Source organism: Ursus arctos, unplaced genomic scaffold (genome assembly GCF_023065955.2).
Source record: "Ursus arctos isolate Adak ecotype North America unplaced genomic scaffold, UrsArc2.0 scaffold_21, whole genome shotgun sequence".
Taxonomy (NCBI): Eukaryota; Metazoa; Chordata; class Mammalia; order Carnivora; family Ursidae; genus Ursus; species Ursus arctos.
In genome coordinates, this window is record NW_026622886.1 from 9246051 (window position 1) to 9352365 (window position 106315).

At 39.0% G+C, this 106315-nt stretch overlaps 1 protein-coding gene across 9 annotated transcripts; it reads right to left on the reverse strand.

The window, feature by feature from the left end:
* Nucleotides 1-2347: 2347 nt before the first annotated feature.
* On the reverse strand, nucleotides 2348-105051 carry RIC8B (RIC8 guanine nucleotide exchange factor B). 9 transcript variants are annotated; one of them, XR_008960818.1, is made up of 12 exons: nucleotides 104516-105044; nucleotides 96273-96320; nucleotides 67980-68588; nucleotides 57239-57333; nucleotides 47432-47660; nucleotides 46584-46679; nucleotides 34823-34967; nucleotides 25590-25734; nucleotides 17969-18088; nucleotides 14698-14781; nucleotides 10353-10491; nucleotides 9534-9709 (listed from the first exon to the last, which is right to left on the reverse strand). XR_008960818.1 is itself a non-coding variant. In XM_026499747.3 (11 exons), the coding sequence occupies exons 1-10, from the start codon at nucleotides 104597-104599 to the stop codon at nucleotides 14742-14744; spliced, it is 1611 nt and encodes a 536-aa protein (XP_026355532.1). In that variant the 5' UTR covers nucleotides 104600-105044; the 3' UTR covers nucleotides 3585-3691; nucleotides 14698-14741. The 9 variants fall into 9 exon arrangements, 8 of the variants coding, with proteins under 8 accessions (XP_026355531.1, XP_026355533.1, XP_048073762.1 ...); XM_026499747.3 differs by lacking the exons at nucleotides 9534-9709; nucleotides 10353-10491 and adding an exon at nucleotides 3585-3691; XM_048217803.2 differs by having other exon boundaries at nucleotides 9534-10491.
* Between the last annotated feature and the right edge of the window lie 1264 nt (nucleotides 105052-106315).

Sequence of the window (106315 nt, forward strand, 5' to 3'; positions counted from 1 at the left end):
ATTCTCTGGGCATTTAATCTAAGCATGTCATGATTTGTGCCGCTGAGGCTTCTGAAGTTCGGTGCTGTGTGGCAGAGCCAATCTGCCTTCTTGGAGCCATTCCTATCTCCTGTTGCTCTTCGGTGCTGACAGCGTGCTGCCTCCCAGGGAGGCTCCAGCACCTTTCTTGCCGGGAAGGGCCATGATCCCTTCTGTGCTAACAAGGAGGACTAATACTGGGTAGGCAACTAGCAGTGTCTACCACAATCCATATAATGGAATATCATGTAGCCATTACTTTTTGAAGAATGTTTATTGACATGGGAAAATGCTCACAATATATTAAAGAAGAAAGCAGGATACAAATCTGTAAATACAGTATGATCCCAGTCTTGTAATAAAATAAATTATATATGCATAGAAAAAATACAGGACAGAAATACACTAAAACATTAACAGTGATTATCTTGGTGGTGGGATCTGGGTGAATTAACTTTAATTTTCTGCATTTTCCAAATTTTCCATAATGAACATATATTCATATATTACTTTCATAATGGCGGGGCTGGGGGAGAAGTCCATACAGGTGACACCTGACCCCTAGTATTGGGAGGCAGTGAGACTGACATGCTGTTAAGGGGATACTCAGTACTAGCACCGCCTCAGGCAGTGTCCCCATTTATAAAGGAGGGAAGATGACCCCTGACTGCCCACCTCTCAGGTACACGGGTGTGGGAAAGGGGCCCCAAGTGTCTGTCAGTTGTGACTCCAAAGCAGCAGCTCAAGTGCCTTGTTGGAGTGCACTTGCTTGCCCTGCGTCGGTGGGCAGGAGGGCTACAGACACGCGGGCCCGCAGAGCGCGGAGGGCCACCGTATCATCATCCCTGCTGCAGGCCATCGCGGCAGGCATCCGTCTGGGGGAAAGCCTGCAGCCCTAGTCTCTGACCTAAAGGATTCCAGGTCCTTGTTTGAAATCCAGTCCTGAGCAAGTCTTCCACTCACAGATCCACTCTAGGTCACCTCCCTGCTTATAAAGTTCCTTAAACTGGTTCTGCTGAAACGGTTATTGCTTAAAATGGCCTGAGAATGCCCGCCTCCAGCACTCCAGAGTCCGAGGAGGCATGGTGAGGACCCAGGTGGTCAGGGTGGTGAGGGGAGGGAGGTAGGTGTTGGGAGTCAGGCCAGCCACCCTTGGACTCCTGGGAAACTGAGGCCTGCCAGGGAGGGTCTCTAACAAGAGATGCGATGAGGTTACTTGCGATAACAGACATGAAAGGCCCAGCACGTAGTAAGCACTCAGCACACGTTAGTTTTCTTTCCAGGGGCAAAATGAGGTCCTTCCTCTCCCCCTGCAAATGCTCTCTTCAAAAACAAAGCTTAGTGCTTAGTGCCCAGTGCAGGGAAACTCAGAATGAAACAAGCTCTTTGAAAGCAGAAGAGCACAGCTACTTAAGCAGGACTGTTCACTTACTCCGTATAGCTGGCAAGATGCTATTTCAGTGAACATGTCTTCATTCAGATAAGCTGACACTCATGCCAAAGCTATTTGATTGTAGAAATTATAAAAATACTTTAAAAATGCATTTGTAGAATGAAGTAACAAAAATACTTTTTCTAAGCTTTTTTCACATAATCTAAACTTAAGAATTGCTGAGTTTCATTTTATTTACTATTAAAACATGGGTCACCCACCACTTCTCCAGCTATCTGGATGAAAATCCTGAAGTGTATTGTATTTTTCCTAGCCTTTTATTGTGGAGTATTCTGGACTTAGTTTTGTAAAATAAAGTCCGGGTCCTCTGAGAATTTGTCTTTGGGCCATACTGTTGGTACAGATCTTTCTGGGTCAACCAGTGTTCTTTGGGAAACAGACTGTCCCAGACTCGTGATGCCTGGTGTAGATTTCCTCCTCCTTCCCACCTTCCTATCTGGTTCTCAGCTGGCCTTCAGTGGCTTTGGGTAGACCTGCCTTCTATCAAGCAGCCACCGCCTCTGCCATTTTTTTTTTTTTTTAATGGGCTGGAAAGCCAGATAACTCAATTTGTTAGAAATGTACGCAAATTTATTAGTAAAGAGGTAAAAGGAGAGATTCTTGAGGAGCTCTCCTCTGAGTAAATTGCAAGAAACTCTAGTGACCTCTTTGGCAGCTCAGAGGCCTTTAAAAACTCTATCCTCGAACTCCTGTTTTGTCAGGGAAGGGATCTCTGGGTAAATGACATTTTCCACTAATATCCACATACTTTACCTATCCTTAGAAGGGGTATCATGGTAAGTGAGATAATGGATGTGAAAGCACTTTAAAAAAGCATAAACTCTGAAATGTTGTTTACCCCATGTATCTATAAAGAAACACACACAGATGGCTAAATTGAATCAACCCCAACGTTTTATTTAATTTAAAGTTTTAAAAGGCAGTGGTCAAGCACATTGTGTGTATATATGTATGCACCTACGGACATGTGCATACATACGTGCATACATATATACAAGGAAACCAACCCCTTTCAGCTTTAGCCACTGATTAACTAGGCCCACTGGCTACCGCAGGATTCATATTCTACTTCTTCATTTGACCAATTCTAAAAGTAAAAATAAACAGCCTTAATCAGTTTAACAGTAACTATTTGTGTTTCTTTTTTTTTTAAATAAATAAAGTTACCATTAAACTGATCACATATGGTAGAAAGGTCGAACACACACACAAGCGCACACACAGTCCCCAATGTACAACCTGTGACCTATGAATGACCTTTATGTACAAATGGGTGCTGCTGACCCCCTCCACCCCCAGCAGAGGCCACGAGAGAACTCCCAGCATCCCCTCTGCTGGGTTGGAGGACGCGTGTTCCTGGCACCCCGAGTTAGACCTCAGAATGCATGCTCCCATGCAGTGATACGGATGGGGGTTCAGTTCTATGGTACTAGTGTTAAGGTACGTAAGAGAATAAATAGGCATCTGTAGCTGCCTCCGAACGAAACCAGCATTTATAACCCTTTACAGGGAGAAGTGTATTCTGAAGTTCTCAGTAAGGGACCTGTATGTGTGTGCGTGTTTGTGTGTGCATTTCCACGTATTTGTACAAAATTGAAATGGAGAGTGGGACTAGGTTTATGGAGCAGCTGCTTGGCTTCCATGTAGTCAGTCCTGATCTAACAAGTCACTTGCCTCCGCCCTTATTTAGCGGCTCATTCTGCTTCTCACGTGCCTCCGTCTGCTGGAGAGATTCAGAAGGGGCAGCTTTCACAAGCGAGAGGAAGGCCACGACTAAATCTTCTAAGAACCTTGGCAAACAGAACGGCCAGATACAACCAGGGCTGCTTTATAGGCTGAAGTCCTTCAGTTCCATCCTGGTGAAATGGAATTCCTCTTTTTCTGTGGTTAGCTCCTGCCACTCCATCTAACTGCAGCTCTGTACGAATGCCTCGGTATCGCAAAAACACAGGGTCACCTCTTAAATATGCTGGATTCTCAACGAGTAAACCAGTTAATGTGTTTCTAGCCAAAGCAAGGGCATAAATGTTTTAGAGAAAAGACTCCCCTGGAGCTACAGAGAAAAGATGCTGATAAAAGCAATATTGAGAGTTGGGCAGGTGACGCTTTTAGTCTGTGTCAGAGCTGGTCTCTTCGATGACAGAGTACTGGTTGAGTGCTTCCTCCAAAGGCGTTATTGTCCCATCAGGTTTTAGTCCCATTGGTTTAAGCAACTCCTCTCTGGAAAAAGAGATAAAAGAGAGAAAAAAAAAGTATTCACCAGCATCACACACACAACCCTCCCCCCGCCCAAATCCACATCCTTTTAAAAAGAAAAGTCTTTAAAAACCTAAGTATTTTTCCTCAAGCTCTCTGTGTGTTTGTAACAGGAAAGATGAAAGGGGCATGGAAAGAAAAAGAGGGAGATAAAAGACTTCATTCACACAGGCCAAACCTCCTAAGCCAATTAAAAGTATGAAAAGTCAAGGTCTAAATAGGCTCAGGACAAGGAGCAGGTCTCTTCTGTTTTTGATAATTAACTTTTTTTTTTCCTTTTGTGGATTCGTTGTTTTAGTGAAGTTAAGGCTGCCAAAATTTCACGGGTCCCAGTGGGCCAGGCATACAATCAAGTGGCTGATTTGATACATATGGATTTCGTTCAGAGGAGTAAATCTGTCAGATTTGATTTTGCCTCCCCAGCCTCTAGCGATACATAAGTACTTCTCGGTTCAATCCAAGTCAACTGGCCTTCCCCAACTTTCTCCCTCCCTTTTATTTCCTTCTCTCTTTCCTCCTCCTTCTTTTCTTTCTTTTTTAAACACCATTGCTTTTGTTTGTGGCAGTTTAATTATGGGATTGACAGCCATTTTAATCTCTTCAAAGCTCCCCAACTGCCTCTTTTCAGCTAATCCAATTATATCTACTCCACAAGTTACAGCCTCATCTAAAGATGATTAATTATTGATTAAGTCAATCAAAAAGCATTAGGAAAGATTAAATAAATCTTTTCATAGGCTCTTATTTATTACATGGAGATTATGGCAAATGCACCTGTTGAGCTGCTAACTCCAGTCCTCCTCCCACCCTCAAAATGTCAGCGGTGTACTTCAAGACAGCCCCAAAGAGGCACATGAGCCGCTTAAAATTTATTTCTCAAGGAAACGGGCATCACCCTCTGAGACCATGTCTGTAACCAAGAACCCACACGGCAGCAGCTGTAATGTTGGCGGGATCTGGGGTGAAGGAGAACAATAAAACCTGCTTTCCCTCTGCCTCCTTGCTGTTGTCCCCGAGGACAGCACAAAGAAGGGGTCCCTCCTGGGGAGGGCCGGCCACACAGCAGTGTGAGGTGTTAGAGGCGCAGTGAAACTCCCGGGGAGAGGTCAGAACAGCTCAGTGGTCCCTGGATAAGCCAAGAGGAGCCTAATCAAGCAGCTCCGGCTAGCACCAGAAGACTAGTTGAGTAATGGGATGGGTGCCTGGCTCTGTTGAGGCTCCGGAGTTATAAAGGAGGAGATGTGGTTCCTGGTCCAAGAAATGGGGTCAGAATCATAGAACTTGCAGGGGCCTCAGAGATCATTTAGTCCAACCACCTTGCTTACTAAATGAGACTGAGTGACTTACCCAAGGTCACACACCTAGTGGCAAGCTGGATCTGGGACACAGGTCTCCTGCATCCCAGGCTAGTGCTCTTTGCAGTGCACACACCTGGATTAACTGCTCTAACTGCACTGCAGGTGCACCCTGAGTTCAACTGTCCGATGTCTGTTCACACCTACGTGCCAGAAGCTAGGTCACACACTAGGCAGCGAAAGGAAGAGTGGGCACCACGGTCCTTGAGCAGGCGAAACATATATGAAAAATAACTCAGAACATAATGGGGTAAATGCTGTCCCAGAATCACGAACAAAGAACTGGCAGCTCTGAAGATGAAGCACAGACCGAACTGTCTGGGGAAGTTAGGGATGGCGTCACAAATACGGTATCCCGTGCCGGGCAAAGAAGGCACAGAATATCTAAGGCAAAAGAGACTGTGTAAGGGCTCTGTGTGGTCCCATCTACTTGTGTGTTTTGTATCCCTTTTTGGATTGTGTCCATTTCTTTCTCTGTGCTCCCATGAAGCTGTGAAAGGGCCCAGTGTTCGCAGAGTGGTGAGATTCAATGAAGGAGTGGCAGGAGGTAAGGCTCAAGGGTAGTTTGGGGTCTAGCGGGTGAGTGCCTTAAAGGTAGAGCCAAGGTAAGGAGTTTGGGTTTTGCTCTGTAAGGGATGTCACATCTGTTTTTTAGGGCGGTATCTCTGGCAGCGATGTGGAAGCACTGGACCAGGGGGAACCTGGTGGCAGAGAGACCGGTCATTAGGATGTCACTGTAGAGTGTTTGTGACAGGAGACAGGATACTGGACTCGGGCTGTGACCCACTGGAAGAGGAGACAGCTGGTGAAGGAGAGCATGGGGGAGGGTCGAGTGTCCCTGTGTTCTCCGGCTCAGATGACCAAGAGGATGGTGATACAATTCACTGGAGCAAGAACACAGCAGATGAAGTAGATTCTGGTGGGGAGATGCTGACATCTCTCAGGACATGAAGAGCTTGAGGTCCTTGCATGACAACCAGGTAGAAATGTTTAGTTGAAAGCTAGAAACAACCTGTTTCCATGAAAACTTCCCTCTAGCACTGATATATCCCCCATGTCTACATTTTTACAACATAGTTGCCTAGTTCTAACTGCTTGTGCTAAAGGATTTTGTGATACTGGACACTACTTACTAATGATGTAAAAGGACAAGGGGACAACCTGCTGGGAATAAAACACTGAGGGATAAGAAAGTTGAAAGGTCTAAAGGGGCCTGTGGAAGAGGGTACAGTAAAATGGGGTAGGGAGTGAAGGGTTGGGGTAGATAGAAGCAGGACCCTGGACAGGACTAGAGGAATTCTACGGAGATGAGGATGAGATGCTGAGTGGACAGGCCCCCGCCCCGCCTTACTACCAACATGACTCCACCTCCGTGACAACAGGACGGCGCTGGCCTAGCTAGCAGCTGTACAAAGTAGCTAGCACCTTCTCCAAACCTAGGAGGAGTATGTTCAAATTAAGTCCATTGGTTTCATCCCTACTCCAATTTCATGCTGGAAATAATTAAGAACATTACAGAAGTCTCATGGCCAAATTATAGGAACTTGTCTATGGGAAAGGGGCCCATATTTTAATTTTCACCTGTGAACTATTCTCGAGCATTTATTTTTTGGGTCCTTTGTATCCCCTCTGAGGGCTCCACAGGATGCCTGGACTTACGGACACTCTGTAGGAGAGGGGTCAGTGATAACTGGCCATACAGTCATGCATTTGTGCAAATGAATTAAGATAGCAATGTGATACAGTGTACAAAAACAAAAATATCTGGAGTTAGGAAGTCCGTTTGGAGCCTTGGCTCTTCACTTACCAGTTGTGTGATCTTGGGCAAGTCTGAGTCTCAGTTTCCCCGTCTGTGAAATGGGGATAATGCTAACACTGGTTCTACCTACTTCCTAGTGATGATGTGAGGAGTAACCGTAGCAGAACCAGTGGTGGTAGCAATAACAACGAAGTAGTTCAAAGAGTTCTATGAACTGCAAACGAGTCCTAAGTATTAGTTGTTATTGTGGTACAGTGAAAGGCACGTATAGGTTTTAGAGTCGGACAGATCTAGGTTCTAATCCTGGGTCCACCAGTCACTAACGGTAAGACCTGGAACTCTCTGTAGAGTTGGGATAGAAATACCCACCTCACTGAGTTCTAATGAAGGCAAAAGGTCACTGTACATGTGAACTGTAGTGTAATGGCTGGCATGCAGGTGGAACCGCAAGCTGCATTTCCTGTCTTTCTGTGCTTATGGGAGGCTTCCCCAAGCTGGGCAGGGCACTCTGGGAGTCAGTGGGGGATGAATATGCAGAAGCAAATAAAAGACATGGTCCCTGTCCTCAAGAAGCTTTTAGTCAGTTCAGAAGATAAAACACACACACATTAAACAATATTAAAAGAATTACAGAACAGCAGATCAACAAGCTTGAGATGATTAACAGGCAGAGCCCTGCTTTCCCTAGCTTGACAGTTCCTCAATATACTCTTATTGTAATTAAAACATGTTTAAAGGAAATTTCTTGTCCTGTTTGGGAGTGGAAGGAGAGAGGACCTCTCACAGCTATGTGACTGTTTTTCTGCTGGACTCCAAGCTTGCTTGTCACATTCCCATCTCAGTGTTTCTAACCTTCCTCTCTATCATGCAACTAACAGCCCACAAATACCCAAATGAAATCTTTGATATAGAGACTCAGTCCTAAACGGTCTGATGAATGACCTGGTTATACTAGACTGCTTCATGTAATAAGATGTTCTATCTAAATCAGCAAGATGTGGACGGAGAATGGGAAGCATAATGAATACCACAGAAATGCTGCTCCACCGTCACCTGGGTCAGGCACATGGGGGAGGGACACAGGAGGAGGTGGGGATGCTGGTCACAGGCTCCTTGCAGGAGACAGACTCAGGGCCAGACTATAATGGCAGGGATGGACATGGATTCATGGGGAGAAAGGCATCCTAGGAGCAGAAGAATTAGTCAAGCAAAGGCACAGAAGCAAGAGTTAGTTGTGTGCAGAGATTGGCAAGCAGGCTGGTTTGGCTGAGGTAAAGGAAAAAGAAAGCTCAAAACAGATTTGGGGTACAAAAGAGGATCTGAATGGAGACTTTGAAATCCTAGGCTGACAAGTCTGGTTTATAGTTACAGAGGTATTTTTGTCTTCTATTTCAAGGGACCCACATCTAAAAATATTATTAAAAATAATTCTCATTACAAAGTTCGAAAGCTATGAAACAGTATTGCCGTGACATTAAAAAGAAAATGTTCTATGCTATAAGTATTTTCATACCCCTTGTGTCTAGCACACCGCCTTGCCAACAGCAGGTCCCCCATTAAGTGTTTATGGACTAAACTGAGTTGCAGTTGATGTTATCTTGTACTTTCACAGAAAGGGAAGGTATACTGTTTTATGGGACTCCTAATAACTAAATCATGATCAAGAGAAAAGCTAGATCTTTGGGTAGAAGATTCATTTTCTTCATCAAGGTCTACAAAGTTAGAAAATATATTAGCATTCTACAGGAAATTCTGCATAATGCTTTCCAGGGATTTCTTGTTCTCTGCTAGACCATGAGCAACTTGAGGGCAGAGTCCATGTCTTACCTGGCCGTGATCTGCAGTATCTAGTATAGGCTGGGGGCACACAGTAAGTGCTCAGTAAATGCTTATTAAGAGGCTATAATACATGGGTTGTAGCATAAATGGAGACTGGTAGAAAACCACTTGTCAAGAATCCTTATTTTAATTATTATTTCCCTGATGAGTCAATGTCGTTAGACATTCTGACAGTGCAGCAGAAGTCAGGCCCCCTTTGTACCACACAGCCTGGAATTTTCAACCACTAACTGGTATAGACTCAGCTTCTTATGTACGGGGCATCGGGAGGTCTAGATTCTAGTCTCAGCTCGTCCTCTAACTTGCTTGGTGTCCTTGGGCAAGTCATTTCCTTCTCTGGGCTTGAGTCTACCCATCTATAAAATGAAGGGGTTGGACAAGATGATCCCCAAGATTCTATTCTAAGAGTCTAAATATTAGGCTATTAAATAATTTTGTTCTATTTAAAAAGCTGCTAGGTTTTTGAGAGACTAAAACTCAATACTGCTAAGCCTTTGTTTCTAATCAAGATATATACTCTAAGCCTAAGAGTCAAACACAGCATCCTATCTGTAACTGACCGACACCAAGACCAGAAATCCTTTCTGCAAAACTACTGGCAGATGATTAGAATGATTACAAAGGTAAATCAAAGCCATGGCAAGTGTTACAAGGAAGGATCTAAATTCGATCATGGCCCTCAATAAACAGGCCACTTCAGGAAGAGTTACTGGCCCTAACTATGAAGGTCACGTCTAAAAAGGACGGCTAGACGTCAGGTAACAGGTACATCAGGGTTAAACGGAGATACTGTATATTGAAATGTGCATCAGGATTAAGATATTCACATAGCAACAACTCCTTCATACTTACCTTCAATGCTATACACAGGCCTTAACACAAGTTAAGACTGCCCTCGTTATCATCAAAAAGTACAGTGATGTCTACTGGATAAAGAGCCCATTCTAGGCACTGTGACAGTATCATGGCGGGCTTCTCATCTGATCAGGCATCTGGCCAGGGAAGAGATAAGCCTCCAAGAATGTTCAACTGGAACGAAACATCATTTAGAAATTTGATCTTACTAAACGATAAGGAACCATAATCTATAAGGGCTTGGCCAGGCACGAGGACATAGATAAAGCACGTCCAAGAAAGGAAACCCTATTTTGCCCCAGCCTAACCCTTGGGACTGCTAAAGGAAACCAAAAAATACTTTCTTAAAGATTTAGGGGGGTGGGAGATTATGGGATTTATACCATATTAAAAAAAATTTTTTTTTCTTCCCCCAGATATATTTTAACATTTTCCTGAGCCACCATTTCTCTGTAAGGATGGTCCTCTGGGATGCCTGGACTTATAATTTCTCAGAACCTTAGAGAAGGTTCCATTTCTCAGGGCTTCTGGTTCCTATATAAATCTTTCCCCCAGAAATGACAGTGCAATATTGGGGCTCAGATACTAACATACCCAATCGCACATTATAGAATAGGCCAGATGTATATGTGTATAAAACACCTTACTTGACCTGGAAGCAAGAGAATACTCTTGCCCACAGCACATGTGTTTGTGCAGTACAAACAAAGCATTCAATTCAAGTGCACTTGTTGAAAAACAGGACATAATTAAGCAGTTGGTAAAATGCATTCTTGTTTCCCACTTGCAGATCTCCCAAGAGTCCCTTCGAATTTACCTATACGAGTTTCAGCTTCCCGCTTGCCACTTAGCTTGATAACGACTCAAAAATCATTCCCTTGTTTTCAAGGGCTCTTCTTTCTTGTCTGCTCTGTGTACTACAGGGCAGTATTGACACATGGAATTAATGACAGGGTCTGTAATGAAACAACAGTCATGCAAACACCAGTCTGCTCTTTTGATAAAACAGCATGTTAGAGACCTATTCACCTCCCTCTAATTGAGTACTGCATAATAGTTCCGATCCTTTTATGTAATATATTTTGTTCTATGATTAGAAAAGAAGAAAGGGGGAAACCTGCGAGGCATTGCTTCCTTCAATCGCCCCCTGATTAATTCTCTGTTTCTAATGAGGGCGGCTGCTATTTAGGCAGGTTCTGTTACATACTTCTTTTGTTGACTTCTGTACAATGTATAACAAAACCCAAGACGGGATAATTGGGAACCATTTCTGTGGCACAGGGATTCCTGCTCTTAATGTAAGGTTGGCTTGGAAAAAAAGAACCCTGACATTTTAAATTAGCCATTTCATATTTAATTCCTTTTCACATTCGAAAGATAGGATGAGAAACTGGTAAATAAATAAAACATTTTTAATGAACACAGAGCTTTTCCAAAAATGCCTGCTAGAATGGAGCCTGTGCTAGCCTGGAAAAAGCAGCTCTGTAGTCTTTGCTCTAATTCCAAGTCCGACAGAGCATCTTATTTCAAGATCTCAGCATCACCGGAACAGTCCATAATTCACCGAAGTACAGTGGACTGCCTAATAACTTGTTGATATGCTTACAAGTGTCTATAACCCCTTTTTCTCATAGAAAAATATTATAACTTTGGCCATTGCTTAACATGTTCAGTTACATGCTGGGCAAGAATGTCCTTTGGGCTTGGACCCTGATCCTTCATCTTTCATGATTTCCCATCTAACGGCTTCCTAGTGGTTGACTGGGTACACTGATCTTTCACTGAGCCATTAACCCAGTACGTTTGGAGGGGCTTTTCCATAGCAAATTTGAGGTCTTTAGGCTGCCTCTTTCAAAAACAGTTCTGAGATCTTCCCTTAGACCTCACCATTGTGCTTTGGGACTGGGTACAATTAGGAAGGTATATATGTAGCATAAAAATATCATTTCCATGACAAATGGATATGGCATATTGTCCACTACTTTGGACTACTTTCTACTTTATAAAAGTAATTGGAAGTTGCCTAAATAGTCCCACCGGGAAGCCTTTTTAAAGTTAGATTTTCTTAACGTGATTGCATTAAATATAAGAATTTGTTAGAATACCTGTAATCGTTCTCTTTTTAAAATAATTAAAATGACTTATATTAACATAGAGTCATAACAATTTTATTGGTTTCCTTCATATAAAGGTATGTGTTTGATATAAATTATTTATTTTAGCCCCTCACCTGATCTTTGAGAAGACCTCAACTATGGAATGAAAAAGGAGGAATACATTTCCTCCAAATCCTAATTCTCTTCTCAGGTAAATATGCTTACTATCTGTCTTTGCATTTACTTCAATTTTAGAACATCTTATTTAAAATCAGACTGACATGTTTTTGAGCGCTGTTGGTTATCTTTCAAAATAACGTTGAGATCTGGAGTGTTAAGACTGAGAACTGAGTCCCTCCTATGTCATTAACCAGATGCCTGATCTTTGGTCAGTCACTTAATGATCAGTCCCATTTATTCTTCAGTGAAACCCTCCTTGCCTATCTAACTCAGGGGGCTGCTTCACCGATCATTAGAGATCATATATATGGAAGCACTTCTTAAACTCGAAAGCACTATATAAATATTAGTCTTTTATCCTCATTTCTGTTAGAAGATCACATGCAAAGCTTCTAAAAATTTGTTACCTACCTCACATTAAACAGCATGGTTAAAAAAATATGTAGAAAGAGGTTAGGGACAGTGCTAAAGAATCAAATTTAGTTTTATCCTTAACTAAAGGTATTCTTATTTCTTGGTAATTTCTCTACAGAATTTTTCTATCCTGTTGTCCAACTAAGCAAAATAAATATTAATAAGAGGTCAGCATGCCAACTGACACTATTGAATAAGCAGTAGAAATAGAAGTTCTTACATGCTTTCCCCAATTAGAAAGACTTGAAGGAGGGTAACTAAGAGCACAAACAGCCAGGGGACATTATTCTTACTTGACATTTCTCTAATAGATAGAAGCCATTTCAGCTAGTGCTTAAACTAAGAGCTCAAAGTAGTCATTCCTACCACTGAGGTTAAAGGACAATGACTACCAACAGGCAATACAAAGGTCACATGACATCCTGCTTAGAGGTGTCTAGCCAGTGGAAGGGGCCTCCATAACCTAAAGATACACAATATCAGATTTCTCAGATTAATCCTCCCTTGCCACTTTAAGGGTATATTAATCTAACTGGATCCAAGCTCCCTTAACTGAACTTGCAGGCAACCTTACGGTGTATTTTAATGATGTAGGATAGTGCTGCTACATAAATACAGTGTCGGCCACAAACGCAAGCCGTATGTGGAATCTCAACCGTTCTAGTACCGCGGTGAAAAGGACAGGTGAAACTGATTTTCATATATTTTGCTAACCCAGTATATTAAAAATATCATTTCAACATAAAATCTGTATTAAACAACTGAGATGCTTTACGTTTCTCTTTTTACACTGAGTTTTTGAAAGCCCAAGTATTTAACCCTTAAAGGACATCCCAATTCAGACCAACCACATTTCAAGTGCTCAGTAGTCCTATATGGCTTGTGGTTACCGTATTGGATAGCACAGACCTAAAAGATTTTCTGATACACTTTTATCCCTATACTAGATCTCACAATGCTTTAAAAATTGGATGTTTCTGAAACAGACCTGAAAAACATGTGCTTGACTAACTTATAAAGGTGGGTGTAATCATAGTTGCTGAAATTTTTGTAAGCAGAGTTAACTTATTCGTAGGGAAAAAAATTACATATTACTTTTCAGTCAGCCCATTCCAGCTTTAGTAAGTCTAAAAATAATCTCTGGATTAAAGGGAACTATTCCCATATTTGGAACCTGAATTTATTAAGAAAGCCATGTTCCAAATACTGCACAATGGCTGGCAAATATATATACATATGTGTATGTGTGTGTGTGTGTGTGTAGATAACAGATAAGGAAGAAACGGGAAAACAATTATTTAAATGTAGATTTTAGATTCTGATAGAATATATAAGCAAAATGGGATTGTACCTTGTTAAATGTGACCGGGCTGGGGAGGGGGGGGTTGAGGGGTGGGGGAGGGCAAGGCAGTAGAAGATTAATCAGTGCCTGGTTCCAATTAAGGAACTAAAGGGGATTAGAAAAGTCAAAACAAAACTGAAACTTGAAATATTATTTCCTTTGGTTAGTTTAGGCTTAAGCCAATCAATCCTCCCTCCGTTCTTCTGGACGAGGCTGTGTTATTATACACGAGCTATGTGCTGTAGCTAAGGTGAACGCAATTGTATTAGCCGCACTGGGCTTGCTGAACTACACAGTCCCCATTTTAATCTCCCACTTCAGTTGCGGGGGCTTATTTTTTTTCCAATTCAAAGAAAGAAAGAGGAGGTGGAGAGGGAGGCAAATTTCATCCCCTTTTTCACCTCTGTTCTCACATAGAAAGCTTTATTTAACATTTTTAATTTCATGCCTCAGGCCTTAAGGCTTATGATATATATATTACAATGATCACGTCAAAGAAATTATGTATCCCAATATTTAAATGAGTCAGTCATGGGCCAACGTACCTTTATGGAATTCCTTTCCAGCCCTGAATTTTATCATATCTGGCCAAGAAATGGAACTGACAAAGGTATAAATTCTTAAACCATGTAGGCTATTTTATAGAGCAAAACACTCGCCTACAGATTTGGGGATCAGCTGTGTTCATTATTTCATCATCACACACCGGGGGAACCACAGGGCACAAGGCACTGTACTAGCTAGACATGATGGGATTTATAGGGTTCAGATGATTTTCAAACTCTTAAGACCTCCAGATCCACTGCCAGTCCCCTTACCTACATCTGTCACAAATACAATCCTTACACACACACACCCACACCCACACCCACACTCACTAGGAATACTACTAAGTCAGTTGGTATTCAATGGGAAGAAAATGTTTGAGCATGAATCTCTCTGGTGTCCTTGGAAATACAGCTACAATAAAGCTGCCAAGGTAGGGAGCTCCTTGCAGCAGTCGCTATGTCCAGCATGGAGGCAAAGTGGAAATGTAACTTTAATTTTTGCACTGGTGGTTTTATAGTTTTGGTAGTGGATGACATCTATACCCTACACCAGGCTCAGTAACAGTACTTGGCATGACCAACCTTAGTCATCACTTTGGTAAGTGCTTTGGCACGGGCCACTGTTGCTAACCACCATCCTGGTGCAGGTCCTTCACATCTGCTCTCCTATGGATGGAAAAAAGGAAGTGTCTAGTGTCCATTCATTGGCCACGTCACCTCCAACCTAGCCTTTACTCACATGCCTTTCAATTCAGGCCCAGGAGAAAATGATTTCATTTTTGAGAAGAAAAGTTAATCAGACAAAGCTACAGTACACTCTTAGCACAATGAAGACTCGGTGGGATGCAGAACATCCTCAGAGTGACAGCTGAGGGAACTACCCAGTAGCACAACGCCGAAGAGGATGATTAGGAAGTGTTCTGGCAAACACTGACTCTAACAGACAGACACAGTAGCACAGTGGACAGAGCAAAGGTCTTGAGTTCTGGAAAATGAAGTTCCTAGTCTCACTCTGTTATGAAGCTAGAAAGAGAATGTACATGGAAGTGTTTTGTAAACTGTTAAAAGGAAATGGATTATCACATCATTAGCTTGGAAATATTTGGGGCAATTCTTTGGGTCTTGCTTCCCCCAATTATAAATCTGATAACAGATTATATTAATCAAATAACAATAAAACAACCTAAGCTTTTTGGAAGAAAGATGCAGTATGTGAATACCAAAGGTTTATCTTATTGACAAGAGTAGACTTTCCTCTACCTGGAGTGGATGGTCATTTCTCCACTGATCTATTAAATACCTTTTAAACTTCAATAATCAGTACAAACGCTATCTTCCTTGTGAAATCATCCCGGATTCATCCAGACAGAATGAACTGCTCCTTTTCCTGGGTGTTTACAGTTCAACATAGACCTTATTTTGTCATTATTTCCATCTACCTTGTATTTTAGAACAGATTATAGCCATTTCCTTCACTAGAATGTGAGTCTTTGAAAGGCCGAGACTGGCACCTTCTCTGCATCTCCCTCATCTTCCTAGCACAGTGCCTTGCACAGAGCAGCTGCTTAATAAAAGTCCCCTGAACTGTACTGAACTGAGTCTACTTTGGCTCACCTCTTCTACCTCAAAAAACCAAAAACCAAAAATCAACAGTGAAAAGAGAGAAGAAACTTAAGACAAACATGTAAGACGCAAAAAGAATGGCTTCATTCTTTGCATTCCTGCTTTGGAATGCCCACTGCTGATCTCCATACAATTTTGTCATTGATGATTAGTGAGAGCAAATGTTAGAAAGCATACACACAAGGGCAGACAATGTAAAAAAAAACCCCACCACACGTCATGCAAAAAATCTGTGATTTAGGACTATTTTTAAAGTTGCCTTTAGCTTCAATTTTAATGGCAAAATCGGTACCATCAAAGCCAACACAAGACATATTTGCTCTGTTTTATACATGCAAAAGTCAGCGTCACCTGCAAACTGCGTTGGGCATCTGCTGGGTGTTTCTGGGTGAATACACAATCTTCTTTGAGGCATAGCTTAAATCAAGTGGAAGCTTGGATATTTCAAACTTGGTATTTGTATATTTATTTGTTGGCAGCTTCTAGAATATGTGGATTCCCCTGGGATTAAAAGGAGAAGGACCTAGCACCACTTTCTGTACCTTGTGTAGGAATGCCTTACGAAATGATCTTATCTCTTTCAGGAAGTCAAGTACCTGGATTATACTGTATTCTTTTAGGCAGTCTTTCCCCCATCTCCCACTTTCCTAGCTTGGAGTTTACTCATTCAGGGTACACAGGCAGTTGAATAGCATCTGTGTTCTAAGAACTCATATTATTGGAGTGAAATTTATGAAACCTGTTTATTGTCCTAACACACTGATATGCTCCACATAGGTCCTTATTAACACTTCCCTCTCCGGCTTCTACTAGACGGCCTCTGTTGGTCCTCATCCTAACTTTTACCCTTCTATCACTATCTCATTAGCTACATCAGATCCTTTCAGAAGTAGCCAAGCACAAATGTTACGTTTATATATTCATTCAGAGCTTAGAGCTTGTTATCCTGCCTCCTGTAGGTTTGCCTACAACCCTTCTCTTTGGCTCTAATTTCTTCAGTAAAGGAACATATACAGGTATGGAGAATGTCATTTGCAAACAAAGGTCGTTTGAAGATTGTGAGCACAGTTAGTTATAGATTCTAACCTCTTTGGGAAAGGATGGAAATTTAAAAGGACTAGCTGAAAGTTACTGAATTCTAGTCATACTAGCTCTGTAGATGTGACTAGATGATGAAGCTGTTTACTTCTATATAACTACTACCACATTACCAGCATCATTTGAAAAAAAGCTCAGACTCTGCAGTGTCTCCCCATCCTTGTCACACTCCCCGAATCAGTCAGCCTCCTGCTGTGCCTTAACCTCTACTTGTTTCTTGTTTCTTTGTTACAGCTTTCCCTCTAATGGTTGGCTTTCTGGCTTTCCCTGGATTCCAGTTGCTACTTCTGACTGCGGGATACTAGCCTTTACATAGTTGCTGTGAAAATGGAGACATCAGAAGAAATACACCTTTAAGTGGCAGCTGCCACCAACACACAGAAGCACTCACTCAAGATGGCTTAAAGGAGACAGTGACTCAATGTATGACTAGAAAATAGAGCGATTCAGGCAAGTGTGAAAGGAATTAATATTTTCTAGTAACTCCTCCAAGATGACTAGTTGCTGATTAGTATATATTTGACTTAAGTATTTTCAAAACTAGCTATTTTGGGAAGGGAAGGCAGTGTGAAGCAAGAAGGGAAGGGGAGATTGTCTTTAGAACCCCTAATTAATACAAGCACTTGCTTTCAGAAAATCCTTAATTTGAGCTATTCCTTTTCACTTTTTCCTGTTGGGTGCATGACATTTTAGAATTCTTGGTTTCAGCAGCAACCCAAAAAGACAGAATTGCCAACTTGCACATCAAAAATGAGGGGGAAAAAAAGCATAATGATTTGGAACAAAAACCAAAACAGACTAAAACAAAAAAATACAAGCAGCAGCAAAATCACTGAACCTAACTCATAGCATCTTTTTGAAGACAGGGAGGTTAGTTGGTTAAATATCACAGTGATCTAGTAGTTACTGTCCTAGCTTTGAGAGTTGACATGTTCAAGAATGCACATCCAGAAGCGGCACATGTAGAAAAACCATGGTAGCCAAGAGAGGTCTGAACTACTGCTGCCCGGGCCACCCTGTTCCAATTAACATGGATTTCCAGAGTTGCTGTTCCATGAGAACTCTCAGTAAGAGAGACAAAGAAATAGAACATTTTTAGAAACCAAGCAGAAAATGGACGGGAATACAATACCTGGAAAGTTTATCAAGCATGTTGACAAGTTTCATGGCTTCATATTCTTTTTGTTCTTCTGTCATTTCATCTATGGGGTTTGGCATTGGTTCCTCTAAATGACCAGTGATAAGATTAATGCTACAAAAAGAAAAAAAAGTTATGCTGTATGTTTTAAAATTATGCTCTTTCTATACTTTCTGGTCCAAGTTGTAAGTTATAATAAGAAAGAGTATAATAGCCAAAAATTGGCAATAATAGCAATTTTGTAGTATAGAACTACTATAGGAATTTTTAAAAATTTACTTTTTCTACTAATTTGCTTTGGGAAATGGGTGGTAGTTTTACTTTAAAAAAAAACAGCTGACTTGCCAACCTTTTTTTTTTTTAAAGGCATGGCTGCTTTTTTAAAAATATGAAATTTGGTGCCGTTAGGATAAATATCCTTGGATGCATAGTTTATTAATTTAAGGGGACAAATGATTTCAGAGTAGGAGAAATCCATTTTGTGATACAGCATAAAACAAATGTGTCAAAAAAACTGGAAAAATGATGGCAGAGAGGCTGAAATCTGAAAATGAAAGCATGCCGATTTATCATCTCAGGAAATTAGTCCATTAGTGAGACCACAGAAGGCAGTGAGTGTTCAAATAATAAAAGATAAAGCAAAAGAACAATTTTAATTAGATTTGATCTGACCTAGATTTAAAAAAAAAGAATGAAATCTAGCCTACCAAGAGACAGGTATACAACATCTGACTTTCTGGAAATAATAAAGTACTTAAAATGTGTATGTCCCATAGACTTTGTATGAAGTTCTAATACCAAACAAGCTATCCTCTTAGATGAAAGCCACATTTTTTTTTTTTTAAGGAGATGAAAGAAAATTCTTCAGTGGCTGGTAAATATCTATAACTTAAACGTCTTTCTGGAAAAGCAGACAAGAGCTTACGGCATTTTGTTTCAGCCGAGTATGGGCAGTTTGCAGGGATATTTCATTTGATCATTAAAAACAAACAGCAAATTGCTAATAAATTGCTTTCTAGGGTCTACAAACACAAATGCTTTCAGTAGCCAAGCCTGTAGGATAAGCAAATGAGTGAATTGGTCAACTATAAACTATAAATGGAGTGCTGGGGACGGGGGTAAACTCGAGGACAGTGCCAGTCTAAAGTGGCGGGACGTAGAATCCTGTGGGCCAAAATAAAGACCTGGTGATCAGTTAGGTCCTGTGAAGGCTAGCTTGCAAGCCCTGCTTTAGACTTTGACTTGGGCAGTGTAACTTTCTTTTTTTTTTTGGTTTAACTTTCTTTACTGACCAGGGATTTCTCGTTTGAGTAGTAAAAGAGCTAGGTCACTAGGTACTATCTAATACTAAAGGATTTCCTTTTCTTTTTCTACATTCCTCAGAGGGTACATGATATTCAGATTCTTGTGGAAGGACTCTCTGCTCAGCATCCTCAAAAACCAGATCTAAAACATCTGTTTTAACGGTATTGCTCAAGATCTTCGTCTACAGCCATAATTAAAAAACTTTTTTTTCCCTTCAAAGCAGTGGATCGACCACCCACTTCCCCTTGCCTTTTTTTAAACAAATGAAATCTACACAGAAAGCCCATGTATAAAATAGACAAAGTGGAACTGCTCAAGCAGAAGAGGGGTGGGGTGGCCAAGCAGAGTGGAGGCCTAAAGCCCCTTCTGTTTGTGTACTTACTTGCTTCCTCTTAAGTTTGCCCCTGAGGCACTTTTAGGAACTCTGGGGAAATAGCCTCAAAACTCATAGCCTTGTCACTCATTCTTAGCTAAGGCTGCGCATTAGAATGACCTGGTAAACTTGAAAGAAAAGGCTTAGGCCTCACCTGAGACCAACTCAATCTACGCATTTTATTTTCCTGGTGATTCTGATACACAATAAGGTTAAGAACCACACAGGGCTAGAATGCCAACTTCAGACACTCATTGTGAGCTACTATTATCTCTTTTTTTTTTTTTTTTTAGGTGATCATAATAGAAGAGAAAAAGGCCTCTAGTTAGTGGTCATTAACAAAAACACTGAAATGGAGTCATCATAGTTCCCAAAAGTCAAGAACAAAGGGGACCCAGACAAGGCTTCAGAGAACTACAGCGTTTTTAACATGTATCCAATGCCACACTGAAAATGTAATTCCACCACCCACCTATTATTTGCTTAGGCTTATAACAACAGAACGTTTGCACTGGTTTCTTTTCTGCCACATGCTAAATCAGAAAAACAACGAGTCTTACAAATAAATTAGTAAAGGTGCTTATTATAGGCACATACCACTTCCCAAACAGACAAAGGAAATCAGGCCTTAGAAGAAAGTATAAGGGAAGGTTAGATGTATTAACTATGTAAAACATGTTCGATTTGTCTCTTGAGAGAAGGCTCCTCTTCTCAAGTTCAATGGAGGGATGATTTAAGAAATCAGATCCACAGACTGTTTTAGAATACAATGACATTAGCACAAGCCATCTTTTGCCTCAGGGGAAAAATGTGTCAGGAGGATACACTGGTAAGCTCTGTGGTATCCACACTGTAAAGTCAGGATATGAATTCCTGAATCAGGGCACATTTGATTCTTTTTTTGGTTCCTTTAAGGGCTTAATAAAGATGATGTCCATTTTCCACAAGCTGACCTCAAGTCCTCTGCTGCTAAAATGATTTAATGGCTTGCGTTGAAATTAGCTACTAAAGTCACAAAATCGTTTGCTCACTGATCATAAAAGCAGTAGGCAGAAATTCATTCTTACAGAGTAAGAATTTACCATCCTTTACTCATGCAATACCCCCTGCCCCCAGTACGCAGAAGAATGTACACAATATCACAGAAAACACAGCTGGGGCACCAAACTGTGCCACTCTTATAGGAAAAATGCCAATGTGCTTGGGGTCAGGAGGCAGACTTGGACATTGTCTTCCCTCCTGCTTCCCACTTCAAACCAGACTCCTGTGGTTTCCCTACCCAGAGAGGAAGAGAAAACAGTCACTATAACAATGATGTGAGATTTCATAAAATAGATTATTTTAGTTGAATAATCACTTGCCACCTTTATAGAACCTCAAATAGTATAGTTTACGACTTAACTTTCTAGGTTTCAGGATCTTGACACTGAAATTTTGGGGTTTTATCTTGTTCTAAGACTGAGTCTTAAGATGCTTTGGGTACACTAACTATGGTGGATACTATACTGGGTAATTTTATAGTATGATTTTGTCTCATCCTGTCCCCCTCCCCCATCTTTCCAGCACTCCAGTTCTATGATTATATATGTCTTTCAGTTAGGTGACAAGAATTATTTATTTATTTATTTATTTATATATTTTTTTAGTATTTTATTTATTTATTTATTTTTTTAAATGATTTTTTATTATATTATGTTAGTCACCATACAGTACATCCCCGGTTTCCGATGTAAGGCTCGATGATTCATTAGTTGACAAGAATTATTTAAACTCATTTGTAGTATATCATCGAGCATTTCGTATTATATAAGGTCATTATATGAACTGACCACAGTCCTGGGCCTGGTGATGAAGGGATTAAGACATAAAAAGTTATGGGCATATGAAATATATTTGTTTTTACATAATATATTCAAGACTTTTGCTTTTCAAATTGTTGCTACATTTGGCCAACATCAACAGTACTAGGTCACTTAACAAAAGAGCTATTAAAATTTCCCTGAACTATAACTTCAATCTCTAAAAAGGGGGGGCTAAATTTTACTCAAAGCATTCTGGTTAAAGAAGGGGCTACCAAATGTCTACAGGGGCTAAGCAGGTAAGATGAATGAGAAGGATCCACTGTTAAACCAGAGGAGCTTATGCCTGGTATGTTGGGGACCACTGCCACCACTCAACTCCATCAGCCAGTTGCCTGCCGTGTGAAAATGCAGGCTTCATGTTATTAGAACTTACTCAAAAGAAGTTAGAAACCCAAATTTCCATCTGAAATACCTGAACTCTAAATGTTGGCAAGTAATTAGGAAGTACTATGTAAAACAGAAAATAAAAACACAAAACTAAATAACCAATGAATGCAACATCAGGTAAGCCAAGCAGAACCTAACTGTGGGCTGAGTCAAGCCTATGGGTGGACAATTTGCAACTTCTAGGAAAGGGATCAGGGTTTTCAGGAAAAGGCATTTGTGAGCCCAGAGCCAGGACAGGGGGAGGTGGTCTGGGAAAGGAGAGGGTCTATGCAAATAAGGCTAGAAATGTCTTTCCAGGAAAAACTCCCCAGAACGCTTGCCCCCCAACAAAACAATAAAAAGAATAGAGTGGAAATTTACTATATCCTTGTTCATTTACTTCAAGAAATATTAAAATTCTTTTTGGTATAGCTTCAATATATGGTAACAATTACAATGGGACTTAAAGCAACAAAACAAAATCTTGACAAAGATAAAAAAGTCTCTTGTCTCATGCTGGAGAAATTATATAGCTGCTGCCGCAGCTACTCCCGAGAGAAATAGAGCCAAGAAGGAAACACCCCTGAGTTGCTTAGTACGATGATTTTAAGCTTCCGTATGTGATTATGAACTAGGGTAGGGTATTAAGAATATAAGGAGGTATCCTAGAGTTCTGCCCACCTTAGCCATCCCCTCCTTCTGCCCTCTGTTTAGCAGCCCTTTAAAGATACCTCTTTGGACCCCTAGACTGCTATATACCCAGCCTGAAAGCCACCGGTCTAAAATGAGCCAAATGTCCTCAGGTACACATCTTTCAATTGATGTTTGGAATGGTGTACAAAGCCACATTAGTCAGTTATACTGTACCACCTGTAGAGGCAAGGGGCCTCCATGCTCAGAGGCACAAAAGAAACTGGTATAAAAGTTAGAATTTAGAAATTTTTCTCTTTGATACAGGACCAAAGTTTATCTGAAAACTTAACAAACATGGCTAGACTTACACTGAAAACCTGTGTGGCATGTAACTTGATTCTAGGAGTATATCTCAGCTAATTGCAGAAAGCCATTTCCAGTCCATTAAATACACTTACTTTGACACAAAAAAGATCGTTGTGAAATTACGGTCTCCCATAGCCTGAATGTCAGCTCCACACAATTGTTGGTTTCAGATTCCACTAAAGGATTACAGGTTACCTTGGTGCATCAATCAGAATCCACTTACATTTCTGACAACGGGACTAGGGCCAACTGGATAAAGGGTAATTTCTCTGCTTCTGCCGATACTAGCAACTGTTGCAAATAAATGCATCATAAGAACAGCGTACTGTGATCTTGAGAACACTGATCGGTGAAGGGTAATCAGAGGGTAGGGGAGAAAGCAATCCTTTCAGAGGCTGAGTTTATAAGCTTGACTAGATTGGTAAAAAGTTTTCATAATTTTTAGGGAAAAAGTTCTTTGAGCGCTGTAGATCACTCCCCCGAGCACAAAGGGTTCTCTTGCTTGCAAAGTACTTTGTTTACCACCACTTCTGCAAGGACCATTTGAATAAGTATTTCATTTTTTTTAAGTAGGCTCCACACCCAATGTGGGGCTTGAACTCACAACCCTGAGATCAAGAGTCCCATGCTGCACCAACTGAGCCAGCCAGGCACCCCACGAATAAGTATTTTAAATTAACAAACATCCCACTAGTGTTTCACCTAAAAGAGGGAAGATGTAAGAAAAAAAAAACATGCAAATCTATCTGAAGGGGAAAGATGTAATGCTACGTGAAAAACACATATTTATACTTGTCACGAGCAATGTTAAGAAACACAACAAGATTTCACAATGGTGACGATTCTGACCACACTAACACACCATTCCTATGAACAGTACAGGCCAGGTTCAAGGGCTGAAGAAGACTCCAACTAGAGATGTAATAAGGTCTAAGTAGAGGATCTTCCTAGCCAAGACAATAACAATACCAAACCTCATGGTCCTTGATTTAAACAGAAGGTGCTCTCCTGAAATCTAACATCACTTTCATAATCTGACACATTTCTATTTCCCATCCTATTAGGAGAGACCCAGCATTGTTACATTTTCTCCAAGCAGTTTCCTGTTATAGTAGCATTCGGGTGCTTGTAAGATATGTGATCATTACTGTTGGCAGAAGTCATCTACCAAACAAAATCAACAATACACACTGAGATATAATGACATCAACCATCTGTGAGTATTAAAGAGGTTTTTTTAAGTCTTAGTTGATTTGTCCACATAACATGGGACACAATGAATGCCTAATATAACTTCTACTTTCATTTAAAAATATGAAAGTATACCTCAAGTATACATTAAAGTATGCTTTAATGTCTCAAATGGAGAGAGAGAAAATATCAAACTGGTATGAAAATATAGTTTATGGAACAAAAATCAAGAGCTAGCAAGACTAATTTAGAATGACGACTTCTATAATTGGGGAAAGGTTAAAGTATGATTCCTCTATCTAAGTTTCAGTTACATGATAGAGATGCCCGATTTATAACATCTAAACGGTGGCAGTCTTAAGAATGTACTGCTTAGAGTCACTTCTAGCTTTTTTCCCCAAAAGTCTTTTTTTTCTAGGACATACTCTACGAGATCCTGGTGAGGCTGAACTGGATACTGAAAGTAATGCTACCTACTCAGGCCTGATTTGCCAAGGAATACAGGCCATATAACTCTTGTCTAATTAAGGGATGATCTTTGCTTTTACCTTCTGATAACCCAGTACTTTCATGTTAACAGGGCACAATCCTTTAAAAAAAAAAAAAAGCCTAATTTTGAAGAAAATTATTTTCTATCCTATCAACTACCACATGTTCCTCATTATATTCTAGAAACCGTCAGTAGAAAACCTAGCATGTCAACATCATCGATAATGCCAAAAGGGAAGGGCATACCCTTTTAACATTCGGTAATGGAAAGCATAAAATTGAGCTCAAATAACTTCTAATAAGTGGAACTAAGAAATTTACCTGGGATGGGGGGTTAAGAAGGGAATGACAAGGATAGGGAGGAAACAGAAGGAAGTAGAGGTGGTCTGTTTTGGGATAAGAGAAGAATTAGTGTCTTTGATTTCTAAGCACTGATCAGGGAAGACTTGATAGAGTCTCTGGTTTGCCTACTCAGTGCAGTAAAACATCTGTTAAAAGATTATTACCGAAGTGTTTGATTAAAATTTACTGTGGAGCTACGCTTCTTTTGCTAGTAATGTACCATTTTATTGACTCATAATGGCTTTTATGCAAGAGGGAAGATCAGAATTCATGGAACCTACGTTTAGATTTCTGAGAAAGACCGAAGCATCAAATAACCAACTTAAATGTTTGGTCTTGGTTACACCTTATAAAATCTCAACCTTATGGAAAAGAAAGCAAAAAATGGGCAATGATACTTTTTAAGTATATGACGCTATGTATATATATAAATACCATCTCTCCAAATACTTAGGAGAGGATAATGAGCATGCAGCAGAATATTTCTTGCAATATTATCCTTCCTCGATCACTTGAAGTCACCTTTAAGCCACTAGCTATGAAATTGCCTCTAAAAACACTTTTAAATGAGAAGCTTCCAAATCCACAAAAGAAAAGAAACCCTAGGAAAATGAGAGACGAAGGAAGTGAAAGGCAAGTAACCAAATCAAAGGCACAGACATAGGTGAAAATAAACTTGATACTATACTTTGGTTTTGCATTTTTGTATTCTTCAGTGTCTGTGTCCTCGTCCTCTGAGTACCAATTATCTCCTCTTCCTCCAGCCAAGAGGCCCCTGGCCGCCAACAGTCCTGCAGCATTCCCATAGCCAGTGTATTTCAGCAGGCTATCCACTGCAAAAACAGAAGAGGTTTTTAGACAGGAATCCTTGGGTGCTTACTGTCATTACCGACTATTCACCAGCACAGGGAAGTTTGGAGAGATATACCACAGCAGTAAACCTTAAAATCGAGAGGTTTTCAAAGTGTGGTACTGAACTACCTACAAATTCTCCTACATGCTCTGAGGACCAGAAGCCTTTTTCAGGTATCAGAAATTCAAGCGGAGCTGTTTGGAATATACTTTGTGGCAGGAGTGGAACCTCTGTGACCACAGGGCCGTTGGTAAGGGTGGTGTTTTAGGTTTCTGGTCACAAAGCTTTTTATCCAGTTTTAGAGAAATGATGACTAGAAACTAGAATTAATGAAACCCAGATTGGAATTTTACCAACACAGTCATTATCTAAAATATTTCTTGTACCCTTTATAGGAATGGTAGGGAAAGAGTACCAGAAATCACAAAACTTAAGGATGTTTGCAAAAAGGATGGCTAAATTACTACTTTTTCAAGAAAGTCAGCAACAGTACATAAACGCTTGACACCCACTGAGAAGGCAGGTTCGGGAATTAACTGGCTGGATTCTATTAATGGCTCTACCACTTACTAGCTGGTTGGCTTGGGCAAGTTATCTTACAGCTCTGTACCCCACTTTTTCTAATCTGGAGAACTGGAATAATAATCTACTTCACAGGTTAATACATGCAAAGCGCTTAGAAAAGTACCTGGCACAGAGTGAATACTCTTTCTTTTTCCCTGGTAATATTAGGTAAACCGAGCATGTTAGCCTTCTCTTAGTCAACAACAACAGCAACAGCCCAATGAACCATTTGGTGCAGGTCAGTATTACCTTGTCATCAGTGCAAAGTGATAACTCTAAGATAAGCGGACACGTAAAACTTTTGCAGGGGAACCCTGAACTGTAGGAATTCTGTGTGTGTGATTTGTAAGAAACTTTAAGGAAGATGCTAAACAGTCATTAGCCTTATTTAAGAGCACTTTCTTTTCTTCAGGTACAGTTTCAAGGTAAACACTAAAATATTCAATCTAAAGATAATTTTATTTAAGGCTCTCGATAAAATGTAATCCTAAAGACAACTATAGGAAACAAACCTAACACTATCTTATTCACGTGTAAAGTTTTAGTAAAACCTACATCTGAAATACTATTGTAATTCCGAGCACTTACCTCAAAAATGACAGAATAAAGCTGGAGAAGATTCAGAGAAAGGCAATTAAAATGACTTTGGGGTCTGAAAGGGGCTGCAGATAGGGAAACAGGAGGGTAAGGAAAGGGGGTATATGTGATCAGAGTATGAAATCATTAAAGGGCATATGGACAGGATGAATCGTCCAGGACAGAGTTGTTCATTAAGTTTTCAAGTACTTGAACTAGAGGGTACCTTCCTTGACACTGAAAATAATAGGTACTTTGGGGACAAATAAAAGGAAGTCCTACTTTCAAAGGATATAGTAAACTGGTGACATCTGTGCAAAAGGAAATGTGGGTTAATAATGTAAGGAGATAAAAGTTTATTCTCTTTCAACCATTTTCTACCTTAAAGCCTATTGGTAACTGTTGTCTCTTTGATAATAATTCCCAGTGGATGCTAGATAGAATCATATTAGAATTTAATGAGGGATCGTGGTGGTATAATTTGCAAGCCCTTGGAATAAATCTGAATACGCTCCCTCTTGCTCTCAGTGCCTCTGCAAGACTGGAATGGTTTAGATAAATTAATGAATTCTTATTGGATAATTAGGGAAGTGAATATCCAGTGCATACAGATATTCTTAATATTCATGGGGGTCAGACATGACTTTAATGACACGGTCAGACAGAAAGTCAGTGAGCTGGAGATCATAAATCTGAACCCACACAGCACTGATGCTCTCATTCTAAGTGGCTTATTTTTTAACAAAGAGGTTTAGTAGTTCCAGGGGAAAAATTCACTAAAATTGTAAAAGTCTAAGTTGAGATATGAATATACTTTAAAAATAACAATAAAAGACATAAAAAACAAATAACCATCTACAATGGCTAAACATTAAAGTAGTTTAAGAATGCAGAGTTCATGAAAGGACAAAATAGGTTAAAAAGAAGTAAAGAGAACATTAAATAATCTGCTTTGTTAAGCAGACAATCCTCCTGGAAGCTAGTTAATAGTAAAACACACCTAGCCCTTTTTTTAAAAAATATTTTATTTATTTATTTGAGAGAGAGAGAGAGCATGAGCACAAGCAGGGGGAGAGGCAGAGGGAGAGGGAGAAGCAGACTCCCCGCTGAGCGGGGAGCCTGACCTTGGGGCTCGATCCCAGGACTCTGAGATCATGACCTGAGCCAAAGGCAGTCACTTAACTGACTGAGTCACTCAGGTGCCCCAAAACACCTAGCACCTTTATGAAAATAATGCTTACTGGTCATTCATGGGAACAAAAGTGTCAACTCTGTGACAGTTTGGGTTACAAAGGCTATTCAAAGCACACCTTGCCTTCAAAACAGATAAGGCTATAGGCAATAGTTTTAAAATCAAATGAACTTCTGTTAATAGGATAAAATACTTAAAAAACAGGTGTTGGGATAGGGAGACAAATGGACTACGAAATCTTCACAGTGAGAAACACTTTCTTTGTGAAGTTCTGATTGACATTATTTGGTGAGTGTTTTGAGCTACTTTTTAGCTATTCTCAAATACATTGTACAATATCCTAGTCAGTACTGGGAAGGTAGTAAAAGGAAAATGGACTGAATTTGGATGTTAAAGTGAGTTACTAAGGCAAGGAAAGGTTTTCTGGGTGGCCCTTAAAAACAAAAACAATATAAAAATATTTATTTTTTTTGTCCCAGTAATCAACCATGCAGTTAGGTAAAAACTGCTACAGAAATGAGACAAGCATTCAGTCAGAAAGTTGCAAAAAATATTTCCCATTTTATCAAGATGCTTGAGGGCACTATGAACAGAGGAAAACCACCACAGTAGCTCCCTGCAGTTAGATGCGCACTGGTGGTAATGATATCACTGCTCACACAAATGTGGGTTTACCCCATTCTATCACGAACACAAAAAGAGGTTCTGCTGTTTACCAAGGAGGAAGAATGGCAGAGCCAGACTCTACCCAGAGACCATTCCCCTTTCTCTGTTATGTAGAGCAGGCTTTATGTTCCTTTTCCTTCCAGATAATGCAACCTTTAGAAATTTTACACCAGCAGTTTCCTCTATCTAGTCTCCCTATTTCCAACCTTACATCCCTCTCGTTCTTGTTCCATACAACTGCCTCATAGATCTTTATAAAGCAAAACTGTGTTATCATCTTCCTGAACAAAACCTTTAAGATCTGCCATAAAGGTTAGCCCCCCCCCCTTTTTAATGGATTCTTTATTTTCTGGCCTCTGCCGCCTTTTCCAAACTCATCTCTTATTCCTGCACATCGTGGATTCTTCACATCTTGAACTAGTCTCTATTATAAATACCGAGGCTGTTTCCCATTTCTCTGCAAAGACTTTCTCTGTGTCCACACTACCCAAATCATTCCCTCTTTCAGGCTGTCACAATACCTGGCACATTCCTCTCTTATAGTGTACTGATTATTACTTTGTATGGAGAGATCCACACACCATATATTCACTACACTGCATTCAGACAGCAGAAATGTTTACTTTTTTATAACCACCTGTAAGGTAATCTGTTAAAACTAAGGATCCAAAGATGAAGAAGACATGATCTCTGACCTAAAGAAACTCAATTTGTTGAACTGGCATTCCAGACATTAACTGAGAGAACATAGCAAGTGTCAAAAGCACTAAAAACAGAAGTAAAAATGGTGCAAGGAAGAGAGAATGATTAACTCTGCCTCCACGATCAGACGAGTCTTCACACAGAAGATAACTTAAGCTGATCTTCCAGGCAAAGGGAACAGCATCTGCCAAGTCATGGAGATAATGCCAAGAAATGGTACAGTATAATCAGGCAAGAATAAACAATTTAGCATGACTAAGCAGAAAGTACATGATAATAGTAAATTGAATTTAGAATATAGAGGCAGGCCATGAAGGTATCTAATTTGGATTTTACCAGGTGTCAGGGAGTCACTGAAAGTTTTACAAGGTGGTAATGACAAGACTGTATCTTAGAAGAATCCCTCTGTTAGCCATGTGGAAGACAGACTGAAGAAAACCTGACCAGAAACAGAGGACTAAGACTATTTAAATAGTTTATTAAGAGATACACAGATTTGGGAATCTCCAGCAAGTAGGCTGAAGCAGAAGCCAAGGGGGGGGGGGGGGATGAGATTACTCAGGAAGCAATGTAAAGTGAGAACAGGGGTCAGATGAGAACTCTAGGGAACATCGGTGCTTAAGCGTAGGCAAAGACAGTTGTCAAGTAAGACTGAAAAGAAAGGTCAGAGAAAATATAGGAGTGTTTGGCAGCACAGAGATGGAGAGTGGTCAATAGTAGATAAAGGCCAACAAATAGCCATTGCTTTCGAACATCAGTTACCTTGTGAGCTTATGAAGAGCACTTCCAGTGGGATTTGGGAGGTAGGGAATGGCAGTGGAAAGCGTAACTTGCAGCAAGTTGAAGCCTGAGAAGGTAGTAAGGATACTAAGAGAAAAACCAGATTAATCTTTCAAGATGCTAAGATGTGAAGGACAGTGACATGGAGATGTATATAGGTTGAGGAAAACACATAGGGACAGTTAAAAACCAAAACAATAGAGGGTAACTACTTTCCAAGAAGATGAAGAGAAAAGATCAGCAGGAAAGAGACTTTAGCTTCAAGCTAAACAGACATTCCTTCCTCGGAGACTGAAATGAAGGAGATGAAAATGAGCTCGCAGTTGTGGGGCTATATCTGAGCGTGTTCCAGCCTTATTTCTCTGTGTGATTCAGCCCCAGCCACAGTGCCTAGCACATGATGGGAATGAATCAATGTGTTAACAGGGGGAAGTTTGTATTATAAATTATTTTCTTTTATTAGACGATGTAAGGCCTCTCTTTAGGCCCCCTGGAGAAAGTATACAATTTGCTGAGCAGGTAACACAAGTTTAAATTTGGCTCAACAGAAGTTGGTAGGCACGAGCACAAGTTAACCTGTGGGCCACTGTCCGTTGGGGACAGAGTTTTAGCCTGGCACAGATGGATATTTAAGACCCTTGGATGACTCTTTCTGTGTCACGTCTGCCATGAAATTTTGCCCTTTGTATCTCGTGCCATTTCAGTTTTCATTCTTAATTTAGTCTCTGGGTTCCTAACCCAATTTGATTGCTGCTTGCTATTTCCACTTAGTGGTGTGACTTTTGAACCTTGATCATGGTACTTTCACCTTCAAACTTAGCTTTGAACATCCTTACGAGGAAAGTTCAACACTGATGAATTATTTGAAATTTATCTCATTTTAATATAGTTTGCCTCCAAACCTAACCCTAATTCCAAAATCTGATGACTTACAAGTTGAGTGTAGACTACAAACTTATTTATCTATTTATTTATTTATTTATTTTTAAAGATTTTATTTATTAATTTGACATAGAGAGACAGCCAGGGAGAGAGGGAACACAAGCACGGGGAGCAGGAGAGGAAGAAGCAGGCTCCCAGCGGAGGAGCCTGATGTGGGGCTCGATCCCAGGACTCTGGGATCACGCCCTGAGCCGAAGGCAGACACTTAACGACTGCGCCACCCAGGCACCTCTGGCCAGATGGTTTTAAATTAGAATTAGTCGACAGCATTTAAAAACTGGGAGATTTTATGTAAAAAGTCAGAGTCCTGGCTTCTCCTGAAAAATCTGCAAGATTTGGTAACATTGGCCTTATGTTCCTTCATGGTAACTATCAGTTGGAGCTAAGTAGCAACAATGTCCTCTCTCCAGTCCCACATCATCCCCTTGTCCCCCTACTCCCAACCCACCGCCTTCCCAGCAATGAGTTAAGTGTCAGTTTTCATTTATCATCTTATGTCCAGTCCATTTTTATTACCAGCCTGGCACTTGTAGGCATGTGAGTTTGTAACCCTTGATAAGAAAGTAAGTAGTAGGAGAGCAGAGACCTTGTTTACCTTTATACCTCTGTATTCCCTGGCTCTAGCTCAAAAGTTTTTTTGTTGAATGGGTAAATTTTTATACCAAAAGAATATATCTACTAAACTTAAAATCAAATTGGAAGGAAAAGTTGATGAGTATATAAAGATTTGTTAAAGGTCAAATGAAAATGATACAATTTTGCCAGTATGGGTTGGCTTTGGGTTCAAAGTCAGGACTATAAAACCTTGAGTAGAGTAAGAGGGAAAAAAGCTAATCCTTTCAAATGAAAAACAATGAGCAAATTCATTTAGAAATGCATATACCATATTTCCTATCACACTAACACATTAAATGTAAGGTGATTATATTTAGATATGTAATTTATGTATTTAGATATGTAATTATAGAAGAAATAAACTTTAGTTTTCCTCTTTAAAAAAATAAACAAGAAATGCATGCTCATTGTAGAAAAATTATAAAATACACAGAACTAAAAAAGTCACCAGTCATCCTACTACTCCGAGGTAACAATGGATAAAATGTTAGTGTACATTTTGATAAACCTCTTTTGATTGATAGATACAAATGTGTGATTTAGATTTATGTATACATACATAATTACACTTTAAAAAACAGCTCATTTCTGATCTTGGAAAAACTGATTCAATTCAGCCAGTATTTACAGATTACCATATACAAGGCACTATACCAGTCACTTAATTCCAAGATGCTACATCAATCTTTTTCAAAGTTATGAAAGAATTGAATTGTTTAAAAGAGCACATATGAGAACAGTTGAAGAGGAAATGTGGAAGAATAGAAAGAGGACTCAAATTTGGACTTTAGCCCTCAAGTAACTGTGTGACCTTGAATAAATTACTGAAAGTGCCAGGTTAACTCACCTATGACACTGGAGGATCCTTATGAGAATTAAATGAGATTACCGCATAGAATGTTTGGAATATGATACCCCATACATAATAGTTGTGTTCATTATCATCATTATTATATTGATCAAATTATGTTGTTAATATACCATCTTAACAGGAACTAAAGTGGAAATAAAGTCAGAAATAAAGTTTAAGAATCCAATGGATACAACTCAATAGCAAAGACCCCAAATAATTCTATTTAAAAATGGACAAAAAGCCTGTAAAGACATTTTTCCAAAAAAGACATTCAAACGGCCAACAGGTATTTTTGTGAAAAGCTGTCCAACATCACTAATCATTAGAAAAATGCAAATCAAAACTATAATGAGAGATCACCTCATACCTGTTAGGATGGCTTTTACTAAAAAGGTAAGAGATGGTAAGTGTTGGCAAGGACGTGGCAAAAAGGGAACCCTTACACAACACTGGTGGGAATGCAAATTGACACAGCTACTATGGAAAACAGTACAGAGGCTACTCAAAAAATTAGAAACAACTGCCATATGATCCAGCAATCACACTTTTGGGTACCTATCTGAAGCAAATGAAATCATTATCCCCAAGAGATATCTACACTCCCATGTTTGCCACAGCATTATTCACAATAGCCAAGATATGGAAAAAAGCAAAGTGTCGACTGACAGATGAATGGATAAAGGAGATGTGTGCCTATGTGTATGTGTGTATTTATTTATTTCAGCCATGACAGAGAATGAAATCCTGCTATTTGTGACAACAAGGATGAACCTGGAGAACATTATGCTAAGTGAATAAGCCAGAGGAAGACAAATACTGTATGATCTCACTAATATGCAGAATCTTAAAAAAAAAAAAAATTAAACTCCTAGAAGCAGAGAGTAGAATGGTGGTTGAGGATGGGGAAATGAGGAAATGCTGATCAAATGCTATAAGCCTTCAGTTATAATAAGTTCTGAGGATCCAATGTACAGCATAGTGACTACAGTTAATAGTATTTTACACTTGAAATTTGCTAAGAGTAGGCCTTAAGCATTCTTACCACACACACACAAAAGCAAAAAGTAACTATATGAGGTGGTAGATGTCTTAATTAGCCTGTGTTAATCACTTCACAATATATATATGTACCAAATCATCATGTTGTATAATATACTTTAAATATATACAACTTCACTTGTCAATTATACCTCAATAAAGCTGGGTTAGAAAAAAGAAACTAACTTAAGATTTTGAGAGAAGTGAGTTTTCTACCTCCAAATTATATCTCACAAAACTGAGGAACTTTAAAAAAGTGGAATATAAAATCTGCTTAGATGGGATTTTTATACCAGTACATTTATAAAACTAGGAGCTAAGGAAAGAAATAAGTAAAAATATCTGGATATCTTAAAGTTCCTTGTTTGAAGAACTTCCTTTGGCAGAGCTAATAGCCCACATAATTTTAAGAAATATTTGAAATTGTTAGATGTTACCTTGGAAGACAATCCCTTTATATATACATATAGAATGGTGTTTATTACATTAGTATAATTATTTTAAAATTTCTATCTTATCCTATCTCAAGGGTAAGGGGTGTATCTGAGGCATTTTTTGCACATTCCATCTTCTTCATTTCCATAGTATGTTATGTAGCTCACGTTGAATAATTATTTATTGATAAAATAACTTAGTGATGAAACCAAGACTCCTATAGCTTTAATTCTGGGGGAATTAAAAAGGGGAACTAACCCAGGCCTGTGTCTGGTTATCAAAATAGTAGCACCTTGGGGGACCTGGCTGGCTCAGTTGGTAGAGCGTGCAACTTTGATCTCAGGGTTGTGAGTTCGAACCCCACACTTATAAAAATAAAATCTTTAAAAAAAATTAGTAGCACCTGAATTACTTAAGCAGATTTTTCATAATGACTCCAGGTCCTAACTCATCAAGATTAAGAAGTGTGGGTTAAGGATACAGAAGGCAAAGTTTAATGTGAGTGTGTTTCACATCTCAATGAATTCAGAAGCATACAGAAAAAGTTTTTAAATTATTAATTTTTAATATCTCCTCAGGCACTCAAATAGAAGATAGGAGTAAGCCCAGAAAAGGGTGGAATGAGACGACCACTATTAACAGAAAGATTTCTCAAATTCCCTCTGAAAAAATAGAAAAGTAGAGAGCAAAGAGAGTTTAACCTACCTCTCTCTTTGCAAAGGACAAAAAGGAATTCAGCAGCAATTTGCTTGACTCCAAGGTCAACATGTGTCATGAGGCGCACCAGCTTATTTCTCACAGTTGAGCCAACTTCAGGTCGATTTGTCACATCCCTCAATGGTGGTAAAACCTAATGGCAGAAATGCAAAAACCATCATCAGTGCTGGGGTACTAGAGTAAGTGAGGGTGGTACCATGCAACTGGGCAGTCTTATGATGTCTATGAGCTCAGTTTTGTTAAGAGTGGAAAAAGCTTTTAAAAACTAAATAGGTTTGCTTCCAAATAAAACAAAACAAAACAAAAAAACCCTCAAATGATTTCATGCTTGTAATGAAATTTCGTTTGAAGAAAAACATCTCTTCACTGAACCACCACGAAATACTCTAATTCATTTGAGTTTTTAATCATCAAAGCATCTGGAATGCCTTTGCCTACCTCTATCAAAATCCATTTTAAAGTCAGGGTCAAGTTTCTCCTTCTTCCATGGGGCCTTCCTTAATACTCTGACTCCTATTGATTTTCCCCTTCTTGTAATTCCTGCAGCATTTTCAGTACTAACTAAAAAATATCTGTACTTAGGTCTTCTTGTTTTATTTTATAATAAAAAATGGCTATTAGTTATTGAATACTTTCTAGGTGCTAGTTGCTGTAACAGAGGATATACATACATTCTCTCTAATCAGTCTCCACAGTAACCTTGCAAAAGAGGTAGTAAGAGCACTATCGTCCCTATTTTATCGACTGATCTGCAGAGGGCTTAGGATACTTCTTGGTTTGTCTTTTTTTGCTTACTCACTCACCTATTCATCTACCCAGACCCCTCCCTCTTCAGGACCTCCTCCTATCTCAACTGGTTGCTTCATTAAGCCTCTTCTGCCAATTCTTTCTCCTCCTGTTTCTGGGTATTGGAATATTCAAGGGTTGAGCTCTTGGGCAATATTCTTCACTAGTTTCACTTAATCTACTGGTGATCTCATCCAGTTTTAGGGCATTATATGGTCTCTATATACTGAGTACTCCCTAAATTATATTTCTATCTTGATTTCTTTACTGACTTCCAGACTTTCATAGGCCTCTCAAATTTAGCATGTCCTAAACAGAACTCTTGATGCTCCCACCAAAGCTGTTCCTTCTTAGTTTTCCATCTCATTAAATGGTAAGTCTATTTTTCCAACTGTTTAGTGCAAACACCTTGGAAATAGTCTTCTCTATTTCACACCCCATATCCAATCCACCAGCAAATTATATTGTTTCTACCTCTGAAATATATCCATAATCCAGCCACTTCTCACTACCCCCTCTAATATTTCAAATCCAGGTTACCTATGTGTCTCACCTGAACTGGTTATTACCACAATCTCCCAGTGGTCTCTGCTTCCATCCTGGTCCTTCTATGATTTATCCTCTACAAAACATCTAGGGATCCTCTGAAAGTCAGATCATGTATTCCTTTTCTCAAAGTCTTCCAGTTCCTAGGGCTTCTCATCTTACAGTGAAAAACAATGTCCTTACCACTCCCTTAGGTTTCACATAATCCAGCTTCTTGCTATTTTTCTAACTTCATCTCTACTGTTACTCCTGGCCGACACTGCTACAGCTGCACAGACCTCCATGGAACTCCTTACACACACCACCCACTTTCCTTTCTCATGGTCTTTGCATTTGCTCCTCCCTCTGCCCAGAAACTCTTTCTCTAGAAACTTGTGTGGCTCATTCCCTTACTTCAGGTCTGTGTTCAGATGCTACTTATAGGAAGATATTTCCTGACAACTTATATGACTAACCTTGTCCACCCGACATGACTTCTTTTTGTGCACCCCCCCTACTGCTTTAATCTTCCTCACAGCACTCATCACCACCTGATACAGTATTGTTTCTTTACTGTTGGCCTTCTTCCACAAGAGTCAGTGCCATGGGGGCAGGGATTTCTTTGTTTTGTTTACTGTTCTCAGTGCATGGCATATTACAGGTGTTTAAAAAAATTTATTGATTGAAGGAAGAATGGATTAATTCAAATATCTTTTTTGTTTTTTAAAGATTTTATTTATTTATTTGACAGACAGCCAGCCAGAGAGGGAACACAAGCAAGGGGAGTGGGAGAGGAAGAAGCAGGCTCCCAGTGGAGGAGCCTGATGTGGGGCTCGATCCTGTAACGCCGGGATCACGCCCTGAGCTGAAGGCAGACGCTTAACAACTGCGCTACCTAGGTGCCCCTCAAATATCTTTTTTAAAAGATTTTATTTTAAGTAATCTCTACACCCACCGTGGGGCTCGAATTTAGAACCCCAAGATCAAGAGTCATATGCTCTACTGACTGAGCCAGCAGGTGCCCCACAAATATCTTTTTAAAAGTGCCTTCTATAAGCTAGGCACTATGAAAGGAAACGAGGATAAAAATGAAGTCCAATAATAATTTACTGTGCCAGACCCTTCATGTGTATGTCATTTTATTTAATCCATTCAACTGACTTCTTTCCTCTCTCTCTTTTTATATTGAGTGCCTACCATGTATCAGGAGGTATTGGAGGTGCTGTGAACAGAAATGGCAACTAAATCTCAGAAAATGGAATAATCTAGCCAAAGTGTTTACAGAAGCCATATTTCAATATTTCTTTTACTTTTTTCTTAAAAGATTTTTTAAATTTATTTATTTGTCAGAGAGAGGGAGAGAGAGCGGCAGGCAGAAGGAGAAAGCAGACTCCCTGCCGAGCAGGGGGCCTGATGTGGGACTCGATCCCAGGACCCTGGGATCATGACCCGAGCCAAAAGCAGATGTTTAATTGACTGAGCCACCCAGGCGTGCCCATATTTCAATATTTCTAATAGGGCAGAGCACCATGATTTCTGTGCTCTATAAGCACAAAGTTATTACACAGCAAATCCTTATTGTTTGATTCAGCCAACCATACCGAGTTTTATATGGTCTCTATATACTGAAAGTATTGAAGAATGAGAGATCTAATTTCATGTAGTATGTGCCTATTGTTCCAGAGTAAAGATCTATTCACAAAGGTCATCACCCCAAAATTTTGTTAGCTGTGTTTTGGGTTTCTTAAAAACAAGTTTTTTAAAACAGAAGTTTGTTGCTTTTATTCTTATATATCACTCCCAAATTGCATTTGTATGGACTCATTCTAGTTCCTTCCAAATATTACAACAAATTTTTTCTTTTCTTTTTTTTGACAAATCTTGTCCATTTCCTCTTTCAAATCCACAGAATCTTGTCTCTTCTGTAAGCCTCTCCAGACTAACCCAAAATGGGTCAGTAATTTCTACCATCTGTTCTCTTTCTACCTGCCTAAATACTTTAAACCAATTTCCTTTGGGTATGCATGAGTTGGATTTAATCAGGTATTAACTATAGGGTGAATAATTAGCCATTGTTCCATTTATACTATTACCAGAATTAATCATGTTACTCTGCATTCTGCCTCTCTTAATCTTCATGGTTTAGACTGCATCTTTCTCAGAAGGAAAGTTGATTTTTGTGTGTCTTGTATCTTAGTCATCTCTACTTGTCACCTTTCATCTCTCTATACTGTAGTGCTACTCTGTGGACAAAAAGTGGGTCTCATAATCTGTCCACATAATACGTGGCCCAAGGCTGTCATATAAAGTTGTGTTTAACAAACAGGTTTTTTTTTTTTTTTTTTTTTGGCTATCTTGGTCAGAGATAGCAAACTCTAAAACAGTTCAGTTGAACCTGGATCTCCTATATTAAAAAATATTTTTCATTTATTATTCTTTTTTTTTCTCTGATGTAAAGTTCGATGATTCATTAGTTGCATAAAACACCCAGTGCACCACGCAATACGTGCCCTCCTTACTACCCATCACCAGGCTATCCCATTCCCTCACCCCCCTCCCCTCAGAAGCCCTCAGTTTGTTTCTCATAGTCCATAGTCTCTCATGCTTCATTCCCCCTTCTGATTACCCCCCTTTCTTTATCCCTTTCTTCCCCTACCAATCTTCCTAGTTCTTATGTTCCATAGATGAGAGAAATCATATAATTGTCTTTCTCTGCTTGACTTATTTCACTTAGCATTATCTCCTCCAGTGCTGTCCATGTTGCAGCAAACGTTGAGAACTCGTTCTTTCTGATAGCTGAGTAATATTCCATTGTATATATGGACCACAACTTCTTAATCCAGTCATCTGTTGAAGGGCATCTCAGTTCCTTCCACGATTTAGCTACTGTGGACAATGCTGCTACGAACACTGGGGTCATATGGCCCTTCTCTTCACTACGTCTGTATCTTTGGGGTAAATACCCAGTAGTGCAATGGCTGGGTCATAGGGTAGCTCAATTTTTAACTTTTTAAGGGACCTCCACACTGTTTTCCAAAGTGGCTGTACCAACTTGCATTCCCACCAACAATGTAGGAAGGATCCCCTTTCTCCACATCCTCTCCAGCAATTGTTGTCTCTTGCCTTGTCAATTTTTGCCATTCTAACTGGCGTAAGGTGGTATCTTAGTGTGGTTTTGATTTGAATTTCCCTGATGGCTAATGATTTTGAACATTTTTTCATGTGTCTGTTAGCCATTTGTATGTCATCATTGGAAAAGTGCCCATATCTTCTGCCCATTTTATGATTTGTTTATTTGTTTCTTGCGTATTGAGTTTGAGAAGTTCTTTGTAGATCTTGGATACCAGTCTTTTATCTGTAGTATCATTTGCAAATATATTCTCCCATTCCGTGGGCTGCCTCTTAGTTTTTTTGACTGTTTCCTTGGCTGTGCAGAAGCTTTTTATCTTGATGAAGTCCCACAAGTTCATTTTATCTTTTGTTTCTCTTGCCTTTGGAGATGTGTCATGAAAAAGGTTGCTTTGGCCGATGTCGTAGAGGGTGCTGCCTATGTTCTCCTCTAGGATTTTGATGGATTCCTGTCTCACATCAAGGTCTTTCATCCATTTGGAGTTTATCTTTGTGTATGGTGTGAGAGAGTGGTCAAGTTTCATTCTTTTGCATGTAGCTGTCCAATTTTCCCAGCACCATTTATTGAAGAGACTGTCTTTTTCCCACCGGATGTTTTTTCCTGCTTTATCAAATATTAGTTGCCCAAAGAGCCGAGGGTCCATTTCTGGGTTCTCTATTCTGTTCCATTGGTCTGTGTGTCTGTTTTTGTGCCAGTATCATGCTGTCTTTGTGATCACAGCTTTGTAGTACAGCTCGAAATCCGGCATTGTGATGCCCCCAGCATTGTTTTTCCTTTTCAACAGTTCCTTGGAGATTCGGGGCCTTTTCTGGTTCCATACAAATTTAAGGACTATTTGTTCCAGTTCTTTGAAAAATGTCATCAGTATTTTGATCGGGATAGCACTGAAAGCGGAGATTGCTCTGGGTAGCATGGACATTTTAACTACGTTAATTCTTCCGATCCCTGAGCATGGAATATTTTTCCATCTTTTTGTGTCTTCTTCAATGTCTTTCAAGAGTGATTTATAGTTTCTAGAATATAGGTCCTTTATGTCTCTGGTTAATTCCAAGGTAACGTATGGTTTTTGGTGCTATTGTAAATGGGATGGATTCCCTAATTTCTCTTTCTTCAGTCTCATTATTTGTGTATAGAAATGCTACTGATTTCTGAGCACTGATTTTGTATCCCGCCACATTACTGAATTGCTCTATAACTTCTAATAGTTTGGGAGTGGATTCTTTTGGGTTTTCCATATAGAGTATCATGTCATCTGCAAAGAGAGACAGTTTGACTTCTTCTTTGCCGATTTGGATACCTTTTATCCCTTTTTGTTGTCTGACTGCTGTTGCAAGGACTTCTAGTACTATGTTGAATAATAGTGGCGACAGTGGGCATCCTTGTCGTGTTCCTGATCTTAAGGGAAAGGCTTCCAGCTTTTCCCCATTGAGAATGGTATTTGCTGTAGGCTTTTCATAGATGGTTTTTATGAGATTGAGGAATGTACCCTCTATCCCTACACTCTGAAGGGTTTTAATCAGGAAAGGATGCTATATTTTGTCAAATGCTTTTTCTGCATCTATTGAGAGAATCATATGGTTTTGAATTTTTCCTTCTGGATAAAGTCTATAACACTGATAGATTTGCGAATGTTGAACCACCCTTGCATCCCAGGGGTGAATCCCACTTGGTCATGATGGATAATCCTTTTAATGTACTGTTGGATTCTATTAGCCAGGATCTTGTTGAGGATTTTGGCGTCCATATTCATTAGGGAAATCGGACTGTAATTCTCCTTTTTGATGGGGTCTTTGCCTGGTTTGGGGATCAAGGTAATATTGGCCTCATAGAATGAGTTTGGTAGCTTTCCTTCTGTTTCTATTTTTTGAAATAGCTTCAGGAGAATAGGTATTATTTCTTCTTTGAATGTTTGGTAGAATTCCCCAGGAAAACCATCCGGGCCTGGAGTTTTGTTTTTTGGAAGGTTGTTTATCACTGACTCAATCTCTTCATAATTAATTGGCCTGTTTAAAAAATCAATTTCTTCCTGTTTCAGTCTTGGTAGTTTATAGGTTTCCAGGAAGGCCTCCATCTCTTCCAGATTGCTTAATTTATTGGCATAAAGCTGTTGATAAAAGTTTCTAATAATCCTTCCAATTTCATTGGTGTTGGTTGTGACCTCTCCTTTCTCATTCATAATTTTATTAATTTGGGTCCTTTCTCTATTCTTTTGGATAAGTCTTGCCAGTGGTCTGTCAATTTTATTAATTCTCTCAAAGAACCAGCTTCTAGTTCTGTTGATCTGCTCTACTGTACTCCTGGTTTCTAATTCATTGATTTCTGCTCTAATCTTGGTCAACTGCTTCCTTGTGCGTGGATTAGGCCTGTCCCTCTGTTGCTGTTCCAGCTTCTTGAGGTGAAAATATAAAAACTGCATTTTAGATTTTTCTATTCTTTTGAGTGAGGCTTGGATGGCTATGTATTTTCCCCTTAGGACTGCCTTTGCAGTATCCCATAGGTTTTGGACCACTGTGTTTTCATTCTCGTTGGTCTCCATAAATTGTTTAAATTGATTTTTGATTTCCTGGTTTATCGAATCATTCCTGAGCAGGATGGTTCTTAGTCTCCAAGTGTTTGAGTTTCTCCAAATTTTTCCTTGTGGTTGAGTTCCAATTTCAAAGCGTTGTGGTCTGAGAACATGCAGGGAATAATTTCAGTCTTTTGGTATCGGTTGAAACCTGTTTTGTGACCCAGAACATGGTCTATTCTTGAGAATGTTCCATGGGCATTAGAATAGAATGAGTATTCTTTGGTTCTGGGTGTAGTGTTCTATATATATTTATGAGGTCCAACTCGTCGAGTATGGCATTCAAACCCCTTGTTTCTTTGTCGATTTTCTGCATGGGTGTTCTATTTCTGATAGTGGAGTGTTGAGGTCCCCTACTATTAGCGTATTTTTATCTATATGTCTCTTTATTGTGGTTAAGAGTTGGCTTGTGTAACTTGCTGCTCCTCTGTTGGGGGCATATATATTTATAATTGTCATATGCACTTGTTGGATACCTCCTTTAAGAATAATATAGTGCCCTTCTGTATCTCTAACTATAGTCTTTAGTTTAAAATCCAATCTGTCTGATATGAGTATTGCTACCCCAGCTTTCTTTTGAGGTCCATTGGCGTGAAAGATGGTATTCCATCCCTTTACTTTCAGTCTGAATGTATCTTTAGGTTCAAAATGAGTCTCTTGTAGACAGCAAATGGATGGGTCATGTCTTTTTATCCAATCTGCAACCCTGTGGTGTTTTATGGGAGCATTTAGGCCATTTACATTGAGACTGATTATTGAGAGAGATGATTTTAATGATGCCATGTTGCCAGTAAAGTCTTTGTTTCTACAGATTGTGACTTTCTGTTCTCTACCACTCTTGGGGCCTTTTTACTTTTATAGAACCCCCCTTAATATCTCCTGTAGGGCTGGTTTCGTGGTTACGAAATTGGTCAATGACTGGCGATTCTGGAAGGTCTTTATTTCTCCATCAATTCTGAATGACAGCCTTGCTGGATAAAGGATCCTTGGCTGCATGTTTTTCTCTGAAAGAGCTTTAAAAATGCCCCCGCCAACCCATTCTCTCATTCCAGGTCTGTGTAGACAGGTCTGACATAATTCTGATACCTTTGCCTTGGTACGTGAGAAATTTCTTTTCCCTGGCCGCTTTCAATACTGTATCCTTTGATCTAATATTTGCGAATTGCACTATGACGTGACGTGGCGTAGGTTTGTCCTGGTTGAGCTTGGGAGGGGTCCTCTCTGCCTCCTGGACATGAATGTTTGTTTCCTTTGCTAGATTAGGGAAGTTTTCAGCTACAATTTGTTCAAATATCTCTTCTAGACCTCTGTTTTTCTCCACCCCCTTGGGGATGCCGATGATTCTGACATTGGAACGTTTCATTGAGTCAGTAATCTCCTGTAACCTACATTCTTGAGCATGGATTTTTTTGAGTCCAGATTCTATTTTAGCTTTCTCTTCTACTAACCCATACTCCAGTTCGCTGATATGTTCTTCTGCCTCATTCACCCTGGCCGTCAGAGCCTCTAGTTTTGACTGCATTTGGGTCATAGAATTTTTAATTTCTGCCAGATTCGCTCTCATTTCTGACCTTAGAGATTCTATATTCTCATTAACATTTTCGTTAATACTTTTTTCAAGTCTACACATCATCTTGACCATTGTTACTCTGAATTCCATTTCTGATAATTTGGTTATATCCATATCCATTAGTTCTGTGGCAGAGGCCACAGACTCATTGTCTTTTCTTTGCTGGGGGGGATTTCTCCTTCTCGTCATTCTGATGAGGAGAGGTTGCGGGGTTGTCCAGAGCCCAAATTATTGACCGGGACCCAGGCCGTGCACAACTTGTTTTATAGGGAACTTAGGGATGTGGGCTTCTTGATTTTTCAGCCTGCCTTCTGGGGGAGGGGCCTGCCGCTCTGATACTCAGGCAACCCTGTTCAGGTAGAGTCTCTGTGTCCCCTGTGAGGGGGGATGGGGATGGGCACACTGTGAGCCGGTATTTCCGGGCTTTTGTTCTCTGGCAGCTTTCCCTGGCAGTTTGCTGTGCCTCTTCTGAGAGTCAGAGCAGCAGTGGCCGAATCTCAGCCTCTGTCTCAGAACAGAGGGATCGCGGACCGTTCTCCACTGATGTTCTGGCCACTTTAACTCTGTTTCTGTTGGTGCTGCTAAACCCAGCAGCGTCCCAGGATGTGTGCCCCACACCCGGCGTCCCAGCCCTCACTTCCAGGGCCGGCGCGTCTCTGTCCTTTGTGTTTCTAACACCGCCAGCCGCTCCCGCGCACTTCGGAGCTCCCGGTCTCAGTCTGGTTCCAGTGAGCACACCAGAGCTCTGTTTCAGTCTGGTTGCACGCATTCCCTGGCTCACAGTCTCAGTCTGCTCTCTCGCAGGTGCCGGTCTGCGAGTCCGCCTGCTCCCCTGTGCAGGTGGCTACCTCCTCCCGGCGCCCGAATGCGGCGGTTCCCTCCCCCTTCCGTTTATCTTCTGATATCTATGCGTGGTTTCACGGCTCCCCGCTTCGTACCTCAATACTCAGCGCTGGAGATGTTCATTTGTAGAGATCCAGATGTATCTTCCTGCGTCTCAGGCTGATTCCGTGGATGTTCAGGCTGGTCTGGTACCTATCCAACTCGACTCAGGGGACCGGCTGAAAAGGGGGTCCCCTACTCCTCCACCATCTTAACTCACAGTTCATTTATTATTCTTTACCAAGTACTCCTAGTCACAGAATGTCTTAAAATAATCAAATTGGAAATGACCTTAATACATTAACTATTTTATTTGACTTAAATGGTTATTCATGCTTTCATGGTACTACTGTCTTCTTCCAATGGACTGTAAATCCTCAAAGATGGAGTCTCTACTTTCTAACCTCTCCTTAGCAGCAGTATCTACTAATGTGCTTTGCATGTAGTAAGGTGCCTACTAAATCTTGACCGTAAACATAAAGGGGGAAAATAAAGCTGGTTCATTTAACAAGGGAAATTCTATATGGCAAAAAAAGAGCAGCGGGGTGAATGGTGGTACCACATACTGAAATGTGGAAAGAAGGAAAGAAACAGGGTGAAGGGATGGGAAATCAAGAGCTTAGTTTGGGATATGTTAAACTTAAGACTTCTATCTATCCATCCAATGGGAGGAGATGACTGGGCAGCTTGTTATATCAGTCTGGAGCTGAGGGACAGGTCAGGGCTAGAGATATAAATTTGGGAGTCATCAGCATATAGATGATTTTCAAAACCTTGACTGCTGACTGAGATCACCAGGGGAGTGGGAGTGGAGACAAAGACAATATTGTCTCGGGGAACTCAGACATTGCAAAGAGGTTCCCTATTGTGTCCTAGAAACCAAGTGAAGAAAATATTTCAAGAAGGATGGAATACCCAGTTACATCAAAATGCATTGGGGGAATGCATTAAAAAAAGAAAAAGATTTGAGAACTATCAGATTTGGCAATACTGGTTGATGACTTTTGAAGAGCACCTTTGCAGTGGGGTGGAAAGTATGAAAGCCTAATTTCAGTGGGTTCAGGAGAGAAAGATGAGTAAAAAGAGTAGGGAGGGTGAGTATGAAAAACTCTTCTGAGGAACACTGCACTAAGAAGAGCAGAGTGATGGGGAGGCAGTATGAGAAGTGAAATTGAGAGAAGTTTTTTTTTGCTTTGTTTCTAAGATAGAAGATGTGTTTGGGTGAAGACAGAAATGACCCAATACATTAAAAAAAAAAAAAAGATTTACGTAAGAAGAGAGGAAATAAATGCAGGAGCAAAGCTCCTGAGAAGGTGAGAAGGAAAGGAATTCAGAACACAAGTGCAGAGGCTGGCCACAGAAGAAAGCAGGAACAATTCACCCATTATGATAGAAGGGGAGACAAAGGGTATATGATATGGACGGATGGACCGAAGACCACTGGTGGAATGAATTCTTACCATGAATTCTGCTACCATCCTACTCCAAACCTTTACCATCAGCTCTTTTTCAGCTGGCCACCTTGCATCTACTCACATTCTCCTAGTCTATCCTACATATAGTAGTCAGAGTATTTTAAAATATAAATGATGTCCCCTTCATTTAACTCCCCTTCTCAAAATGGTCCAATGCTTTCCCATCTCACTTAGAAGAGAATCAAAAGTCCTATACAACCTTAGGCCATCTGGTTCTTGCTTACTTTTTTTTTTTTTTTAACTTCATCTACCACTCTCCTCCCAACCTGGCCTAGCCTCTTTGCTTTTCCATAAGCATACCAAAGCATCCTCTCATCTCAGGGACTTTGAACTTATTCTCTCTACATTCTTCTTCCAGAGTTTCTCAGGGATCCTTTTCTTACTGATTCAAATTTTTGCTCAAATGTCACTTTCTCAGAGAGGCCCTCCCCATTTCCCTGTCTCCCCTTCTCCTGCTGTCTTTCTTTAGAAAACATCACTACATGCCATTATAACATATATTTATTCATTTCCTTTTTGTCCCTCACTATAAGGTAAACTCCACAAGGCAAAGACTCCATTTGTCTTTCAGTGTTTAGAAGACAGCACAAAATAGATCTCAACTCTTTGTTGAATAAATGAATGAATGACTCAGAAAAATACAGAGGGTCACTTTTTTCTGGATTAGGAAGATTTCAAAGGTTAAAACTAACTTTTCTGAGTTTCTGATTTTATGAAGGAAAACCATTATGAAAGAATGCAACTCATTAATTCTATTTTTAAAAACCACATATAAGAAAATTAACTATGAGGTGTAATTTGCATTAGGCAGTTACCTGATCTTTGAGAAATTTTCTGATGTTTCGATGGGCTCGGGAACATTCTGTTAATAAGCTGAGAACTGGAGTTAGACCTTCTCTATAGCTGCTTCCCTATAAAGAAAACCAGACATACTGTATTAGTTTCTAACGGTATTACTTTCCTCTATATAACTGAGTATGTTAGTATTCCTTTTTTGAGGGAGAAACATTTTATGTTACCAAAGCTTTACAAACTATTTAAGAAATTATTTTTCTAACAATGTTTCCATTCCATCAGTTGTCTTCATGTTTATTAATGTCCATTTTTATCCTCCCTGGATTTTCCTACATTTTGTAGGGGGCCTCACTGGCTGAGCCAATGGGCTCAAATGAGGCAAAGGTTTTGATGACCCACCCACAACACCTTGCTGCCTTTTAATATAGTTAACCTGACAAAACAAGTGACAGACAAGAGAAAAAAAGCAGCTCACGACAAATGAAAAGTTGATGATTTTTTTTTTTAAGATAGCTTTTAGGTATTATGGAAAATACCATGAAGTTTTTTTTGGGGGGGGGAGGATTTTTACTTCTAGGTCTTACAAAATACCTACATGGAAAAGTAATTAATTTTTCCTTCGTTTTCAGGCACTAGTCACAATTTTGGTCTTGCATCAACAAAATTTTTGGCTTTAAACAAATAAATTCACTTGGTTTTTGAAACTAATCATATACTGTAATAAAATGATTTCCAGGGTACAATTATGTAAAATGTCAGCTATTAAAAAAAAGCTTAAATTTAAAAGACATCCTGTGATGTCTGCATATATGGCACATTTACATTCTTTAGAAACATCTTCCCAAGGCCTCCGTTTTATCAGCCTTACCTTGTCTATTCTCTTCTCCATAAAATTGAGTAAAACATGAATGGCTTCCATATTCATACCATTGTATACCATGGTATTGTTTTTCAAAACAGTTTCTTTCTCAGCTGTTTTATCACTGGGCAGTTCATCTAGTGTCGTTGCCTCTTGGGCTGTTTCTTCATGGGTTAATGGACAAATGAGAACATCCAAACAAGAGACCGGAACATTGCTTAAAAGGTTGACTGCATTGCTGAAAAGCAATTTAAAAATGCAATATTTTAATTTCATTGAATAGTCCTTTAAAATGTAAACATAATAAGAAGTTCAAAAATGACTTCTAGGAGTCAATTAAAATTTTTCTTTTTCAAAACAAGCCTTTAATATTACTTGGCATTTACTGACTAAGAGACAGAAAATAAAGAGAACTGTTTTAAATACACATATGACAAATTAGAAAGAACAGATGTTAAATGGACACACACAATCACATGATGTCATGTCACTTTCTGAAATGCTAAAATAGGAGTTAGTGAGCTTTTACACCAGCTCTTTAATTTTATTATGACACAATGCTAGCTTTCTATTTTTTCCTTGGGGTCTTAAGTCCTTTTGTGGGGCCACGGTGTTTTATTATTCCTTAGATTACAACATAAAGCATCTGAGAAGCTGTATATAAGCAGCTTATCACAGAGGCAACAACATTAAAAACCAAATATTATAGTATTAAGTTTTGTTCTTTCTAGAGGTAAAAAAATACAATTTTCAGATCATCCCATTTTTTAAAAGACATTAGCAGAAAATGGGTTATGGTGCTTTTTCTCCTTTTCTCATCAACAGGTCTCTTTAAAAAAGGCCAACATAGCCATTTCAAATCTTTATCCCCTAGGCCTTTCTGCTACGTTATTAATGAACACACGCACCTGGGATGCACACCAGTAGGGGGAACCCAAACCTTGTGTTTTTGGTATTCTCTAAAAATGTTGTTCTGTTGCTCAGCGTGTAAGAGATTAAAGTGACACTAATAATTTAAAAATTAGACATGTTCTCCATTAACAGATTTTCCTTCAGGCATTATTTCACATTCTTTCATCTAAAAGGAGGTGGTGTTCTCTGCTAACTGGATCTTCTAAGCCTGTGCCTCAGAACTTCCTGATAAACAACAATGGAAAGACAGGCATTACATTTCCTAGTGACAGAGAAGCAGATCTAAAAATAACCACATCCTGACTAAAAATAAACTCTCGCAAATGCAATCGAAAGGTCTAACCACTTGGAAACCAAACTCGGGGCTTAATCTATCTGATGCTGTCTTAATTTAGACCATAGTAGTTCCTTTTAATTTAGATTATAGTGACACCCTCAAAAATAAAACAAACAACAACAAAACAGAAATAAAATATACATTTATTTTCTTTCTTTCAATCTGAAGTGTAGCTCTCATTTCTCCAAGAATGAGTATTTCCTTCCTTTCTTTTTATATCATGGAAAAAATATCCATAAGAAATCAAAGTTTAAAAATTAGACAATGCAGAACAGTGAGTAGTAATGTAAAGGGTATCAAAAAAATCTGAGCCATGGACAAAAATAACAAGTCCTGTGAATAAATGATTCCTGGTAAAATATAAGTTATTTGGTGATCCCCATGAAAAATCTTTTGCTGCTGCTGTGATTACTACCTGCTACTGTTAATGGCACTAATTTTGTTTATTTGTAAAAAATCACAGTTCATTGAAATACAATGCTTTTCCCACAAGCTTTCTTAAAAAATTTTTTGCAAACATCTGTAGTTCCTTATCTAGACTTTAAAATGTTTCGCTTCTGACTTAAGCATTTGGAAACTGTTATTAAATATCACAGATTCACTGGGGATGGAAACAAACAAAAGAACTCTACCATAGAATTACTTTCTAAAACTGTATAAACCACTTTGAAATGTTAGGATTTTTTTTCAACACAGGGCAATAGGCACTGGAGTTCATTGATAGTATGATTCTCTAAATCTACCATAGAGACCACACTGAAAAGTTTAAGACAATGCATTTCATTACAAAGGAATGTTTCCCTTTAAATTCATTTAAAATAAGCAGTTTCCAGGAATCCGGTAAATTTAACACCAAATGTAGAGTTTGATTCAACAAATATTTGGAGGTTTTAGGCTTTTCAAGGAAAGTTCCCATTTTCTCGTTTCTTATTAAACAACTGGGTTTCCAAACAACTACAAAATTAATTTTCTGGCTCACTGTGTTTGAGCTATTCTTTTTAAGTAAGGAAGGCCCGCTTTTTGAGCTCTGTCACTTCTCTGACAGTTTTATTTGTGGTAGAAGAGTGTATGAAATTCTCCAGCTACCAGGAAGTCAGTGACTATGCACAGATCTGCACAATGGTGTTTGCATTCCTACTCCAGGGGGTAGAAATACTGTGTATATTACTCTCCCCTTTTCAGCTTCCTACAGATCATTAATCACTGGGACATGACATCCTCCCACTCATGCTCCCAGCCCCCTCCTGATATGCAGATTTAAAAGCAATGCCTATTTAGAACTCCTTAATGCCCTGATTAAAGCCTTGTTAGTTGTGGGAGAGGGGAGGCAATCTAAAATCTAGTCCTGTATCAATCATTGGACTAAAAATAATTTGTTTTTCTTTAAAGATTTATTTATTTTTATTTTTTATTGTTATGTTAGTCACTATACAGTACTTCATTAGTTGTTGATGTAGTGTTCCATGCTTCATTGTTTGCATATAACACCCAGTGCTCATTGCAATACGTGCCCTCCTTAATACCCATCACCAGGCTAGCCCATTCCCCCAACCCCCTCCTCTCTGAAATCCTCAGTTTGTTTCCTAGAGTGGACTAAACATAATTTAATACCAAATGACAATGAGGAGCATGATAATGATGCATGTAGACTACAGCCATTAACAAATCTTCCTGGCGAAAATATCTTCTTTATATTTGGGGTTCACATATCTTTTCTTATGGCTAGAGAATTTACTGAAGTGAAGCTTAAGATCTCCAAAAGACTTTCTCCAAAGGATGTAAATTCCTAACTTTAGAAACTTGTGTTAGGCATTGTTTTATGAAGAAAAGAGACAAATCCTTGCCTTTATGGAGCTTGTTTTCCAGCATGGAGAAGGCAGTCAACGAAAAGTAAACAAAACAAGTAAGATGACTGAACAGCATGATACAAGGTGATAAGTGGCCCGGCGGGAAACCCAAGAAGGTAAGGGAACAGGTGGGTTATAACTCCGAATACAATGATTAGTTAGGGTAGTCCTCACTAAAATGGTGTCATTTAAGCAAAGACCGAAATGAAGTGAGGGAGTGAGCCATGTGACTATGTGGGGAAAGAACATTTCAGAAAGAAAAGCAAGAGCAAAGGCCCCAAGGTAGAAGCAGTGGCATAACTAAAGAACTGTAAAGAAGCTGGTGTTGCTGAACCACCACATACAGGAAAAGAAGTAGGACAGGAGATGAGATAGGTATAGGGGGCCAGACTGGTCTTGCAGGCTGTTATAATTTAATTTTATTCTCAGTGAAGTGGGAGCCACGGTAGGGTCTTGCATGGTGGTATACTCTACTTACAGATGGTAGGACATCAAAGGTGAGAAGAATCAGGATGTCACTATAATAATTCAGGTGATTGAACATGATGATAACAGTGAAGTGGTTACATCTGGATACATTTTGAAAGACTTCTTGACAGGCTAGTTGTGAAGTGTGAGAATCCAAGTTCTAGCCTCAGCAAGTGGAAAGCAGCAGTTGCCATAAACTAAAAATGGGAAAAACTGCAGGAGAAGCAGCTTTTTAGGGGAAGATTAAGAGTTTAATTTTGGATATGTTAAGTTTGGGATAGCTATTAGACTTCTGAGGGGAGATGTTAATAGGAAGTTAGCTGCAAGAGTCACGGAGTTCAGGGAGGGAGATATGGATTAGAGATATAAACTGAGGAGTCATTAGCATGTGAATGGTGTCTGAAGATAAAAGGTTGGAATTGATTCAGTGGGGGAATGAGTGTGGACTGAAAGACTATGAGGGCTGAACCTGGGGTACTCTATTGTCTAGAGGCTGAGGAATTGAGGAAGAAATTACAACTAGTGAGGAAGGAGGAAAACCAAGATAGTATGGTATCCTGGAAGAAGTATATAGACAAAAATGGAGTGATCACCTTGTCAGATGATGTGGACAGATCAAGTAAGATGGCAAGTGAGACATGCCCACTAGGTTTAGCACACGGAAGTTACTAGTGACCTCAAATAACAGCCATTCTGGTGGAGCAGTGGATCTAAAGCCCAAATAGATCAAATTCAAGAGAGAACAGTAGAAGAACCAGAGAGTCAAGAGAAGACTGGAACAGCTGCAGGTGAGAAGTGTCAAGAAAACTTTGGATAAAATACGGATGGAAAGGGGCACCTGGGTGGCTCAGCCGTTAAGCGTCTACATTGGGCTCCCTGCTCGGTGGGAAGCCTGCTTCTCCCTCTCACACTCCCCTTGCTTGTGTTCCCTCTCTCACTGTCTCTCTCTGTCAAATAAATAAATAAAATCTTAAAAAATATGTATGGATGGAAAGACACCTGAATGCTGCTCTCAGCAAAGCATAGCTTTTTAACCCACAGCGACTTGGTCATTGTTCTCTAAATGTGCCATAGACACATAACTGTTTTCTGTATTTGGCCATGTGTTCTCTGGCCTAGAATGTTCTCATTCTTTATGACTAGCTTAAACCTCACTTATTCTCAACAAATATTTACCATGCCTTGTGCTAGGTGTGCTAAGTATACAGTGTAAAGCAAAGGACAAGGCCTCTAAAGGAGGGGCCTTAGCAGGCAATGGGACCAGGAAAGTACATGTATGTCCGTGTGGAGTGGGGTAGGAGCATTATAAAGGGGATTGCCATGATGAGATGTAGGTTATAGCCAGATGGGTTACTGATGACCTTAAACCAGAGTTATTCCGGCAAAAAAGAAGGTGCAGAAGCCAGGAAAACATAGATTTCCCTGATGAGGCTGCAGATTATTAATAAATGCAAAATGACAATACAAGTTTGCTCTTAATCATAAAGACAGAGGGGAGCCATAGAGGATTCTAAACAGAGATCTGCTTTTTGAGAAACAACTCTGCATACAGTGGAGAGGATGGACCAAACTGCTGGGTTAGGTAAAACTGTCCCACAAGACTGAGCAGCCTGAGTTTAGAAGTGGAGAAGGAAGGTGGTCTGACAGATCTGGGGTTGGGTGCTTCAAGACTGGCAGGACATGACAATGAGGGCATAGAGACAGGCTGAAATGATGAACCAATGCTTTAGAAGAGAGAGGGAAGAAAGTAAACCCATAGAGGGCTAATAGGCAGGAGAAACAGGAATCACCAGGAGACTAGAGGTCTGGATGAGGATGGAGAACAGATATAGTATGAGTAAGGAAGACTTTCCTCATCATGTTAGACCATAGTGAGCTAGTCCTTTAAATTCTATTAGCAATTATTATTTGGACAATTAATTCACTGGGAAACTACTCAAAAACTATCTTGTGATAGCTCTTCTATTATGGTCTTGAATTATTTTTTATCTTTTCATAATATTTATGTCTTGTCTCCTCATTTAGACTTTATGTTCCTCCAGAGTATGCACCGTGAAGCCCTTCAAGCACCTAGCATGGTGCTCAGTGGTAGTTCAAAAAATCTCTCTTCACCCAGATAACTGTTATTCACAGTAAGAATCAGGAGCTTTAATGACAACAAAAAAATAAAATAAGACCTCCTTTCTCCAATCTCTCCAGACAAAGTAAACTCTCTTGTTTTCTGTATACCTACTTAAGCTTGTCTGTGTCTTACACAACACTCATCAAAATCACTGCACTTATTTACTTACATGTCTGTTTTACCCCCTAGCTGGTGAGCCCTGGAGAGCACATTATACTGTATCCATCTTTGTTGTCCTTGAGCTCCACATAGTGCCTAACATGTAGTAAGTGCTCAGTTAATAAGCAGAAGCCAAAATGAAATCATCCGATTTTCAAACTTCTACAAATTTTTTTTATTGAAGTATAGCTGACATACAATGTTATATTAATTTCAGGCGTACAACATAGTGATTTGACAATTCTATACATTACTCAATCTCAATGTTCACCATGTTAAGTGTAGTTACCACCTGTCACTAAACAACATTATTACAATATTATTGACTTTATTCCCTATGTTGTACTTTTCATCCCTGTGACTTATTTATTTTATAACTGGAGGTTTGTACCTCTTAATCCCCTTCATCTGTTCTACCCATTCCCCTATCTCCTCCCCCCTCAATTTTCAAACATTAATTAAAAGTTGGCCATGTTTAAGACATTATGCCTAGCTAATGCTGTGGTGGTAATCATTTTGCAATATGTAAGTCTATCAAATCAACGCCATTACACACCTTAAGCAATGTTATACATCCACTGTATCTCAATAAAGCTGGAAAAAAAGACATTGCTTAGGATTATAATGAGGTATCATTAGGTACTAAATTGTCTCCTTCAGTATACAAGATAAAATAAATTAGTTTAAGCAAAGAAACAACAAAAAAAGGCAGGAAGGTAAGTACTTTTAAAGACACGGGCTCTTTGAGTGCAGAAAAAAAAAAGAGAAAGTGTTTTGTGGATGCCAATGTACTAAGTGAAAGAAATTAGACTGAGAGGCTAAAATAAATTAAATCAGATCTGGTCCTTCCCTCCCCTTTCCTCACCTCTCTAGCATTTAGGCCATTCCCATTTCCCCCCTTCTCTCTAAAATAAAATCACAACCACATCCACATGCAATGTTTTTGGCTGTTTATAAATAAGCTTACTGATTATGGACAAGAGGGCTGAAAATACTTTCAGGAAGATAGCAGAGATGAACAGAATTAGGATGTCCTTTAATGTATCAAAAAAGATGGCTCAAACCAACAATTTACTTGTTTAAGTATAGACAAAAGGAAATGAAATAAGTAGATTTTAAAAACTATCTAAGATGCTGATTAGTGGAAATAAAGGTTAAGGTCAGCTGTCTATGTGAGCTAACCCATTTTATCTCTACGTCCATGTCCTCTTGATTGCTCTGGGGGTGGGGAAAAAAGGACGCTGTCTGTTACAGAGACCGCACATCAGAAAAAGCTGTTGCCAAGCCATGTTTCTACTCATGGGAGCCTAGCAGACTACTGCCATGCCTGTATCATAGAACCTATCTGACTTGAGAAAAACTTAGATGAATGGAAAACAGATTTCTCTACATGATCACAGGATATACATAGAAATAAGTTCCTAGCAAAATATCAAAATGAAAAAGAACTTTTAAAAAGAGATCTGGAACTCAGTATTGGATCTAAAAGCCAGTGTGCTTATTGTAATAATAGTAACAGAAGTGGCGGTGGCAGCAGCGTGATGGCAGAGGTGACAGCAGCTCACGCACTTGTTGAGTGCTTCCTCAGTGCCAGGGACAGAGTGCTTTATTAATTTCTCATTTAATCATTACTACAGCTCTTTGAGATTGACGATAATGCATAATCATATACTATCCAGGTTTACCTATTTCATTACATTTTTCCTTAAAGTGTCAAAAAGAAAAAACAAACTTAGAAAATAACTTTCAAAAAAATGGGACAAAATGTTACTTTGAAAGACATTCTGATTTTTTTGTTTTAACTTTGCCTTAAACACACACATGATTTTCAGGGCCACTATAAATATGCAGAATTTAGTGGATATTACAATCCTAATAAGTTTCCTAATATGGCCCTTTGAGGTTAAGGCAGTTTTCTCTGTATTTAAATGGCTTAGCCTAGAGTCACTACTCTCAAATGATACTAATCACTTTAATTCTGATTAAAGGGACATGCGGGGCCATTCCAGATAAACTGTCAAGTCAGCAGCAACCTCAATCTCCTCAGAAAGCCTTTGAGATATACTCCTATATTCTGTTTGTGGCTCTAGGGATATCCCTTCTTTTTACAGTGTAGCTGATAGATATTTTATCAGAGCAACTTTTTGAAAAAATTTATTTAAGAATATTTAAAGCAAATATTATCAGAAGGAAAATAAAGCAATCTGATTACTTTTTTAAAAATCTGGTTTTTAAAACCTCTCTTCTTGCTCTCTTTTGATAAATACTGGGTGCTGTATTAAAATATTAAATTTATCAGAGAAATCCTTAGCAATGTTTTTTGTAACTAGTGTAACAATTCCCAAACACTTTCTCCTCACGTTCTTGTATGAATGTCATTTAACATATGATATCTGATTTCCAAAAAAAAAGCCACCAATTTACTCCTGGGCTTATTATAAATCCATTTTTTAGAAGTTTTAGTATCTGTATTTCTAGTGTTTCTTAATTATGAAAAAAATTATAGAGAGTCAAAATGTTTAATTAACTCTTTTCAGAGGCTATGATTTATTGCACCTAATCTGATTATTTTTTAAAGGCACGGTCTCAAGAAAATTAAAGGAACTTTTGATCTGTAGCTGAAGAAAAAAAAATCACACTTTTTAATTGTAAAGAAAATAATCTTTTGAATGTTTGCAGGGCAGAGTACATAAAGATAACCTACCAACAAACTGTACAATATCAAATAATAAATTGCTGATCATAACTAAAATAATAAGGATTTGATTGAAAAATAACAGTTAAGGTTATGTTTAATTTTTACACTCTGGTTGTGTTTCTATAGTTTTATCTAAGCCATATTTTGAAAAACAGAATATTGTAAAGGCTCAAAAGGTGCTTTCTACTATTAAGAAGAATCCAATTTTATTTGTAAAGCAGAGTTAATGCCAAAGTCAATTGTTTGCAGATTTGAATTTATTTGAATTGTTTAAAATGCCATTTGTATTTGGGGTGCCTGGGTGGCTCACTTGGTTAAGCATCTCCTGTCAGCTCAGGTCAGGAGCCCGGGACCCTGGGATTGAGCCCTGTGAGTCAGGCTCCCTGCTCAGTGGGGAGTCTGCCTCTCCCCCTCCCACTGCTCCTCCCCCTGCTCATGCTCTCTTCTCAAATAAATAAATAAAATCTGAAAAAAAATACTACTTGTATTTTAAAAGAGTAAAGCACCATAAGCAGTCTTATATTAAAGTCAGAAGTGTTGTTACTGAAAGTCTGATCTAGAATAGAAAGAGAACTAGAAAAATGGATGAACTCAGTTCTTACAGAATGACACATTTTAGCAGTAGTCCATCAAGTGCTCCAACAGGCAAGTCACAACACTTGAACTATTTTTAAAATATTAATACTTGAGATTGTGACCCAATTTTTATAACAAGTTTTAAAATATAATTAATACATATTGTTTATGGTCTACTTTTTGGTAAATACTCTTACAGTGAGAGTATTAGTTTGTAGTAATGAAAAGCAGGGTTCAAATCCAAGCCCTGTTACTTACTAGGGCTGTGTGATCTCAAAGAAATTGCTTCATTTTTCTATGCCCCAAATTCATCACTTATCAAAAGGGAAAAATAGCAGTACCTACCTCATAAGGTGAGTGTGCTGATTAAAATAACTTAATCTTTATAAAGCACTCAGCATCATGTCACACATAGTCCTCAGTAACTACTGAATTGGGTGCTATTATTATTGTTACTCTGGGTTTTATTGTTGAATGCAACAAATGCCAAATTCTCTTCTTTTGTTGCGACTCAATTTAACAAAATCAAAGGGGATAGAATGAAAATTTCCCATCAGGGCACAGTAATGATTTCTCACTAGTTACCTGAATTACCAATTTTTTTCACTTTCCTGTGCTTACAACAACTAAAATTAGATGCATAAAAACAAGAATTGATGATGTCCTTCATTGAGATATCAACACAGAGGTTACCTACCTGTGCAGCTCTTCTGTTTTGTCTTCAGTTGGACCTACGATTAGTAAACAATGGCGAAGGACAGCTGCCATGACACGGAACTGATGAGAATCACTCTACAGCAAATAAAAAGACAAGAGGAAAAATTGGGGATTGAATGCCTTAATGAAGGAGTTTGGTGTATTACTACATCCTTGGGAGTCATCTTACGGCCCACCTGTCCCCCTAAACAGTCATTCTTACACCATACATAACAGAAGTCAGGATACTGTAGAAAAAGTTCTCAATACTAAGTGAACAGTTACTGTCTCATAGGAAGAGCTACAACCATCTCCAGAAATGGCAGAAACCAGGAGGTGCTGATCTAGCTGCTCCCTCAGGGCATGTCAGGCAAAGAGATTCAGGACCAACATCCATGCATTTCCCACTCTGTCCTACATCAACATTCAATTCACCTATTGATCTTTGCCATGTCCAGAAAGCCTAGATTCTTTTGATAACATACTCTTCCAGTCTACTAATTGTTATAAAAGTTCAAATAGATGTAATGCTATCAGATATTTTAAGAGTGGGTTGTACATCCTTAATGCCTCATTTCTTAATTTTCAAAAGCAATAAGTTAAAATCTATAATCTATCAACTTAATTTTAATGAGCCTTCTTAATCTCCTAGCTCCCCCAAATCTTGCTATTTCCCCCAGAATTACTGGCAAGTGATGAGAAACAAGATATCTGAGTTTAATCTCCTATTTTCCCGATGTTTACTCACTCATTGGTATTAAAGACACATAGAGAGTCAGAGGGAAAAAGGCAAACATTGGAAATAAGCTAAGTTATGAATAATCACTTAGTTTACCTCCTCTTTTTTAGTGAGCTCTTGGGCCACTATACATTCTTTAATCACCTGCATCAAGGTCATATCTCTCTTCTTCCAGATTTTTAGTAATTAAGAAGACAGATAAAATGAGTGATAACAGAGATCCTGCACATGCTATACTTCAGGAAGTCACCAATTACTTCAAAAACTTTTAAAAATTAAAAAACTTTATAAAAAAATTTAAAAACTTTAGTATATATTTATTTCAAGTCTGTGTAAAGTGAAATATACTCACATATTATACATATATATGTTCTTATGTTCGTATATATAAGATGTGAGAAGATGTGTCTTATAAAATCTAACAAATGAGCACAATTTCATTACTCATAATGCAGGGGACAGTATTTTAAGCATAAAACTATTACATGTTTATTTGGAAGAGACGAAGGCCTCAGTGGCATAATGGAAAAAGCACCGCACTGGAGTCTAGAGTCTAGGTTGTGACCCTAGACAAGTCATATAGCTTCTCTGAGCTGAAGTTTCCCCACTCACATCTCCACACATATGTGACTGTTAGGCTTATAAAAGAATTAAAGAGGATGATACACAAGGAAGTGCTTAGCACTTGCAATGGAACATGTGAAGGTGAGGGGGAATGATGAGGGAGAAAGGAAACAGAAGACAGAGCTGAAATGAGTGATAATGAAATAATCGTGTATTGGGGAAGGAAGAAAGAAAAGGGGAAGAGGAATCAGTGGAGTGCCAGAGACACGAAGACTGGCAGCATTGACCTGGACACTGTCCCACTCGCCATCCATTTTCCAAATGCCTGAAACAAAATTCTCTAATATATAAATACACTTTTACTTCCCCCAAATTACATGAAGCACACTGAAACATATGTGAAGTTCTTCCATTTAACTTTTTTTTTTTTTTAAGATTTATCCATTTATTTTAGAAAGAGAGTGAACAAGTGTGAGCAGTGGGGAGGGGCAGAGGGAGAGAGAAACCCAGACTCCGCACCCAGCCAGAACCACGTAGGGCCCAATCCCTTGACCCCAAGATCACAAACCCTTGTCAAAACCAAGAGTCCGATGCCCAACTGCCTGTGCCACCCAGGTACTTCTTCCATTTCTTAACTCTTGATAAGATCATATTTTCCTTGGTTCTGAAAATTAAGTAGGAATGCCCTTCCTTCCTTCCTTCATTTGTTTTTAAAAGATTTTATTTATTTATCTGACAGAGAGAAAGACGGCCAGCGAGAGAGGGAGCACAAGCAGGGGGAGTGGGAGAGGAAGAAGCAGGCTCCCAGCAGAGGAGCCTGATGTGGGGCTCGATCCCAGAATGCTGGGATCACGCCCTGAGCCTAAGGCAGACGCTTAACGACTGAGCCACCCAGGCGCCCCGTGCACTTCCTTTTAAACTAGATTTTCCTGAGGTGCCTGGGTGGCTCAGTCAGTTAAGTATATGACTCTTAATTTCGGCTCAGGTCACTATCTCAGTCAGGGTCATGAGACCGAGCCCTACATCGAGTTCTTGCTGAGCGAGGAGTCTGCTTGGGATTCTCTCTCCCTCCCCCAACACCCTGCCACTTCCCACCCCCATGAGCTTGCTCATGCACACTCTCTCTCAAAACAAAAACAAAAACTAGATTTTTCCTTTATTCTAGATATCACAATTGTTCTCTTCTCACACTGGTGTTGACAAGCTTCTTGCAAAACTATCGATTTTGGTCTTTTTACTTGCAACTGTAAACCAAAATCCTACTTCTTTCCATACCATTTCCTCCTGTCCCAACTTTTATAATACCAATTCCCAAATTGTACCAATGTCTGCAGTGCCCTCTTTTGCCATAAATCCACCAAATTCTCTTTATTTATCTACCCAAAACAACTGCTGAAATCCGTGGATTGTTTCCTCCACTCTTGGCATCACCAATTCCTTTGCATCTCCCAGGTCTCAGCTAAAATATTTTATCAGAGAAGCCCCTTCCTTGTCAACCTAATCTAAGTAGGTTTCTTCCTTCATTATTTTCTATCACTGTATCTCATTATGATTCCTTTCATAAAATCATAACTTGTAATGCCACATTTGTTTATATATTTGCATTTCCATTGCTTTCTCCACTAATCTAATACCCTCAGAAGTTTAGAGTGCATGTGTTTAATAGGTGTTCAATAATTATTTATTTATTTTAGAGAGGAAGAGAGAGGAGAGAGAGAATGCAGAGGGAGAGGGAGAAAGAGAATCCCAAGTAGGTTCCACACCCAGTGTGGCGCCCATGCGAGGCTCAATCCCACAGTCCTGAGATCATGAACAGACCAAAACCAAGAGTCTGACGCTCAACCAACTAAGCCACTCAGGTGCCCCAGTGTTCAATAATTTTTAATGTAAATTATAAGTAAAACAAAAAAGAGACCCAGTCATCAGTGGGCAGCTAGATACATTTTCACAAAATGAGCACATCCATATAACCAGCACAAAAATAATCCAACGTCAAGATAAAGAACTTCAGCATGGCCTCTTCGAATGACAATCTTCTGCTCCTCAAGAGTAATTCTAGTTTCTAACATCACAGGTCAGTGATTTTTGTTGTCATTGAAGTTTGCTTGAATGAAATCATAAAATATAGGCACTTTTGTGTCTGGTTCTGAGATTCATCCAGGTTGTTATGTGTAGCTAGTCTACATATTTTCATTACTTGACATGTTCATTTTCATCACTCGAGAGCAGTGCTATTCAAGGTGCAGTCTGTGGCCCAGGGCTGGTCCACACCCTGTTTGCCACGGAGCTGCAGCGCCACCAGTGCAAAAAGTGTGCGTGAGCATTTAGAGACTTTTCCAGTTTGACACTGTGTGTTACTTATATTATACAAGAGTTTTATTCTAATAGCTAGGGCAAAAAACTCTGGTCCTTCACCACAGGTAGGTTAAGAAAGCACTGCTGAATACAGTGACTATATTACAATTTACTTATCTATCCTACTCTTGATGGACACTTGGATTGTTTCCAGTTTGGGGCTACATTGAAGAGTAGTGCTGTGAATATACTTTCTTAGATCTCCTCTGCTGGGTCAAGCTTTAGAATATACTGCCAAATAGTGTTTCAAAGTGTTTATACCAATTTACACTCCCACTAGTTGCTCTACAGTTGTGTCAACACTTGCTATTGTTAGAGTTTTAAAATTTAGTCATTCTTGTGGGTGTGCGGTGGTCTCAAGGTTTTATTATATGTTTTCTGGATGACTAATGAGGTTTCATATGACTACTGGTCATTTGGATACCTCTTTTGTGAAGTGCTTGTTCAAGTCTTTTGCCGATTTTCTGTTGGGTTGACTGACTTTATTTGTATGGATTTGTAGGACTTTTTCATGTATTCTGGATAGAGTCCTTTCTTTATAGATGTGTTGCAAATATCTTCTGATTTGGTGGCCTGCTTTTTTACTTTCTTCTCTTGTGAGCTCATTTTAACAAAGACCGATTTGTCAACTTTTCCTTTAAGATTTGATTTTTATTTTGTCCTGTTTTAGAAATCTTTGCCTACTTAAGAAATGTTTGACTTAAGATAAAGTCATGAAGATAATCTATCTCCTTCTAAAAGCTTTATTATTTTACCTTTCATATTTAGGTCCTTATCCATCTCAAATTAATTTTTTGTGTATGGTATAAAATAGGGATTCAGATTCATTTTCCTTCCATACAGCCATACAATTGATCCAGTATAACTTATTAAAAAGTACACTTTTTCCCCACTGCACTTCAACATTACCTGTGTCATAAATCAGTTGACTATATATGTGTAGGTTTATTTCTAGACTCTTTATTCTATTCCATTAGTCTGTCTCAGTCAAAATTTGTTGAACGAGTGCTACCATTTGAGAAGTCTTATTTAACAAAGATTAGAGTGGATACTATTTTCTAGTATTGGCTATTCTGCTGTATGACTTTCCATAAGTAATTTTAACTCTCTGCTCTTTCATGTCCTCATTTGTCAAATGGGGTTAATGCTCCTGTGTCACAAGAATGCTGGAAAGATTAAATACAATTGTTCTTTATAAAATATTATACAAACACAGTTTGTATAACTATAATTTACTTGCTTCATCTTAGTTTTGATATCTTTAAGATATCTATATTCTCTCCTCTGAAATCATATCTTTAAGATATCAATATTCTCTCCTCTGAAATCATGATCTCCAAAGGTTGAGAAGAAAAAAAGTCACCAGGAAAGAGGAAGAGAGAGAAAGCAAACAGGCTTGCTGTGATAGTGAAAATAAGGAAACCAAAATAAGGTAACACTCAATTAAAAGGGAGAGAAAAACTCAGGAAATTCTTTGGGATCTCTTTATATAGCCCTTACTTCTTAATTACAAATTCTATTACTGTCCTGCTGCTTTTTTTCTCCTGTGCAAACTGTGGAGGATTTCACTTTTGTTTGGTAAAGGTATCAATTTCCTCACATCTTTTCGTTCAAAGCGTCAACAACTGATCTAATCAATGCCTGAGAACGTCTGAAGGGAGAATACTGCACACCAGTGAGTCCTAATCTGGTATTGTTATCCCAGGGTAGTTCTAATTTCTTCAAGAAGGTTTAGGAAACTTGTCCTATGAAAATTTGATTTCAATTCTATAAAAAATGAAAGACACTCAGACATAGACACACACACACATATGCACACACACAAGTATACACACACTTACCTAAAAATATAGCTACATCTCAGGTAGCATTTGACCCTGTTTCACGCTGGTCCTTTTCCTTACCTCTACCATGGTTATTTGTCTTACCAAATTGTATATGTTCAAATATCTCTGTCTCCTTACAGGCAAAGATAATGTATTTTACCTCTGCATCTTTTTCATCAAACATGGTGCTGGGCACAGAGTAATAAATGTTTTTTTTTTTAAAGTAATTTACAAGGGAAGAGATAAATGTTATAAAATAGAGTGCTGTAACTCTAAAAAGGCTAGAAATCTACCGCTCTAAACAATGTTATTAAATGTTTTAGGCTTCTAGAGAATTTTTTAATAGCTTTGACATTTTTAAAAGATTTTATTTATTTGAGAGAGAGAGAGAGAATATGAGTGGGGGTAGGGGCAGAGGGAGAGCAGACTACATGCTGAGTGGGAAGCCCAACGTGGGGCTTGATGCCAGGACCCTGAGATCATGATCAAGACGCTTAACCAACTTAGCCAGCCAGGTGCCCCAATAGCTTTGACATTTTAAAAGGTATCATAAACTTTTCCTTCTTCCCTGTTAACTTTGGACTTTTTCTCCTATATATTTCTTTATATCACACTTCATTTTTCATTAAACAAATATTTATTGAATGTGTACTCTGTCCTGGGTTATGTTGGTTGCTTAGCAGAAAGACTATGCCAGTGAGGTCAGACATACTCCCAAAGATCTAGAACATATGGAATTTGAAGCATCTATGCATTACTGGAGGGACTCTTACTTTTAAACATATAGAAAATATAAAGAAGAATATAAGTAATGTAACAAACAGCTGTATATCCATCTGTGTTCCTATGCCTGATTTTCTTATTAGACTGTTAGTTCTTTGAGGGCATGATGCTTTCTTCTTCTTGTATCTTATATGCCTAATGTAGAATGAGGCAAATATTGGGCTCTCAGTATTTACTGAAAAGATGATTCAGCAAAAAAACATGGCAGAGCTTGAAGCTTTATTTTTATTTAATTAATACCATGTCCTTTTCCCACATTTCCTTTAAAGTCTCTAAAATAATCATGGCACTAACCTCTTCTGTTACAATGTGACATTCCCAATTAACTCCTATGGACAATCACTGTTTTATCTGATTCAAATGCCTCTTTTGACTACTCAGATACTTGTATTACTTCTCTGTTTGTACTTGGTTGTCTGGCTCTACCATGTCTGTTGGTCCTTGTGTCTTCTCGTTACATTGCATGGATAAGCTGGGAAGCACTGCAGATGGGAATGTGTGCTAAGTAAGGGATCTCTACATTAACATGCTTTCCTCCACCAACAAAGAGATTTAGCAAAGTGTTAAAGCAGGAGGAAGACAAGACCATTTCAGTTAACTTTTCTAGAACTGACTTCAGGTCTTGCTAAAGGATCCCTTGACTGTCTTAAACATTATACTACCTTTAGGAAAGGGAGAGAATGGGCCACGGAGGGAAGAAGGAAGTAAGGGAGACAGAAGGACACCATGTGGATATAAGGCCAGCTACATTTCTTACTGAATGGAAAGGAATCTCCAAATTAATCTGCTGATGGTACCAGCAGGCAGGCAGGAATTTAACACTGAGGCAGGAACCTAAAATGGACAAACGGCACTAATCTGCTAAGCCTCACGAAAAACCTAGTCATTAATTTTCGTTTTTGATGAATTGTATATGAACAGTGATAAAAATACTTAGTAAAACAGTTAAAACCAAAACCAAACATCTGTATTTTCTGTAACAGTTGAGCTGTGTAATAAAGATCTTTAAAGGTGAAATCCCAAGGTCTGGAAAGGTATAAACTAGCACTCTTCTTCTGAAGGGCAATTTGGCAATACATATCAAAAACCCTTAGAGTTTTAAAAAAACCCATTGGCCCAACAATTTCAGGAATTTATCTACAAAATTTTACAATAAGAAAATTCACTGTATTACCATGTAAAATAGCAAATTACTGCAAACAATCTAAATGCCTACACATAAGGAATTTGTTAAAGGTTAATAGATCTTTATGAAGGAATATTCAAGTATAAAAATACTTATTAAGTATAAAACGACTTATGAAGAGTATTTCTTCATAAGGCTTTATCAACCTTTGACAAAGAGGAGAATAAATTGGCTGTTAAATTATTTTTTGGTTGCAGAACTCTTTTTATCCTCCAAAGATATCTAGTTACAACCTAATATAAAGAGAAAAAACAACACCAACTGCAACAATCAAAGATGCTCTTTTAAAAGTGAGAGTGGGGAACCTGGAACTCATCCTACTCCTAGGAACTCTACGGCTTTAAGGAACATTTTGAAAACCACTACTCTTCAAGAACATTTACTGTGGGAAAAAAGGTCAAGATTACAAAATGACTGCATTTTTGTATAAAGAAATTATTTATATGTTTATATTTATGTATTATACAATGAAGAATGGTTAGAAACATATACATCAAATGTAAACAGTGCTTATCTTTGAGTAGTGGGTTTATAGATGATTTGTAATTTTTTATTGCTTGTATGCTTTTTTCCCTTAGATCTTCTACGATGAACATGTATTTTCATTATAAAGAAAATTATATTATTTTTAAAGTTAAATTTTAAGGTTGGATTATTCTGTACAATAAGTTTTCAATATCCCTTTATTTCAATTGGTATTTTAAAGTATTAACAATTCTTCAGGTGCTTGCTCAATTGGAGAAAGATGCCATTCATCTGACAATTGAGGCGTTATTAAAATCCAAGTAAATGGGCTCTTATTGACAAGTTTCTCTGCATTCTTATTATAGATTTTCCTTACACTAAGTTGTGGGTACCTCCCTATGCTCTGATTTCTGGGTCTTTTCACATGCTGTTCAATTTCTGAGAAACGTTCATCTCCCCATCTGTCAAACAGTTCCACCATTCTCAGTCATCCTATCTCAGGTGACACCTTCACATGTCTTCCCTGACTATGCTAAGTATTCTCAATCATTGCACTGTTTCTCTCTCAGCACTTAACACAATTTGAATTATGTATTTGTTTACTTATTTATTACTTGTCTCACCAACAAAACTGAAGGCAGAGACTATGTCTATTATTTGCCAACTTATTACACAATGCCAGCATAATACCTACCAATTGGCCATAAATATTTATTGACTAACTGAATGGCCAAATGTTTGCTGAAATTTGAATTTGGAGACTCATGGAGACTCAATGGTTTAAAAAACAAAAAAACCTTTCCCACACTCTTGCCTAAATGGGTTGGCAAGATCCTGTTTTCAATACTGTTTAAATTTCCTATAACTTCAGTAATAGCCCAGAGTCACAATAACTGGGCACATTTTATAATGGCTTTATCTACAGATCCACAACTCACAGGAAGCCCTAGGTCTGCAGAGATGTCTGCTTCAGGACTACTGATCCTTTCTCATGTATCTTTTGGAGCATAAACTTTCTATAACCCAGAATGAGTAATTGCTGCTTCAACATCTTCTAAGGCTTCTTCCAGCCCCACTATTACACTAATGAAGGCTAATCTCAACTTACTGATTTTTTATTACATGTCATTCTGTACATATACTGAAGTGCAGCCATTGAATTATAATAAACCCTTTTGGTCAGGAATCTGAACCGTGTGAGCTACTATTTTGAGCACAATTTAAATAACAGGGGCTCCAACAATGGCAAACCAATAGTCTCAGAAGAGCTCTTGCAACTAAATGGAGAACTTAAAAACACCAAAACAAACAGTGTAAGAAAAATAACCATAGAAGGTACCAAATAAGCATAGAGACATAATATTTTAAATACTTCCAAATATTTGGTTTCAAAGCATAAATGGAGCATGTGGGCTTTCCACATCTTTTCCTGCCAAGTCTCAGGAAAAACTGACCATACTACAGTCATCTAAAACAGCTGTTAGTACTGATCTTCAAATATTTGGTTTCAAAATATAGACCTATTTGCACTTTAGAACTCAGATGCCTGCATACTCCCACTATAGCCCTGCACTGAGATAATCCTCTCAAAGCAGGCTGCTGGCAAAAACAGATCTGTATTCATGGTGAGCACTGCTTCAAATGCACACAGCAACATGTGAGCCTAAGTCCTCAAGTCAATCGTCAGAAAAGATAATTAAGGCTGGCACCAAAATACTTCGTTTCTTTCTTTTTTCTTTTCTTTTCTTTTTTCTTTTCTTTCTCTCTCTCTCTTTCTTTCTTTCTAGGCAGGGGCTCAATTTCACTCATCATTTAAGGTTAAAGAAAGAGCGTAAATGTGAAATGTTAAGATTCTAGAAACAAGGAAAAGAGTTTATGTTCACTTGGCTTACAATTTTTGCCTTCCTTTTTTTTTTTTTTTTAAAGATTTATTTATTTCTTTATTTGACAGAGAGAGACAGCCAGCAAGAGAGGGAACACAAGCAGGGGGAGTGCGAGAGGAAGAAGCAGGCTCCTAGAGGAGGAGCCTGATGTGGGGCTTGATCCTGGAACGCCAGGATCACGCCCTGAGCTGAAGGCAGACGCTTAACGACTGCGCCACCCAGGTGCCCCAATTTTTGCCTTCCTTAAACTAAGTTTCTTGTTTAGCATTTTGTTCTTGTGGGTACTTAAATATAAACTATCAAATCTGCCTCACTTTGGGCTGCTATAAGGTCTAAGCCACAGAATAGGATCTTAGTACAGAAAAAAAAACTTTCCCACGCTGTGGTGTAACTGTATTTATTTTCTAGGACTGTGTACAAGTATGGATATCTAGTTGTAGTCCTATATTTCTGACAGTTATCTAATACTGTAACACTCCAGGGATGATAGGGGATACACACAGCATCTTTTGCTCTTCTGAGCAGACATCAGTTCTGATTGATCAATTTTAACTGGCCTGATTTCTCTTATCTTTTCTTTAAGATGGCAGTCATTGTAAATGCCTATAACTTTATGAACCATATTGTCTTACTTCCCTTCAAATCTTACCATTTAAATCTTGTTCCTGAAAGAGACACTTAAAAAAACGCAGGTGATAGTACAGCTGGGAAAAGGAACTATATTTGGCACCTTACAAAATAATAATCCATAGTTAACTAATTGGAATTAAAAATTTAAAAATCTATAAAATACAAAAAAAATGAAATAGTCCATCTTCATCCTATTTTTCTGGTAAGTGCTACACAAATGGAAAGCAAACATTCCTCCCTTGCAAGCAGTTCTAGGGATGCCCCAGACCAATTAAATTATAGGTAGATAAGAATATCTCTCTCAACCTTACCTCTTTATGCACCTTCCAACTGTCTACCGTCACATTGAAGAGAGCTTTGAGGGCCTCAATGGCACAGTCTGTCTCCTGAGGTGAGAGAGGAGGTCCATTATGGTCTATGGCCGATTCATATTCATCGGTCCACTTGATGCTAAAGGCACTTTCCAAGATCTGGGTTAGCAGCGGTAGTCCCTGGAGCTCATAGCGCAATTGTGACCTGATGTCGGTGTGCAAAAGTGACAGGAGGAAGAGCAAGCGCAAATCAAAGCACTTAATGTCATTGATAAACTTTCGGTCCTTGCACTTTCTCAGGAGGTTACAGAGCTTTGCAGCAAGGTTAAGTTCCAGGCTGAGCTGCTGTGCCATCTGACTGTTGAACACTATGTTACACAGACATTTTAATGACTCCACAATAACTGGGAACTCTGACACCTTCTCCAAAGAATCATCCGACTCATTTAACTTGGCTAATCGCAGCAGTATCTGCATATTTTCCTTGGTTGTTACAGGAACTAAAACCTTTTTGTCTCTGGAGAGAATGCGGAGAACTTCCAGGCAGGACACTTGACATGTTGTTGGGATGTCCTTTACGAGGACTTTAAATATGCCTTCACAGAGTTTCTGAAAAAGAAGAATGAGTATGCAAAAATCATTACTTGGCTTAAATGATTTAAAACAGTATACTTCTCTACCGATGTATGTAACAAGAGTCAGTTTCTGGCTAGAAAAGATTTTTACGTTCTTTTTTTAAGTCACAGAATGTTAGAACTGAAAGAGACCTTGTATTTGTTGCACTTCTTTCACTTACAGATATGGAAATTAAAGGCAGAGAGGCTGTACTGAGCCAGAGTGGATCAGTCAGGTCTTATACAGCTTTGTTCTCAACAGATTTTTAATATCAGACTACATATGCTATTAGGATAAAGGCAATTAGTCTGAATCATAGCTGATGGACCCAAAGTGTACATATGTGTCTTGCATTTTTTGAGTATAATTATTCCTATCATTGTTAAATTTAAGAACCACTGATGATTCTTTCAAAATTCAAGGCCCAGCGTTCTTGTCCATAAACTATAGGTCTGGGTCTCTCAAGCTCACACCTGTGAAGCAAGCAGGTATAAACTGTTCTATTGCTGACCATTTCTGTACCTGTTACATTTTATAAAAACAACAGCAACAAGGACTAACATCAGATTTTACAAAGTTTGTATTTTCCTAACATCAGACTTTAACTCTTTAAAAAGAGGCTGTCTGTGGGTCAAGCATTATGATCTTGGCAAGAATCCCAGGCTGTGTGTACCTTCTCAGTACATCCTACTTGTACAGCTATGAAGTGCCAGCTTTAAATGTACAGTTGACCCTTGAACAACAGGGGTTTGAACTACATGGGTTCACTTACACGTGGATTTTTTTTGATAAATACAGTACTGTAAATATATTTTGTCTTCCTTATGATGTTTTTAATAACACTTTTCTCAAGCTTTCTTCATTGTAAAAGTATGAATACAATAATACATAACATAAAATATGTGTTAATTGGCTATTTATGTTATTGGTAAGTCTTCTGGTGAACAGTAGGCTATCAGTAGTTACGTTTTTGGGGAGTCAAAAATTGTACACAGATTCTTTGACCATGCTGGGGACTAGCACTCCTAACCTCCACATTGTTCAAGGGTCGGCTATATTATGTTCTCTAGATGGAGGTGGGAAGGAAATTAACTTGACAAGCTGAAAAAATTTTATAACAATGTCAACTCTAACCCTGCCATCTATGACAACTAGAAGGGACTTTCAATGTCTTATTATCATTGTTAAAGCATTTTTAAAAAAATGAACACAAGTTTGGGGGGTAGAGTAAGTGTAATGTGCCCATTATAGAAATATAAAAAAAAGGAAAATTTTCTCCAATGTCTGATCTTTCACATCCAAACCAAAAAAAACAAAAACAAAACTACATTCAATATACTACTTCCTATGTACTATATTCCTGGGGGTGGAGTCAGATAACCTTTGCTCCCACATAACTTTACTCAGGAGAGAAATCATCTACATTGCTGTTTAAGAAACATGTAATTAATAAGGTATTATAAAATATTATATATGTGAATTTGGGAGTTCTATATATCGAATTAAAAAGACACCTTTTACCTCCTTCCTTTTTAAACCAAAGAGAACGACAGCAACAATAAAATACCCCCAAAATCTACAGACAATATGGGTCCTTTCTTGCTCCACCTTCAGAGCCAAGAAAGAAAAAGAGCAAAGCATGAAGACAAATAAGAATAGACATGGCTATAAATCAAATGGATTGAAACTCTCGGACATAAGAAGGCTACGTGAAATTAGAGAGCCTACAAAATTCATAGTTAAAAACTACCTCATCTATTGGCTTCCTGGAGTTCAACGGGCAACCAAAGACAAGAGTTCTAGTTTTAAAGCTCGGTTTTCAATCATAGCTGTTCTTAAACATGCCATTTCTTTTATAGATCTGTCTCACATAATGACCGTTAGGTAGCTTTTTGCTATAGTTTTAATGTATCTTGAAAATTAAACCCCTTTTTGGATAATGACTCTTTCCTCCCTGCCTTTTTTTTTTTGTATTACAACTCAAAAAAAAAAAATCAAAGTCATACCTAAAATAATACAAGTGATAATTAATAGACACACTTATTGCTGTACTCAATATAATCATTTTTAATCAGAGAACATTATAAAGAGCAAATTAATAAATCACATACATTTGGATGAATCAGAAAAATTTTGTTTTATATATGTACACCAGGCAAGAAAACTGATGAAAGAGAATTCTTTACACTTTCTCCATCTCCTGGAGTGCATGTTCTACTTCTGTGTTTCAAAGGTACTGTTGTATTTCACCTTTATTTTTGCTCTAACGGTATTTTTCTATGCTGTATTTTTTCAATTGATTTTACTCTTCCTAAAACATGCTCTCTTCTCTTCAAGCACTTTTCACAGCTCCTTGTTGCCCACAGAACGCCGCTGAAATGAGCCCATGCTCCCTTTTCTACTGCTATCTCTGTCACACACCACTCCCCTTCTTTTTCAGCTGCTTCAAACGGACTCCCAGGCCTCTGACCGTATGTCCTGAGCCTCACCCCTGCTGCTCCTTCCATGGCATGCCCTGCTACCGTGTCCACCTGTCAGGAGCCCACTCTTTTTCTCAGGTTTAGTTTGAAGACTGAAGGGTCTATATGCTTCCCCAGTCACTCCCTCTTTTACTAAGTTTTTGCTTTTGTGTAGAGTAAATCGTTGGGGCAACTCACTCTTTTCCCAGGCTCCTTGAGAACAGAGGCTATGTTTCACCTGTATCTCTGTAACTGGCTCAGGTGTGCTACGACTATTTTTAAGTGCAAGATAACCACAAATTCCCGAACTTAAAATCTACCACCTGACTCTCCAGCATTTTCCAAAGAAAGACTCCTTTGTATTCCTCCTCCACCAGGCATCACTTACTATCAAGCCTTCTCTTCCTCTCTTTGCAAGTACAACAAACTGTCATTACATTATATGTTAGGTACAGACTGTTGTTATTTGCTTTCAAAATACTTATTTATACAAACTTCTTTTCATTGTTCAACTCATATATATATGTGTGTGTGTGTGTGTGTGTGTGTATTAAAGATTTATTTATTTGTTTGAGAAAAAGAGAGAGAGACAGACAGAAATAGCAACAGAGAGCATGAGTGGGGAGGACAGGGAGAAGCAGGCTCCCCGCTAAGCAGGGAGCCTGACATGGGGCTTTATCCCAGGACCTTGGGATCATGACCTGAGCCAAAGGCAGCCGCTAACCAACTGAGCCACCCAGGCGCCCCCAACTGATACATATTTTAACCTGAAAATTATTTTGGTACCTTTAGGTTATCATGGAACCCAATTTTTTCCATCAAAATTAGTGGAAATATTTTCTGATTTAAAAACTTTCACTTAGAGGTCTGGTTCTCTGTAATGAACTACAGTCATAAAGCAAAGTCTAGGTATGCTTACAAAGTATAATTACTAAGAATCAAAGAGTCTGAGACGCCCTTTTAAAGTGGTCATTAGCTTAGCAAGCTATGACTATTTCTGTAAGTTAGACTGCAAATCCAACAGCATAAATTCAAGAGTGAGATCCCAAATGGTTCCCCAACGTTAATACTAGTACTGCTAAAAAAGGTTAGTTTCCTCCTGAACTGAAACCCAGGAGTCTACTATAGCAGTGGTTCTCAAACTTCATCATGTATCATAATCTGCTAAAGGGACTGTTAAAACACTTGGTTGCACTTCACCCCCAGAATTTCTGATTCAGTAGGTCTTGAATGAGGCTCCAGAATTGCGACATTTAACAAGTTCCTAATTGCTGCTGGAGCCACACTCTGAGAACCACTGAACTATGGTTAACAATGGACTGACATAACGTGGATGTTAGATGGTAGGGGTTAACTGAGAGCAATGGACCAGATAAGCATAGAAAAGTAGGCAGAGTTGAAAGCCATTAGCACAAATACCTTAACTTCTCTTTGACTGTCCTGAAGATGTACAAGGGTGACAGGGATAGGAATGGGGTGTCACTGTCTGGTCACATTACTTTTCTTATCTTAAATATTAAAATACTCCAGGGGTGAAGTATATTACTTGTTTAAGGTCAGTGGTCCTGGGCTTGAAACTTGTTCAACTTACCATGGACTCTAGAATCAGAGCAGTGTTGTGATTAAGGGCATAGGTTCTGGATTTAAATTTTTTGTATTCAAACCTTGGCTCTTCTACCATTTTCTAACAGTAAGACTGTGGCAAACTTGGCCTCCCTGGGCTGCACTTACTATAAGAGTTAATGACATCCACATGGATAGCACTTAGAATAGCACCCGGCATGTGACAAGTGTTCAGAACAGGTTTTACGTATTATTATTATTATAAGATAAAATCTCAAGGTCCACAGTTTAGCATTTAAGATCCTCCAACCTGCTTTTTCAGGTTTCTCTTTCATACTATGCCCCTATCAAACCCTCCTCTCTAGCTATATTTCTTTCCAAATTATCTCACACTGAGCTCTTTTCCTCTCTTACTGCCTCCCCTCTACCTGCATCAGTTCCTCTTCCTCTTCAACTATTCAAGTTTTAACCATTCTCCAAAGCTAACCTTAAAATTCACTTTTGATATAAAATTTTTTCTAACCACTTCAGCCCCCAACATTCTTCCTCTCCAGGGAATACCCAAACCACAATTTGTAGCAATCGTTTGGTGCTCATTCTTCCTGTTACTGCTAAAAGCTTTCTGATGACAGAAAGCCTTTTTTTTTTTTTTTTAAAGACACAAGAAAATATATACTGAACTGGCTTCTGAATCAGAAAGAGCCAGGTTTAATACCACACTTTCCTACTGTATAATTCAGACATGCTATTTAACTTCCTTGAGTCTCACTTTCCCATTTGTAAACTAGAAATAATATCACCCATATTGCATAAGGCTATTTTGAAACAGACTCTGGGATGTAGTAAGTACTCTATAAATGGTGATTATTATGTTTTATTTCTTCATAATCCTTTTAGCCCTCAGCAGAGCAACTAGCACGGAAGTTAGCACCTACAATATAAATGGACTAGATTAAGTTCTTCAAATCTCAAGAATTAGTAGAGATCTATTAATGTTGTCTTGACACTTCTCCTTTCTAAGAATGAAAGAGTAGTAGTAAAGGCTATTTTGTGATTGGACTAGTAAGATGGTTTGCCCCATTGGGTAAAAAAGTCTTTTTATATGAGCAGCAGAAATTACAGGTCTTCGTATAAAGTTCTTTTTTCTGAAGACATTCAATTACTTATACATATATGTGTATGTGTATTATTGTTTTAAAAGATTTATTTTAGAGAGAGGCAGTGTACATGTGCACCCATGTATATGAGGGGGAGAGAGGGAGAGGCAGAGGGAGAGAACCTCAAGCAGACTCCCTGCTGAGTGCAGAGCCCGCTGCAGGGCTTGATCCCATGACCCTGAGATTATAACCTGAGCCAAAACCAAGAATCAGATGCTCAACTGACTGAGCCACCCAGGCGCCCCTATATTTATGTTCTTTAAAATGTAAAATGCACCAAATATTAAAGAAAATAGAAAAACATTCACAATTATACTAGCTAGTATATTTTATGTGCAGTAGACAGAAGGATTTATTCTTAGTCAATCTACTGATTATCAGTAACATATGCATATTGCTTTAACATAGTTACAATCATCATAGTGTCTATCATTCTGTGTTCTGACTTTTTAATTTTTAATTTAATTATCAGCAGTTTTCCACGTTGCTAGAATACTTATAAAAATAATTTTAGGGTGCCTGGGAGGCTCAGTCTGTTAAGCATTGACCTTCAGCTAAGGTCACGATCCCCGGGTCCTGGGATCGAACCCTGTGTCAGGCTGCCTGCTCAATGGGAAGTCTGTTTCTCCCTCTCCCTCTGTGCTGTCTTTCTCTCAAATAAATAAATTAAATCTTTAAAAACTTACATTGTTGGTAGAAATGCAAGTTGGTACAGCCACTTTGGAAAACAGTGTGGAGGTTCCTCAAAAAGTTAAAAATAGATCTACCCTATGACCCAGCAATTGCACTACTGGGTATTTACCCCAAAGATACAGAGGTAGTGAAAAGAAGGGGCACATGCACCCCAATGCTTATAGCAGCAATGTCCACAATAGCCGAACTGTGGAAGGAGCTGAGATGCCCTTCAACAGACGAATAAAGAAGATGTGGTCCATATATACAATGGAATATTACTCAGCCATCAGAAAGGATGATTAACCAACATCTGCATCAACATGGATGGAACTGGAGGAGATTATGCTAAGTGAAATAAGTCAAGCGGAGAAAGACAATTATCATATGGTTTCACTTATTTGTGGAACATAAGGAATAGCATGGAGGACATTAGGAGAAGGAAGGAAAAATGAAGGGGGGGGAAGCAGAGGGGGGAGATGAACCATGAGAGACTATGGACTCTGGGAAACAAACTGAGGGTTTTAGAGGGGAGGGGAATGGGGGGATGGGTTAGCCTGGTGATGGGTATTAAGGAGGGCACATATTGCATGGAGCACTGGGTATTATATGCAAACAATGACTCATGGAATGCTACATCAAAAACTAATGATGTACTGTATGGTGACTAACATAACATAATAAAATTTTTTAAATTAAATTTAAAAATAAATAAATAAACAAAATAACTTTAAATCAATGCATTCTTAAATGACTTCTGTTCTCAGGAATCCTCTAGTATGATACACAGCAGAATCCAGAAAGAGGAGTGGACTTGTTAGCATCAGAAGGGGTGGTTTCATAATTTTAATAATTATAGTGATATTGTTTGCTTATGTGGTATACAGTTTACAAAAACTACCCATATATATCCTTCAATCTAACAAATGCTCACTAAATACTAAATTATTGCCTAAGGACCCTTAACTAAGAAGTAGAAGGCCAGTCCTTAATCTAGATCATCTGACTCCAGCATGATTTCCACTGCAAGTCAATGATTGTACCGTTAGCTGTCTCTCATTTATTAACTGTAATCTCGAGCATGACACTTCATTAGGCCTCTTTCTTCATCTATACCATGCATTAAGACTCTGTAAGGCAGTGCTTGCTTTGGCAGCAAATATACTAAAACTGGAAGGCTCTCTAAGGCAACCTTCTTTCAGCTCCAAAATGGTAAGCTTTCACTATGAATCCGTAAAACCAAGATCAGCTTTGGCTTTAGCCATGAGACAAGCAGAACTTGCTATAAAGCATATATACGCATTCGAATGATCTATCATGATTTACATACAGTTTTAAAAAGTGATTTCTAAAAATATTAAAAAACTATAAGTCAAGTTTTATACACAAAAAAAGTCTTTGCTTAAAATATAGTCATCATAATTTACTATACTCTGGCAACCCAAAAGGTAAATCCTACTCAAAAGTGTCTACAGATTGGTACCAGTTCACAAACTGTTACTGGACTATGTAAGTAAGGTACACAAACTGAAATAGGTAAAAAAAAAAAAACTGAGTTTGCATTTAGAAATACTTACAGTAAAACCAACTTTGATGCGACCATCAAAGGATATGATTATTTCTTTTAATGTTTCATTTTTACTGTATTTTATGAAAGCACTAGTCTAACCACAAATTAGGGAAAAATTAACACAGACAAAAAAAACCTTGGCCCTTCACCACAAGTAATTTAAGAAGCACCGTTCCAGAAAATGCATTTTATACTGTATAAATTTTCTTCAACTCTATGACCAAAGTAGTAAAACTAACTCAGATCCCAGAGTAATGAGGGAATAATATGCTACAAATATGCTTATCTAAGATTTAGTTTAATTGCTGGGCATTGTGTTGAAAACTGATAGTTGTCCACCAAAATCCATTTTTCGCTTCTTATATAGTAAGAGAACTGTGGCAAGGCCCACGACTGCCTGGCTATACCACATTCCTCAGCTGCTCTTTATGGCCATATGACTAAGCTCTTGCCAATGGAATGTACGTGATCATATGGTATGCCATCTTTGGGTTTGGGTCTCTAAGACAGTAGGCATACCTTCTCCATTTTCTTGTCTCATTCTGTGGCCCAGAACCTGGAACTGGCAGCCCAGTTCAGGCTGGGACAACACCCAGATGGTGAAGCATAACTTGACAACTTTGAAGGAAATAGGGCAACTAAATAAATTTATGGAGCAGAGTCACCCACCTACCTAACCAGAACTGACTGATCACCTCGGAACTATTACTTGAAAAGGTAATAAAACACCAATATTCCTTAAATCACTTCTATGTTGGGGTCCCTGTGTTGCAACAGCGTAGCTTTAAACTTTAATAAAACACACCTCTGATATACGATGTCTCATCAATACCTCATACAGAACCTCTTGTACCATCATTCCATAAGTAACGGAAGTTATATTTCACCTCAATGACTAAGCAACTACCCTCTATATCTAATATCGAGAGTTAAACCAAGTTGGCCTAGTTGTGCCATGGCTGGTTTGCATCTTCACTTGTTTATCTATTTATTAATTCATCAAGAATACACCAAGTGTTTATTCAATAAATCCAAGGCAATGTCCTTGGTACTGGGTAGACAACAGCAAACTTCTAAGGAACTTAAAATTGAACAGGGGAGAATTATAAAGAAATACAAGCCATGGATTAGCGTGACAAGTGCTCTGATAGTCTAAGCCAGAATTTCTCAGCCTGAGCCCTAGAGACATTTTGGACTGGATAATTCTCTGAGGATATGTATATTATAAGATATTTAATAGCATCCTTGGCCCCCACCCACTAGATGCCATTAACACCCTCTCAGTACCACTACTCAATCACAGCAATCAAAAATGTCTCCAGAAACTGCCAAATGTCTCCTGGGGAACAAAATCACCCCGTACTGAGAATCACCGATTTAAGTGTAAAAAACTATGACAGCACAAATCTAAATCCTATGGAAGGGAAGTAGACCAATTCAGAGAAAGACTTCCTAAAGAAGTGGCATCTAAGGTGAGACCAGCAATGTACGTTCAATTCCCATTCAGTCACTTAACAAATGCTTGAACGCCTACTACATTACTGTGTTATGTGATAGGTGTACACTGGCGAACAAAACATAATTCTGTTATGTGTTATGGGGCTCACAGTTTAATGCGGAAGATAAAAAATGTAAATGTTTTAAGAAAAATGAACAGGATGGTATGATAGAAAATAATTGGAGAAAGGACCCACTTTAGACTGATATTTAAGCCAAATTCTGAAGGGGAGATGATGCTAAATGTGCAAAGAAAGAATATTGCAGGCAGAGCCTGGTGTATTTAAGGTCCTCGAAAGCCAGAGCAGATGATGTTAGTGGCAGAGTGCACTGAGACGTAACTAGAAAGTAAACTGACACCAGATCAAGTGGCATTTTATAGGCTGTGATAAGGAGATTAGACTTAAATGCTATGAAAAGTCACTAAAGGAGTTTAAGCAAAGGAGAAATACAACCCAATTAAAGATTTTAAAAAATCATACTGGTGTGGAAAATGGAGGGGAACAACTGCAGCTTCAACTAGAATGGAAACAGGAGAGAGGGAGAGAGGTGGATGGATTTGACGCATATTTTTGAGACAGAACTTGCTGTTTGTGGGGGAGAGGGAGGTTTCTGACTTGAGCAGTATGGTGCCATTTACTGAGAAGAGGATGCCTGGAGGAAAAACGAGTTTTGGAGAAAATTATGTATAGATACATTAAATTTGCAATGCCTACATAGATATCAGGTGGAAAGTTGAATGTATGTGGCTGAAGCCTTAAGCAGCCATCAGGGCTATGTCTTCTCTGTGAGTAAAGGTGTCCGGAGCTATAGGAATAGATTGCCTAGAGTAAAATATATAGAAAACAGAGGGACTAAGATAGAGGCCTGAAAAATGCCAACACTTAGAGGCTGGGAGGAGGAGAACCTGATAAAAGAGATTAAGAGCTGCAGCTAAAAGCAAGAGGAAATTTAGGAGTGTGGTGTTCTGGAAGACAAGACAGGGAAGTATTTTATAGAGGGAGTAGTCAACTGTTTCAAATGCTGATGAAAGATCAAGTAGCGTAAGGATTTGGCAATGCTAGATCACCAATGACCTTGATAAAAGCAGTTTCTGCATAGTATTTGGGAGATGAGAAAGTGCAGAGAGAAGTACATACCTTTCAATACATTTGACTATAAGGAAACAAATAGGATGGTAATAAGAGGGACTATAAGATCAAGAGAGGTTTTTTTTTTCTTTCGTTTTAAAGAGCAGATATACTAGTCCATGTTGTATGATGAAGAGACTGAAGAGTTGGAATTAATCCAGAGGGAAATGGGAAACTTATTGCAAGGTATTAAGCAGAGGGATAACATTAGTTTTGTGCTTTGGAATTATCATTCTGATGGTAATATGGAGAATGCACAAGAAAGGGAACAGAACCAGAAATGGTTAGTAAGGTGAAAAATGATGGCATGAACTAAGACAGAAATAGAAAGCTAACAGATTTTTAAGGGGTGAGGCCTGGCTGGCTCAGTTGGTAGAGCATGTGACTCTTGATCTTCGGGTCCTGAGTTCAAGCTGCACACTGAGCATAGAGCTTACTTTAAAAAAAAATGAAATCAAAGAGATTTTAAGGAAGTAGAACTCATTGAATGATTGGCAGAATGACTGGATGTCAAGACTGGAGAAGGAAGAGACAAGGAGCCTCTCAGATTTCTAACCTGGACAACTTGGTTGATAGAGGTTATCAGTCATTCAGGAGATAGGGGACCCATTTCCTAAAGCTGGCAGCAAAAAGCAAATGATATTGCTTGGTAGACATTTCTCCATAATTGTCCCACAGTGGACACCTCAAATAAAATACACCTAAACTCATTAACTAGAAGGGGTCAGATCATAAGTCCCCCATAAGTCCACCTTTCCAAAAGTCATACTCTACTACTTATTGTCACAATATCCTTGATCTGGGCCAAGAAACTTACTCTCTACTACGTCTGTGAACTTATGTGCCTTTTCTTATGTTACTTCCTGTACTTAGAATGTCTTCTTAAACCCTGACCTTCCCAATATTTTGTCTTGTATCTTCAAGGTAAATGTCATCTTTGTAATCTTTAGGAAGTAACCTCTTCTACCTCTACCAGTTTTATAGCACTTAACACACCTCTGACCTTGAATTATATTTATGGAGACTTCTTATCTCTTTCATCGCTTTGGGGGGGCAGGATTTGTCTGATATTATTTCTTTTTGTTCCACAGGTACAAAGATGCTGTCAAATATGCTGAATATAGGGGTGCCTGGGTGGCTCAGTCGTTAAGCGTCTGCCTTCGGCTCAGGTCATGATCCCAGGGTCCTGGGATCGAGCACTGCATCGGGCTCCCTGCTCAGCGGGAAACCTGCTTCTCCCTCTCCCACTCCCCCTGCTTGTGTTCCCTCTCCCTCTGTCAAATAAATAAATAAATTCTTAAAAATAAATATGCTGAATATACACATACACATATACACATACATATATACTAAGTGCTACATCTTCAAAACACTATGTGTTAAATATAGAGTAGTATGTCCAGAGAGGTCATTAAAGCTCTGGGCTTAATTCCTAGGTGCCACTTATTTATAATAAATAAGTAATAAGTTGGTCAACTTTTTAAATTTCCTTATCTGTAAAACAAGTATGATAGTACCTACTTCATAGGGTTGTTGGGAGAATTAAATGAGACACTGTGCATGTGCTGCCCTAGAATAAAATAAATACCCAATAAACGTTAACATTATAACTATAATGCATATGCCATATATAGTATTACCATAATTTAGTAAAAGGCTACATGCTGTAATAAAGAATATGACTTCTAGGGGTGCCTGGGTGGCTCAGTCGGTTAAGTGTTTGACTCTTGATTTCGGCTCAGGTCATGACCTCAGGGTCATGAGATCCAGCCCAACATTGGGCTCCATCCTGGGTGTGGAGCCTGCTTAAGATTCTCTCTCTCCCTCTCCCTCTGCATCCCACCCACACACACCCCCACCCCTGCCGGCTCATGTGAGCACTCTCTCTTTAAAAAAAAAAAAAAAAAAAAAAGAATATGATTTATGACTTCCAGAGTCAGTCTTCATTTTGCCATTGTTTTTACCTGTGAGATCTGGGCAAGTTACTTGGTTTTTCTGAGCTTCAATTTCATTATGTGTAAAATGGGGATAATACACATTACAGTGTTGTTTTAGTAAATGAGATGATGGTACACAGTAAGAGCTAAAATTGTACACTTCTAAGAAGAAGACCTATAATTAAAGATCTCAGCCAACAGCAGTATCTTGAAGAAGGCTTGTTTTTCTGATTGAAATAATAAGCCTATATGTAGATTTGACATGTAATTTTCTCTCTAACATCAGTACTTATTGAAAGGAGTTAATGAGCTGAGACTTTAAAAAATCTTTACTATTAGTTGGGAAATACAGGTAAAGATTTATAGACTGGTTTAGAATAAAAATGAGCCAATGATCAAATAACTAAACCAAAATGAAACAACAGTGAACAGAGTAAGTGAACATTGCCAAAGACATGGACTAATGTCTGTTTTATTTATAAGAAATAGGAAAATGTAATAACTTTCCAGTTCAAGCTGGAAAGAGGGGCAGGGTATACACACAGCACAGGCACTGAGTTCAACTTGGCAGTAACCCTATGATAACTACAGGCCAGAAAACAGCTTAAGAGCCAAACAAAATGAGTGTAATTGACAGAATCAGAATATTAAGAGTTAGAAGGGGTTATAGTGACTACTTAATATTAGCAAACATTAGCAGTGCAAAAGTTTCTATAAAAAAGTGGATATTGGGGAGAATAAGTCTGAGAAACTTATAAAGCTTACTAAAGTATTAAAGACTGTCAGAGTACTATGGAAAAGAAACCTGTTTAATTTTTAAAAACGGATGCTTCCTTTATTTGTTTGACCACAGAATCCTTTTAAAAAATAATACCTAATATACTCAGGACTAGCAAATATTTCTTTTATTTTACAGATACGAAAACTCTGAGGGAGGCTACATTGTTTGCTTAATGCAGCTCAGAAAGCTACAATGGGAAAGGGGGCTCAGATTCTTACCTCTCAGTCCTACTCTCTACTCATTCTACTGGTATCTGATGATATATAAGAAAATAAAGCAAAAGTGGGTGTTCCAACATTCAAAGCAATTCTGGGTTAAGCTAGGCCTATGAAAGGAATTATTGAGGACTGATTTTTTTTTCTCCTTCAATAAACAGACTTAAGTCCTTAAACATGGTTCTATTTATTATCATGTTTTTATTATTATTTAATGTCTCTGCTCTTCTATTTTCATGGTAGTGAATACCTATTCTTAGAGTCTACTACTTTCTCTTTAGTAAGAATGGACTCCCGCCCACCCACTTTTTGTCCATTATGTCCACAACATTAACCATATGCTTGATTTATGCTCTCACTCCAACCAGTGCTCCTATAGTGACGGGATAGGACCCTGCTCTTAAAATAGACTATGCACATTCATCTGGGAGATGTGGCAGAGTGCCAAGGATACTTAAAGTCACAGGACAATCCTAGTACATCCTCTTTAACCACTGGTTTACTAAAAGATTTAGTGGGGGCAGGGTGGGGAAGAATTTCTATATGAAAATAAACACATACATTAAAACTCACAATATAAAAAGTCACATGAATTTTTAAGATTAAAAAGGAAGCTATGAAAGCAATATTGTAGCTAAGGCAGGATCCGTTGGATGACACCTCCCTGGCCTCTCAAGGTTGTGCCTACTCTCTGCTCTGATGGATGTCACTGGATATATATTCCACAGGGATCTAATTTTAGTTCATAACTGGAGTTGAAGGTCAGCCACCTAAATCTGATAGTTCTAAACTTTTGCCCTCTGTGTACAGCACACGTGAGCGTGTGAGTGTATGTGTGCATGGGAAAGAGTGGGAAAGAGAGAGAGAGGTATTAAATCCTAAAATAAGCTTACTATAATTAACAGTTGGAACAGTGCTGCCAGTTCTACAAGACAGACCTATTAAAAATTTGTATTTTACAAAAATATTAAACAATCACTGACTCACTGCCAGAATTCTAAACTGTACTTTTAATAAAGGTTGGAGAAAGGATTCTGAAGGTCAAATTTGGAATTTCTTTATAAAAAACTAAAGAGAAATTTTCTAAATGAATATTCCTGCAGCTGCGTCCATTTGATATTTAGCTTAATATTTTATTTGTGCTCTTGTGTTTTTTTTTTTTTTCCTGCTTGTAGTATGGGAGGCGATGGTAATTCTCACTTTTTATGTAATGGATACTGTGCTTGTGAGTAAGGTTTTATCTCACTTCCTAAATTTCACCTCTAGTTTCCCATACTACACATGTACACTCTTCAGTAAGACAATCCTTCTGGCTATGTTTTATACCATGGTAATCCTGCCAGAAAGACTGAAAAGAGTGCAGAGGAACAACAATTACATAAGTTTGGCTCAAGTTTTTTTTGCTAATTAGCAATCCTGAGAAAGACACGTTGCATCATCAAGAGTTCATTAAGGGATAGGAAAGACCGCTTAGGTGTAAATGGAAACACAAAATCAATCAGCTGCCCATCCTTTCTTGACTGAGGGCAGAAATGGGCATGTCAAACTTTTACTTAGAGTCTTTACTTAAGAGTCTTTTTATTTTTCAGAAAGCCCTTTTCTCCACTACCTATGTAAAACGTATTTTAGTATTTTAATATACTGGCAAATACAAAAGTATTATCATTTGTTGCTTATTAAAATTTATCAAATAAGGGTCGTTATCTCATTTAATTGTCAGTGATTTCTTAGCACAGCTGTAGTTTGATTATGCAGTGTACTAACAGGGCTGGAAGATGGACACTGTCACAACATATACTTCATAGCTTAGTGGCTAATACAGATCATGGTCCCATGGATCTCTACAGCTCCTTTGCCTTTTTCAGTTTACCAAAGTCTTTTCCTATATAGTCTCTTTAGGATTTTCTTGCTTTGTGCCCAATGCCATCTACCCCACAACACTGAACTATTCACTCTGTACTAATTACTCTATCTCTGAATCCCTGGTTCTCAGCTGTAATGGCCGAGGTATGTACAGAAGATAGTCAGGGGTGCTCTGATGGTAAGCTGATGTTATGGACTTAATGTTTGTGCCCCCATTATATCCGTATGTTGAAGCCCTAACCCCTAGTGTGTTGGTATTTAGAGATGGGGCTTTGGGGAGATAATTATGGTTAGATGAGGTCATTAGGGAGGGGCCCTGGTCCAATGGAATTAGTGTCTTTATAAGAAGAAACACTAGAGAGCTAGCTCACTCACACTCTCCCCCCACCCCTCTCTGCACAAAGAGGTCATGTGAGCACACAGTGAGATGGCAGCCACCTATAAGCCAAGAGAAAAGGCCTCAGGATGAAACCTACTGCTGGCATTCTGATCTTAGACTTCCTACGGCTTCCAAAACTGTGAGACATAAATTTCTGTTGTTTAAGCAAGCCACCCAGTCTACGGTATTCTGTTAATGGCAGCGAGAACAGACTGAAATAGCTGAGAAGAGGGACAAGAAGGAAGTTAAGGTGTCCCAATGAGACAGCTGTGAGATTTTAGAGATCCTTAAAGGCACATGAAGACACTAGTGATGTATCAGAAAAAGCACAGAACAGAGTATTTGGTTTCTCTCTAGTCCCTAGTACTACTATTTTCTGAACCTGGATCTGGAGCAATTTTCTTAATCTATCTAAAGCTAAATTTCCTCATGTGTAAGATAGAAATGTATCTGCATCACAGAGTTACTGTCATTAGTTAATATAGATAGCATCTAAGAAAACACATTGTAAGATGTAATTCCCCTTATATGTTACTTACTGGGAAACAGTACAATTGAAATGAAGAAAGCACCTGGCTTCAAGCACTAGCTCTGCCCTTGTGGCTATGTGATCTTAGGCAAATTTCTTTTTTTTTTTTTTTTTAAAGATTTTATTTATTTATTCGACAGAGATAGAGACAGCCAGTGAGAGAGGGAACACAAGCAGGGGGAGTGGGAGAAGAAGAAGCAGGCTCATAGCGGAGGAGCCTGATGTGGGGCTCGATCCCAGAACAGTGGGATCACGCCCTGAGCCGAAGGCAGAGGCTTAACCGCTGTGCCACCCAGGCTCTTAGGCAAATTTCTTAAATTCACTTGTGCCTCTAAAAATAGGAATAACATCTAGGGCTTATAAATATTAAATGAGATCATATATTTAAAAATCTTTAGCTTGAGGTAGAATAGAGGCTAATGCACCTTACATCATAAAGACGGCCAGATGGACACACAGTTTAAGAAACAATAACAGGCATACTCTACACAGGCACAATATGGCTAGGAAATTTTTATCTGTATTTGTCTTTTAATGGCAAAGCCACTTGAAAAAGGAAAATGCTGATGTAATAAACATAACATTGCAATTATGTATTAATTTGGCAATTCAATGGTGTTCACTTGGGATCTATAGTGTCCATTACTGAGCACTTGCGTACTCGGCCCCCATATAGGCACACAACTCAAAATGTTCCCAACTTAAAATTCAAGTACATGCAAATTATTTAAGCAAAATAAATTCTAAGTGACAAGAAGTCTATCTTGGGTTGGGAAGCTAAAAAGCCCATGACTCAAGTTGTTTATATATTAGGAAGACTGAACATGTGTAAAATGAATGAATAAGGAATGTAAGCGTATTTCAATGTATAGCAATTTAAGCTGTGTATTAAGAGACTGAAGGAATGAAATATACAGAATTCAGCCAGACAGAGAAAGCTTCTTGATAAATAGGAGTGTTAGGCAATAAGTGGGCAAAAAATGGTACAGATGGTGTGGCAAAAAGGAGGTAGGAAGACAAACCAGTGGACAAAGGTAGAGATAGAGAGGGATATGGGTAAAGTAGGGGGATCAACCAAAGCAGATTTAGAGTTCATATAAGTAAAAGCTTTCTAACGATTAAAGCTATCTGACAGCAGAGTGGCTGCTGTGAGCTTCCTGTTACTGAAAGTATTCAGAGTGTGATGACCCTTGGTGCAAGATACCTTAGAAGGAATCAGTACTGGAAGATATTCTGGGTCCGTTACTACACTGTGAGTTCCATGAGGAGGAGCCCTGCAAATATGATCACTGAAGGCAGAAAAGGAGACAGAGGACCTGGGTTGAGTCTTAGCTCTTCCATTCACTGTGGCTTTGGGCAAATCAACTTCTCAATTTTTCATCTATAAATGGGGAAGTTGGGAATACTGGAGATGCCTGTTTAGTCAGTAACTCTTTCAGGCGCCTAAGAATTTTTAATTAGTCAAAGATAGACATACATGTTTTCCTTTTTCCTTAGTACACAATCAAACTTTGTAAGGACAAAAAGAGCTAACTGCTAAGAAAAAGAAACTTTACATTTTTGGCAAGAAAAAAAAATCTGCAGTATGCCTAACTCCTTATGATCAAGTACTACACGGCTTAAGAGGAGAGCTGACGCTACATACTATCCTATCCAGTCACACTGTAAAGCATGCTCTTCTGTTTCCTGTCAATGTTGATAATTAGCTCAGTGTCAAAGCTTTGTTTATGTTCTGCATCAAGTTTCAAATTTTAGAAGTCTAAAATCAGAAAATGAATAGAATCAATTCCTAAGCTATACAATAGGTCAATTCAATTATTAATGACTGGCAGTATGGTGTAGCACATGGGCTGTGGAGCCAGACTGCCTAGGCTTGGATCATGGCCTCCCACTTCACTAGTTTAGGCAAGTAATTTCCTGTGTGCCTTAGTTTCCTCATCTGCAAAGCAAAATAACAGTACCTACTTTATAGCCTGGTTGTGAGGATTAAACATGTTAATATTCATACATTCATACACTGCTTAGAATGATGATGGACATGTAGTGTATGTTACCTACTCCTATTTAATAACAAGCTTTATTGAGATATAATTCACATATCATAGAATTTACCCTGTGAAAAGTTTACGATGCACTGGTTTTCAGTTCACACATGCACGACCATCATCATCACTGTATCATTTTAGAACATTCTCATTACCAAAAAAGAAATCCAATAGGCAGAAGTTAACTCCCCATTCCCCACTCTCTCTAGCCCCTATGCAACAACTAATCAACTTTGTTACTACAGATCTGCCCATTTTAGACATTTCGTATAAATGGAATCATACATTATGTAATCTTCGTGTCTGGCTTCTTTCACTTAGTATAATGTTTTCAAAGTTTATCCATGTTGTAGCACTTATCAATTACTTTTTTCTTGGCTAAATAATATTTTATTGTATGGTTAACACTTTTTGTTTATCCATTCACAAGTTGACAGACATTTGGGTTGTTTCTACCTTTTGGCTATTATGAATAATGCTGCTGTAAACATTCACATACAAGTTTTTGCATGGACATATATCTTCGTTTCTTTTATGTAGATACCTAGGAGTACAATTGTTGAGTTTAACCTTTTGAGAAACTGCCAGACTGTTTTCTAAAATGGCTGCACAATTTTATATTCTCACCAGTAAGTTATGAGGGTTCTGATTTCTCCATGTCCTTTCCAACACTTGTTATTATCGTTTTTTGTTTTTTGTTTTTTTTTTTTTTTAATTCTAGCCACAGTCAGTGTGAACTGGAATCTCACTGTGGCTTTGACGTGCATTTCCCTGGTGATTAATGATGTCAAGTTACCATTTTGATCATGTGTTTATTGGCCAACTGTATACCTTTGGGAAAACGTCTATTTAGATCCTTTGCCCATTTTCGAATTGGGTTGTCTTTTTATTGAGCTCTTTATGTAGTTTATATACAAGTCTCTTACCAGACATATGATTTGAAAGTACCATCTTCCATCTTGTGGGTTGTCTTTCCATTTTCTTAACAGTGTCCCTAGAGGCAGAAATTAACTTTGATGAAGTCCAATTTATCTTTTTTTTCTTTTGTTGCTTGTTCTTTTGGGATAACATCTAAAAATTCATTGCCAAATTCTGGGTTATGAAGATTTATCTCTGTTTTCTTCTAAGAGTTTTATGGGTTTAGCTCTTACATTTGGGTCTAATCCGTTAACTTTTGTATATGGTATGAGGTAAAAGTTTAACTTCATTCTTTCAATGGGACTATCTAGCTGTCACAGCACCACTTGTTAAATGACTGTTCTTTCCCCATTGAATGGTCTTGGCGTCCTTGTCAAAAATTAGTTGACCAGGGACACATGGGTTTATTTCTGGACTCTCGATACTCTTTCACTGATCTACATGTAAATACATATATTTATATTTAATCTATCCTCATGCCAATACCACACCATCTTGAATATTGTTGCTTGGTAGTACATTTTGAAATCGGGAATTGTGAGCCAAGTTTGTTCAAGATTGTTCTGACTATTCTGCATCCCTTTCAGTTATGAATCTTAGAATTGTCTTGTCAATTTCTACAAAGAAGCTACCTAGAATTCTAAAAGGTAATTCATTAAATCTGTAGATCAATATGGGAAGTACTGCCATTTTAACAAAAGTCAGTCTTCCAATCCGTGGACATGAAATGTCTTTCCATTTATTAGATTTTATTTAATTTCTTTCAACAACATTTTGTGGTTTTCCTAAAAATTGAGTTATTTCCCGAGTCTAAGTTTTCTTGGTTCTTCCTCAAGGGCTTATTTGGTCATTTTTCTCTTGCTGCTTTCAAGATTTTCTCCTTGTCTTTGGCTTTTAGCATTTTACTAATGATGTATTTGTTTGTGGATCTCTGACTTTATCCTACTCAGAATTATTAAGCTTCCTGGATGTGTAGGTTGTTTTCCAATAGATTTGGGAAATTTTTAGCCATCACTTCTTTCAATATTTGTTCTTCATTCTCTCTCTCCTCTCCTTCTGATATTCCCATTATATATATATATATATCTGTTGGCATTAATGTTGTCCCATATTTGAGTCTTTCTTTACTTTTATTCTTTTTCTCTGTTCTTTACCTTGTATACTCTCTCTTGATCTATCGTCAAGTGTGTTTATTCTTTCTTCTGCCAGTTTCAACCTAATGTTGAGTTCCTTTAGTGAATTTTTATTTCAGTTACTGTACTTTATTATACCTTTCAACTCCACAATTTCCATTTGGTTCTTCTCTTTCCCTCTAACGATTTCTTTGTACTGATATTCTTCATTTGATGTGTGTCATTTGTGTCATCAACCCTTGCATTACTTTTTAAATTATGGCTTCCTTTAGTTCTCTGAATATAATTATAATGGCTACTTTGAAGTCTTTGTCTATTAAACCGGACAGCTGGTCATTCTCACAGTTTCTGTCACCTGCTTTTCCCCCAGTGTATAGGTCATTCTTTCCGGTTTCTTCATGTCTCATATTTTTTTTTTTTTTGAAACTGGATGTTTTATGTAACATATAGTAGCAACACCAGACACTGCATCTACCCTCTAAGACTTGCTATTGTTATTTGCTCAGTAACTGCATGAGTTATTTTAGTTAAGTATATTCTCCCTCTCCCTCTCTACAGATGTTGCTCCTCAGGGGGCTCACCCTCAGTTATGCCACAGTCATCCTAAAATGACAGTGGCTTTGGCTGGCCCCTCTTTGACCTTCTCTTTCCCTGACCACGCCCAGCTGTTAAGTTCCACTAACTACCAGCTGATTGATCTATTGTCTTCAACAATGTCCTGGGCATAAATTGCTCCACAAACTGAACCAATCTATTAGGGCTCCTTTGAAGGAATAGTCCCTGAGGTCAGTATTTAGGATTTGTTCTAACCACAGAAGGGTTCCTCCCAGCTGCCTCTTTCCCCTTTTCTCTCTAGCAAACTAGCCAGTCTTCTGGTTAGCCTGAATCTCCAATGACTATCAATCTCCCTCCAGTTCCTTTCACCACAACCTGCACCCTCGGGCATGCACTTCACACTCTGTTGCAAATGATGTTGGTTCCTTTTGGGAGAGATTCAGAGATCTCTGCTATAAGGTTTGCTTGTTCCTCTGGGCACAATTTGAGCTCTGGGGACAAAGACAATGCCATGCTTCTCTCTGGGTGATACCGCCTTGAGAGCCTGCTGAGGGGACAGAAGAACAGCAGCTCCAGCTATCCTCAGCTTGCCTCTCCCAGAGTAGAATCTGCATCCCAGAGGCCAGGGCGAGGGCAATTGGGGCTCCTCTATTTTCCATGGTGCCATATCCATGGTAGAGCCTCTGTCCCGTGGTGGTGGTGGTGGGGGGGGGGGTGCTGAGTGAAAGGACGGGGACTCCACCTCTCAGCTGCACTCTCCAAGAATTTAGTCTCAGCAACAGGTAGCTGGGGCAGGATGAGAAATGCTGATCTGGGAAGACAGCTTTCCACCTGACAACTGAGGAAAGAGAGAGCTCTATGTTCTTGAATGCAGCAGTATGGAGAACAGTTTCCATCTCACTCAGCTAATGGGGGGAGGGAGCAGGTCTCAGTTCAAATACCATAGACTTTCACTTTTCTTACTGCGTTTTAGTATATTTTCTTGAACAAGTATTTCTTCATTGACTGTATGCTCTTAGGACTATTTCCACAGACTTTAAATAACTGTTTTTTAAAAATAATTTTCACCATGGTGCACTGGGTGTTATACACAACTAATGAATCATCGAACTTTACATAAAAAACCAGGGATGTACTGTATGGTGACTAACATAATAAAAAATATTATTATTAAAAAAAAGAAAAAAATAATAATTTTCACCAGTTTGAGTGGGGAGCAGGTCTGTAGAACTCTTCATACTTGTCATGACTGGAAGTGGAACTTCTTGATGAGTTTTCTTTACTTTTTTTTTTGTATGAGAAAATGAATCTGGAACTCTAAAGTACAAATTGGAGATACTATTCTTATTATTCTGAGAAAGAAATCCTAAAAAGTAATCCAAAGACGATATATGGGCTGCCATATCTACGGACTGCTAAGTCAGAAGAGCTGTCATATTCTTTCTCCCTAAGGTTTGTCTTTCAATGCCTTTACAAACATCCAAAGTAAAAAATGGAGTCTGAAATGAAATTTAAATTATTTTGAACTACTATGAGGCAGTCACCTTGGCCTATGATACAATCAGCCCTTCTAAGTCAAGTTTTATGCCAGATCCCAGCTGGACAGGAACTTTAAAAAGTAAAAGGTTTAGGATGCTTGTGTGTGTGTGTGTGTGTGTGTGTGTGTGCGCGCGCGCGCGTGCACGTGTGTTTTAAAGAAATCAAGATGTTGAAAATGATTATCTTTAAAGTTATTGTCTTCTAAACAAGAGCTGTACTTGCATCATGTGTCAAAGTATTCCCTAAGGTGAGACATCAAATAAAATTTGAGTCAAATTTGCAAGGCAATATAAAGCTCATTCTGTTTTAGCAAGAACTGGAGTTTAACAATTTCAAATAACAAAAATAAGTGTAAAGGGCTTTCAGAACAAGCATCATGCCTTAAGTTATTCCTAAGCATGGATTCACAGTATAGAATCGATGGTTCTGTCTTGGCACATTTTCCTTAGGGGAATCTAATATGGAAATTTACCCATTCATATTCTAGAGTCCACAATGGCAATCTTCAGTATGCCTCTGTAGCTGATAAAGTGCCAAACCACACACCACAGGCAAATAGCCAATTTAGCAACTAAGGTCTAACACAGGACTTGGCACACAGGAATTACTGAAAAAATATTTGTGGACTACAGAGATCTCTACTAATATGCCAAGTACATTCAAGTCTGGGGGGTGAAAGTAAAAAGAAGAAAATTTCAAATGGTAGAATGAACTTTCATGTTCATATAAATTTATTTCACCTCATAAACCAGCTCCACAAGTAATATTATTTCCAAACCAGTAATATTTTTTATGTTCCCTTCAAAAGGCATATGTAAGATAATCAAGAAGGCTCAATTTTAGAGAAAATAAATGATGAAAAAAAAGTACCGGTCTTTGCTTATGCCTCTAATCACACTACTACAGAAGAATAGAATATATAGCATATGTTATATAATTATCATATTCTAATTCATAATCTACTGAAATTTTCTATTTAAATATAGAAAAGAGAAAGATATCATCTACAGTAATAATATTCAGATAGCCACTATTTAGTAAATTTCCTTACATTTTTCTTTCCTTTTTTTTTTTTAAGATTTTATTTATTTATTTGACAGAGAGAGACAGCGAGAGAGGGAACACAGCAAGGGGAGTATGAGAAGGAGAAGCAGGCTTCCTGTGGAGCAGGGAGCCCGATGCAGGGCTCGATCACAGGACCCTGGGATCATGATCCGAGCTGAAAGCAGACGCTTAACGGCTGAGCCACCCAGGTGCCCCTACATTTTTCTTTGTATAGTTATTACTTTTACATGATTATGATCATACCGTATGAATACTTTTGTAGCCATTTTTTCCAGTAAACATTACATTGAGATTCTGCAGTATAATTAAGAGAATACCAAATTCAAAGTCAAACAATATATGCAAGTCATAGGAATTCTGGCCTCCACTCAATATCCAAGTTCCCTCCATTTATTTAATAGGTGTTTACTATAGGTGCCTATTTTCTGCCACATGGGGGGCTGAAATATATAAAGAAAACTAAGCCAGAGTTCTTGTTCTTCAAGAGCTCTCAACTCAGCAATTACCCTCTGTCTTTATAAAAAATGGGCTTATGTGAGTTAAAAGGTAATGAGATAAATGCTCAAAATTTGGCTATTTTTAACCTCACTCTTTTGAGGAAAATCGCTATGGACATGAAGATTTAGCTCAGACAACGACTGAAGTTTTCCACATTTGATATGGCTGTATCCTTATCTTACAGGTGAAAGAACTACAATTCTTTTACTCAGTTTATGACACGTATTTTTCAACATTTATTGCAATTAGTACTCTTTATTGGTCTTGAGATCAGTTGTGTTTTAGAAGCCAATTTAAGAGATTTCATTTCCTCAAGATGTAAATTTTCAGATTATTCATCATATTTCCCCCCCATGCTACCTGTTTGCATGATGTATTTGTTTATGTGCAGGTAAACAATCACAGCCTAGAGGTAGAGGATGTAAGGCAAATGCTTCAAAGCACAGGTGCTTATATCTAACTACACAATGATCCACATGCACCTGGAACTATTTGCATTACATGCAAAATATAACAGTTGTATCTGACTTTACTTCTGTAGAAAAACTTAAGCCCTCCTTGTTGGTAATTTCCTTTGCTACTTTCCAATTAAGTCTAGTTGCCTAAATGGTGTCTCAAGGAATGAAATAAGAGATAAAACAAGTAGTGAGTCATAATTTCAAAACCTCTGAAATATACCTCAAGTGATAATGAGTGGCAACTATGGAGCACCAAGCAGTGGCGGAGCTGCACATAACAGAAAATCCATTCTCTATTTGAGGATCTGCCACTTAACTAGTCATGCAAGTGTTAGCAAGTGGTCATCAACGTGAGCCTCAGCTTTCTTATCCATAAAATAGGGTTGGCGATATTCTCACTATACTTACAGCATTACTGGACTACTGTTGCAACGCAAATCTTTGTAAAAATGCAAAACACTACCTAAGTGTTGGGAATTAGGTCTAAGGATCATTAATTTATAACCACTTCTAAAAAGCTCAGTATCATCAAGTTTTATTTTTTGAAAGGTTGTCTGTTCCTTTACATTTACTTCCATGTTGTCATAAAAGTTTTTAGAAGAAAGGTATTGTGTTTTTCAGAAAGATAGCCCCTCTAGTTTATTGCTGTTACCAAGGAGCTGCTGGCAAAAGGCTCCAGAGACATGTTTAGGAAAGAGAAAAAGAGAACTAGGGCAGCAAAATAAATTGGACAGTAACATGAGTTCCTCTTATTTTCAGTCTGGGTTTAATGTGGAGACATGCCTACTATTCTACATCTCCCTACACAGAGAACCTAAAATGCTGTTAGGATGTAGATCCTTTAGAGCATTCCAATAGTTTTAGGGCCTTAGGCATGAAAGAGTCACTAATGATTTTAACTCTTGGAGACTAAAATGATTTTGTTTGCCTATGTTTTTCCATTAATAAGACAGCTAGCTAGGTCCCTAATTGCATATGTTTATATCAGACCTCTCAGGAAGCAAGAATCTACCTACTATCACTGAAAATAACACCAGTGCAGGAGCCTCTGTCTCCAAAGATCTAGCAGGCAGTAAAAGACAGTACTTTGATATGTTAGGTTTTGCTACTGTCCTATAGAAAATACACATACTTTATTAACAACTGAGTGGGGAGTTATTCTCCCTCAACTGAAGCTTATATGGAGTGGAGGGAATCTCTGTCTTAATGTACTTATTTTGACCAGTAAAAGTACTATCAGATTCTAGTATCAGTCCCAAGGCACCATGAATCAACAGATACATATAGATTCTCTCAAGTAAAATAAAAATAGCAGCTGCCTCCCCAGCCTGAATACCTATCATAAGTGTGTCAAATTATTCTTTTTAACACCTTGCTCCTTCTTTTTTTCACTTAACTCTCTCTCCCCTTATCACATACCTGTCTCTCTCCCTCTCCTCCTCCCCTTCTCTCTCTCTTTACTATGTCATAGTATTCCAGTAGGTAGATGGACCCTAGTTTCTTCAAATACTCCCTAATTGTTGGACACTTGTTTCTAATCTTTTGCTATTATGTACAATCTTCAATGAATAACTATGTTTACTTGGGTTGAACCTATCCACAGAATAGATTTCTAAAAGTGACGTTGCTTGGTCAAAGGGCAAAATGCATCTGTAATTTTGGTAGAAAGCGCCAGTTTCTGTTATATAGAGATTGTGCCATTTTGTACTCCCACCAAATGTGTAAGTACTTATTTCCTGAAGATCATTTATAAAAATACACATGCCTGGATTCCACGCCCCCCCCCCCAAATTCTGACTCAGTAGATAAGGGGTCAGGCCTAAGGAGGCCTATCTTGAAAAGGCTCCCCAAACAGCATATCCCTAGTTGAGAATTCATTCTACAAGGTACTCTAGTCTTATTTACATTGCTCGCATACAAAAGAAAATCAGACTTAAACCTCTACCCTTCACAATTTATACCCCATGTCACTCATTCAATAAATATGTTTTGAGTACCTATCATGTGCTGGTCATTCTAGATATCGAGGATATAAAGATAAATAATTGTATCTATCATTGGAGTTTGCAGGGTCTATCAATGAGAGACATCAATATATAATTAAGAGACAATGTACAAGCATAATGTCAGAGATTTACGTAGAATTTTATGGGAATACTGAAGAGGGGCACTTCACCCTGACAGAATGCCAGAGGAGGCTTCCTGAAGGAGGTTCTCCTGGGAGTAGGAATTAACCAGGTGAAAAGAAGAAGGGTACACACGAAGGAGAGGGCATTCTAGGTAGAAAACAACACATGCAAAGTTAGGAAGAAAGAGACAGAAGAGAATGTGGATGTGTATGCAGCTGGGAATATTTCGCATTGCTAAAGCATAAAATACAATAGAATAGTATGCAATAAACTACAAAAGTGGACAGAGATCAGATCACTGGACATGTATTATATCATGTTAAAATGCTTGACCTTATTCTACAGGCAAAGAAAGTCACTCAGAAGTCTTAAAGTTGGGAGTGACATGGTCATATTGTTGTTTTAGAATTATGGACAATGGACTGAAAGGGCACATGGCTGGAAAAAGTAAGAACAGTCAGGAAACTGGTACAGTAACTCAGGCGAAGGCTTGAATTACGGCAGGAATTAAGGAGAGAACGGACTGAAGGAGTCTTAAGAGGTAAAATGAGCAAAATGGAGACATTATATGGGAGTGGAGGTAAATAAAAGGATGATTTCAATGTATTATCAAACCATTCCCAGCAAAGCACTGGATTTAAGCTATTTTTTCAGCAGCAGTGATAGGTTTACACTGGTTCAGTCAGATTCTCTCACTTGGTCTTGATATTTGTATGGCCAGGGATAGGTGTATGGGGCCCAGCAAAATGCTCAGGGGGGACTGGTGAGCTCCTCCTTTAGCATCATGCTCTAATCCGCTAAGTAAAACCACAGGCAACCCCAACAGGCAAACATAACATTACATGGTCTTATCTCTGATGCACGCTTTCTTCTCTTAAATTTATTTTTATTTTTAAATTGTTTTTAGAGAGAGGGGGAGAAAAATCTTAAGCAGGCTCTATGCCCAGCGTGCACATCAACGCAGGGCTCAATCTCATGACCCTGAGACCATGACCTGAGCCAAAATCAAGAGACAGGCACTTAACTGATTGAGACACCCAGGCACCCCTCTGATGCACCCTTTCTTATAATAACTTCTCTACTGGTGAGGTTCCTGACTCCATTCTTCTCTATGTCTGAAGTCAGTGACCAAAACAATTGCTGACAATATAAAGAACTGCCAGTACAGGGAACAGTGTGTGGTTGAGGGCCAGCAGCATGGACAGCTGCTTTCCTAAAACTTAACCCAAAGCCAAGCTTCACAGTATTAGCAATGCATTTTGGGCAGCCTACAGTTCTGCCACCAAATAAAGTCAATCTCTAGAGGTGAAAAGATATGGGGAGAGTCCCCTCTGAACACCCCATTCCCCTGATTTATGCAAGTATAATGGTCTTGTGAGGACGGAACAGGAGAAAGTTGGGTGTAATCCATACTAACCCTTGTACTTGTCTTCTTCTCAGAGTTCCTAAAAACAAACTGAAAGGAAACCAAAAACTAAACAATCATCAGATGAAAACAAGTTTACTGTTTAAAGAGTCCATGAATGAAACACACACACACACACACACACACACACACACACACACACAGTAATTCCAAGGCTTACCTTTCTTTTATCTTCATCTGTTGATTCAAATTTGAAAGTAGCCCTATGCTGAGGGGGAAAAGAAAAGGGAAACAATGTCATTTTAAATACAAAGATTTTTAATTTTGGTTATGTTTTAAAAACACGTCTGAAAAATGTTGCCTTCCCACATTGTATTTCAACACTCGTATTAAAGGAAGAAAGATAGGCATGTAAGTAAATAATTACAAAGCAGTGTGAAAGACTACAGCAGAGAAACAGACAAAAGAACAGAGTACCAAGCCACTAACTCTGCCTGAGGAAATCTGGAATGCTTTGCGCAAAGTATAGAGCATTTGAGCTGGACCTTGGGGGATGAATAGGAGTTTGCCAGGAGCCAAATGGAAACCATTCTGAGGATAGAAACAAAGGCTCAGATGTGTGAAATGGTATGATAAATTTGTGATATAAACAGGTCTGTCAGAGTGAAATATAGGATACATGTGAGGGGATGGGGAAACGGAGAAAGAGGAGAATGGAAAAGTTAATTTAGACAGAAATTTGGAAGGGTCTTCCAGTGTTGCTAAGACCCAATGTTGCTTTCTTTTTCATATGCAGTGAGAAATTATCAGAGAACTGTAGACAGGAAAGAGATTTGATAGATTGGTATTCAGAAAAGTAACTAATTCTCTAAGAATTAAGGTTTAAATTATGGTCCACCACTAACTAGTTGAGCAAGTAACAAAATCTCTATCACTGGACTTCTCTTGTGAAAAGAGGGGGTACCTAGTTCACAGAGCTGCTGTGAGGGTTAAAATAGTGAAGGCACATAACATACCATCTCAGTGCCTGGTGCTGAGTAAACACCCAGTAAATATTAGGATTATAATGATGATGATGATGCCAATAATACTGACAAAAAAATAACTGGAAAAGAACAGAGTGTCATGACTCTCCAAATGATTGGCTACACTGTATTTTCTACTCTGTAGCTGAAACACAGGATGGAGTAAGTTGGTTTGCCCACTGTCACAGAAACAGTGTTAGTACCCCAAAATAGAGCACAAAACTTCTCATTCTCTCTCTCAAGTTTTACTCAGGAGAACCAAGTATTCTTATAAATCCTAAGTTTTCCTTTAAAAAAAAATCTCCACTGAACATCTCTGCCTTTCTTTCGTACTTTCTCTTTGGCCACACTGACATTTACTGGCAACTCATCAGGAGTTAAGTACACAAAGTACTAAAGATATCATCATTACAGGTGGTTCTGTGTTGTCAGCTTTGTAGAAGAAGCAATTTTTGAAATTAAATGAGATGGAGAAATGCTGACAGAGAAGCAGTTCTGAATGTCAAATGGTCAGGGGGAAGACTTAGAGGTAAGAGAGAAGGGCTGTTTGAAGAGAGGCTGCCTCACATATGGTTTGCAAAACAATTAAAATGGATGATGTCAGGTGGTAAGAAGGCCTTGAATTTAAAAATTTATACCTCGACTGGCAGATAGGTGATAAGCAACTAAAGGAAGATTCTGAGGGAGGTGTGAACAATAGAGCATTCTGAAAGAATATTTTGAGCAGCTGCTTACAGGCCAGATCAAAGGAGAGCAAGACTGAGGACATAAAGCCTTCCAAGAAACGGGCATCAATAATCCAGGTGTGATATTGCTGGCAGCAGTATAAACTGACATAAACTCTAAAAGTGAAAGTAATTTGGCAACATATACTAGAAAACATGAAAATATTCACATCATTTGACCCAGAACTTCTACTCCTAGGAATTTATCCTAATGAAATCATCCAGAAGGAGAGAAAAATTATATATGTAAGCATATTCACTTCAGTGTTTTCTAATACTATGGAAGAAAGAAAGAGACGATCTGAATATCCAACAACAGGGACTGATGAAAGAAACAGCTGTGCATCCACCTGATAAAATTGCAATTAAAACAAAAGATGGCTAAAAATCTCTGTAACAACGTGGAAAATTACAATAGCATCAAGTGGAAAAATAGCAAAATACCAAGCTAGATGTCTACGATGACAGTACCTGCATAAGTATATGGATGCATTCGAACAAAGGCTCGAGTGTTAAAATGCAAAAATAAAAGCAACTGTACAACGGTGGTAGGATTTCTGGTGAGGTCTGACAAAATTCATTGTTGGTATATTATTTTTATAATTAAAAGGGAAATTTAAAAAATAAAAGATAAACGAATGAATGAACAAGGAGAGAAAGAAAGAGAAGAGAAAGGAAGAACAAGTTGTAAATCCGAAGTCTGTAACTCAGGAATTTATAGGCAAGGTTTAATAAAAACTAACTTTAGATAAAGAAGCAGCAGACATCAGGCTAAGGCTGTAAACTGAAGTTTAATAAAAGTCCAATACAAATGAAAATAAATTGCACTTAGAGCCCAAGAAAGCGGATTTTTTTGCCATTATATGTGAAATATTAAATCCATAAATTATCTAGAATAAATGAACCTAGTGGCCAATATAATGGTTCTCCTTAACTTTTTCTGGCATTTATGGTAAAGGAACAGAGAAAGAAATCATCTTTTGGAAAGACCCTCATTAAGTTATAAAAATATCTTTTTAACAGTTTCTACACAGAATTTATCTTTTAAGGTGGTAATTTAGAAGAGTACCAAGGACTAAATTTTCTGTTGCTTTTAAATGAAAGGCTGATCCGGTCATAAAACCACAACATTAAAAAAGAAAGAAGGAAAGAAAGAAAAGCTTGCAAAAGCCCTAACTAGCATGAGGGCTTAATTTAATTAGAAAATATACTGGCATGTGAGGCAATACAAAGTGAATTTTGAATGTGCCAATCTATTCAGAAGCTCAGCCCTCTAAGATTGTTTGGATCCAAAGATGTTGGCTTCTCCAAGGCCGGTTTCTTTTATACAACTTAGATCGTACCTAATCTATTCAGTACTTCCAGCCCTTATTCTATACCCTTTCTAAGGCTGAAAGGGAAGGGAAGGGGAACTAGCATTTCTGGCTGTAAATACCTTTATAGAACTGCTAGCCAACAGTCAACCACCTCATCTTCTTTATATGCTTAATTTCCAGATGAACAGGAGCAACAAGTCAAATATAAACTAAAGAGTAAAACCATTGTTCAATTTAGAGACCAAGTAAACTAGGAACAGCTCAGTGACACACCAGACTTAAGAAGACTCCTCCCCATAGATTTTATATCCTGTGAGTAGGCTCTAAAAAGCTCAGGCTCAGGAGTCAGACAACACTGGGTTTGAGTACAGTCCTGCTGTTTACTAGAAGTGTGACCTTGGTCAAGTTATTCAACTTTACTACCTGTCAGAGTTTCCTTATCTTTTATGTATGGCACCTTGCACATAGCAGGTGTTCAGTAAGTGGCCACTACTGTTATTATAGCATGGCCTGTGATGTGGCATCTAGCCAAATACTGACCTATTGGAGAACTAGGAATTATTTCACATTTTAGAAGATAAACAGTACTGATACAAGGGAATTAGCCTTCTGGGGTGGGGTGTGTGTGTCTGTGTGTGTGTGTGTGTGTTGTGCCGTGTTTCACGAATAGAGATTATTCCTAGAACTAAACGCCAGTAACTGAGATTATATAATCCAGTCTGGAAACAAGAACAAGGTATAACAAAGAACAGCTCACTAAACATGCTCCTTCGCAAAAATCTGTGGAATGACCTCAAAGTGTCAGAACTCAGCCTCAAAGTGGAAAGCAAAAAGTCCTCTGACATGGTCCAGAATTTTTACGTACCCTATTCAAACGTGTAGTCTGTATTTCTAGAACTGTCTCAATATTAGGTCCCTATCAATCAGGTTCTTCTAGCACATAAATGAACACCTCACTGCGATCAGTATCATTTTCCTCTCTTATGAGGAATACTCTTGGAGACCTACTATTTGCCTGTATCTTACATAACTTTTATCTTTAATTTGGTCATAAATTTGTCATATTTCCAAAATGGAATCCTGTTGGAGATTGCTATGGGGCAATCATATGCCCAGGTAGTCTCTATGGCCACCAAGCCATCTCTCTATCACCACAGTTGATGACTCTAGGCCTCAGTTTCTTCACCTATTAACTGAAGGGAACAGATCCAATTAACTTTGAGATTCCTTCTAGTCTAAATATCCTCTGATTTAAGAAACTACGATACTACCGTACATCCCAGGGCACTTGATCACTGTTTGTTCTGATAATCATAATGATGGCAACCAATCTGTCTACTATATGTTTTTTTTTAACATTTTATTTATTTATTTTGACAGAAAGAGAGAGACTGAGCACACGTTGGGGTGGGGGGAGGGGCAAGGGGCAGAGGCAGAGGGAGAAGCAGACTCCCCACCGAGCAAGGAGCTGGATGGATGAGGGACTCCATCCCAGGACCCTGGGATCATGACCTGAGCTGAAGGCAGACACTTAGCCAACTGGGCCACCCAGGCACCTCTCTACTAAATCTGATATCAGAACAGAACTTGAAGGAGTAGAAGGAGCCTGGACAGCCTACACTAGAACAATCCATACGTCCTATAACTAATAGCTCACTCTATAACTGGAGTGGAGGTGATTAGGACCCAACAGGAACCAAAGGAAATAGTGTATTGGTCCTGAAAACCTTTTTCTCTTCTGTGCTCAAAAACACAGAATAGACAGGGTAAAGGCAACATGACCTTGCAAAAAGAGTCCTGGATATGGAATTTAAAGACTAGGTTTGCCACTTCTAGCTATGTGCCCTTGAGCCCACAGATAGCCACTTTGTCTTTCTGAACCTCAATTTCCTATTCCCCGCCAAAAGAGAATACTTCTATCTTCCTCATAAGTTTTAATGTAGGAGGATTATATGTGATGACATGTGAAAATGCTTGGGATAGACAATACATAGAACATAGTAAGCACTCAATAAAGGTTAACAGGTGAATTGAGACAAATGAAAAAAAAAAAACAACCATTCTTCCTATTTGTTTGTTAATACGTTCCTATGCTGGGTCAACTTGCATTATGCCCTTGAGAAACAGAAGAGTTTCATTTTTTTCTGAGATAGACAGATCTTCTCTCTCCCCAGAATAACAAGGGTCAGTGAATGAAGGAAGAAGGCTCAAAAATGAGAGTCTCAGTACCACAGTAGAAATTAGATGCTGTTACCTAGAGCCTGATAGGTAACTGTGCTCTTAACCCGGTACAAGGTATTTTGCTACCCATTAGAAAATGTACGGGTCAAGGAAAAAGAGAAAGGATGGAGTATACTCCCTAATTTTTTTTTTATCAGTCTACATCAACTCAGTGCTACAGGTTTAACTCCTACCTTTTTTGTTCGAAACTAACAGTTACAGGCTCTGCTTCAGTGCCAGGCACTGTTACAAGTACTTTAGACACATAACTCATTTAATCCTGACAACAAACCTATGATGTAGGTACTATTATTGTCCCTGTTTGACCGGTGAGGAAACTGAGGCACAACAAAGTTATGTAACTTGTCCTAGGCCACATGGATGGTGAGTTGAAGATCAGAGTCCAGGCAGTCTGGCTCCAGAGCCTGTGCTATGGCCACAGGACCTCTTGAGTACCTTGATCATTAGAACTATAACTCCCTGAGTAAATGCCTCCTAGGTGCACTGTGCTCAGTGTATAGCATTAAACTTTAAGCCGTTATCCCTATTTTACAGATAAGGAAACAAAGACTCAGGCTTAAAATAGCATCCACAGCCATGAAGCCAATAAAAGGCAGATTTGAACCAAGATTTATCTGACTCTAAATTCTACCTTCTTTCCACTATCTGGAGGGAACAGCCCATTAAACATGCTCCTCTGCAAAAATCTGCGGAATGAACTCAACCAGTCAGAACCCAGCCTCTGACATGGTCCAGGATATTTACATACCCTCCTCAAATGTGTTTCTAGAACTGTCCCAAGTTCTAGCTTTATTAGAGAATCTCCTCCCCAAATAACGAGCCAGTCACTTTCTCTGTACATCATTCATTTCCATTCTTGGTTAGACTCCTCAATGCCCCATAACCACCTCTTACTCTAAATTTTCTCAAATCTATTTTTTCAGATAAGGAAGATACTTTTTCAGGGTTTCCAACTCCATATCCCATAGAGCTGGGCAATTTAATTCCCCCTCCTCATTTTTATTGCCAGACCACCACAATCATACTTCCCCTTCCTATTCATCTGCCTCCAAGGTCTCTCTTGCCTTGAGGGGCAAAGCCCCACTGCCAACATGAACCTCAGCGATTTTCCTTGCACGCTAGCCCTACTATAATCAGCATTAAACATGACAGCTTTTCTCTGAAGGAGCGGACTGACCAGGTTCACATCAAGTCAGAACATTCTCAGGTGAGGCCCAAAAAGTACTTCAGGAATACCACCTTAAATAATATACACTGGGCATTACAACTTTAAAAACATTCCCAGTGTGCAAGGGGAGCTGGAGATATCTAGAACCTAAGCTCTGAGAGCACTTGGTCAGGAGCAGTAAGTGGAAACCAACCTGGAGGGAGATCAAGGAGAGGAAGAGATAAATTGAAGGAATAGAATCTGGAGTTCTAATCAGTTTAGCTATGAAGGGAAGGAGGAATATTGAAGAAAGTGGTAAGGTCCAGTTGGAGGTTTTTCCTCCTCCCTTTCCTAGGGAAGAAAGTTCCTATTTATTGCTGGATATCTGGCATATAGTAATTGCAAAATAAATACTAGCTGATTCAACACCCTTTCTTTTGAAAATCAGTTGGTAGCTGCCTCAAATTCTTTTTGGAAAGGAGTTATAAATCAAGTTAAATGAATATAATCTCCACAATATGTACACCTATGCCTTAAATGAATTTCTTCTAAATTAGGCAGATATGCAACAGTAAAGCATATTAGAGAGCGAAGGAGTTAGGACACAAACAGAATTTAATCCATCCATACATCTACCCAAAGAAAGCAGCATAGTACTGTAGAAAGAGCAATCAGACAACCTAGATTCAAATCTCAGCCCCATCTCTCAGTGACTATGTGGACTTGGGGCAACATTACCCAAGTGTCATTTGTGAAATGGGGAATATCACCACTTTCCCTACAGGGTTGCTGGGAAGATTAAATGGAAATGAGGTGTCTTATTTTTGGATCTTCTCCACCCAGGGCAGAAATGGCACACTGGCAGCTCAATCATACAAAAGTATAATAAAGTGCAGTGGTGGGCACATAGCAAACACAGAAGGGGAAACTATGAGTGGAAGTGAAAGGAAGAAAGATGCTATAGCTAGGGTGAGACTTGGTGCTGAGTGTGTTTTCACAGAAGTGAGTAGTCAGTCATTCCTATAAAGTAGTCTTCTAAACGGAAGAATAAAGGCGTGGTATGCTACCTTTTGAAGTGAGCATGTGAAATTCCTGGAAGGAAAAGTAATGGAAAGCTAACGGTTCTTGGAGAAACATTCAGAGAGGTGGCTGGGATTTATAACAAGATACCTATTAACTGGAGAGTTGTAAAGTGGAAAGAACAATGAATGGTTTGAAGACCTAGGTTAGAATCCCAGCTCACAAGTATGACCTTGGGCAAGTTACTTAACCGATATAGGATCTCAGTTGCAAAACGAAGATAAAACCTCACAGGACTGCTGTCGAGATTAAATGAGATAATGGATGGGAAAGCTGTTAATGCGATACAAATAATAGGTATTACTCGGAGTCAGAATCTCCCCCCCACTTACAACATAGTACGTCCATGACCTTGGCATGATTTCAGTTCTTAGCGCCTTGGTTTTCTCATCTATAAAATGGGAAGGATGACACCATCTACCCTATAAACACTCTAAGAATCAAGTTAAACCATATAAAAGACATCAAACCTTGGAAAGTGTACGGTGCTATAGGTATATAAAGAACTGCCATCGTGGCTGACAGGTTTTATGCATATCAAGGGCCGTGTTTAAGCACGGAAACACGGATTTTCATGCTATACAGGTGAGGAAGCCTCGCGTGCATTTATGCATCCCAGAGTGGGGCACAGGGCACAAACGCACATCTACGGATTCCGGGGGTGTGACTTGCACGCTTGGGAGGAGGACCGTAGGACTGGCTGCTGGGCCGGAATCAGAGGAGTGGGCGCCAGAGTGGGGGCAGGGGGATGCAGGATGCACGGACAGGAAAGGCTGGGGGCACAAACACGCATGCCCAAGCCGGAAACGTTTTCGGGGGAGAGCAAACGCGCATCCCCGGAATGAAGGGGGTTGGGAGGGATGCGATGTGCAAGCCCCGAGGGCGGCCCGGGGGTGCTCTACCGCACGCCCGGGGCCAGGGCTTTTTACCTTATCGCTGTAATCCCTCAGGACCCGCTCGATAGCCCCCGCCTCGCCGGCCCGGACGATGTAGAGGGCGCGCTCCTCATCCATGGCCGCAGGTGCGGGGGGAGCCGCGGCCGCTCTGCGCGCCCAAGCCGCTGCCTCCAGGTAAACGCCTCGCGCCCCCGCTCGCTCGCTCGTTCCCAGCTTCCTTCCTTCCCTCCTTCCCTCCCTCCCTCCTGCCTCCAACCCGCCAGCCTCCGCCCGGGCAGGGCCGACGTCACCGCCCCTCAACTTTCACCCCGCGACGTCACGGTCCCCCAGCAACCGGCGCCTCGCGGCCGCCCCCGTCAAGGCCCAGAACTCGATAGAGGCCTGACGGGCGGCCCGAGGCGGAGTCAGGCCCGAGGCCTCGTTTACTCTCCTGCCTCTTCCTCCCTCGGAGAAGACACCAGCCTCTTAAGTGGGCTCTTGCAAACAGAACTGTTCTTCTCTTCTGACCCTCCTCTATGAATCATTCTCCTCAGCTGACGAGAGCGACCCGGCTCTTCCCCGCCCCTCCAAGAGCCAGCAGCTAAATGGACTACAATTCCCTGCGTCCGTTGGGGGCATTTCACTCTTCCATGTAATTTACTGGCGTGCCGAATGGCATGCCGGGATTAGTAGTCATCCAGCGGGAAAGACTTCCCGCCAAAGGCATGCTGGGAGCTGTGGTCCGGTCAGGGCCGGAAACGGGAGTCCCCGGGACGCTCGAGGCCCGCGGCCAAGAGACCGTTAGGGGGAGGGTGTAAGCGTCGGCTCTGCCTCTTTTTTGTTCCTATCGGAGCTGACTGTCCTGCTTTAGCCTCGGCTGGTCGGGCAGGTTGACAGTCGCGGAAACTGGCACCCCTTGGTTGGGAACTGCCAAGCACCGGTTTAATTCCCTCTTTTTTCTCGTTTAGCGGTTTCGGTCTCTTTGAAATTCTTTCCTTCCTCCCCTTGTTTGCGGTCATGTTATGTATTCAGCTACAGTAATGTGGGAAATTGCAGGCGGTTATCTGGATTAAAGGATTTTTTTTTTTTTTTTGCCTTTGTAATAGTCGCTGCCACGTATCGCGTGCCGCGGGGGCTCCGGACTCGGTGTTAGGTGGTCGCCATGCAGCTTCTGATTCTCACAACACAGAGATTTTTGTGGAAGCAAAGGAACCCGGATAGGTTAAGTAATTTGTCCTAAGTCACATAGCTGGTAAATCCGGGTCTTTTCCCCAAAGGCAGCTGCTCTACACTCGCCAGTCATGTAATAACACTGATGTACTAGTGATGATAGGTGGTGATGGGGAAAGTGAAGGTGAAAGAGGCTCACGTTTGCTAAGTGTTTGTGCAATTTTTCTGTTACATACTTCACCTGCGTCCTCTCAGTCAGTTTCTCACAAAGTCAACGAGTATTTGAGAACCTGTGTTGTGCCTGGCACTCACTGTTAGTAAAGTTCAGTACCGTTCGGTGTCCTACAGCGGGGCCCAAATAAAGTCCCTGCTCTTACGGAGCTTCCATTCTAGTGCTTAAGACGATGAGGGAGGAACTGTTCTCATTTTATTTTCATTTTAAGATGAGGAAACAGTCTTGGAGAGAGGTTAACAGATTCATTTACCAAGATTGGGCAATTTGGAAACTGAACCTGAATTCAGTCTAGGCTCTTTTTGCTCTCCCAAGCTACTTGAATTTTCCAAGTAATTTTCAGTTCCATTCCAAGCAGCCTTTACCAAAAATCATCTGTGATGCCTCTTCTACCCATGTTTACCTCTTGAGCTGTTTGCTGAAGAGGAACTAGAGGGGACAAAAATTTATTC

What these genes read in the sequence shown, in the direction of transcription:
- RIC8B (XM_026499746.4), bottom strand. Translation starts at nt 104,599, where the DNA reads ATGGATGAGGAGCGCGCCCTCTACATCGTCCGGGCCGGCGAGGCGGGG. An exon ending in GTTGGAAGGTGCATAAAGAG is followed by an intron (nt 57,334 to 67,979) that starts GTAAGGTTGAGA and finishes TATTTGCTGTAG; the next exon opens with AGTGATTCTCATCAGTTCCG. An exon ending in AAAACAGAAGAGCTGCACAG is followed by an intron (nt 47,661 to 57,238) that starts GTAGGTAACCTC and finishes ATTGCTTTTCAG; the next exon opens with CAATGCAGTCAACCTTTTAA.